The sequence below is a fragment of the Strix aluco genome, chromosome 7, assembly GCF_031877795.1.
Source record: "Strix aluco isolate bStrAlu1 chromosome 7, bStrAlu1.hap1, whole genome shotgun sequence".
Classification (NCBI taxonomy): domain Eukaryota; kingdom Metazoa; phylum Chordata; class Aves; order Strigiformes; family Strigidae; genus Strix; species Strix aluco.
In genome coordinates, this window is record NC_133937.1 from 23,602,106 (window position 1) to 23,746,284 (window position 144,179).

General features: G+C 39.7%; 3 protein-coding genes and 1 long non-coding RNA gene across 12 annotated transcripts; all 4 read right to left on the reverse strand.

Moving 5' to 3' along the window:
• Positions 1-2,574: 2,574 nt before the first annotated feature.
• Positions 2,575-5,663, reverse strand: CYP26A1 (cytochrome P450 family 26 subfamily A member 1). Its single transcript, XM_074830057.1, has 7 exons — positions 5,468-5,663; positions 5,058-5,282; positions 4,658-4,945; positions 4,384-4,533; positions 3,924-4,058; positions 3,559-3,711; positions 2,575-3,368 (listed from the first exon to the last, which is right to left on the reverse strand). Exons 1-7 carry the CDS (start codon positions 5,654-5,656, stop codon positions 3,027-3,029), a joined length of 1,482 nt encoding a protein of 493 aa, XP_074686158.1. The 5' UTR covers positions 5,657-5,663; the 3' UTR covers positions 2,575-3,026.
• Positions 5,664-9,054: 3,391 nt separating this feature from the next.
• On the reverse strand, positions 9,055-16,832 carry CYP26C1 (cytochrome P450 family 26 subfamily C member 1). The gene is made up of 6 exons (XM_074830058.1): positions 16,641-16,832; positions 16,340-16,564; positions 15,932-16,207; positions 14,087-14,242; positions 10,149-10,643; positions 9,055-9,866 (listed from the first exon to the last, which is right to left on the reverse strand). The coding sequence occupies exons 1-6, from the start codon at positions 16,830-16,832 to the stop codon at positions 9,504-9,506; spliced, it is 1,707 nt and encodes a 568-aa protein (XP_074686159.1). The 3' UTR covers positions 9,055-9,503.
• Positions 16,833-17,669: 837 nt separating this feature from the next.
• EXOC6 (exocyst complex component 6) lies at positions 17,670-114,182 on the reverse strand. Of its 9 annotated transcripts, none has more exons than XM_074830940.1 (24): positions 113,991-114,182; positions 93,750-93,921; positions 92,422-92,469; positions 92,218-92,308; positions 91,297-91,342; positions 82,648-82,852; positions 81,316-81,471; positions 80,637-80,705; positions 77,287-77,370; positions 77,147-77,193; positions 76,624-76,744; positions 74,624-74,695; positions 73,859-73,956; positions 72,638-72,743; positions 69,037-69,146; positions 67,968-68,079; positions 66,198-66,332; positions 60,888-61,067; positions 57,769-57,798; positions 51,772-51,913; positions 43,635-43,708; positions 19,724-19,836; positions 19,249-19,260; positions 17,670-18,783 (listed from the first exon to the last, which is right to left on the reverse strand). In XM_074830940.1, the coding sequence occupies exons 1-24, from the start codon at positions 114,110-114,112 to the stop codon at positions 18,651-18,653; spliced, it is 2,478 nt and encodes an 825-aa protein (XP_074687041.1). In that variant the 5' UTR covers positions 114,113-114,182; the 3' UTR covers positions 17,670-18,650. The 9 variants fall into 9 exon arrangements, with proteins under 9 accessions (XP_074687041.1, XP_074687048.1, XP_074687042.1 ...); XM_074830947.1 differs by lacking the exon at positions 113,991-114,182 and adding an exon at positions 111,724-111,831; XM_074830941.1 differs by lacking the exon at positions 19,249-19,260.
• LOC141925971 (uncharacterized) lies at positions 34,236-38,330 on the reverse strand. Its single transcript, XR_012624006.1, has 2 exons — positions 35,797-38,330; positions 34,236-34,738 (listed from the first exon to the last, which is right to left on the reverse strand). It is a non-coding gene; the product is annotated as an uncharacterized LOC141925971 (long non-coding RNA).
• Positions 114,183-144,179: the final 29,997 nt, after the last annotated feature.

Here is a 144,179-nt window from a genome sequence, read left to right on the forward strand (position 1 = left end):
CACAGCACCTACTGAATTGCATGCACTTTTTTGGAGAGAGACCTACTCAAAGATTTTTCTTTTAAATGACAGGTTAACTAAGAGGAGGAATATGAAATACCCCAAAAAGGCCCAATTACAAGAAGGGAGTGAGCACTGCTCACCAAATCTCGCCCTTTAATGTGAAAACCTTGGTACACCAGTCACAGTAACACATGATAACACTTACAAAAGGAAAGCTAGAGTCTGGCTCTAGGAACTACCCGTTAGCAGCAGAGCAGGCTGAAGTGGCTGCCTCCCCATCCTCTTCCTGCCTCCGCTGCAGCACCCCAGCACAAACAATATTCATGCAGGGAGATGAAGTGAGCACCTGGTCTGCCCAAGAAACAATTAGGTTTTCGGTAGATAATTTTTCAGCAAGATCTGTTCCTGGATCCAGCATAACAAGAGGGATAAGGGGCTGGGGTTGCAGGAGCTGGTCAGCCCCCAAATAGCAACCACAGTCCTTGTGTGTGCCCACACCCACCACTGCTGAGCCGGCAAAGCTACATAATCATACCAGAGCTCACCTGAAACTGGTCTGCAGCCAGCATCTAAGCTGTCAAGATACAGCTGCATAGAGGAGATTAGCAGGGGTTGTAAAACCTGCTCAAGAAGTTGGGCAAATATTTTAGCAATTAACCCACACTGAGCCCCATATTACTGCAGCTATACTGCTACCATTTCTTGGGACAGCTTGTTTAAAGCTAGCTCCAAGATGCCTAAATTACACGATAGTGACAGACCGTTTAACTACAGGGATAAATCATACAGCGGCAGTGCCTAACATAGGTTATGTTGTCATGATTTACAACAGCTGAGGATGTGCCCCCAGATGTCCAGACAAAATCAAATTAAGTATATTATTTTTTTTCTCCAAACATAAAAGCCTTGCAAACTTGACTCAAAAATTAAAAAGGAGAGAAATGCATGTATGTCCTTAGACTTACACTGTGAAAGTGTTCATACTCTCCAGAGAGCACTTAGTTTCACATTCTTTATAAAAACAAAATCTAAAATAATATGAACACCTTGCAAAAAGTTCCCACATATAAAAGACTTCAGGTAAAAATAAACAAAACATTTAAAGAATATCAGCATCTATTTGGATTTGCAGAATGTTGTAATGTTAAGGAAGAAAATGTTAACAAGGGATACCAAGACAAGAGTCTTGCTGTTCTTGCTGACTTCAGATCACCTCCAAATCAGGATCAGGGTTTGTAATTTTCTGCCATTGTATTGGTAATAAAGGGGTCTTAAACTGAGATTATTCATCAAATCCCTGAAAAAACATAATGGTACAAGAAGTTTAGATAGTAAAAATTATTTAAGATTTTAAACATTGCAAAGACTCAGGCACAATCTAAAAAGAATATCTTTTGTATTTTAATATTAAAAAAAACTGACTATGAAGAAGTCTTGATAGTTACACTTATATGTAGGTTGTATCTAAGGTCTTACATTAAAAGATTATCTATTTAAAATGCAATCTGGAAACACATCAAATGTATTATAGAAACGTTCCTTAAAAAAAAAAAATCTAAAACCTCATAGATGCTGTTAAACACCTGCAGTGATTTTGAACAACTTAACTCCATCCTTAATTTTGACCTTGGGAGAATGTAATGAAAAAGTGACTGTTCTCCAGAAGCAAACAAAAAACTGAATTAGTCTATATGCTGCTATAAGTGTTCATGACACTGTATTACATTGGCTTACTTTGTAGATGTTTATAGAGCCAGCCTATGTTGTTTGACTTTTGAGGGAAGACTAATAGGTGTGGTAGTGGGGGGGGGGAGGGAGGAGTAGTAAGAGCACAAAAAACCTTATGGTTAAGCCAAAACAGGGGTCATGCCTAGGGCATTTTATCTGCCCTGCTTACACACCCCCAGGGAATTGCATCTCAACAGTTGATTCCCTGTTAATCAATTCACATTAGTGCCTGCCTTTTAGTTTTCACTTTACTGAATTCCAGGAAAGAAGTTCTTAAACCAAATGCATGCTCTATCTCTGACCTAGTCAGAGCTGTTGCATTTCAAGAAGAAATCAGCAGATTTTATTTGCTCTACCAGCTGATAAGAGACACCTTCATAAGTAAAGATTCATAGCCAGCAGACTCAACACAGAACAAGATCCAGTGGTCTGTTTACACAGGTCAGTAGTAATATGGGAGAGGACATTTATGGAATTTTTTTTTCCTCAATCTGTTTTCTCAAGCTACAGAGAAAGACTCACATTACACATTATTCCTCTGCTTCCCTTTAGTTTCTTATTTACTGTCAATGAATACTATGTGCTTGATAAGGAGACATGTAGCACTTGCTATCATTCCATACTGTTGTCAGTGAGCGTGTATGTTTTTGCACTGTTCTTGCCACTTAAAGGCTAAAATTTAAAACAATTTCCTATTCACAAGTGAGAACCCCATAGGAGAGTTATGAACCTAGAAATAGCAAATAGCTCATTCACAAAAGCAGATCTGACTTTACATCCAAACCCTTCAGACCCATTGGCCAAACTATTCCCTAGCATACATGCAAATCTTCATACAGAGGATCATCAAAAATAAACTTTATTATCAAACTTAAAATTCACACATTAAACATAAGATCTAGACACAAATAATACTGAAAACATTTTCAGACAATAACCATTTTAGGTAATTTGGATGAGTAGCTAGTTACCAGTTTCAAATGCCTTTAAGAATATTTCTTAATACATACACCATCATGAAATGTCTTCAAATGCTTAGCTGGCCAGCTTTCAGTAAGACTTTTAAATAGGGGAAAACTTATTTCTATAGAAATAACATTATCTAATTATGAATCAGAGACCCATAATTGTAGTGCTTGGGGAAAAAATATCATACCGTTTTGAAATATTTAGAAGACATAAATAACTATTGTACATTTACAAGTTTAAATATTTAAAGGCCTTCGTTACTATAAAAAGTTACTATGTACATATTAGACGCTATATAGAAATCCAGCTGGACAAGCATTGAGCTCTCAGATTTGGCCGCTGAAACCTATGAACTTGGTAGGCAGATTGTCCACAGGGTACACTATGGGGCCCGTTTTCATTGTAGGAGGTCCATTCAGCAGCTGCCAGTCACAGCTCCTAGCCAGCTCCACTGTAAATATTTTTAGAAGGACTTTTGCAAACTCTTTGCCCACGCAGCTCCTCAGGCCCCCACCAAAAGGAATGAAACTGAACCTAGAGGAATCCTCTGGAGATGGAGACATGAAGCGATCCGGGTTAAATTCATCCTTGTTGGTAAAGAGATCTGCCACATCATGGGTATCACAGATACTGTAAATAACATTCCAACCTTTAGGGATCTGGTAACCCTATCAAAAGAAGAGAAAGGAGACATGAAGCGCCTTGTTGTGTTAAATAAGCTAAGTGCCAGCACAGGACACGTCGGTGCACCCCACCTCCCCTCCTGGCTTCCTGCAGGTCACTCTAAGGCAGAGAGGCTACACGAACGCACTAGCACTTTGCGGGTGCTCTGAGGGGTTGAGCCCAAGCCCTGCTTACATTTAGCTCAAGGGTCTTGAGTGCAATTCGAAATCCTCCAGGAACAGGCGGGCTCAGCCTGAGAGTCTCTTTGATGACACAGCCAGTGTACTTCAGCTGCTCCAAGACCTCCATGTCCAGCTGCTTCTCTTGGTTGGGACTGCACAGTAACCCCTAGAAAGGAAGACGCTGCCGTGACATGGAGCAGGCAGCCAGGGCTCCTGGCATTGCAAAGCAGCTGCACCTCAGTGAGTGCTGTTTTCCTGACACCTCTTAAAAGTAGGGCACCACCTGAGTTGAGGGGAGCCCTGTCTGGGACACATCTCCTGGAGGTACCTTCCCAGTGCCCCCCCCTCCTGTGAAATGGCTCTGGATAAGACACACACCTTCACCTGCAGCTCTTTCCTCACTTTCTGCAGGACATCATGGTGGAGCCCTAGGAAGGCTATCAGTGATGTGGCAGCACTAGCAGTGGTTTCATGGCCCCCGAAGAGCAGTTCTGTGGCAGACTCCTTCAGTTCCTTACACAGAAGACAAAGAAGGGATAAAACAGGCTTTGGACACAGTATCTCTACCAGGCCCACTCTACCACCACAACGCTGTGCATTGCTCCCAGACTGGACTCAGGCGCCAGGATGGGGTGGGTGGTGCTTATGCTCCCTGTGGACATGGCTCCCCATCCAACAGCCTGGTCGCAGCCTCTACACCCCAGTGCACATCACAAGCTGGTTTATTTCACAGGGAGAGGGAGAACCTCCTGCTCTGTCCTTTTGGCCCCAAAGGATAAGCAAGCTGCTGACAGAGGAGCTGGGGGAAAGGGATGGATCTGACTATGGGGAACCTCACCTGCATGTTGAGCTGCTCCCCGTTGCCCTGTGTGTGCTCCATCAGCAGCTGCAGCGCATCCTTGTAGCCACCCTCAGGCTCCTTACAGGCCATCTTGGCGCGGATGTTCTCCTCGATCTTGGCATGGATAATGTTGCGTGCCCGCAAACCCTAACCAAGCAGCAGGGAGAGCAACGTGGGACTTAAGCCGTGCTGCCATCCCTTCCTCCCACCCATTCCCCGCTGCCCTAGCAGCAGGAGCACCCCTCCCCTCCCGGCCGGCCGGGAGCCCTACCCGGTAGAGCCCGCTGAAGGGCACATCGATGGGGAGGGAGAAGAGGTTGCGGATCATCTCCTCGAAGGCCTCCACCAGCTGCTGCTCGCCGTCGGGGCTGGCCTGGCGGGGCTGGAAGCCCAGCAGGATCCTCATGGCGATGCGAAACATGAGGCGCTTCACCTCGGGGTAGACCAGCAGGCAGGGCCCGGCGGCGCCCAGCCACCGCGCCAGGCAGGCGCTCACCTCCTCCTGGATGACGGGCACGTAGTGCTGCAGGGCGTCCCGGGAGAAGGCCCGCATGATCACCTGCCCGGAGGGACGAGGAGAAGGAGGAGGAGAAGGAGGAGGAAGGGGACACAGGCTCAGCCGCCGCGCCCTGGCGGCCGCACCCGCTCCCCGCCCGCCGTCGGGGCCGTACCTTTTTGCGGTGCTTGTGCTGCCCGTTGTGGAGGTTGGAGAGGCAGCCCGAGCCCAGGATGGTGCGCACCGAAGCGGGCCACTGCACGGAGACGAGCCGGTGCTCGCCCAGCAGGATGTGCCGCACGTTCTCAGCGCCCATCACCCGCACCGTGGGCCGCCCAAAGAGGTGAGTCTTGTAGATGAAGCCGTATTTTCTGCGCTTCATCTGCAGGAATTTCCGCCTCTGGACAGGGAAGGGGGAGAAATAATAAACTAAATTTTAAAAAGGAGGAGAGGAAGGGGCAGGGAGAGCAGTTCTTTCCTACCTGGGCACGGGAGCCCGGCGAAGCTGTTGCTCATCCCCCTCCCCTGCAGCCAGAGGAGGAGCCGAGGCGCTTCTCCGCTCCCCGCGGCATCGCCTCGCCTTACCTGCAGCACCATCTGCAACGTTTCCCCGAAAAAGGGGAGCCCCATGGTGCCCGGCGGCAACGGGAGCGGGCAGCTGGGGTCGCGGCCGCTCACGCAGTACAGGTCCCAGAGCTTGACGGCGGCCAGAAAGAGCAGCAGGGGCAGCAGGAAGGTGCACAGGGCGCTGGCGACCAGGGCGGAGAAGCCCATGGCTGGGGAGCGAGTCCAGCCCGGCCCCCCGGGAGCTCCGAGTGCGCGGGCCGGGCTCGCCGCGAGCCGCCTTTTATACCCTTCCCAGGTTGCTGCCCACCCTACCTTGGTCCGATAAATTAGTTCACCCAAAGTTCATCTTTAATTGCGGATTGCGGCCTGGCTCCTCCCCCCGAAATCTTTAACTGTTTGCTTTGCGCGACGCATCCTGCCCGCCGCAGACAGCCGCCGGGCGGGAAAGGTGCTGCCGGGCGCGGCGGCTCCGGGCTCGCTGAGCGAGCGGGCTGCGGGACACCGCCAACGGTTGTGGGCCGGGGGCCGGCCGCCCCCTCGGATTTATCGCCGATGCTCGTTAGAGACCAGCAGGTTGTACGGAGAAACATCCCGCTCCAGCACTGGGAGCCCGGCTGCCCGGAGACACCTACCCCCGGCGGCGCTCCCCGGCCGGTGCCGGTGCGCTCTCCTTCGCCGGCCGGGAACGGCGAGCCAGCGGCCGGAGCCGGGAGAAGCCGGGCGGGTGCTGGGGGCCGGACGGGGCGGGCGGTCCCCGGGGCCGGCGGAGCGCGGTGGCCCGCCGGGCAGAGCCGCAGCTCTGCCGCCGCATCGGCGGAGGAGCCTCCGCTGTCCTCTGATTCACCTCGAAAGGCCCGGCTTGTATTTCTGCCGGCCGCGGAGGAAGGAGCCGCGGGCAGCAGTCCGACTCAGCCTCCCGATGCAGGTTCAAGCGCGGGTCACCGAGGGAAAGGGAGGTGAGCGCGGAAAGGAAACACCCAACCCGCCGTGCCCGGCTCCTCTCTCCGGGATCCGCTGCCCGCCCCCGCCCGGGGCTCGCCGGCATCCCGGGGCCGTCGGGGCTGCCGCGGCCAGGAAGAGGCGCTCGGCACCGGCCGGGCACCCCGCCTGCAGCCGCGGCTCCCTCCAGGAGCCGGCGGGCAGGCCCCGGCGGTCGTTCTGCGGCGAGGAGCGGCGGCTCCGGCCGGGAGGAGCGGGACGGGCTGCGAGGAGGCTGCGCTCGCCGGGGCTGCCGCCGGGTCCCGGCGCAGGAGGCGCCGCCCGGGGGACGCGGCCGCTGGGGAGGGGGCGCCCGGTGCAGACCGCGGCTGCGGGGCCGCGGAGGGAGGGACGGGGCCGCGGAGCGCTCCGCTGGGCGAGGCTGCTACCAATAAACTATTGTGGTCGCCCTTTTTTTTTTCTTTTTCTTTCCGCTTTTTTCCTCTTCCCCCGTTACTTTTGCTTTCTTGCTCCCAGAGAAGCTCAATAAACGCTGGAAGTTGCGTGTGTGTGTTTGTGTAGGGGAGGGGGAGATGTCACTTTTAATTATTATTTTTCTGACAATCAACGCACCACTCGGGACCCTCCCTCCTCTTACGATGCTTTGTGGGAGCGGGGCTGCCCGCCTGCGCCGCCCCTTGCCCGGGAAGGGACTCCCCCCACCTCCCCCCGGGGGTACTTCCTCGCCCCGGCGGCGCGCAGCCCTCGGGGGACGGGGCGGCTCCGCGGGGCCCGGCCGGCGCTGGCCCGGAGCGGCGGCCGCGCCCTGACCCGGCGCTCTCCCCTTGCCGGGCGCTGACCTGCTTGTGACCTACAACACGGACCGTGACATCTGCGTGAACCCGGCCGGCAACTGCGCCAAGTTCACTGTCTATCAAAATAACGAGATACGGTGGCCTGAGCACCGATAATTGCCACAGGAAGGCTTTATTATCTCCCCAGCTGTGTATTCCCCAGCCATCGGCTCGAAAAGAATCAAATGGTAAAGAGTGAAAGGGATAATTAAAAACATCTTGGAAGAGGGTCAAAAAATTAACAGCCTAATATGAACAAACTTTGATTACAAGTAACAATTATTACACTTCATTTGTAAATGCTTGTGTTTATCTGCAAACAAAATCAGTTTCAAGTCTTTTATCAGTTTCAAGTTGGTTTTTTTGTTTTTTAACTAGATTCATGTTACATTTTTCAGTGGGTGGCTACAGGGCTTGTTAGCGCTCGGGGTAATTTTTAAGTGCCCCGGCCCTACCGCACCCGGTGCTGGGTGCTGCAAGCCCAGCCCTGCCCGCAGCCCTGCCTGTGGTGGGAGCCTGCATGGCCCGCGGGTCACACCAGTAGCTCTTGCTAATTGAAGTTAGTCATTGCCACTTGCAGCCACCACCTACTGATTGCACCTCTGATAGCCAGAAAGATTCACCTTTCAGGACAAGGTCGGGAGGGGCAGAGGCTCTGGTTCACTACGGGGTCGACCTGCCAACAGCACTTAACTCAGCCCTGCGGTTCAACCTCTTCCAGATTTGACCTGTCACATTTAGGAGCCACATTTCTGCCCCAGGTAGCGCTGTGCTCGCTGCGCAGCCCTCTGACAGCTAACGGCAGCGCACGCCCCGCTGCAGTGCCCCGGCATGGACCTGCAAGGGGGACTGGCCAAGTCAAGGTCATTTGTCGCCTGGCATTGAAGCAGGACGATGACAAAAGATTCAGGGGATGGGGGAGCTCCCCAGAGCCTTGCCAAAGGGACTCTGTCCTCATGCCACATTTCTGCCCTCGCAGGTGAGGCCGCTGCTGGTTCTTCACCCAGAGCACACTGTGTCACCAGGCCCAGGAGGCACTGGAGGGACAAGGTCTGTCCCCTTGTTTCCCCCACTGCTTCCACACAGGACACATGACAGTGGGGAACAGAGGTGAAGGTGAAAGGAGCTTATAAACACGTTAAAGTGGGGCAAGGATCTGGGCCCAGCTCTGTTCTGAGTGCAGAAGCAAGAGGGCTCCATTTTGCACGGGAGAGAAATACCCTGTGTCTCAGTGAGGCAGGCGGTACTCAAAAGCCACCTAAAAAGGTGCCCTCAGCACCCAGGCTTAGCCCCAGGTACCACCCCCTGGACAGACCCACGGAGCTGCTGTCCTGGCACTCTCCCTGTCAGAGCTAGGCTGCGGGAGGTGACATGGTCAGGCTGGCCAGCCAGCCACCGTGGGGCCTGTGTCACCTTGCAAACACCCCCTCTGCAATGTGAACAGCATCATCGGGAACGGGGGACTTTCTACCACAAATCAGACATATTCAGAAATGTCCATTTTCCAAATATTTATTCCCCAAAGCCCCCCCCCCGCTGCTTCAGTCTGATCCCTTGGTCAGGCTGCAGCTAGGGAGTGTGTCCTGTGGGGAACCCAGAGGGGGGCTTCATGGCAGACCCTGAGCAGCAGCACAGTGCTCAGACACAACATACACAGCTACTACTACTGGGTGAATGAGACATGTCCTCTTTGCGCCGGCTCTAATGGGAAGTACAGGAATGAGATTAAATACTTACAATAAAAACCACTTTACACCCTATTATTCTAGCTACAGCTGATGCCATGGATTGAGCAGCCCTGGCTTGTGTTTTCCTGCAGAACCCCCCCCCCCGTAATCTTCCCTCTTCATACATCTAAAACGCTACAGTGTGCAGGATGTCTGTCCTGCCTCTCCTATAACACACCCACAGGAGATAACCCTGGGACAGAAAAGCTCTGGGAGCCTTAGCTGTTGGGCTGGGAGTTTTGCTCCCCATCCCCTGTGGCTGGAGACCTGTGTGGGGCAGGGGCAGGCTGAGCCTCCAAGGGGGTGCTCTGCCAGCAACTTCAGCAGGTTTTGTCCCCAGGCTGGGGCTGAGGCTCACCCCCATGCTGAGGAGCAGGACTCTGCAGGACCCCCTCTATACCGGTTTGCGCACCAAGAGGGGAAAAATAAAAAGATGTTTGGGGTTTTGCTCTGCAGCAACCCAGTGCCATACCCAGCCTGGGGCATCAGAGACCTGCCCTGTCAGCTGTGGAGGGCCATCGATGCCAGGGCTGAGGGGTACAGCATACCCCTGACTCAGGCCTTGCTGCCGTGGCTGGGCTGCAAGGGGTGGAAGTAGAGCTGCAGCCCATCGTCGATGGGGTGCACGATGGGCACGGTCTGCATGGCGGGGTAGCCAGGGGTGGCCAGCTCCCAGCGGGCTGTGCTGACCAGCTCAATGGCCAGCAACTTGAGGATAGCTTGTGCCAGCTCCTTGCCAATACAGCTCCGCGCTCCACCGCCGAAGGGGATGTAGTGGAAGCGGCCCACGGCCTCCGTCCGGGCAGCACTGAAGCGGTCTGGGTCGAAGCTGCTGGGGGGGCTCTGGTAGATGGCGGCTGTCTCATGTGTGTCACGGATGCTGTACATGACACTCCAGCCTTTGGGGATCTGGTAGCCCTGAGTGGGGAGAGAAGAGGGAAGGAGAGGAGCGTTACATACCTGTGCAGCCAGCTGTGCTAGTGGAGGGTGAGCAGAGGGTGCCTGGGGACAGCCCCACCACATTGCCCAACTGCTCTGCAGCTTCTTTTCTCCCCAGCCCAGCTGGGACCCACAGAGGTTGCTGGGTGCCACCTTCCCCTGAGCTACACTGCCAGGCACCACCACTGTGCCAGACACTGTGCTTGCAGGCTGTGGCAGGCAGCAGCTCCCTAGCAGTCCACTGGCATGCGGGGCACTTACATCCAGCTCGAAAGTCTGCAGCGCTGTCCTGTAGCCTCCGGAGACGGGGGGCAGCACCCGCAGCACCTCCTTAATCACACAGTCCAGGTAGCGCAGGCGGCTCAGCTTCTCCAGGCTGATGTCTGAGGGGCAGCAGCAGCTCTGCCCTGACAGTGCCCGGAGCTGGGGGCCAGCACAGGGGAGGGTGGGCTCCAGCGGGCCGCAGGGCTGGAGGCAACCTTCCTCCATGGAGCCCCGGGGCCGGCTCTGGTCCTCACAAGCATCTTTGGCTATGGGGCAGAGAAGTGGCTTCTCACTGTGCTTGCTCTGGGAGGTCAGGGTGTCTGGGCAGGGTCCTCCAGGGCAGCGCTTACACTGTTGGTACAGCTCGTGGGACATAAGCTCCTGCCGTATTTTTTCAATCACTGAGGGGTGCTTCAGTAGCAGGAGGATCAGAGAGGTGCTGGCACTAGCCGTGGTGAAAAAAGCAGCAAATATGAGCTCAATTGCTGACTCCTGGGACAGGAAGGAAGGTGACAAGTTTGAATGCCATTTTAAACTGGTTGTGATTCAGATTGTTTCCACCTTTTGCAGGTTTCGTCCCTGTGCAGAGGGCCCTGCCCCCCCCCCTCCCCGCTCTCCACAAACCTGCACCCACCCTGGGTTGGCAGGGACCGAAACAAGACACCCTTGTTCTTCCATTTCTGTGCAAACTGGACATCCACTTGCCAAGTGACTGATGCAGAAACACAACTGAGATGAGAACACATCACCTCCGAGTCAGCTCTTCTGAGTTTTCCTTCCAAGATTTACAAATTTTAAAGAAGTATTTTAACATGCATTTTAGCATACTGAGTTAAGTTCATTTCAAGCATTATGCTTTTTACCTTCATTTGCCAATTCCTCTTTGTGCCCAGCTTTTACCTTTCTGCCCAGCCAGGGGTTATGAGGCCGTAGGTTTATACATAAATCCTAGATGTGCTGGCAGCTAAAATGGGTTGCATTTGATCCATCTCCAGTTATAACTGACCATTTGCTTGTCTGGGAGGGGAGTCAAACCAACAGAGTCGAAAGCAGAAAGACCTCCCTGCTATAGCACGTCAGCCCAGGAGGTGCTGTAGCCGGCAGGGAGCTCTCCCGTACGGATGCGCACACCAGGCAAAGGATTTGCTTGCTTTTCAAGCTTAACAGCCTGAAGCACAGCAGTGTTCCTGATAGCTCCATAGCAGATGTGTCCATAACAAGTTAGGAGGTTAACCACCTCTGATGGACCACAGCACAGTCAAATCTGTAATATGTGCCTTGTCCCGGCTCACAGATCCTCACGGGACTGTCTGGAGGGTCTGTATGGCACAGCACACACCAGGTGGCTGTGGGCTCTTTGCAGCACCCTGTTATCAACTTTCGGAAATCGTAGCACTGGGCTGGGAGCGCTGAGGACAGAGGTCAGACCCAAAACCCACAGGAGAAGCCCGAGGGAGGAGCACAGGGAGCTGTCACCCTGGGAGGGGCTGGGACCTGGCTGGCACTACAGAGCACTAATCACTCCAGTCCAGGGGCAAAGCAGAGCAAAACCACCCAGGGAATCAGAGCAGTTTCCTTTCACACAGCTATGTGTCTGGAATTTAAATGGTTCTGACACAAATGGTTTCTGGAGAGGTAAAGTCAAAAACACAGGGAAGGATACTTGAAGCCTGAAGGTATCCGGAGCCAAGTCTGGTAAGGTCAAGGGTAATGTAACAGGGATTACTCTTTGCTACCATCCCCAGTGTCATATATTGACTGGACTAGAGGCTTTTGCCAAAGTGCAGCTCTCAAGGGCATCTTTCAGCTGAAATAAAACCTCTGAAATAACAGATCCCTGTCGACCCCTATCACACCTCCTGCAGGCGTTAGCAGGAATTTTTACATTCACAAGGTAGCAGACCCAGATGAAAAGAAATCTCTCAGTTCCACTACTTGCTATTAAAACTGAAGACATTTCAATACAATGCAAGGAACTTAGGGCAGGCTCTGCGATTTGAAATAATAGCCCTTATGACTCCGTGCATCAACCTCTGACAGTGCTGCTACTTAAGCTGTGACACTGAGCTGCTGATCTTCCCTCCCTTTTACAAGGCCAACATAACCGGTGACTGGGAGGCAGCATCTTCCCACAGTGTCGTCAATGTTGTCCCTGTGCTACAGCCCAACTCCCCGTCCAGAGAGGCAGGACTGGTGGCGTTACAGTTCTACCCATCCAGCCAGTGACAGCACTGTTATGTAGGATGGGTTTTTTTAATCCTTCCAAGGTTTTAAATGTTTTAAGACAGTACTTTTGGCAAAGTGATATCTTTTTAATGACCTTTACATTCCATGGGTCCTGCTGAGTTCATGGCAGCAATGCAAATCACAGTGTATTTAGGAAAGTTTCTGGGAAAACGGTCCTTCAAAATAATTTGAACAAAAAGCAAATTAGTAACTAGTGTGTGCCAGTGTTTGGAGTGTCTCTCAAAGTCAGACATATCGATGACTCTGAGACAGCTTTGGAATTTTTACCCAACTACACCACTTCACTGGATGAGAGCTCTACTACTGTTTTATTAGAGTGGAGACTATTGCCATAATTGCAATCACAGGCAGTTCGGTTTGCAAGTCATTTCGTTAAATACAGACAAGGTAGAAATTTTCTAACTGTAAAGGTACAGGACAGCATATGAATATACCATCATTGAATCAGCTAGCCTGAGGTCACTGCCATGTCACTCCACATTACATTTAATATCCCCTTATTCCTACTGTTAGTTTTCATTTGTTGTCAGAGACAGGGTCATGATGAGAGATCGGGTAATTGTTTGAGTGTAATATCCATGTGAATACTAACAGAAATTGATCAATCTTAATCGATCACATTTTGAGTCTGACAATTATTTAAAAAAATAATTATAAAACCCCCATTATATGAGAATAAATAATAATCATAATAAAATTACTTTAAGAATATATGCTAGTTCTAATTGTATCTAATAGTCACTGTAAAGTCTTTCAAATATTTTAGACTTAGAAATTTACACTTTTAAAAAATATTTATAGAACATCACTTTTTAGATAGTTTTTCTTAAATACCTAAATAAATGGTAAAACTATGTATGTTCAATACTTTCAAACTATATTTGGCTGCTGCACCTATGCAGAACTGCTTCAAAACTTGTAATATAAATACAGTACCATCTGTCATCCACTGACACCAAGTGACCCAGAGCTATGAATGATGCAGTACTAATGACAATTTTTTCCCAAGATCTTTTCCAAAAATACTCTTTACATTCAGTTGGTAGTTTTGGTTCAGTAAGGACTACTGGGTTCATCCCTAAGTCACAGTAATGCATCATGTTGCATCATAGCAATCCACAAGCTAGATGATGTAATTAATGATGAGGTGATAAGGAATGACCCAGAGACCATCATTCCATCCCTGGACCCATTTTGATGTATTGTCTCCAAGACTTCTGGGCTCGCAGCCCTGAGGACGTGATCTCCACACCGCACTATGCTAGATGCTGGGGGAGGTTTGTGGAACAGGCAACTAGCTCTAAATATTTCCAAGATAGTACCTTGGAGGTTACCAAGTGCAAACTGACATACAGAGCCTTAGTAAAGCCACGTAACCCTAACAGCACCCTAAGTCAGGCTGAAGCCCAGTGGCCATGAAGAGGAAAGGTAGAAGAGGCATTTAATCCCATTTTAAATACCAGCTCTCCGCTAATGCAAAGAGATACAATCCTACTGGAGCGTATGAGCATGCTGAGTCCAGGCTCTCTTGGTTGCGCTGGAGATGGTGTCCTCAGAGTTGGTAAGAGGAGGGCAGGAGACAGCAGCTGGTGGTGGGTCCCCACACAACCCTCCTCCTGCCCCTCAGCCCAGATCTCTCAAACAGCCACTGAGTCGGAGGGGACATTGCAAGTGGGGGTTCTCCTTACCTTTAGCTCCTGAATGGTGAGCTCTTTGCCATGCTCCTTGGCACTGTTTATTATGAAATCCAGAGCATCACTGTGATCTTCTGGGTTGTTTCTCTGCAGTTTTTCCTGTATAGCCTTCTCCATAAACTCATGTAGCATGTCCCGTGCTTTGATTCCCTGCAGGAGGCAGACACAGTTCAGGAGAGCCCGAGGAACCACCCCCCTCTCCAGAGAGACCGGGGGACCCCAAGTGTGGCAATCCTTAATCCCAGGATCTGTAATAGCAAGAACTGTTTAATCTGTTGCCCAGGCCCAGAGCCTTGTAAGAGGCAGCAGTTTGGGGAGAACTGCTGCAAATGCTGTTGCCTTGCTTTGTGAATCAAATACGACAAGTCCCAAGAAACACTCTGAGAGGAAAAGAGCAGTAAACGCACAGTACCAAGTCCAAAGGTGTCTGCGCCGAACAAACCCATGGTCTTGTGAGGTCCAAAAGAAGCTTGTCCAAAGGGACAAGAAGAGGTAACTTAATAAAACTGATTCCAAGAAGCAAGGAACATCTGACAGAGGAACAAATGAGTGGTTTTACCAGAGTATACTAATAAAGACACGTTAATCACACCAAGCTCATCTCCAGTTGTGTTGCACTCCTGTGCAGCAAAACATTTAGGAAGATCTCAGTGAGTCAAGTGATGATCAATTTCTTTGGAAAGCAGAGATGGATGGAGTCACAGAGTGTGGGGCTCTGTAGCAAGATGCCTCATGCAAAAGCCAGGACTAGAGATTTGGCATGAAAAATGGCCATGACCAGATGTATGGAAGAAGATACAAAGGCTGAGAGTTGAGTTGGGAAGGATTGGACAAAGGAAACAGGACAGTGAGCAAGGGAAAAGACAAGGGCACCTAAAGGCAAGTTGCAGAGGTTGGTTTGGGGCCAGACAGGCTGTAGCTGACCTGAGAGAAGGCAGGGAGGGATAGGATGGGGGGTGAAAGCTCACATTGGTGACAACCTGCAAGGGGGAACTGGACAAGGAAAACAAGAGCTTTGAATTGGTGGAGAAGAGCAGCAGGGAGGTTAGGGGAGAACTGGGACTGGCTGGGTAAGGCGATCCGGTGGGGCAGAGCTCACAGTGGAAATAAGAGATTGGACAAGACCTGGCTAAAAGGGGCAGGAGACTTGAGCTGTGGTAAAGGTGGAGAACCCAAACCCAGAGGAGGGGACACAGACTGAAATGGGAGAGGAGGGGTGGGACACAGGACGGATACCTAGAGCCAGAGTGTGGGGAGGCAGGCAAAGAGGGGCAGGACAGCAGGGAAGACACTGTGGGTTGGAAGACACAGAGATGACTGTCCCTCTGCCATGTTCCCCTCCAGGAGCCCTTGCTGTCTCTCTGCTGCTGGGTGACAAGGGACCAAGGACCATAAGAGGGTCTCAACTCCTCGGCCTGCCCTGAGGTGCACAGGGAGTGCTGACCTGAGGTGCCCTTTGTGCTCATGCCCACAGACCCCTCGACAGTGGGCTGACGTGAGTCCAGGTGGGATGAGATGGGACGGGATCAGACGTGATGGACTAACCGGAGCCAACACAGGCAACATATGGGGAGAGGTAGGAAAGGAGCCCCTTGCTGTACAGTGAGCTGGAGCCAGCACAGGGAGGTGATGGGAGCCAACCAGAAGCAGGTGAGAAGTGCAGAGAGAAAAGGAGATGGCTGGGGTGGCAAGACAGCAGGCCCTCAGCCCCGGAATGAGGTGCTGCAGACGTCCTGGCCCATCGGAAGTACCCCTTGGTGGGCCTGGGGACAAGGGGTCTGTGCTGCCAGGGCTCCGGCCCCTGCTCCCAGGCAGAGGGAGCGGGGCAGGCGGCAGTACCTTGCGCAGCCCGCTGAAGGGTATGTTGAGGGGCAGGGAGAAGAGGTTCTCCACCAGCTGTTCAAAAGTTTTGGCCAGGTCCTTGAACTGCTTTTCCTCCAGGCGGAGCCCCAGCAGAATCCGAGCTGCAATGCGGAAAGTTAAGGTTTTAGCGGAGGAATAAACTGCGATGGAGCCCGGCTCCATGCACCAGCCCCGCAGCTCCCAGCTCACAACCTTCTGGATCCGTGGCAGGTAGCTCTCCAGGGCAGCGCGGCTGAACACTCTGGCCAGGATCTAGGAGGAGAAGGGGGGGAACAGAGGCAGGTTGTTAAAGTGTGGGGGTGTCCCACGTGCCACTGAGGCCCAGGCCTGGGCAGGAGGTGCCGCCTAGGCTGCGTGCCCTGCCGGGGCGGCTGCCAGGCTCACCTTGCGGCGCTGGCGGTGCAGGTCACCGATGGAGCTGAGCAGGGTGTGGGAGCCCAGGATGATCTGGGTGCTCTGGGGCCACTGCGTGCTGACCAGCGTGTGCTCGCCCAGCAGGATCTTGCGGACGTTCTCAGCGCCCGTCACCCGCACCACCGGCCGGCCCAGCAGGTGGGTCTTGAAGACGTTTCCGTACCTCTCCCGCCGGGAGCTGTGGAAGCGGGAGCCCTGGGGACGAGCTGCGGGTCAGACCGGGGCTCCCGCCAACCCCTTCCCACCGCGTCCCCGTCCCCCTGCGCCTTACCTGGAGCAGCCAGTGCAGGGTCTCCCCGAAGAAGGGCCAGCCCATGGAGCCCCTGGGCAGGGGCAGGGCGCTGGCGCGGTCCCGGCTGAGGCTCCAGCGCAGCGCCCACAGGTGCCGGCACAGGGCGACCAGCAGCGCCGGGGCCAGCAGCGCCAGCGCCGCCGCTTCGGGCCAGGAGAGCCCCGCCGGCATCCTCCTCCCGGGCGGCGGCGGCGGTTCCCCGCCCCGGGGGCGCGGGCGGCTCGGGGGGCGGCCCCGGCGGCTGTCAAACGCCGAGGGGGGCCGCGCGCCCCGCGACTGCGCTGCCGGCGGCGGGCGCTCCGCGGCTGGCCCTGCCGGCTGCTGCCCGCCCGGCCCCGCTCGCCTCCTGCTGCCGGTTCGCCCCTCCGCCACATTTATATAGATATTGGCCACTTACGCCCGATCCACCTTCGGAGATGACGTATCCGCTGCATATGTAAGCAGCGCGGCCAAGTGCGGTGATTGGAGCGGGAGAACCGGGGAGAGCGACTGAGGGGCGCGGGGACGCGGCCAGGGCGAGCGGGGGCGGCCGGGGCAGCCCCCCCCGCCTCGGGGCCGGCGCCCCTCTCCCGCCCCCCCGACGGCCCGGCGCGGCCCGGCCCGGCCCGGCCCTGCCGGCCGCGGCGCCCCCCGCCCCGGCCAGCGCCTGCTCCGCGGCGGGACGGCTGCCCCGCGGCGCGGGGTGCCCCCTCTGCCCCGCGGGACCCCCTCCGGCGCCCCCTCGGGCCAGCCCTTCCCGCCGCCCGGGGAAGGCGGCGAGTCCGGCCGGGGAGCGTCCCAGCCCCGCTCCGCAGGCCCCGCCGCCCCCCGCCGCCCCGGACGGCGGCGGCAGCCGGGGAGGGTCCCGCAGCCCCCCGGCCCGCGCCCCGCCGTCGGGGCCGCCCGGGTCCCCGGCCCCCCGCCCGCCTGCCCCGGGGGTAAATCACCGAAGAGCCGGGACCGGTACAGGTCCCAGCGAAACCAGCTCTGAGGCGCCTTCCAGGGCGTGAAATTAAACAGGAATACGGCTGAGGTTTATATTACTGTATTTAGACCGTCAATAACTTAAAAATACAGCGAAAATGTACATTATTTTTACATGTTCCATTTGGTTCGTATTTGTTAGACATTCTCTTTGTGTCTAAAATAGCCAGGAGGGGACAGTGCAAAGAGACCGGCGGTGGGACGAAATGCTAATCGCTGGGATGGGTCTGGAAGCGCATACTGACAAACAGATGCGGCACGAAACCAGCAGTGGCAAATCTATTCCTTACTGCAACCTGGGGAAAAGAACCCGGGATCTTACAAAAGTACAGTTAGAAATAGTAACCCTGAGGAACAAAACCAAACCAAACCAAAATGTCACGTTATAAAGAACTCAAATGGTTATTTACATTCACAACCTCAAGATTAAACCCCTTTTGGAGAACAAAGCCTCTAAGCCCTAATGCTAAATAAATATCAAGTCTAGTTCTCAGGTAGTTTTCAAAGGTACTAAAAATCAGAAGATTTTTTCATACCTCCAGACTACAAAATCTGGTATACAAAATTATGTCCAATCACTTTAAGGCTAATATACATTTAATGCAGGAAAACGACAGGCGGCATCTCAATGCTTAAAAAACATTAAATTAGGATTCGTCCAGAAAACAGCAGCTAAGAGATCATTTCTCAGATAATTCCTACCCGGAGCAAAATTTTGGACACCATGTCTGCAGATATTTAAATAATGTATTTATAGTTCAGCTGTTCCATGTACAATACGATTGAGCTGGTTTTTATTGTACAGTCTCATTTTTCACCATTTGTTTACAATATACAAAATAGTATTCGATCCATTAAAAATACGTACAAAGAATTGTTTGCTGAAGACTCCGTGTACAAGCCATTTACTGCATTTTTCCTTTACTCAGTCAAACGAATGTCCTAGCTGATATCACTGTTTGCTTAGTAGAAATAGTGGCTAAGAAATACCTCTTGGCGTGATGAGATACCGTTGATTTAACAGGCCTATGTGTGCTGGGACATACCGTTCACTAAACTCCTAAGTTGCTTTACTACAGTCTCTATTAGCTTCTGCTTGTCACGATCATTCTTCCTGAACTGAGCAAAAATGTTGTTCTTTTTGCTCGAGTCTTTCATTCTGGAGAAATAAAAAAGCAAATGACACAGACGCGTTAGAAACATAACTTGCAAAGTCCGACTATTTGAAGAGGTTTACTTTTGTTCCTCTTTTGATCTTTCTGCTAATAAGAACTGAAAGATTACAAAAGTTGTTATCTGTGCATTCTTAAATTAAACTTCCACAATGTGGAACTCGTTTTAACAGATATTTCTTCACAAATCGCCCGTAAGTATTAAGCAAATATCACCTCGGCAGGAAACTGGCCCTACCAATTGCGTTAGGAGAGAAGCAAACCAGAAAACCCGTTAGTATCGTCTCCGTCCATGGGAAGTTCAGGCTCGGCGAACGGGCGTGTTGTGTTCACCGTCAAATTACCCGACATCGTTATTGCTGATCCCCCGTATCAACGGATTTAAAAACGAAATTAGGCAAAGGAAAGAAATCGAAGCACCAATACTTTGTAACAACATAGGCGATACGTACCCTCTGTGAACTCTGCAAAATACACATTCAGCGCAGGCAGGAGAGGAGAGGAAACACCGTTAGAAAACGCCTTTTAATCACGGCATATTTTGGTGCCGTTTTTCAAAGCAGTTGACGCTCGGCCGGCGGCGGCGCGCCCTGCCTTACCCTGCCCTCCCCAGCCCGCTCGCACCGGCTTTACCACGGCGATACCCCTCGCGTTTCCCTTCCCGGGAGCGACCGCTCGGGCGGCCGCCAGCGGCTCCCGGGGCCCCGGCACCGCCCGCGCCCCTGCGCGGCTCTCGGCACCGCCACGGCGACGCGCTGCCGCCGGGCTCCCGTCGCTCCCGGGGGGGCGGCCCCGGCCGCGGCCCCGCAGCCCCCCGGGGGTGCGGGGCTCGGAGCGCCGCGGTGCCCAGCCCTGCCCCGCGCCCGCCCCGCGCCCGCCCCGCGCCCGCCCGCACCCCCGCGCCGCCGGCCCCGGCCCCGCACTTACTTCTCCAGGAGCGTGAGGGCCGTGCTCGGACTGACCCGCAGGTACTTGGAGGTGGCCTGCCCGTAGTCGGCCAGGTAGGTGGACCAGTCCCACACCATGAAGAGGTCCAGGAGCTGGGGGGGAAGAGGCGGGTGAGGGAGCGCGGAGCGGCCCCGCGGGGAGGAGGCTCCCGCCCGGCCCGGGCCGGGCCCGGCCGCAGCCCCTCGCCGGCAGCCCGGCCGGCAGCTCCTTCACCTGCCCGTCCCTGCCTTCCTTAACGCCTCCTCGCCTCCCTCCGGGCGCTGGGAGGCGGCGGGGCAGGCTCGGCCCTAGCAGGGGATGCCAACGGCTTCACGCTTTGGTGTGTTCGGGAGCTTGCTTTACCGTGGGGAGCGAGAAGGGGATACTCGTGTCTGCTGCTGCTCACAGTAATTTAAACCAGAGGTTCAGGTAGTCTCAATTAAGTGAATTAAACAACCCCTGCTGCACTCTCCATGGTGACTGATCCCCGTGACTCAGCCCCGAGCCCTGGGCATACTTCTGGCCCAAACAAACGCCGAACACTTAAGCGGGGGAACACAAAGCCTCCAAGCGCAGTCCTGAGTCTGGCCGCGGTTTCGAATCGGGCCTTTGACTCACGACCCCGACGCTGCTGTTCAGCAAAACAGCCCGCTTTTAGGAGCGGACGCGATGCCTGACCTCCAGCAGCCAGCACCCTCGCAGCCCTCAAAGCCTAATTTCCCCTCTGCCATCGCGGGCGCAGGCCAGGCGCCGCCGGGCACCCTGCCCAGGCTGCCCGGAGCCACGGCACAGGCGGCCCCGCTCCATGGAGCCTTTCCCACGGCTACCTGCGGCCGGCCGCCCCGCTCCCATTGACGTCAGTGGCGGGGCACCCCCAGCTTCCCCCGCCTCTGATGCGGGCCTTGTCCTGCTGCTGAGGGCTAATGCGGGCTTGTTCTCAGGCTGTCCTGTGTTAGCCAAACCTACTGTTCGAATAAGCGTGGGGAACCATTAGCAACGCTTTGCCCTGGCTCGCAGCGCCCGTGGCTGCTCCGCTGAGCTGGGTCCTCAGCGTCACCCAGAGCCCCTGCTTGTCCGGAGGCCTTGCTACATCAGTAATGCTGGGAAGGTGGGGTGGAACAGGATTTTCTGTAACAAAACCACTTTGAGAAACATAACAGACTACTGCAAGTCATATAATTTTGCTATTTAAATAAAGAACCCTGTCCACTTCAAACATTTGCCAGCGGCCCCTGCCTCTTTGACTTCTGACTACGGAAGAGAAGGACTGCACCTCCTCGAGCCTTGCCTTATTCAAACTTCTCAGCCTGATAAAACATCGCAGGTCTCCACCAATGCACATCCCCCAAATTACAACACCAACTCAATTACAGAATAAAAGCATACACCTGGTCCTCATAGCGTCTCCAAATTTTTTCACTTCCTAACCCCTTTCTATATAGACACATAAAGTGTCTAATATAAATAAATTATTGTCTAATTAATTACTCCTTCCATATTTGTAGTATAGCCTTCTATGAATACATAGTAACATTTCCTGGCTTTATAACAGACCTCTGACACAGTTACTGCTCTGTTGTTCCAAAGTCCTCCAGGGACCATTACAAAACTCTGTGACATCTAGATTTTACATTTAGCTATCTCATATGGGTGAAAGGTATATAAAAAGCAAGGAGGCTATTTCATTCTCTGCTGACTACGTATCCATGATAGCTGCCAAGGTCAAATGCAAATGCTTCTTTCTCACAAAGCGCTTTCTCAGGATGGGCACCATCAATTCTACTGAGCTGAAGAGAACATGCCTTCAGTCACTAAGCAAATAGACTTGGGAAGGCTCTGATAACTCAGGAGTTAGTGCCATGTGTGAAACCCACAGTCTCAGTTGCTGCTGCATGTTACTATCCCTTCTTACTTCCTATGTTACAACAGTTGGTAGTGCTGAGTCCTCATAGAGGCTGTATGATATATTCAAAAGCATGATCAAAAGAGTGGAAAGATAGAAAAAGCAGATGCACAACACAAGCTGGGAGGATAAAGCTGGCAACCACAGGAACCCAAACTATATAATCTGGAGGCTTCGTGTTCCCTCTCTTACAGAAAAGCAAACAGAATGTATTAATAAATTATTGCTAATTACAATGCCACTTGTCACGGGCTCCACATGGGAGATGGTTCTTAAGAAAAGACCATGCCAATGCTCCTGCAGCAGTTTTGTTCAGTAAATCAACAGTGGAAGATTTAATTTCTTATCCCTATTGTAACATGGAAACTGAAGATTCTGGGTAAATCCTAAACAACCCTGAAGCTCTGTATGCTGTTAGCAACATGCAGCCCAAAGCCATTGACAACTGATACAATTACAGTGCTGACAAGTTCAAAGAAACTTTCCTGCCAATATCACATGAGCAGTTTTCATACCATACTTCCAGTGCTTGAATCAACCGCCTGATTGTGTCATGGCTCTGGGACATCTCATTGATAGTGACAGATGGGGTGGAAGATTACACCTCATTTGTCACCTGACTGGACACAGGTAGGCACGTAGGGCTCTAAACAGACCATGGACTCTATTGCTTTTCAACACAAGGTAAAACAATGTTCCAAGAGAACATGACGTGTATTCTGTACACTCCAAGACAGTCCCGGCTCTGAAGAGTGAACAACACTTTGAGAGACACTATTGGCAAGGGGGACATGTGGCAGGTAACATGAAGGACCAGGGACATGCAATCAAATGACACATGCCACTCAATCATAGCTCGCTTCCCTCCTTCTGAGCACGTGTTCAGGGGCTGCAGTGTGACAAACGTGCCCTGCTGCTGGAATAAACGCGACAGGGAGCTGCAGACACTGCTGGAGACCGGACTGCTCCAATTATGCATTGTGCATTTTGTCCCCCTCACAGCTGCAGTTCCGTGCTGTGGCATATTGCTGTACGTAATGGGCTTTGACAGCACGTACTGTACGCTGTGGGTGGGCAAGAGCTGCCTGGTGTGCAGCTCTTTGGATCTGTGTCCTGGCCATTCATATCACCTGCATCTGACTTGGCACTTGGCGGATGTACAGTCAATGCAGGCACTTTGCAAGGGGAGCAGGTTGGCGAGCAGCCAACGGCAGCAAGGACAGTCTAGCAGAAATGAGCTGCTGGTCCCAGGACCACCACATGTGTATGGGAAAACTTCAAGCCACCCATACAAAGCTTCCCTCAAGCACAACCCCAAATTCACCTTCAATTCTGCTGCTATGCTGCAGAGGAATTGGCCCCTACAGCCTGCTTCAACTTTTGCTACTCTGTCCTTTCTGATTTTCATGGTTTAGCCCCAGGTGGCAATGAAGGCCCACACCAGTAGGATGGGGGAGAGAAATGGAAAAGTGAGAAAACTTGTAAGTTGAGATAAAGACCATTTAATAGGTAAAGCAAAAGCCGTGTGCTTAAGCAAAGCAAAACGAGGAATTCATTCACCACTTCCCATGGGCAGGCAGGTGTTCAGCCACCTCTAGGAAAGCAGTTACTAGGGAAGATGAATGCCATCACTCTGAACGTCCTCCCACCTCCTTCTTCCCCCAGCTTTATCTGCTGAGCATGACATCATATGGTATGGGATATCCCTTTGGTCAGTTGGGGTCAGCTGTCCCAGCTGTGTCCCCTCCCAACTGCTTGTGCACCCCCAGCTTACTCGCTGGTGGGGTGGTGTGAGAGGCAGAAAAGGCCTTGACTCTGTGTAAGCACTGCTCAGCAGTTACTAAAACATCCCTGAATTATCAACACCGTTTCCAGTACAAATCCAAAACACAGCCCTATACTAGCTACTACAAAGAAAATTAACTTTATCCCAGCCAAAATCAGCATACTGACTTACACTGCCTTTTACTACAAAAATGCGTGCCTTATTTAAATGAAGCACTTGAATTCCTCTTCCTTGTATAGAAAGACCTCTATTAAAGTGGGACTGTCTTGGCCACAGGCCTATATCGGGAAGACAGCCCATCCATTCAAAGATACAGAAAAATATTTGGGCTACTTCACGTGATTTGAACATACTCTTGGAAAGACAAAGCTGTTAATGAGGCACCAGCCCACCTAATCCTTTGGTAGATGATTTTTATTTTAGTAGAGAATAAAGATATATTGAAACTTATACATAAAGATTATTGAAAATAAGAGAAGAACTTGGAAGATGCAAAAAGTCTGGTTTTTAATTCACGCAAACAGATAGCTACGTGAAATTCATCATGAAAATTTGTCTAACTCTTTAATAGAGGAGAAAAAAACCCCCAACTTTTCCCCTATATTTTTGCTGTATTTTTATTCACAGTAGATGCATATTAAAATGATTTTATAATGTGACGGGGACTAGGTGTGTGCAAAACCACAAGGAGAGGGAACAGCCTTTGGTAATGTTACCCAGTACTCAAGGTGAAGATATAATGGAAATACTTTGTGGATTTGGCTTGACATGCTGACATGACTCATACAACACAGATGTAATATAGGGGATATGTTAAGTTCCACTGAAATAAAAGGTGGCTGTAAATCTCTGCAGTTTTAAATACTGTGATTACTACTAATGTGGAAAAAGAAAAATTGTACCAAGAGCAAGTCTAATCGTAAAAGCGTTAATTTTGCCAAAAAGAGTATCAGCTACAATTAAAAAAAAAAAAAATCATTTAGGGGATTTAAGTTCAGGTGAGCTCACCCCACAGCTTCTCAGTTGTGAAGCATGAAGTATAGGAGAATTTGCTGGTTCTGGGACAGTGGTTCTTATTGTGGCAACTAGAATCAACCTATACGAGGCCATATTAAAGCAACATTTCCCTACTACTATTTTATCCACTAAAACTGTTGCTATTACCAAGACAATAACTGAAAATAGGATGTATTGTCTAGCAAGGAATGGTCCACTCTGACATGCACTGTAGTAAGAGAAATATGTGCACAGACTAGGTCCTGGCAATAAGTATCTTCCTGCCTCAAAAATCAATCAAAATCCTCACAGTGTAGCACATCACACCGACACTGCTGGCTGTGTCTTCTTCAAGGTTAGAATGTGCATTGCTTGCCTTGAAATTACAATAGGAAAAACGTTTATTTTGCACATGCATCTTTCCAAAGTTAACATGTAAGGGAAATACTTCAAACCCGACAGAAAGGCAATCTCTTGCTACTCTCAGAGACTGGAGGAGGTGCAGACCATTAGCAGTTAGTCAACCACTTAACCCCACCTAAGGAGTCACCCGAGGGTGCTCTGTCAGAACCAGCTTATCAGGCAGCTGAAACACTGTGAAGCACCTAATAAACTAGATACACATACTCTACTATGCAAGAACAATGGCACTGTTGTACTCTCTTTATCCCATAACAACCATGAAAAATAAGCTAAGACAGGCAATGTTATACCTGAGAATTTTATAATGAAGCAGAATATGCTTCCCTAGGAGCAAGAGAAGCCCTTCTGACTATGATTTGCAGAGAAGTGTGTGTACCTGTGTGTTTGTCCAAGTCATTACCAAAAAAAAAGTAACAAGCTTTATCCTTTCTAGTATACCAGATAGAGTGTCTAGTAGACTGTCCACTTACTTATATTTACAAGATAAAACTTCTGCCTTATTTAGAGGACTTGCTTCTTCTAAAGGTGTGATAGAAGGGGAACCTTTATCCAACATCTTGGAATCATCAGGGCTGATGATCAGAGAGCAGCATGTTCCTTTTACTGTATATGAAAGTGTTGCCTTCTCAAAACATCACATTATTAGTCACATATATACTTCTAACATTATAGATGACTTAAGACTCTGGTTGATGTTCTGCACTTGCATTTTCAATGATGCCCTACAATACTTTGATTTTCTAACTTTTTGTTCATGTCTGTGTACTTTCTAAATGCCTTTTATGTCTAACCTTAGCTCTTTCTGCTTGAAATAAACACCACTTGGAAAAAAGAAGGTGTTTATATATACTTATACAAAAGGCTATAGCCATCTCTTACATTATACAGATAAAAGTCTTCTGATTAAAAATAGCAGTTATTTTAAACACAAAAATTTTATTGTAAAACATACTAAACTATTTTTTGGTTAAAAGCGGTCCTACTTTAAGACTCTGATTGCTAAGGGGTTTGGTTAACACAAAACATTACAATATTGATGCTGGGGGGGGGGCGTAGTTCTTAATATTTTAGGGGCAGAATTCTGGTTTCAAATAGAGCACTTGAATCTATTCTTCAACGTCAGCACTCTTGCTTTTTCCCAGTATCTAGGTGATATGACCATGTTTGGATAGAAATTACTGGTAATCATTACTCAGTAAAGCTTTGTCTTGTATTACCTAAAGTCCTGAGCAGCTCAGCCGTAGTTCTGTATTTAGGCCATCTTGTAATTACGTGAGAATTTTGTGCACTGGGAACTGCTGGAATCGACCATCCGGCCCTTTCAATGCTGTTTGAGCCTCTTGTCACATCCTCAAATATCATACAGATGCCCTTTCCTTTTTACTTTTGGGCAACTGTCAGGAATAATCTTGGAAGAGAACGCAACTTTGGGAACTAGCTATGCACAGAGCTAACACAGCAACAGAGACAGGAGGAGGAGACCAGGGCTTTGCAGAAGGAAATGGGGGCAGTGTCCATTAGACAACACCAATTGTGTTGATTATACTACAAAAATACTAATTGTAAGTTATCAAGGTAGCTTAGTACAAGTAGGAATGGTGCCATTATCTCTTCTGAAGTAGCAAGAGTGTCAGCAAAGAGCTTTGGTTGTACAATAGGCACCAGTGATTCAGGAGCTGGAGAAAAAAGCCAGTTGCACACTTAATATCAAAAGAAAAGGAATTCTTTTAACATATCACTGTCAGTTATGTCCTTCTGGCCCACTCTCCTTGCTCACAAGCTGAATATTTCATATGCTAAACAGTTTATTAACCCTTAATCACCCAGTTACTTCTGTACTTGATTGCATGTGTAATTACCTTTTGTCAGGTACAATTTGCCTGATAAACATGTCAGAACACTTGCTGCTTAGTCTGTTGAAACAGATAAATGCTGTCTTTCCACAGCCTTGGGGCATAATTAACAGGGAAAAAAAAGGCAGTTATAAAAACACACAGAAGCTGATTCAGTGAGGCAGGAGTTCACAGCATGCAGCCCGCCAAGGCCCATTGCCTGGCCCGCTATGCTTGCCTGAGCGCTTATTGAGTTCCAGCCTGCTGTGACAGGGCAACAGGGGCAGCCCTCAAAAACTGAGATTTAAAGTAGGTTTCCACGTGAACTTCAAAAAAGAGTGGGATGATGCCTGTCTGAAAAGAAAAAAACAACAAAGTGAAGCAGCAGATAATGATATTGGTGGAGTCCCTGCATTGTTATGTGTTATACACTCAAAGAGGCTCTCTGGGATGAGACCAGGAAACGAAAAATTAAAAGGCAGAGGAGAAAAAAAATGAGGAAAAGCAGAAAAAAAAAAAAAAAGCTTTGTGGCATTCTTGGGCTCAGTTTCTTCTGATTTCTGCCCTGTAGTGTTTGCAGGTTATGTACCCACGCACTACAGGGAGTGCAAAAAAAGAAATCCTTACCTGACCTCTGGATAACCCAAACAGGAGATTAGCCCATTTCCAAGCAAAGCAGGTTGTCACACTGTTAGGCCAATTGCTTCTATTGACACTTTGCATAAACATCTTACACAGGGTGATCAGAAAGGACTGTTATGCCATTAACGCTCTTTTTATTTTTTTATACCTAAGCCTTACAGAATAAAGGCCTTTCTGAGTAAGGGATAACAAAAGGGTCAAGAGGTCACAAACATTCTTTTAAGTAGGCAAAAATCAGGAAAGTTTAGATTCATTGAAAAGTGCAAATTGAAACTTTTTTTGCATCTTGCACATTCCAGCACGATCAGCTTTTTCTAATTTCACTTCTAGCAAATTCATTAATCTACTTAATTGTGCATTTGTACTTTTACTTTTAAATAGGAAGATGCTAAAATCTTCATTTTAAGCAACAGCAAACTGTCTAATCTTCTCAGCTAATCAGTAATCTAAACAGATTTAGACATTACCATCCTCATGAGGAACAGTGTGATAATATATAGAATTTTTTTTTAAGTGGTATGACTGAACAGTCTCTCATGTACAGTTTTCACCTATAATTTACACAGCATGTGGTTTGCACTGTGTACAGCAAAATATTCTATATTTTCCTTTGTTTTGTTTTTGCTTTGATCAGAGATGGAAACAATCTCCCTTTAATAGCATAAAAGCCACCTGCTGGGCATCGCAGACTACAGCTAATTGGTAAATTCTTTGAAATTTTGATATAATGGATTTTGACCTCTTTAATTAAAAAAATCCCAAAGCCTAGAATACTGGTGAACTCTTCTGGGAAATGAACAGTGCCAAGCATATACAACTGCAAGCTACACCAAAGCTTTTCTTAGGAAAGAGTACAGAAGTAACATTACAAATTTTTCCTTGAGGATGCATGGCTTTTGACCTAGAAAAAAAGCCCCATGACTGTTGTTAGCTATGTATCATTTAAGTCATTAGGATAATGGAATAGCAAATGTATTCATATTTCAATTATTAATTTTATTGGGGTTTGGAGCTAAAAAGCTCCAAAGATTAAAGGGACTATTGTATTTTAAACACAGTAAACTAATAAAAGCCACTCACAAATGTCCTACTCTTCAACATTTCCCACCCTAAGGAGCTCACACTGTACCTATACTCACCTTGTATTCAGAAGAACAAACAGGTTTGATGACGGAAGAGGAAGCCTGTCAACCAGAATCACTGTTGTTTCATAATTTCTGACATAGCATAGAACTATAAGCTCATCAGTTTGTGAACTCTGAGGCAACGTTGTCTTCCTTTTGTTAAAACACTTACTTATACTCTGCCCAGCATAATGGGGCCATGGTCCATGACTGGGACTCACTGGCACTTCAGTAACACAGCTACACAACTATAACGCTTTCTTTTTAGTCTCTGCTTACATTTCATGCACAAATGCACATGAATATAGGTTACACAGGTATACACTTATTTCCAATGAATTAACAAAAATCCCCTGCACGAACATGAAGATAACACCGCCACTAGTTCACCCAATGTTATCTCCCTGTTTATTAAAGTATGTGCAGCATGAAAGCACTTTCTAGATTGGAACTAAAACATGAAGGACCAGAATCAGAACTGGACAAAGACAAGTCTTGTTCACTCTAAACATCTTCTTGTCGCAAAGGAACAACAGAGGTATTTAAAATATAGATACCTAAATCCAGCTTACAAGGAAAAAAGACAGAGTTTGCTAACTGTAGAGTAACACCGTACCAACCAAATGCAATTATCACTTAATCAGTAGGTGTTCGTTACTGCTGACAAATATCTTGTTAACCTGGTTAGCAAGTCTGCCTGCCACTTGCCAAAATATTTTATTTACTCCTGGTGACTTATTTTGTGAATGGGGGGAATTTTAAAATCCCCCCTACTGATCACATAACTGGAATAACACACATTGGTCTTGTATTTCAAAGTGTAAATTGATCTCTTGATCTGTGAGTGTCTCCCTATAGTTTATGCTACCCTTTTTCTGGATCGGTATAACAAATGCATTTTCAAAGTGATGTTATGGGGACTTAGCTATGCAATTCCCATTAGTGTCAATGGGGGTCGCAGGCTAAATTCCTAGGCAGTGCTTTGAAAACTGAGCCCTGGATTTTCAAAGGAAGGATAGTTTGTGTTAGAAAGGCAGTGTCTTTCAGTTTTTAAGCCACTGCATTAAAACGTGCCTTTTTTTTTTTTTTTTTTTTTTTTGTAAAGCACTATGCATTTAGAAATTGTGCCTAAATTTGGGACATTTAAATGTTCACAAGAGTGAAACAGTTTTATATTTAAATGCTTCTGCTTCAAATTTATAAGTGAAAATCATATCTGTCATTATCTTGAATGTTGGGATACAACCTTTAACATATTCATAAGTGTACAATGTGTAAATTCAGAGGTTATGTCAGCTGAACCACTGGGAATTGTTGTTATGCCAAGAAAAAACAGAAGCTATTTGTAATCAAATAAATCCTTTATAACATAAATTATTCCAAAGGGCAGAATTCTTTCCTAAAATTTGGACCTTGAGGTACACTCTGACAGATGCCTGGTCTTGTTATATTCATAAGCAAGCCCAAATACATTTTTTATTCTTTGGCACTTCAAAATGAACTTATGCCTGCCTACAAAATAGAATGCTTGCTGTTGAAGTCACATGGACAAGCTTGTTGCTGTTACCATAACCAGATAAACACAACATATAATTTTTACAAATCCCATTAAAACTTCAAGCAGCCCAAGATGTAACATCTGAAGAAAGTCAATGAAAAATAGTCACTAAGGCAAATATAAATAGCTAGGCTCTATGCAATACACAATACAGCAACAAGTAATACCTCTTCAAAGAAGATTTGTTTAATTACAGTGCAAATGTTTATTATGAAGTGTGTTGTTGTTCATCATTAAAGAATAAGCTGGACTAGTAGCAAAACAACCGTCTTTTGAGTCTAGAAACAGGGAAGAGTTTGAAAAGCAGGAGCCTGGCAGACAGTCAGGCTCCAGAGGGCACAGGCTCAGGCCAAATTGCTCCTGTCAAGCCTGGTAGCCCGTACATGAAGTCCCTTTAGACAAAGCGTAAAACTATGTCAATGGTAAAATGTGTGTGGATTAAAAATTGTGTATTATGCAATGGTCAGGTCATTCACCCATTTTTTTTGTTTTTGAGCTTCTAACACAGAGGCATACACGCTCAAACAGCACGCAAGGGTGACAAGTGCAGCCCCCTAGAACAGGATGTCTGCCTCTGACCTGAACAAGACTTTGAAAATACAACTTCAGCTGTTAAAATTATGAAGCATTTACTATAGCACAGTTAAATTTAAGTTGTCATTTTCATTTGGCTTCTGTTTTTTTTTTTTTTAAACACAGGTTTGACAGTAGTACTTAAACATTGACATTTACCAAAACCATGATTAACTGAACAGGCAATTTTTACATTTTAGTTCATTTAAACTTAGATTTTCTATAAGCAGTTTTTTCAATTGCACGAGACTTCTAACAAGCTGTCTTTAAACTATTTGCTCATCTATGCCATAAAAAGCATGTGATGTGGCACAGTACCTTAAAATAAGTTTCTTGGTGATTAAAACTGTATCATTTGTCTCAATCCTTTCTGTAAAAATCCATTTGAGGTGTTTCATTAAAAAGATGTATTAAAAAATTTTAAAATCTAACGTTAAAATCAGATTTTAACCACTTTCTCTGGTTTAGAAAAGGTAGGACTAATTAAAAATCACCTAACTTTGTGTAACTGGAATAAAATTTAAAAACAAAACATACGTTCACTTCAACTTCCATACTGTGTTCTAGAATTGAACACTTTTGTCCCATCTGTCAAATTTAATATTTAGCAGTATCCACGTGAGTAACTCTAGATGCCTGCAGTCTTACCAGAGATCAGTATCTATACTATACCATGAAAAGTCATTATCTGACAAATGCCATTTTGAACTAACTAATCCAAACTGTCCTTGTATACATGCACATCTAATCTATAAAGTCAGGCTGCTGTACCCTAGAACTAAACATCCATAGTGGTCTGCCCAAGTATAATTACAACTCCAAGTTTAAATTTCAGTCCAATTACTCCTAGGATTGAAGAAAGGACTTTTAGATACATGTCTCTGGTGCGTTAACGTAAATGGATGCCTACAGAAGACAAGTAAGCATGGCACAGCTCCATGGCCTTGTGCTCACAGAGGAGGCAAAGACCAGCTCTTTGTGTGAAGCTGCAGCTCCCAGAACTGACCCAGGAAGCCGCCAACCTGGCCACTGGGAATTAGTGATTCAGTAGCAGAACAGGGTATTTCCTGCTCCTAACTTTCCAGTTATTTGTCATATTCTGACTTAGACCAAAACATGAAAAGAAATTACATCTAAGAAAAATACTGAAACTACATTGTTACAGAGATTGAGGCTTCCAACCTAACAAGAGGATATACATCATGTCTGTAAGGTTTATGAGTCTTCAGCATTTGGCCTTCACAGAGGTCCATGATCTCTAGTGTGCACTATGAAACACATCATCTCCACTGAGGTTCTACAGCAGGAGGGGAAAATAGTTTGTTTCAACACAAGTCTAATTATTTTTTCATCTACCACTTTTTGGTTTGGTTTGGTTTAAGACTTGTGCAGTCCTCAAAAAGCTGCAGATCTAAAGTAAAAAAGTGCTCCAGATTCTTCTCTTAGGTGGCTATCAAGGCCCACAGTGTTTTATATAAAAGGTACCTCTCTGAACAGCCTTTGCAGGAAGGAGATACAAATATAACAACTATTCAATAAAGTATCTTGGGTGCTGAGTTAGAATATGTGGAAAGCCACTGAAATCTAAGACATAATAGGCCAGAAACCAGCATCATTTTATTTGCAGAAACAAAAATCCAGTGCAATCCATAAGGCACAGGCACTTACAGATGTGGTCACCATGAGTTTACTGTAAACAGATAGTTATTTCTTCCAAAGTAGTGCATTCAGGGTATGGCTGCATAACCACCCTTCATAGCAGATGAAGTTACATCCCTTAGGGAAAGCTATACTAGATCTGGGAACCACTGGACAAGGAATTCCACAATCAGTAGCTCAGGAATGTAAATATAGACAAGTTAAAAGCAAAGCCAAAATCACTAGACAAAAGTTTCATATTCTTTCCCAGACAACCTTCACTTTCTTCTTCAGCTACTACAAGATGATTACTTCCACTTTTATATCTATCAAATGACTCTAAAAACATTTTAGCAAATAATACAGCCTGTATTAAAATCCTGGTACTTGTTTTTGTTTTTCTTGTCTAGATAACTTGGTTTAGCAAAGGCTTCTGAGGCCAGTAAGTTGCAGTAACAAGAAACCTGGATAACTCAGAATTTTTTTTTTGTTGGCATTTTGCAAAAGATCTTTCTCCTCCCGCTGCTGTGTTTGCAAACGTACTAGGAAAAAACCCTTTCTGCTTGATGTCAATAGTCCAATACTACTACTTTTGTAAGAAACACTTCTTCAAGAAATTATTCTCCTTAGTAGGTGACCTTTTTCCTTTAGAATATGCCTTTGCTCCTCACCTCTCAGGTGACAATTTTTTCTTAAAATGTTTCATCTGAAAAATTATTTGTTACAATTGCTCTGGAAGGCAGAATAATTCCGAACTATGTAATATGTCATTTGTAATAATTACTCTTCATATTTTAGCTCCAACAGATCCCAATATACATGGAACTTTTGCTGAGTAATGATGGCACAAATCAGCCCCTAATGCCTCCTGCAATTTGAAAACCTCTTCCCCTGATTTTACTTGCCACTTTGAAATGCTATCCTTTTCTGGTGAGTAATCCTGTGCTAGATTCTTTTGCTTCTTAAACGAACATTATTCTCACCCTTTATTGACTGACCACATCTATTCTCACATGTAAGCAGTGTTAATCCTCTAGTAATTAACACCCTTATTAAAGTAATTTTAACTCAAAGAAGTTTAAATCGCATTATTGGTTTTATTTAATTAAGCTATGGGGACTGTTTTACACTGTCATTTGAGTTTTCAGCTTGTGCCTTTTCAATCTACCAGTTACGCAGGTTCCCCCTGCCTCCCCAGTTATCTGTGTATTTCTGTCTAGGAATTACTCAATATTATTCTGTTTCACTGTGAACTTTTTAAACTATCGTCTATGTCAATGGGTGCAAGACTTAGACACTATACTGAACATATTATCATTCCCAAAACTATCATTTGGATGTGCATTTCAATGATATTATCAAATCTACCCTTCCACAGGGCTCAATATCCTGTTAGTGCTTAAAATGAAAGAGCCATTTTTAACGTCTTTCTCATACATCCTGAGCACCGGCAAAGATTTTTATTTAAACGTTAGACTGGCAGACAGAAAGGAATGCACTGAGTTGTGCCACTTACAAAAGCTGGCTCAGCACTTTTTCTGTTACTTCAAAAGTAATTGAAGTTTTAAAATTGCATTTTTTAGTGTATCTCTATTGCATGTTCCTTTCTATGGGAAAACATCTGACAGCCCATGTTCTCTTACAGATCTCAGGTAAACTACTGAACTGACATGTTTGACACAGGGTCAAAAGATGAAAACTGTCTTCTGGTTTAACTGCATCACGTTACACTGTGCACTCTGGAAGAGTGTGGGCTAATTGTGTGTCCTGGAACAATTTCCTGGAGACACGCCACTGAAACCGGCAAAGCTTGCGTCCTCCTGGGAATAAGGCAACCTGATGGTTTCATGGACTTTATACACCATTAACTGTGTACTGAAAGTTCTTTTTTTCCTTTGGGTAAAAACATCTCTTCAAATTTCTGCTGTTTAGAAAAGAAATGTTTTTAACAGATCTCAGCATAAACCGTGGAAAATGATAAACATAGAAAGAAAAGGATAAGAACAATAAAGTACATTTATATAGACAGGAACTGACTTTTTCTTTTTTTTGGTCCTTCATCCCATATGTTTAAGTTCTTCTTTTCTCCCCATCATCTACTGCTTTCATCTACTCATCTTTTGACTTTTTTTTTTTCATTTTCATTTCTTTGTATTTCTGTTATTATTATTTTTTTTTCCTCCATCACTCTTTCTATGATTGCAGGGTCTTTTAAGTTGTACTGCTCTTTTGCTACTAATGACTTCAGGAAAGTCCTCTGCGAGAGTTTTTCTTTAGGTTCTAAAACATAACCTATATGTGAATCTTCTATGTAAACTTTATTTGTTATTTCAGTATTCTTTAAAACAGTGCAACTTGCAAGATGACAAATTGCTCCAAACCATATATGTTAACATGGTATAAACCAGTATGATATAAAAGTGCGCCTAAGAACATGCTAGTTCAGTCATATTACTTATAGTACAATTACTTCACTTTATTCAGAAACCAGTTATTTACATAACAGGATGAAATTCAATAATTTCTTTTACCACTTATTACTATCTTCGTACTGACAGAAAGAAAATACAAGGGTTTCATCTCCCAGATTTCACTGACTGACTGGAGGCAGTCAGTCAGAATAATATTTTTTTATTTGTCATTTCTGCAGTGCTAAAACACCCAGCTGAAGATCAGTGTCACATTATGGTACATATTGTACAAACACTTTTGAAGATACGACCTTTTTTTCTAAGATACTATGATCCAAATGAATAAACATTAATTAACTACATTTCACTTACTCAAGTCCCTGCCATACTATGTCTATGCAATTCCTTCCTTGTGTTGTTACTGTTCTGAAGCAGAGAACAATTGTTTTCTTGTTGTAAAAAATTCCTTTGATTTTACATTTTCCAAAGAAGAGATGGACTGATTTTCACAGAAGAAACTAGCAAAAGGAAAAAAATGGGACATTCTGCTTGCTGCCTGTGATTGACAGATAATTTATAGAAGAAATGGAACATAAGTATGTTGATTGATGCAACCGAAAAAATACTGAAGGCAAATCTGTAGGGTTAAGGGGTTGGTAGTGGTGCTCAATACGTACTACATACCAGTGATACTACCAGTTTAGCTAAGGCTGGAAGATGTAAGCAATTTTGGGGCAGAAATTATTGAACATGCTAATTTGGCTACCAGTCCCATGGCTCCCTGATGGGAGGCTAGGACTTATAGATGTTAAGAGAACACAAATAACAACTAACTTGAAGGAAAACAATAATTTTCTTCTCTTGTGTTGTTCAATTAACAATGCTCATTCATTACTCATAGGAACCACATACCACCCACAGGATTCAGAGGAAGTCCTGTGGAGCTGGGGGCTCCAAAACTGAACTCCATCCATCAGCTCAGGGCTACAGAAGGGCCCAGACACAATGGTAGAGATCCTGCAGCAACTGGCTGTCAGCAGGAAGACAACAGCTTGATATAATGTATTCACAAACTTCAGGGAAGCCACGCACCCAAATCTTTCGTTGCATTTACATCTTTTCTTACATGTCAAAGATAAAGGCAAGGATCAGATGAGAAGCAAATCTGCTAACAGAAGAAGAGAAACTTCATTCCATTGAATAACTTCCACTGAATGGGATGTGTACCAGTGACTCAAAGAAAGGGTAAGTATGAGTTTACAAACATAATCGGCACATGGATCAATTTCTTCTAATTCAAACAAGAGATTTGTTAATTGAGAAATTATGTGAAAGTGAACCTTCTAAAACTTTTCTACCAACAGGTCCTTCTGCAAAAGAATAAAAGCTTCTCCAGATAAAGGTTATTTAGTGTTTTCTCTCATAATGTCCTTGGCAATGACTGCTTCATAAATAGTCTCCCAGGCACAAAGTATGCCAGTTATTAAAGAAATTTAGTATCTCGCCCAAGAAAACTGAAGGCTTTGGATTCTGGCATTATGCACAGGGTGTAATCAGGATATGCACTTCAACTACCAAGGACACAATTTTAGTGCCATTTGGTCATGATCTTACAGGAATTTCCTCTGTAACTATGGGATGAGCTTTCTTGAACAGAAAGGTTTTCCGGAGATAAGAAGTTTTCATCTTTCAACAGCTCTATAGGTTTTGAATGAATTGATTAACTATTTCTAAACCTTGTCTTGTGAAAGTACTGATGACAAAGAGCTGAAAGCTGATTAAATGTGACAAATGGTAGTATTCAGATGGGGCGCAGATATGTCCATCTAAACAGTCTTGACAGCAGCTTTTGCCTACGTTTATTTTTTTTTTTTGTAATATCTGCTTTCATCAACCTCTCCAGTGAAACTTTTAGGAATTCCTATGATGGTAGTATTTACAAGCTGGAACTTCTCTAAGAAGTCAAGTATTTCACCTGCACATGACAAATGAGACCAATAAATGCCATTTCCTGTGTCAGTTCCAAAATTATAAATTCACCTAACTAACACCCCCCTCCGCCCTTGTTCAACTAAGGCTTATGTTCTTATGCAAAGGCTGTTATCTGCAGGCCTCCAAGTCAGGCTGACCCAGTGCTTTAGAAATTCTGTCATTTTCTAAATACACAGTACAGATTTCTTGTCAGCTCATCTAATTCTTGCATATATCTGGTTTGGTAAGTGGATAACTAAGAGAACTGTATCCCTTAAATGAACTAGCTTAAAGAAACAACAAGAAATTATTTTCTTATTTTTGATAACTTCCATGGTTTAGTACCTACAGCATTCTTTACTGTCAATTAGGAGATGACATTCAGTTTAAGCACTATAGCTTTCACCACATAGTCTGTTGTGCACAATCTACTACACTTTCCTCTGGAGAAACTGGTACAGTTTTTGCCATAGATGGAGTAGTGTATCTTGTAGTTAAATGGCCGTATGTATATCATTTTTCTTAAGTAAGGTATTGATAAGGTTACTGAAGTGAAGCAACAACATTTGTACACCGAGTTTTTTCAAACCTGTTTTCAGGTAGGACCCCTCATTGTCAATAAGCCTGGATCTGGAGTGAAAACTTGGTATGCTATCAGCATGCTATTTGCACTTCTCTGCTGGAAAAGGGGTGTTCAGACCTTGAACTGGATACAACCTGTTTTGCACTGAATTCGATGAATGATTTAATGTCCCAAATAACACACATACACCTAATATCTGTCACGTGTGCTCTTAGTTCCTGGCAGTAACAGGGTAGGAATATCTACTGCCAGGAAATGACTGACTCGCCATCCTGCTTTTGATTCTCAAAATCCTTATCAAGGTAGCGTATCTAAAGTCATGCTTGGTTTTGATCCCCCACTGCTAATTTCTGTGTATTTGTTTCCAAAGCTTCCTAATTCTTACCAGCTGGCAAGGTTTAAATCCCATCTCAGAGTGTACAGAGCACTGAGTGAGATCTTCCTCACAAATATCTATACATACAACTTGTGATCTGGGCCTACAGCGATTACCTACGGGCTTCACAGAATCTAGTTGAAAAGGAGAAATCAAAAGTTATAGATTCCATTGGGAAATAAGTGCTTACAAACAAATTGTCATGTTTGTGTGAAGAATTCCCATTTACTTGTAGGAATATAGTACTCTGAAAAGACCTGGTGCGTCCCCTACAACCCGGACAACACACATTTAGCATGCAGTCATATTCAAGTAACTGTCATTTTGAACAGAGGTAAGCATATGCATGCTACTTCTGTATGATGTAAATACATGAGATCTTGAACCCTGAAGTGTCCCTGCTCTGCTCACACTGTGCCTCAAGCCACACTCCTGCTTTAGTGTAGAGTCAATTTATGGAGAAGGGAAGGCCAGCAAGAGCGTTGCCTTCCTCCCCCAGCAAAGTGAGTATCTATGGTTTGAAATCCAGAGAGGTGCAACTCCTGTTTCATTGCTGTCTGAAATCCGAGCTCCTTTCTTTAGCTGAATAAGCAGCATTGCACTGAAAACTAGAGAAGCACAAATCCCATTACATAGCACCCTGAGGCTGGGCTTCATGTTACAGATGTAACGTGCTCCTTTGCTTGTTCAGAGAAGCCAGGGAGTGCATGGCAGGGGGAAAGGGATCAGTAAGTATTGTGAAAGAGCCTCTGTGAAGATGAAAGTCTCAACAACCATTTCCCTCAGGAAGCAAAAGATGAAATATTCTATACTACTTGCTAATTAAAAAATCAAACTGTTGCCTTATGAAAGAAACGCTTACTTTTATCTTTAAACTCTGAAGTTTTTAAAACTTACTCCTAAACATACTGTTAGGGATTTCTCCCTCTTGGAAAATCCTGGTATTTTTTCAGTTCAAGACTCTTCTCTGGAGTAGAGGCCAGGGCTGGGTGTACCCTGCTAATTTCAAAGCCTAGGCACTGTGTGGGTTGGCAGTCTGTGAAGAAAGTCACAGCACACCTTTAGAGCCCTGGACCTCCAAGAGCCGTGGTGGATAGGCTTGGCAACAGGATGCAATTTATTTTCTGAAGTCTACTGAAGGGCTCAAGAGCATTCCTCATAGGGAACAGAGAAGGTGAGAGCTTCGGCATGCTCCATCTTGGGGGAATCAGAGACAAGCCAGAGTTGAAACGCAGTTACTACCACAGGAAATGAATTCAAATTAAACACTGCAAACAAAGCAGTGGGGAGGACTGAGCTGTCAGCCAGCCTTTAGTGGCAGATAATCCCATGGCTGGGATTGAAGCCCAGTGATCTGTTACACAGTTCCTACCTACAATAAGTTACTTCTGAGTTTATCAGAAGGACAGTATCATCTCTCAGTGATGAATGAGAAGCAAAGAAGAAAGAGGAGGACTATATTAAGTACTAGTAAGAATTTTCTCCTTCAAATAAACTTACATCTGTTGCATGCAACACTACAGTTCAGAAGGTTATCAATATTTCTCACCAACAATACACTAGAGAATGAATTACAAAGTAAATGGACAAGCAACGCAAGAAACCATCAGTGTAATTTCCATTATGCTTTGGAATCAGAAGAAAATGTATTATACTTTTAAATATCAGCTATCAATTTTTAGAAGGAATACATATTGTGTATTACCAATAACTTGACCTTATAGAATTGCTTATCCACATGCTTATATCATAAACATAAATCTGAAAAAAATGTATCTTCTAATGTTTCCATGGTATATTATTCTGTATATTAATCACATTGATTGCGTTATGACCTTGTGTCTAATTTATCTCTAACATTAGCAGAACGTTCACAGAAATTGCTGAAAATCTTCAAGAATTTTCTCCCACACCTATACAGAATTTATGGACCTTGTCATTCACAGCCCTTGGTTGCCCAGACTGGGACACACCACTGTCAGACTGTAAACTCTGTGTTACCATGTGGGTGGTGATATTGCTACAGTGGTTGCTTAACTCTGGGGTTACCAACAGCATATGATTATGTTCACTTGAGATGGCTGCCCCTGTTGCAGGACCAGCACTGACAGCAACTGGAGGATATGAACAACATGTACTTAAGTGCCAAAAGAACACAGATGAGACACGGTTCTCCTTACCCCTGGCAAAATAAGGAGATTCCACATTCATCAAGCTGAGTACTTGTCTGAGATGAGACAGTAGAGGAAGAAGGCAGAGGAAGTTTGAAACTGAAGTAGTGCTCGTGGCAGAGAGAAACACTAGCAAAAACTTGTGAAGTCAAAAGTGAAAAAAAGTCAAGCTACATTTGTAGCTTAGGTTATAACTCTGCAGGCAATGATTTAATTTCAAGAATAGCCATTTGTTACCACTCTGTTGGTTAAGAATCAGGAAATCTGCCATAGGACAGCAACTCCTGACCTCTCAAGGCTACCACAAGGTTATCGTTCCCATCTGCTACACACTACACTGGCTCTCCAAAGAGTAATGCACAAATTGTAAGACTCAGGCCTTTTCTTCATAGTATTTAAGTGTCCTGGACATCCAAGAAACTGCCTCACATTCCAGAATGGTAACCCTAGTCTTTAGGCACTAAAAACCAGATCATAACCAGTACAAAACTAATTCATGTCAGAGGCTGAGCTTCCTCAGAGACCAATTCAAATAGGATGAACTAAGACCTGTTTACTTTTGAAGGTTAATTCCCATTGACCTAGGATCTGAATTGGTAGCAAAATCCCCACCTCACTTTGGGCCACTGCACTATTTACCCTGGCTCCCTATATAGACAGTAGCAAGAGATTATCTTCAGAGAGCAATGCAGGTCGCAGGAGAGCTGGGTTATCTTCACGACATGCCAGAGATCAGTCTCTTTAAAGCAGCACATGCCACTTTGATAATTGCCTTGCTGAGCTGGCCTGCTCCTCAGTGGCTTTAAGTAAGTGGGGTGAAAGGGTGCACATGGGTATGACCTCAGGTCATACGCTAAGACAAATGGTATGAGGCATGATGCAATTACTGCAGCTGTACAAAACCATGAATCTACCCCAATTTTCTTAGCAGCTGCTTGCTGCTTTAGGAGCTGCTAAACTAACTGGAGCTACAAGTTGCTAGATGATCATGGCCATGTGATTCTCTATTAGTACGCACTATGTGTGATTAGCCAACCACACCAAGTCACCTCTGTAAGATGCTGAGATACTATGGTTATAGGAATAGCACAAAGATCTTTATTGACTAGGGTTTCTACAGATTACTAAGATCTTTAAGGAGCACATTAAGTATGACAAGAGCATAAGAGTGGATAGTAAAGGAGAAAGAGGTGGTTCATCAAAGGGGACATTGGCAAGTGCCTGCCTCTTCGTGATTCCTGGCCTCTTAGAGCTTCCTGCTACTAACTACTGTTCTCTTCTTAGAAGCAACTCTTTCTCATACCAACTGTTTCTCTTTCTGTTTGCTCTTCTATGTCTGTGGAAGGAAGAAGGAAAGAAGTGGGCTTGGTGGGGACAGCATGCTGTCCGTACATTGTCTTCAGGGCAAGACGGAGGATCAGGAACTGTTAGGACGAAAATACCTATGGGAGTTCTTTTCAAAGCTGCTCCTCGCCCCGTGGTAATCATCCAATGTAGCTCTTCCCTTTATGTCTTCCAAGCTGGCTACTTCTAAATGACTTTACTTCTTTAGTAAAACGTGCTGCAATATTCTACTGCCCAATCCTCATTAATCTTACACATTGCCATAATACAACAGAGAGAGTAAGCTGTTGTTGAGATAACTGGCTTCCATTAGCAACCATGTGATTGGCAGGACGATAAAGTCTTTTCGCTTGCAGGTCAGCTGCTTTTTAAGAAGAGGGCAATCCTGCTGATCCATCTTTTAGCTACAGTCTCTCACTGAGTCCCAAATCTCCTGCCTTTTAGCTTTGATACGGTTCAAGCTTTCCCCCTTGTATCAGCCCCTACCTGTCATCAGCTCCTCTGTACCAAACAGCCAATATCAGGAGTTTGACCTCAGGGCACAGTCCGGGTGGGCAGGTAAAACCTGACCACTGGACCTACTTCCTTATCTTTCATATCCTGCAATTCATGAAGAAGTATCAAATTCAAACTAAAAAACAGAAGCATGACCTTTTATAAGAACTTTCTGAAAAAAGGCTCTGTTGCCTTTCTAAGTATTCTTGAAAAGAACTGTCATCCACCCTATTAAGATAGAAATGGATCACAAATAAGGAAGAGAGGAAAAACACTTCAAATCCTTACTAAATAGTAAATGTTTTTAATGTGTGCTTGCAATACCTTTTGGTGATCCATGCAAAAATATAGTAAAAAACAAAACAAAACAAATAGTCTAGAACTATTCTACATCTCCCACTGTGACCCAGTAAAGAGAGTTGCCCAGACTTCTGCTATTTATAAAGTATCTGAAATCGACCAGATTCCCACGGCATACAGAGCATCCTCTATAAAGGGTTACTTGCATCAGGAGGATTCTAAACATAAGTTGCTAACATAAACTGAGAGCTATCATAAGCAACATAATCCCTATTTATGTGACATGCTCAACAGTTGGTGTTTAAAACATACAAAAATACTATTTCCTGTAGCAAGCATGTACATATCCCGCCCTCTTGCATAGCTGGAAATCATACTGTCCCTTGAAACAAACATGGACTCTGTAAGGATTTACACCACTTAGGTGGATGACAGAAACGGTGCCAAAATCTCTCAACATCCTTTCCATTCAACTAAACTGACTTAGTACAAATTAGAAGATGTTTAGTCACTTCTGACGTTGATAATAAAAGGAGAATAAAAAAGAATCCAAAAGAGGAAGGCTGCTAGTCAAGACTTGTGGCATTTGAAATCTGGCAGAGAACATCTTTACATACTGAATTCTGGAACTCCTAATGTACAAGTATCATGTGAACAAATCTTATAGCCACCATCTTATATCCTCACGTAGTCCATGCTTATCCCACTGTAGATATTGTTCATTGTTATATTACTGTGAGAATGTAACAGAAAACTATCTCTTAACTTTTTCATTTAAAAAGACACTTTAATGAAGTCCTTTCTATTAGGAGAAACTGGAATGCTTTTGCCTCAGGAATTTTCCCTTCTGAAATGCCTTTTCATTAGCTTGGTGTGAAAATCCTACTAAACTATTAAAAGCAAAAATATTCTTACTATATAGATAATTTGGTATGGAATTCTTTCTACATTTCTCTCCTTTTCTGGTAACTTTGACAGGCTCATATTGGTGCTGAAAAATATCACCAACATCTGCAGAAAGCTAAAGACCCTCCACATGCAGTTAATAATTCATTTCACTATTTAAATGACACATTCACAATTTTTTAAAATAATAAATCCTTTCTAAAAGCTTACTTCAAGTATGAAAAGTTTTTGAAAATGAATTGCTATGGGTGGATATAGTGTCAGAATTTACAGAGAGTAGGGAACAGAAATAACTATATGAAATTAAGATAAGTAGATTTTAGTCTGGAAAAAACCTTCCTTTTGGTAAGAACTGTGGAAAAGTGCTTCCAATATTAAGGAATTTAAAATTAAATTTGATATCAAATAAAGATCAGCCAGTTGGAATAAAGCTGCTTTCTAACAGTTTAAAATAATTCTATGTAACAAATTAAGGAAAGGAAATGCTAAATAATACTATGCCCAATTCTGCTCTCCAGGGAGTAGCTTTGTAGACAGGAGCAATTGCTCAGAATGGAATCAGGCCAGCACACGCCAGAGTAACAAGTACACTCTTGCAAAAAGGTGTCACAGGATCTTTACAAAATTGTCAGGACCAAAATTTAATCTTATATCCAAGTAACAGTACCACTAGTAGCACAGTGCCCCCTAACAACACATTGGAGAAACAGTTTTATGCTAAATTACAGGGAATAGTGCCACTAATAACACTTCAAATAACCGCTTTTCAAAACTAATTACATGGGAATGCAAAAACATGAAAGGTTCTTGAATTTAATAACTTCAGCGTTGGTCAAAAGGGGAAATTAGTAGGATAAAAAACAACAACTAGTGTCTTACTTGTCTGAGGTCGATGAAAGCTAACTGCAGGGTGTCTCCCTGGAATCCTGGCACAGGCTCAGAACTAGCAAACACTGAAAAGAAAGGTTAAAAATATTATGGATGTAGATTTTTAAAGAAATCTAACAGAAAATCAAGCTCTATGCAATATAAATGCTAGCTAGTATTAAAATGTAACTAGTTTGATAGAAATAGAGTAAACCAATTAATAGATTAAAACCAAACAAACCAACAAACAACTTTCCCATCATTTTTCCAGTAATCCCAAAAAATAATACCTTTAGGAGTATTAGGAATTTTGCTTAAAATTCTAACCCAGTAGTAATGCTACAGCCACAGAAATCAACATCTTTTTTTGGCCTGAGGTGAATGATTACTGAAGAATTTCGGAATAATACCAATTCCATGGCTGTCAACATATTTTCAAACATCTGCTTTTGTTACAGCATCCGCCCTATAAAAACCCCACCTCTAGCCAAACACAATAAAAGACAAACACTAAGGTGGGAGTTAGTTTAACGTGTAGACAACAGGTGGAAAGCTCTATGTGCCAACAGTCAGAGCAGAGCTGAAATGTCTGTTCATGCCTTTTAGCCAGCTTATCAATAATGAACTTCTGCTCTTTTTGGACCAAAAATAGGCTGTCAAAATTGGAAGGCAAAACTATATTCAAAAGAAAAGAAACGGTAATGCTTATGGTAATGAAAAAAGTTAGCTATTTGTTTAAATTAGTAAATGATCAATAATTGTCAAGCTTAAAAATACTTTTTGTTGTTCATATCCCAGTCATGTGTTACTAACACTTGCAGAAACACCCACTGCCACACATCCCCACTCAAGTTAGACACCTTACTTCAAAAGAGCTTAAGAGAATTTTTCTTATGCTCTTCAGTTAGAGCTCTTAACAAAACAAAGTAGGTATTACTGTAATAGTTTTAGAGAAGTATCACCTGAGGCAGTGAAAGGTAACATTTTTTTCCAAGTTAGAGAAACAGGTCATTCAATGGTAGAGGAAACAGAACATACGTATCCAAAAAATTTCCAGATCTGGTGCTCAACTCTACTTTGCTACATGGACACCTATCAACATTTAAAAGTAATATGAAATCCTTAATAGATTTTTTTTGTTAATGGCTAGTTAGAAAATTTGGATCATCAAGTGAAAGTAACATCCAGAAAGACACTGGTGTCTGAGCTAACATGATGGGCTCAATCATTTACTTCTGAATGTATGGTTTTGACTTAAAGTAGACCAATGAATTCAGATAGACTATTCATAAGTCTAAGAATTATTATATGGAATGCAATTGTAAATGAAAATAATAAAGATTCTTACTTAAGTGGCACAAGAAGCTACTAAGACCATCTCAGAATATCTAAGAATAGCTTAGTGATAGATGAATACAGTATCAGAATAGCAGCTTTACCAGTATACAATTACTTGTATTACAATAGTGTCAAAATTTTTATGGACAGTGACATTACAGGAGAATTAATTAAACTGGAATATGACTTGATTCTTCATCAACTAAAGGAATAAAAAATAGCAATCAAATGACTTAGGGAGAACAGTGTAATGTCACAGACAAATACTGGTAACAGTTGGCAAATGTTCACTGACTATTGTATTCAAGCCTGAATTTTAAATTGTCTGGTTTTCCTGCTCTATAAGTAACATCAACTTTATAGGGGAGTTTTCAGGAAGTTTCAATCTACCACAAAGATACTTTTTAAATAAAAAAGAAGAAAGATAAAAAAAAAAGTAGAAAAAGCATATCCTATACACAGCATTTTATAGAGAGAGTTTGCTTAGTAATAAACTCCTTAAAAGCAGCAATGAGGAGACAGCCTGCACAACCACCAACCTGCAGAAGAACAAAAGATCTCCAGGCCTATGAAAGGACCTTTCTGAAGATGCTAGGCTAAAGGGTTGGGTGTCTCCATGGCTGTCTTCTGCAGATATTTCATGGCCTCTGGGACCACCCTTTCTTCAGGGACAGACAGGCCTATGATGCTGGCCCCTGTGGTCAGCCAAACACAGCATTTAAAATGGGAACACCACAGTATAGCAGGGAATTCTTAGCAATGCCCCATAGCAAACAGCTAAAAAGAGATACATGGGTTGTGAGCTACGTCACCACACTAATAAGGATAAGCGTGATGGTCAGAAGGGGTCTTTTCTACATCCCCTAAACAAGAAAGGAGAACCTATACTGTTCTTGAAAGATAAGGCCTATCTGTGTTTGATCCTGCATAACTTTCTGTTCATACACAGTATGCTGAGACCAGCTTCCCTCATTAGAATCTGAGCTCCTCCAGGCACTCCACAATGGTAGCACTGGGAGAAGAAAGTGCTACAGCAAAGGAATGGCAACAGAACTGAAAAGTGAACATAATTGAAGAGTGTGACCTGCAGCAAAACTTTTCACTTAATTATTGGCACTTGATACTTTGGGAGGTACCTTCCTATAGTGAGATACTTTTACTTGCCACAGGTCAAATATTTGCATCCTTTCTGCAGCTCATCAGGCTAACATAGTTTGGAATTTATCCTAATGCATTAAATAATGTAGTATGATTTAGTTTCTCTACATAGTACCTACTACCATTGCAGCTATAGAACAAGAAGCACACAAGGTACCAAACTTAATTATTGTATAACCTTTGTTCTAACTACAATTTTAAATTATGAATGCATTTACAACACCAGAGACACTCATTATAGCACAAGCATTTATTCTCACATTTAGGTCGTATTTGACAGGTGACTACAGTAGAATTTGTTTCATTATTACAATTTCATGAGTTCAAAGGGCAAAAAGATAATCTACTTATGGTAACAGTCAGACAGTTCCCCCTTCACCCTCAGTTCAGGGCTTTTAAGTTTTGCTAACAATTTTACAAAGCTAATTAAATATTTTCTACTGCACAGCGTTTTAGGAAGATATTATAAGAACAGGATTAACATTCTTAATGTCTTTGTCCTAAGGGTCCTTTTCCAGATAGTAATGAAACATTATCATACACATATCTTTTAAAATGTTCAACCCCTACATTCATTCTAGGCTTAAAGAGGATTTGGAGGGGTAGGATGCTGGTTGAGTGTGCGTAAGAGCATTCAGAAATTTTATCATATATGAGAATGAAATGCAAAAATCACCATTAAACTGTCACATATGGGGCAAACAACTGGCTGCTTGGCAGTTTGAATCAGAATCTCCAACGGTTTTGGGAAAATAAGCTGCAAGTATGTATTACATGAATCTGGTATTCACAAGGCTTTTGTTAACATCATCTTTCCCTGAACTTTGCTGATATTGTGTAGACCTTTTCTGTGTATATAAAACAGGATCTTTGGCACAATGTGTGTCCACAGTATGTACAATCTCAACATACTTCCTGCAATAGCCAGTCTGGGAATTTACAGGAGGTATGATCTAATAAAAAAAGTATGTAGTAATACAAAAACAGGCTGGGAGGTAACACATACATGAGAATGGTAAATTTAAATATTGTAAAGATGACTTCGGTCCCTTTTCTTTTGAATACTCTGATTTGATCTTTTCATTACATTTTGCATATAGGATATATGTGAATTGATGTATATATGTGTTAATGGGTATCTTAAGAAAAAGGCTGTGTCTGCTAAAATGGAATTTAAGACATTTTTAACTGTAAATTGTACTGAGTTTCTATGCACTTCTGTATTTGTTAACAGGTCTCTTCATGTTATGCTCTCAAAAGACCATCTTTCAGCCATCATCCGGTTCTGCCTCGATGTTGGTCTAGGAATTCACTACCTAATTCCTGACAAATAATTTTGCTGCTCAATGGCAGAAGTTAAAAATCAGAGTCCAGCCTTTGGATCGAAAGCTAGATTAGAACAGTTTTACTTCAGCCTCACACTGAATCACAGGCAGGGCAGCAAATCTACAAATGTATTTTTAAAGGAAGAGTGAAGAATCAGGTGACTATCTCAGCAGCCACCAGCCACTTTGCAGCCCTGTTGGATGCTCCAGCTGTTCAAACATGCCTGGAGGGGAGCCTCGCCGAGGGAGCTGCCAGCTGGCCCAGCGGCAGCCCCCAGCCCTGCCCAATCTTGCTGCTTCCCCTCACTCCCATGCTGCCATATGTGACCGGCAGATGAAGGATGGTCTCAAGTGAGTTAAGTTAACCTGACTTCCCAGATGGGAGAGGAAGCAGGTAAAGTGAGGGGCCTCCAGAGGAGAATATAGTGCCTTTTCAAGGAAAACCAGAATTTGGGTTCCTCAGCTTCTGGCATGCCCACCTGGAGATCACCTTCGTGTATGCTCAGCAGAGAACACTTGGGTCAAGATCTCTCTTACTCTTGGATACTGCAACCTTCCAAACAGTGGGGCAAAAAGGACGGACTGACAGGAAGCCCTACGGAGGCCTGGTTAGGAAGGTATATTGCATCCTGCTTTGCGCTAATTCTTCACTAACCCATGCTCATTTATAGGCAGGACCCAAAACCTTTTCATCCTTGCACAGATTCATGTCTGGGTGAAGAAGGATGCAAATTCAACCTTCCTTTTGCCAATTAATCCTGTCTCACAATTCAGCTATGTTAAAACACATAAACTATAAAAATTACATTTAACTCTTCTAGCAATTAGAATTTCTGACAAGTTCTAATTCCTTAACAAAAAGCTGATGTAAGGTATCTAGATCCGGATGGTGCCTCTGAAAGGTTTATTTTATATTATGTATACCTTGCTCCTCATAAAGTGAGATATAACAACTGACATTTAATTTCATGTTCATGAAATGCCTCCCCTCCCCAACCCATTTCCCCCCTCAGGGCACTGAAATGCAATGTCCAAGCAAAAGACTATTCTTTAGGTTTTATTCAATGGGACCTAGTACATTCCGTTTTTCTAAATACTGCTGTAAGAAACCCAATCACCCTAGTGGAAGATCACCACTGAGAATGGTGTAAAATATAGAAGTAAAACACTGTTCTAAGTTATAAAATATGTAGAGAGAGTAGAGATATACTTCAATTAGAACAGGACAAACTGAAATAAAATAAAGCTTTTGGAATGTCTGGAAGGAAAACAAAAAAGTTATTAGAAGCAGAGTGAGAGGTCATAACTTTTTTTTTTTTTTTTAAATAAATCATCTGAGAAGACCACCTGATACTATTACTATTCTCGAGCAGAAGTATCAGATACTTCCACATTTTCTGCTCTGCTTTTTAAAGTTAGGTACTTTGCTCAGAAATGCCGGTGCAGGATAATGAAATTCCACAGTTCACCACAAGATCACCTCCTTCCCTTCCACCTTCCTTTCTTGGAAGTCCACTTATCATACTACCTATTTGCTGTGACTAAGAACTTCAGCACTTACTGACTTTAACAGATTGCTGCCCATTAACAGATTGTTGGGTTGTTGGTTGGACTGTTAATTGCTCTTTAATGGAAAAGAAAAAAATCTGATGTTTTCCTGCTTTTATTTAGATCTCCTCCAGTTTATTTTAGAAAGAATAAAAATGCAATGTTAAAGATCATAATAAATATCTAGAATATTGCCAAGAATTTTAAAAAATGTGTCATTCATAACTTTCTACATCTCACATAACTTCTTAGTTCAAAATGCATCTGAGTATACTTCACTGTGTCTATAAATAAAATGTCAAACCCATGTATACAATACAGTAGGAAACTACCCAACAGTTGTGAATTATTTGCACACTCTAAGCACTAATTGAAATGTCACTGTCGTATCCATTAATCCCAAAGCGTCAAAGAATAAAGCTGGGGGAGGGTGATGAGCAAGAACATAAATCACAGGCATCACAGTGAGGCCTGGAATGTGCCTGTGATGGACCTTATGAATGAATCCACAACAGCAAAGCAGTCTGAGCAAAATCTTATGTCAATCCTTTATTCCACATATTGCAAGCCATTGATGCAACATTCTGACAAGCTTCCATAATTATATTTAAACTACTCAAAGGGTTTCTGTGCAAAACCAGATTTTTTTCTAACGTGCTTTAAAAGCTTTGCAGAAAGGAAGATTTAAAGCTTATTCTATTTGCAAATGTACAGCCCACACTAGAAGTTATGCAATGGTGGAAAGAATGTATTTTTCAGTCTTCAAATTACTAGTTTTCTGAAACTTTCTCATTTTGGCCCAAGGTTTCCCATCTCCTGTCTATGCCATATGGTCAGTATAACAGCTACATATAACAAAACATGTTGTCTTAAGGTTATATTTTAATCTTAAAATAATGAAGTGTTATCATGTCAGACTAAATAAAACTGCTAAGATCTCTTCACCGATTGAAGTTTACACTGTGCAGCAACCGAAGATGGTAGAAAGAGTGGTAATAGAAATTAGGATGGTACATAATAGGGCAAAGGCTGAGAAGAAAATGGTCTGAGAACAACCCAGAGACCAGACAACAGCAGGACTCATTGGAACTTCTCATTACTTTGCTGTGAACATACTGTCACCTGCAAGGCATGCATTTTATCCCCTGTACTGCTAGAAATCCCCGAGTGAAACAGTGAATTGGTTAATCTACACAGAATAGTGAAGTACTGCTTTGTTCACAGATGGTATTTTAAATATTAGAAACAGAATAATATGGTAGTGGGCAAGCTTTCTTCGCTGTTACAGTTTGTTCAGAAGGCAGATCATTGTTTATTGGGTGCACCAATTCAGCTTGTCTAAATGAATGATTATTGTGTCAGTATTATGAATACTATGGAATTTCTGTTTTTACAACTGGGATCTTTTTTACATCTAGGAAACTACACAAATGCAACATACACATACCCCTACCCACCTACCTGAAAAGAACACTATTAAATTGCAACATCGAGCGTACTAAAAATAAGAAAAAAGGTCAAATCATCATCTGTTTGGACAGCTTGTGCAATCACGAGACAAACTTTAATGTCATGATCACAAGTGTTTTTTCAATTAGACCCTGATAATCATGTCAGTTCATTACATGCACTGAAAGACCTTAAGACTGTATAATGGACTACCATAAAGATGCCTGCTCTACCTGTTGCAGAGTTTAGCTGGAATATAATGAATAAGGCAGGAGAAGGAAACACAAGCATACGGTTAAAACGGCAAAAATACCCCTTAAGTCTGTCACTGGACTCCCACAAGAACCTTTTGTGATGCTAACCAAATTGCTTGAAATTATATTTCCAGTTTTCCATAGGTGGCTGCTAATCGAGTAGTCATCAATTTTTTCACGTGTCCGAACTAAAAACCTCAGGATATGTATGACTTGCAGAACTGCCCCATTTTACAGCTGTCACCAAAATCATTGAGATCGATGCTTCACGCACATAAGACGAATGATACTTTGAAAAAACAGAGCATAAGAATCTAAAAATATGCACTGAAAAAAAACCTCTAGTGTGCCTTTTCACTGTATCTTAGTCATCAACTATAAAACCAGACCTAAAACCTATCCGTAACACCACGGTGTCATGGAAATAACTTCCTTCATACAGATTAACAGCTCACCCTCAGCGGTGAGCTCCATGCAAAACCTGAGGAAATTAATCCTGCCTTCAGTGTTGAATTGAATCAGTTTTATAAAATAATTCTGATGCCATATTTTGAACAGTGAGAATAAAAAAACATCTGAAGTTCCTAAATGATTACTATCATTCTGCACAGTGACTAAGGCAGCAGTAGTTCTAGATGGAGGAAACGCTATGTAACAGAACATTTAAAATTTGTATTATAATAAATAAACTTAAGAGGGAAAATTAAAATTTCACGGACATTTGACCTTTTTTTCTCAACTATAAAAGCATACTATTTATGTGGGTTTGGGCAATTCTGTACTAGACTGTAGTCTTTTTACTGAATATAGCGATTATGATTCCATTAGGAATAACAACAGATGTCCATTTCAATCAGATACTTAAATTAAAAAAAAAAACTTTCATGAAAAAATTTCCCCCAAATGTTAACATACTTACTCATAAATACTTTTACAAGAAGCTGTACTGTAATATTTTTTTTTAAAAGGACAAAGCTTTAGTAGATTATGGAAAAAGATCACTATATGGCTTATATTAAATGATTTTTTTGCAGTGTTAAGACAGATATAGATAGGAATTCTGGAACATCTACTTACATTCACACTGTATCACATCTAAATTAAACTGCTGAATCGCTCCCATGCTTATTTGTTTTAATTCACTGTCCAGTAGCATCTGCATTAGGGACGTTGAAAGATGCTGGCAGGCTGACATGCAAGCTGTCTGGGCCACTTTTCCCTAGCGGAAAGAGCAACAGGTTTTAAGATAGAAAGAAATGATACGTCACTAAAGAACTGCTTATCTGATTTGGTTTTAGTATACACTTGAAGTCTTAATGATGCAGAACTTAGATTAGAAGAAGAAAGATCACATTTGTTGTTATTTCTTTGACCTGTTAGCTTTGTTTCTATTAAATCAAACAGGGAACTAAATTAAATTTATGTTAAAGCTATTATTGATATTTCTTCCAGAAATCCAACAGTCTTCATGAATATAAGGACATTTCCAAAATAATAATGATATAAGATGCTGAAGCATATGAACAGATTTGTGGATTTATTTAATTTTTTTTACCCAAACAGAATGAAAGCAAGAATGAAATGAAAATCAACATGCTGCATATTTTTAACAATAACCAGTAAAAAAACCCCCAAACTTTATATAAACCAAAACCATTGCTTTCAGTTGGGGCATTCTCATAACACCTTGTGCTAATTATTGGCACTTAAATTGTTTGAATTCCATCTAAAAGCTTGTTGCTAAATTACTTAAAATATTCATGCTTATCCATCATCTCTTCAGGTGCTTAATGAATCAGTGATGTCAGTAATCAACTACTTACAAAATGAAATGTAGCCCTCTGCTGTACAAAATAGAAATAATTTTCCAATCACAGTCTAGTTAGAAACATTTGTCTTTACGATGTATATGTAATTGAGACAAATAATTTTCCAAACATGAGACAAAACACAAAGCACAAAAATCAGACATTAATTTGATAAATTATTAAAAATTTAGTAGAGAAAAATTGAAAGATATGGAAATTCTACTTTAGAACTAAGAAAATTAACTAAGACCAGATACTCAATCAGGTGGCACCATTCTATTCATAGCACTGCAGTCTTTTAGAGCAGAGAGATCTTGGCTTTCAAACGCAATTACATGAATCTCTGTAGTTTAATGTACTTAAACCATGCTTTTCAACTGATGTCTATGTTACAATACGTATTGAAACAAAGGTAACTATTAGCACGCTTACTTGAAAGAAATAATAATTACATAATACACCTGCTGCAGCACACATCACTATTGTTTTACTTATATCCATCAGTTAAGTGACGACACCTATTTCTCTAAACCAATGGTTCTCCAGCTGTTTTCTGCAAAGTCAGGTCAATCAATTCACTGTTGACTCACAGAAACAAATATAAGCAATGAAAAATGATAAGGATACACAGCAGTTCACTGTCCCAAAAAGTTTGGAAAGGTCTGCTTCAACATCTGAAGAGCCAGGATCTTGTCCTGAGTAAGACAACTTGCTCATATCATTGAATTTTCATGTATACATATAACAGAAAGAAAACTTGGCCCTAAATATTTGTACTTTAAAAATCCATTCTTTGTTAAAACATAATTAAAATGTAGACAATACAATGGAAAGCCTTCACTCTCCTCACATGTCACACTGAAACGTTAAATGGCTTCTGCTAATACCTCTTTAGCATTAGGATACCTTGCACTGTTAGGAGCTTTATATCTAAAATGAGATGTCAGTTTCTTAATTGAAAATCTCAGAAAAGCAAATAACATTTTTGACCAAAATAGATGAACTGACAAGGAGGAATGTAAGAAACAATGCAAGAACAGCATGCCTAAAAGTCTCCCAAACGCAATGGTAATTATACTGGGAGACATGCAGCTCTATTCCCCAAGCAGAACAATATCAATATGAATGGGAAAAAAAGAAAAGAGGAAAAAAAGGGGAAAAAAGAAGGAAAAAAGGAGGTGAGAAGGGGAATCAATGAACCACAGTTCATTTAATTACAGTGTAGTAGGTTTGAAATACTTAATGGAAATGTCATTTTGATTTAATGGAACAACTAGTGCATCTCTGTTTAATGTACTGCTCCATCAAATCAGCTCCATGTCCTATTTATGCTGCCACTATAATGTAATAAAAGTTCAACCAGATTAATAGGTTGTCAAGAAAAATTTTAACATTCAATTTATTTCATATGCAAATAATGTGTACTCCTCTATTGTTTTAAATAAAAGACAGAATTTTATATTTCTAACAAGCATCTGTAGTTAATTGTTACAATCTGGCAAATATCAATAGTACTGGAGCACAAGATAATGGTTACAATACAGAAATGACATGGTAAAAGCCACCTGGACTTTAAATAAGTATCAATGCATGTACACTTGATGTTTATTTTTAGATTTCATAGAATGGAAACATCCTAACATTTAAACTATTTTGAACTATGTAACTTGAACTACAGGCTTATTGTTCACATGACATATCAACAGATGATAGAAGTTTACTACACACAGTTTATACTTAATACAGTCACTTGATTTTCTTAAATCTAGAGAAAAAATGAAGCTATGCATATTAATCAAAATGCTGAATTTTAACTGAGAGAAATGTAAACTTCACTGTTATCCTCTTCAAAATTCAGTGCTTCCCAGTTCAAAATACGTTGGATGTATGATATTCAGAAAAGAATTAAATTCAAATTTGTGTTTGACAAATAAGATCTAGTTAAAAATCCATCTCCTAATTTCCACCATCCTCCAATTAATCAATTCCTCACCATTTTTTCATAATGCATTTTGAAGAGGAAATGTAAGGATACATAAACATAGCAATAACATTTATTTTCCAGAATTAAACAAATCTCAGTTTTAAAACATTCTTAATGTTTATTATCTGTCAGTTTGGGTTTTTAAAATTATTATTATTACTATTATTATTGTTAAGGGGGGGTGGCTGTGGTTACTGTACTTAGCAATTAAATACCTATATCCAATAGCATGCAGAGATTCAGCAGGCTTCTCACATTCGCTCCAGTTGCCTCCCATTTGGAGACACTACTATTATCTCTGCTGTGCCTATGCTAATTGCTGCTATCTACAAAACCTATTCTTCCACTCAACCAATGTAAAGTTTAAGAAACAAGGACTCTATTCTATAAGCAAAAACACCTGCTAACAGTGTTAAAGGCAACTGTTTTTTCACCCAGCCCTCACATTTTGCTGAAATACCAGTTTGTAAAAAGAGAAAACCCTTAGACAAACTTCTTATATTTCAAAGGAGCTTGTAAAGAGAATCTGCTGACATATTAAATCCTTTTTTATAGGACCCAAAAGCTTTTCTCCGAAGAACAATTGCAGTAAAGAAACATTTGGCTCCTAGGAAATTCCCAAAGGGTCAGCCATATGCATCCTTCCACGGCACCTTCGCGGTACTGCTTTCTAAGACCCATGCTAGCTGTCTCAAAAGCAGCTTTCATCATTCACTATAGTGTCAGTCAATATGATTTATGGACTGCATTCAACAAAGTCAAAGCATATAGAATGAGAAATATGACTACAATCTGCTAATTTGTTTTGTATTGAGCCACTTAGGAGTCAAAGACCTGATGTCAGGCTGAGACCAGCAACACAATTAACCAGCCAGTGACAGATTCATCCATCCTCCCTGCCAGACTGTGCCAATCAAAGACAGCATGAAGTGGCATTTGGAGAAATCAGTAAGAAAACCCATTCTCTAAGTAGCCTGTGGAGGCTGTTGATTGACAGTTTTTGAATATAGCTGCAGAAAACCACCACCCTTTCACCCTCACTGCAAGCTGTGAAATTAGGCTTTTGCTGCCAATCACAGAAACAATAAAATAACAGAAACTGCCATCCTCAGCATAAAAGGAAATAACAAATCTGTTACATCTAAGAAATTAAGTTGAAGAATTAATTTAACAATATGAAATGAAACAAAAAACTTTCAGAAAATGCAAAGGAACTAAACATACAAATTTTATCAGTCATAACTAAAGCATTATGTTACTTAAAATCAGGACTAAAATCCAACTTTTCAACTATTGATAAAATATAAGTATACTAAAAAAAACTAATGAAATTTTTAAGAATTTATTTTACTTCCAGTCTCTGCCCCAATTTCTACTGAAATAATAAAAAAGTACCTACTTGAAAGTAATTTGTAACTGTTACTTTTCAATAGTCATTCTTTTCCAAAGAGTTATCCAATATTAACTTTGTACTGACCAAGCACATATCTAGAATAAAACTTCAGCTAATTCTAAATTAGATTAAAACCACTTATATATACACCCTCTATAATTTCAAATTAACTGATCTGAAATTAAAAGGTATGATTTTTCTTTAACTGTTCAAAATGAAAACTAAAAAAAATGCAGGTCCTTAATAACAAATTTGATCATTCAACTGATTTTATGAGATTAATGGCTGCATAATGAAATTTTAAGTTGTTTTTTGATTCAAAGTATCTAATGGCCCTATAAACTGCAATACAAACTTAAAATGGGATGTAAAAAACCCTGAAAACAGCAATAATCTCAAAAGACTAAATTCTTGTAACTTTAGAAAACAGAACCATTAAAAACTGCATGACTCTGAAATTATAACCTTTGAAAACCAATGCAGCCTCTGAGCTCTGCATCTCTGAAATTCTGCTAGTACTTGGTCATGACATAACCAGCATACTGACACCTACTCAACACTAACAGGAAATATTTCTACACAAAATATTCAATATTTCTAGTGGTCATGACACCTATTAGCTTGACAGTTCAACATGAGGCTGAGTATTCAAATCATAGAAATGTTCACTGGAATGAACTACCAATGTCATCTAGTCCAGCCTCCTACTTGGAGTAGCACTATTGCCAACAGTATTTCAGGTCTGTTGTCCTTTTTTCTGGCTGAGCCTTCAACAACCAAGGATGGGAATTCAACAGCCTCTCTGGGTAACCTCCTCCATCACCACACTACTCTCTTCATGCAAACTTTTTCCTCATGTCAAAGCTTCATCTCCTAAGCTTCTACTTGTGACCATAGCCACATGTGAATTTGTCAGCCCTACCAAGAGGAGTTTGGCTCCATCACCTTTGTATCTGTTCTTTAAGAGGTTGGAGGCTGCCACTAGATCTCTCCCTAGCCTTCTCTTTAACAAACTAAATAATCCACTTTCCTAAATCTCCATTTGTAACTCATGTGCTCTAGGCTCCTACTAACTTGAAAGTCCACTGCCAGATCTTCTCTCCAGATCCACAGAGCTACTACTCAGTCAATTGCTTTCCAGACTGTAGCAATGAACAGGGTTATTCCCACACTGTACTCTAAGTGCCTTACACATTTGTTCACTTAAACAGTGAACAGCCCAGTATACATTTGTTGCTGTATACTACTTAAGTGAACAAGATTCAACCATATTAGAAAAAATTAGTAAAAGTTCAGAAATTCAGTATTCAGAAGCCACTCAACAGAATAATATTAATTTCAACACTGTCATTATCATGTAAATGTTTATGCCAAATCAAAACAAACTCCTTAAACAAAAATTGACGACCTGAAAATAATCAGGGCTTGGAAGAATTCTTAAACTCAATCCATCATCATCATAAAAAATAAAAATTGAACACAGACGTTCCCTTGACCCCAGGCAGATGTAGCAGAGAAATGATGGAACTTTCACTGATTGTTTATTCTGTTATATCACTCTACCCTTACTCTGTATGCATGTCTCATAGCTGCATTTTGATACCTGACCTCTCTTCCCAATAGTCTCCTCTAAATTATCTCATTTGGGATGCAAGGCACACCCTACCAACCTTCTGCAAGGTTTTTAGGGGTCCTGCTGTCCCAGTGTACGAAAGCCCAATGTTAGTCATTAACCAGATCCCTGCATGCAACCACACAAGGAACACTGCAAGTCATCAGCAAAACAGAAAGATCTTTTTATTAAATTATTAAAAATTGAAGCAATAAGCCTGCAGGCAGTTCATAGTTTTTCAGTTCACATGCTTTTTCTTCATCTTGCATCTACTTACCGACATAGCTGCATGGTCATTGTTGTTATTCTGAGAAGGAAACCAGTAAGGCAATCAAAACAAAAAAATTAAGATGTACTGTCAACATCAAAAAAAAAAAAAAAAAGAATAAAAAATTGGTAGCAATAAATGGTAAGGAAAAGCTTCCAAAAAGAACAATTACAGTTACATAATTCCTTAAATTATTTTTTTTAAACCTGTGAACTTATATAATATTTTGTTGAGGCATAACAAAGAGATTATAATTTAAATAATACTAATTCATCGATAAACTGATTTTCCGAAATAAGGAACTTTATGCCACAATATCAAAGTAGTAAACTTCAAATGACGAAGTGTCTGTTGATATTCCTTTCCAGAATGTTTTCATGATAAGAAATAATATATTCCAAAATACTTAGGTTAAAAAATAAATGCGATGTTTATCATCCTGGCTTACAAAGGCTATCTGTATGTCATTAACATACTTTGTTCAAGCAAGACTTAGAATGGCTCAGGACAATAAGAATCTAAATGTAACACAACCCATTAATAAATTTTAACATAAATCTAATGGTAATATAACTGCAGGGTGGAATAAAGCTTTTTCTTTTCCAAAACTGCTTCTCAAGTACAGTAAACGAACACAGAGGAGAAAACCAAGATGTAAAACTTAAGAGGAAAAAAAAACTTCAGAGACGCAAGACATTTCCAGTGATTCAACAGAGATATCAGACCCCAACTAAGTTGTGCCACAAAGCATGCAGGTTCAGTAAAATTGAGATCATGGTCTACCTGATTTAGATCTCTAATGTTCCAATAAAAATAATACAAATTGCATAAAACAGATATGTAACATAAGATGTATTTTTTAAAAGCTATGTCTACATTGGTACAGAAATGCTTCAGCATATGGAAGCACAAAAGGAGACACACCCCTGTGCATTTACACAGCTTACACATACAGCTAAAATAAAACGAGACCCTAATGACAGGAACCCAAGGAATGCAACAAAAAATTGTTAAAGAACATATTATAACACTTCTACAAGACTAGAGTTTGAAACAGTATCAAAGAGAAAGTCAGTGACCCTTGAACAAGACTGTGGAGAACTAGTGTGGCCAAGCAGTGCCCCTAGCCCTAGCACAATGCCCTCTAACATGATCGGGTATACTATGGTAGGAAGAGAAGAGATTCCTCTACTTGTCCTGCTCTTTCCTTTATAGAATTATAGCCAGTGGCTAGGACTTTTGTTTTTTGATTTCTAATTACAGAAAAGGTTCCAAGAAACTATTTTGAGTAGTGGAATGTTTCCAGCCATATAAAAATTATTATGGAAATGACACTGTGACGTTAATAGAATAATCCATTAATGAAACTGAATACTAAAACTATGCCAAATCTTAACTATGGCGTATAAGAATCTAGCTTAGTTAATCACTCCAAAACACTTACTATTTTAATGAGTTATGGAACCTAGTTTCAGGCTGATCTTTGAAAATGCTTTTAGTATAAATTTTCCTCTAATGAAAAGAACTTACTATTACAAATCTAACCAGAATCACCATAATGAAACTGTATACACATTTTCATATAAGCTCCACAGCTCATGCACAACAACATTCATAGGACTGTATGTTTCTACAATTGGCCGAGCCAGTATAGGGAGTGATACACAGGATAAATCAAAAATTACAAGAACCCTCTTGCCAGTCCAGACTAGTTGTCTATATAATTCTACACCCTGCCCATTACCTGACCAGTGTTTGAAATTACAGAATAACCTCTTCATAGGGACTAGCTTTCTCCAAAGGCTGACTTGCGCCCCCAGGCACATACTTCTTTCTATTCCTTTCACACTTTTCAAGTCCTAACCACAGCTGCTTCATTCCATCCCCCTTAACACAACGCTTCGTTCTGTCTGTGGCTCATTTCCAAACAGCTCTATCACAACATACATTCATGACAGACTTCTGTACATCCCTCCTCGAGAAGTTGCACCCCTTAACTGCTATATACATATGACTATTGAGGAGCACTACCTTTTGTTCACACTGCTTTGTATGTTAAGTTACAATGAATTTAACTATCTAACTTGCTATTCTTATCAAAAAACACTCAACTGATTTGGCACAGAAGCACATGCCTCACCCATCACATTCACATCAATATTACATGACACATTTTGAGTGGGTTATGTCTTTGAGTCAGTAAAAAACCAGGAGCCTGAAGAATCACAGCCTCTTCACATGTGATTTGGAAGACCAGATATGCCCACTGTGCCAGCAACTTCAACACCTTGCTGTGCACATAAAGAAATTATATTTTACTTCCAGTCTGGAGCCTCAAAACATTCTATGCATTGAGGACTTATTCTTTATAAGCAATGCACATGGGTAAAGCACTCAGATATCAATGTGACAGTAGCAACCAAGGACAACCTGATGAAAAGCAGATGTAGCTTGAAAGACTTATTGAAGTTACTCCAGACCTATAAAGCTATAAACTATTATGATGATAAGTCAAACTAGAAATAGTCTTTTTTTGTCTTAAAACAAGGGGAAATCACACAACGGACTATAACAATTGGTACATAAAACAGGTTAACAGTACCCTTTTACCCAGGACAAAATAACACAGGATATATTGGAGTATGAACAAGGATTCATTTCAGTGAAGCTCAGTTAACTATAATCAAATGACTTTTTATGATCAAAACTATTTAGCTAAAAACAACTTTGGAGAATCCAAGATCTCCATAATCTTATGCACAAATGCAGGATTTGCACCAATTCTGCACTGTCTGAATCAATGCAGGTGTACACAGAACCAATATGGTTAATTAAAAAGGCCATCTGATGCTCTAGAAAACTGCATGAGTTCATCTACTATTTGCAAATTAGCTGTTGTTAACAATATTACTGAAGTATTTGAAAGTATTTTCTAAGTATTACCATGAGTAAAGCATCATCAGCATACTGAAACACATCTGAAAATATATCTGTACTGAAAAAAATTAAAATATACATCTGCCAGCATGTGCACAATTCAAAAATTACATCTATCTTAAAAATCTTAGTATTTTAAAATAAAATAATGCTCCAATAGTTTGAAATTAAACTTAATTTTGAACACTTACAGGTAAATGAGTAAAAACTTGAAACGTGCTTCTTAAAAAGTTAATAAGGTCCATTAAGTATCCACTGGCTCTTCCATCCGACTCAGACATTGTCCAATCATAATCAGCAATCTGAATAAATTCATCTATTTTTTGGTTAAGTTTTGTGTATATTTCTCCTTCTGCTGCATGCCTTGCATCCTGAAAAAAAATCGTGTGCAATTGTCAGAACTCTAAAATATTATTAGAATGCAGATAAAATTATACCAAGCAACAAAACTGAAGTCTTCTGTTTTTCTTAGATTCAAAAAATATTTTATTTAAATCAATATTTTAACTTCTGTCTTACAATAAGTCTGAGGCTGTAGTTTTTAAAATATTCCCATAATGTATACTATAAGAGTGTTTGTAACAGAATATGTTTATAGAATAATCTAAATTCTCAGAGACAAATTAAATTAATTTTAATCTGGAAACAAAGCAATTGCTTTGCTCTCTTCAAAACAATCATCTTTAATTCAGCCTTACAAATTTATCAACCCTGACACAAAGTTTATTTGGCCTCTTTTACAAAGAAAATAATAAAAGTACCCAATTATTTTATCTGTTATGGCTAGAGGTCCAGCAATTGTATGATTTTTATGTAATTGTTTTAAAGCTGCACATCTGAAGAATACTCATCATTTTTCATCCTCCTTTAAATATCCTGATCATCACACACCATGATTCAGAGCACTCCCTTATTCCCCCCACCCTTACTTTTTGTTCTGCCACCACCTGGATTCTACTTTTTGGAACAGTACAGAGGTAAAGTCTAGCATTTACTGTGAAATGAGCTTATGATGCTATCTACCTCCTTATTTGTTTAGAGGACATCCTCATAGATGCAACAAGATCTATGTACAGATGCTTGACAAGGTGTTATGTTGCTGGAAAGTCATGCTTTTGCCAGCCTTGAGTTTAAAGACACTCAATAAATTCTATGTTCTAATTTAGGCTCAACACGAAACTTTCTTCACTGATCTGGAGAAATAATTCAATAAAGACATTTGATTTAAAGCGAACCAGTCATTTGCTGATGGTTTTTAGAGAGTAAAAATAGGCTGGATATACTGAAGCAATATAAAAGTGGATGAAATTCCCATTGCTAATTTCCTCTGGGAGAAAGAAGTCCAAAAAAACGGCACTTCAGAAAGGTGTAAATAAGAAAGGCAAAATGGAAAAAGAAAAAAAAAAAATCAAAATGATCTAAGCTTATAGGTGGCATCACACTGAGTGTGTCAAATTTAGTCTTTAGTCTGTCAGGCACTTCAGGAGGAAGCAAGAAGGCATGTGGCCCTGCCATGTATCAATATCAAACTACAATTCCCTAAAAATAGTGTTTTTACTGCTAAACCAACTCATAAAAGCCTCCACTGAACAGCTCTCGCAATCCAACACACAAGAACCTGGCAACCTGTTAACACATCAAATAAAGGAATATGGTGACATCCACAATTTTGTAGATGGCTATGACTATAAAAGCTTCAAATAAAGTCAACTCTATATTTAAAGTTTCTAACTAACAATGAGACCTCAGTTTCAACAGTCTATAATGACAGGACTTTCAAATACATCTGCTTAGGTTTACTGCAATTGCTTGGATTTTTTTGTTTGGTTGGGTTTGGGCTATTTTGTTTAAAAACTAAGTAATTTATGGAGTGGTTGTATCATCTTTACCAGTTAAGATGAGTTACTGGCAGTGGCAAGACCAGTCCTTCACTTTCTGTTTTGGAAGCCTGTTTTTGGCTACCTTTTATTTTGCTTTGGTTATTTGTTTACAAGTGGAGCAGCGTGCTGCCAGTACTTTAAGCAAGGCATGTTGCTCTATTCCCTGAGAAAACAGTGAACAGCCGAGCAACTGGATTTCAAACCCAGAAGTTACTTCTGAGAAGCAGCACTGTGAATCTGTGCACAAGTCAAGAAAGAGTAAGTTAGCAGTATTTAGATTTAGGATGACTCCTAGAGGCATATGAATTAACTCCATCTCTTCTTTTAACTTGGTGACAGAATTGCATCAAAGCCTTTTGAAAGCTCACCAGATTTCCTCCCATTATAAAGTGAAAAGGATAAATGGCACAGTTTTGTTAAATGGCTTTTCTCTCAGAGGACATCCTGAAGCCCTGCACAGGATTTGATGTTGTGTATCTGGCTCTCCAACAGCCATTACACAGCTTAATGCTGAGACCCTGGGCTCAAGAACTTCTATCAGCTCGATCTGCAAATACACCTATTTATGCTTAGTGTGACTGCTGATTTAAACAAAGGAAAACAGTGGTCATCCAAAGCTGGAAAATGTGGCTATAAATATTGAAAGTGACACAGTTTTTTAATATGATAAAATTAAACAAATTTTGGTGTGGGTTTTTTTTTTTTTTTTTAATTTCCACCCACATGAAACAATGCTTGGAGAGTTTGAAAAACTTCTTAACATGAGATCTTACATACAAAAATAAAATGAGAAAAACAGCCCTCTAAAATAGCAACTGTGAATTAGGTCTGAAGGCTTCTATTAAAAAAAATACAGTGTAGATGTACTTATAAGATCACCTTATGGAATGTAAATGTGATCAATGCTGCTAATAAAAGGAGATTTTCAACCACTCAAAGAATGGAGGTGACATGATTTGCCACCAGGAGATGAATTTAATAATAGTTGAACATACCAAACTCTGTGAGGGCTCAGTTGGGGAACTGCAAGCAGTTTTTCATTAAAATAGAGGAAAAAAAAGAGGGATTAATGAGAATAGAATTTTCTACTATAAGTGGAGAACACTGTGCTAACATGTTCTCCAGGAAAAGAGACAGGAGACAAACCATAAAAAAAAAATTCTTACATGTTTGTCAGCATTCATTCTGTATTTTTCCAAAATACATAAATACTAAGCTCTCTAAACACAGACATAATATTCTGTGATTTCCTCTAATACAATTCAGATAGTTTATAGGATAGTTAAACATAAATTACAGCATAAGCAATCAGCACAAAATATAATGCAAACTTTCAACTGCATTTATTCAATGAAATTCAAGGATAAAGAACATCTTACCTCTTAAATCAAATACGATGTCTGCATTAAGTGTTTTGTTTGAATGTTAAAAAGATTATGGATCGACATTACACAAAAATATCTACAGATACGCAAATTCAGACACACATGCACTGTCAGTACACAACAAGCAGACTTGGCAGCCTAGATCTTTAGGACAGGACAAAATTAGTAAAACTACTGGTAGGGCAATGGTAACCTAACTATGGTTGCTAGGCCAGAACTTTACTGTCTTGCCTTACTCATTAAATTCTTAGCAAAACAAATGACAGTTAATGGGAAAATTGTTGGTAATCAACTGGAAATATGAAGTGTCTTGCAATGATGATGTCTTATTCCACCTCACCCACCTTTTAACATTTATGCCAGAGGGGATATTATAATAGGATAGGCTACATATTGCATCAAGAGAAAAAATGAAGTACAGAAAACAGAACTACTCTCAATAGGATTAGTCCTCTTTATCCCATAAATACAAGAAATCACTCTCCTTTGTTTCAGGGTACACTGAAAAAAACCCAAATACCTAAAGTTCAAGTTGCAGCTGCTCTGGAATCCCTGATGACTTTTTGTTGTTTTGTCTTGTTTCTCTTTCAAAAACTTCTGTATAGAAGTGACTAAGAAGGCAATGCACTGGCTGAATTAACAGCACAAAGTAACCTATACAAGATTATTCTTCTGTGAGAATGTTTTCTTCAGAAAGAAATACCCAAACCACCCCATTAAGCACACACATTTGCTTCTATTCAAAACCAAAAAAACCCCACTCAGCCAGACTTGGTCAATGAAATAATTTCTGCCATATTTTATGTATACGAATACCAAAACTTGGTTCTTTGATGTACACAACCATCTAGTGCTTGAAAGAAGTACCCGGCACTCAACCACCACCAGAGCATGAAGAATCTCTAAGCATCTCTACACCTGTTCCCAGAGCCACTGCACAGGAGGGTTTCTGGTGTAGGGTCATTCAGTGGTCTGAGACCAAATCATCTTTGCACTCAGCATAGCTAGTCCAGCTGTTGGGATCTTGTTTTAGAGCTTACCCTTCATTATAACATAAACCAGCCTGAGCAAGGATCAGAATTTTGACTAATTTATCTTAGGGATAAATCTCAGTCATCTTGAGTTACCTGACATTACGTATATAAGTTGGCTTCACCAATTTCATTTTTATGTGCAGGTTTCTCACTAACAATGTACCTGTCTGCCTTAAAACTGAAAAAGGACTAAGGTCTTTTGAGTAATATTGCAGAGAAGGACTTCACAGATGAGGGTATGGTTTTTGGTCTACCAAGGGCATCAGATGCGACTACACAAGTCACTTTGTACTTTTGCTTTAGTTTCCTATTTTCAAAAGCCTTCAGAATTTTTGTATAGACAAATGCAAGAACAACTAGGAGAACCCCACCTACTAATGAGATGAGGAGCCATGCATAAAAAGCAAATGAAAACATTTTTTATTTTAGGGTTATTTTGTACTTGGCTTACAAATGTTGCCATGTTAACTGTTGAAATTACAATTGTCTACGCTAGGTATGCATCACCAATGAGTTATGTTAATTTTTTGAGCTACAAGCTTACGTACTTCTGCCATTTATGGAAAATGTCAGAGAAAATACAGCTTGCACAGATAAGCAGTTGCCATACATCAGAAACAGTCAAGCTCCCAGTAATCATTTTAACAAGTATTATTGTGTATATAAAAGACACGTAAGTAAAATATGAATTCTAAAAAGATAATTGAATAATTTATGCTTTGTAGCACATTCTTAATACTGCTTTTATATTACTAAATTACACAATTCGAAAATATACCACAAAATATCTCTATTGTAGAATAAAAACAAATAAACACAAAAATTTTAGATTAAACTGGCTGTTTTGCTTGATTCCATTCAGAAAGGGGAGATATTACATAGACTGGACCTTAATCTGTTGAAAGCTGACAGTGCAGTTAAGCTTAGCTTGTCATTTCGTAACTTAATAGAAGATGCACTGGGAAGAATATTGATGCTTCTTGCATATGTACATATTTCAGATCATACCGATAACATAAAAACCAGTGTTTATCTGCTCAGTGTTACAACTGAATTCTTAACAGTTCTGAATTGGTTTAGAGTCAAAAATGAGAAAGCGTGCAGCTTTGTCCTCACCCCCTTTTGTTTTAAAATGCTTCATTTATAGTGATTTTAATATAAGTTTTCAGACATAGACCTATAACAGATGACATATACCATACCTTAAATGTAGAAAGTCCATAAAGTCTTGCAGTGTGAACAGTCACTTGTGAAATATTTGTAATGTTAGATATAAAATCCTCAAGGTATTTACAGGCTTGTTCCAGGTGTGTTGTGTTTATGATGATTTGAACAAGCTACAAGAGACAAAAAAATTCTTGTAAAAATCCTTTTTGTATCACCCCTCGTCATTTCATTTTGTAAATGGTTACTTCTTTCAGCAACAATGCTACTAGAAATTAATTACAGTATTCAGGTTACCACCTATTATTACCTGTTAGTTTTCAAGTTTGCTTTCAACTACCAGTAAGGACTAATACTACAGTTTACATACAGATGATGCCATTTAAAAAATGAAGACTACAAACACCTACTTAGTGAAATAAATCCAACTGACATTTTAGAATTAAAAAAGGGAAAATAAAGGAAAATATATTGCCAAAAGCAAATTGCTAATTTGTACCATTAAAATATTTTTTTTTAAATTACTGCTATTAAAAAAACTATTTCACAATATTGTCTGCAGAATTACGTATCCTGAAGTTAGGGAATTTCAAAAACAGGGTTGTTAAGTCCTTCCCCCCAACAGTGGTTAAAAATCTGCTTGTACATGACATAAATGTTTTTATATGTAGGACATGCATTCACATTCAGTTCACAAATCAGACAACATACACAATGCACAGTAACTGAAATATCAGTATATTAATTCTCACTGCATACTGCCTGTTTCAGTGAACACTAACGTAATGCTTGGTAAAATAAATTTTCTCTTTTTAACATTTTTCTCATAAAACTTACTAACATAATAATGAAACACCTCAAAAAATACTAGTGAATTTATTTTCATATTCTTGAAAATATCCCTGTACCAATTTCAAGAACACAGAAAACTACGTCTCAGAAAAACCGTACGGCTTGTCTTACTAACATGGCAATATATGATTTATAGAGCTCTTTCCTCATCTTCTTGATTTCTATACAAGTATTTAATCTATACAAGAGGTTCTTGCAGTTTAAAAACAACGTTCAATATAACATAACACTGCTCTAACAGCAACAGTTTAAGTCCTTCTCAGCGTGTTTCAGTAGATATCTGCTGTCTACTGACATTGCATGTACCTGCAGTGAATGTTCAGTGATTGATTCACTGTCTCACCCTGTCTTACCCTGTCCAATAAACAAACCAAGAGTCATGATGAAGAAACAACATGCACAAACCTACTAAATATTTTAATTGCAATTACTATAGAAAAAGTTTCATGTGTTAGAGTGAACTTCAGATTTTAGAATTCTTGATTTGGTATGTTTACTCTGAAACTTCAGGGCTCATGTGAGAGAGGTTTTCTCCCTCTCCCCCCCCCCCCCCCCTTCTTTTAAGAAAAAGAAACTCAACAATGTGCTACTAATTGCTAGTCAGGAGCAGAACACACTAACCATGCTCTTTATGCAAACAAAGTAAGTCTTCGGCTTATTTCTTGCAAATCTCTGTTTATCATACAGGAGACAGAACTCTTTCATTGTCATCTTTCTCAAAGGGCATCCCTGTGTAAATATACTTCCAACTAGACAACACTGTATTGTTACATTCTATGTAACAGATATTGATATTTTTATACTTCATCTTTCACCTCTTTAAATTTTCAATTTTAAAGCAAACACTACTTGTTTTTCTCACACCAATCTTAATACCACAATATATCTACAGTTACAAGAATAGTTTTAGCACTACTGTCTTAAAACCAGCTTTGAGTATGTGTTTTAAAACTTACCTCTGTCAAACCTATATGAGGTTTTTTAATTAGGTTCTGTAAACAACTACTTAGAGTTCTTGTAAGCAGCAAATTTGTAGATTTTCTGAGCATATCATCTATTTCTGTTGAGCTGAAAAAAAATGTTTATTTTTATAACTATGCTGTACATGACAATACTTTGACAGTAATACTTAATTTTTTCCCTGCAAAGAGAACTTTTCATGTTAAGAATTCCCTATGTGCATTTAAATTCTGGTCGCTCCAAGTCTTCTGTGATCTAACACACAGTTCATTTACCAAATTATCCATTAAATGAATTTCAACACTGAAGCAAAATCTGTTATTTTTAGATTTTGGACATGTTTATTAACACAGCAGTTCAGAAAGAGTAATTTGTGAGTTTTAATGAGTTACCAAAGAGGTCAACAAGTGCTCATTAGTACGTGTAAATTATAAACAGTATCAATTAAGAATGTGTGAAAGCGAGTCATTTACATCTTTAACAGTGAAGAAGTGGGTGACCAGCTACAAATACCTTCCAGATTTCACATCTATGAATGTTATTTTATGTAATTAAAACTAAGCTCTTGAAGGCCACAGGAGGAAATGGGAGAATTTTCCATCAGAAAAAGATGGAAGAGGGAATGAACACGCAGACATCATGTTTTCTTGCAGGAGAAATCACTGCTAAGGAAACTCAAAGCACTGAGAAAGGAAAGACTGTTCAAAGTAATAAGGGATGCTACACAACTATTTCTGAAATGGTCAGTATCAAAGTATATTTTTCAAATCTTACATGCTTTGTTAAATAAATATAATCTCTAGATTATTCAAACCACATTCGCTCATACAGATATACACATACTGTATACAACACATATATATACATATACGAAATATATGCTGTAGCATTGGGAATCATAGCTTAAGTATAAATAATTATATATGTAAATTATATGCAAATTATGAAACAAGCACAACTAGCAAGTACACAAAAAAATGTATTTTAATTTTCATATATATTTTTAGGTCACCCAGAGAAGTTATATGTTACCTTATAGTCACATTCCTGATACTTTAAGCTTACCTGCGGTGAAGTGACTCTGAAAACTTAAGGCTAGCATAAATAAATTCCTTAACCTGGATATAGATTTGAGGCACTGATTGAGACATTGGAAGCTTCTTTGGAAAGGACTGCTGTGAAAATAAAAGATAACACTATCTTACACTTGAAACTGATTCTAAGGAGAGCTTGGTATTAAATGCAACAATTAGAAAGCCACTTAACACTACCAATATTTTAATTTAAGATTTTCTAGTTTTCATCAAATACAAACAGTGCTATGTGTTGAGCTGACTTCTACATCTGTTTAAATAGCTATAAGCAAAATAGAACTTTATCACTTATTTAAATTACAATACAGTTTGGAGACTTTGTGTCATTTAAGAACCCTCTGTAGAAAGCAATTTACAAACACGCATTAAAAAACAGGTCTCAAACTGCTTTTAATCTGAATGAACAAGATAGATGTAAGTGGGATGAGAGGTTCAGAAATGCAAACATTTTTTTGCCAAAGAAAGCAGTGAAAAAAAAAAGGTTTGAGAAGTTCAACACATCTGGGATTTTCAAAGCATCTTGAGAATGTTTAGGCATGTACATTTACTATCATATGTTTACTTTCTCTCGATGGTTCACAAGACCAAAGCAGTTTGAATTCTTTTCAACAATTTGGATTAACATGTGGGAAATACTAGTAGCCTGTAAGAATAAAATCATGCTTCTTACTTCAGTTTTAAAGCTGATTTTGGAGGACAAAAAGAAAGAAATTCAATTAAATCTACACATACCAAATAGGTATTTCTGCATTGAATACATAATTTTTTCAATCTGCAAAACAATTAATTTTCTGTTTACTCTATGATTAATGCATGAGAAAAGTAATTAACAACTGGTATAATCCGTGGAGAATTCCATTTCTCTAAAAAAAAAATCATTAATCAACAGCAGCTCAATATTTGTGTATTAAAAAGCCAAGACAAAACAGATTACTGTGACATTCTCCTAATTATATCTCTTTATTTAAGATTAGGTGGTGTGACAAATACATGGTGTAAGTGCCAGGCTATTGTGTCATTTAACAATGCTAGCAAACATTTTTTTAACAATGAAATTTACTTCAAATATGTGTTCATGTGATTTAAGCAATTACTTTTTACAGATAGAACAAGTGCTATTACATACAACTATTTTGGATCATCACAATACTCTGTCAGCAGGACTTGAGTTTCAACCTTCATATATTCAATGATCTAAGAGAAGCAATTCATTATCCTCTACAGTGTCTGGCCAATACAGGAGGAATCAACAGTTTCTGTCTGATTATTAGAGACGGCAGCAAGAAAAAAAAAAAGAGCTACAACCAATTGTTTCACTTCTGAATACAGAAGGGAGTAAAAATAGATGATATAATCAAACCATGATAGTCTGGCACATTCAATCTGAACAGCAGAGTGCAGACAAGACTGTTCAGTCAGATTGGATTTGCTATGTTAAATATCTAGTAGGTTCTGGTCATAATTCTGCCTAATGTGCTGCAAGCAACAGCTATGATAAACTTACCTGTAAAATGTGAGGGTGATTCATCCTAACCTACAGTTAAAAATGAGACACGCACTCACGTTGGTCTCTTTTTATACTAAAGGGAGAGAAACTGACATTTTCAAGTTCCCCTTAATCTGTAAAAGGCCTCAGAGATGCATCAAATGGAATTAGCCCTCTGGCGTGTCTGTTCCTCTCTATCAACTACACAGGCTCCTTCAGCAAGCAACCTGAACTCACACATCTTTTTTTTTTTTCTTTTTTAAAACATGAAAATGTAGATTGAATTAACCCACTCAATAGGACCTCCCAGTGCCTTATAGCCTGAGGGAACATATCAGAGAGGTGAAGTGGATAAGATTATAAACAGCAACCAATAGAAGCAATGTTGGAGCATTTATAAAGTTTCCCCTCCATGTGGATTCCCTGATATCTAATAACACATAAGGTAATACTGCAGTCTTTCTTTCAACAAAGAATCATTAAGTATCCTTCCCGTCTATTCCACTGCCTAGTTGACAAAACTTTTAGTAACTCATTTATCTTTGAGACTTCTGCCCCTTTGCTAAATTCTGTTGAAGTCAACTAAACTGTTTCAAAAATTGCTGGGACACAAGAAAAAACCTCAGACTATTTCTAATGATGTCCTTCCACTTTACATACAGGTTTCAAAGTTCTTCTCAGAGATACGTTAAAAAAAATGTTTTCCCTGCTTTACAGATGAATTAACAGGGACAAAGAGATGCGAAGTGACTTACCAGCACCACGCAGCTGGTCAATGATAGAGTTGGGAACAGAATCCAACCTCATTCCCAGCTTTACCCTCAAGCTCACCAGCCCAAAAACTAAGCATCAGTCAGATTCTGCTCATAAAATATCTACAAAAAGTGCTGCTCAGTATGAAATAGAAATCCCTCTCTGTGTCATAAAGCAAAATTAAAATTGTTGGGTACAGAGAATACATTTTGCTTCCAGTGAAATAAGAGCCAAAGCTCTGTATTAATCATACATATATGTAACTATATATGACCACACAAGTAACATCCACACATCCATGCTAATACATCAGACAGAGTGAAGGAGGCTGGCAGATAAAATTATTTAGTGCAAGTTAAAAACCTCTGCAATTTATTAGTAAAATATGCCATGCTAAATAGGGTGTGGTAAGCTTCCAACCTGTAAGGGATTTCTGTTCTGTTTATTTTAGTATTATAATGGCTAAGAAAACGAATTTGATGGAGAAAAACATCCAGAAAGCACTCTGGAGTCTTATTGAAAAATCAGCATAAAACCCACCTTCAATTTTTCATCTTCACTGCAATACTGTATTAATGACATGTAGCTCTTACATTTCCCTGGTAAATCCCTGCTGAATCACAGAATTAGAGTATTTTTTTACTTTTGCAGATATCTGTAGCGATGGATCGTGTATAAACCAGCTTCCCTCTACATCAGTTACTCCCACTATCATGTGGTTCTTAGACTTAGTTCCCCTCTATCATAAGCCTGTTATTGTACCTTCATCAGTATTACCAAAACCATACTTGAATAGCAGAACATAAGGAGTTTGTAGTGAAAGAATGGCTGAGGCTATGAAAGAACATCCTATTGGAATGCTAGTGCAGCAGATTTACAGTCCCTTCACATCTATTTTGCCCTAGATGCTCAAACACAAATAATTAATTTAAAAAGTGAAATACAAAATTTGCTGTCTCTGATTCCTGTTTTACATGTATCTTTGCAATACTACAGCATATAATATACTATGAGCTACTAAACCCAATGAGCTGCAACAAAATTTAACTACAGACTGTATTATAATTACATGAAGACTGTATCAAACTGTATTATTAATTTGTTTACAAAATGATGGGTTTCATTATTTACTCAAACATCAGAGCAAATGACTAAAGCTTTAATTTTCATATTTACTTATGACTAAATAATTACACACACAGAAGGTGATTTAGCGTTTTAATTTACCTAGCTTTTCAAATTTTAATTGCTTTTTAATTATAAAAATCATTACTGTCCCAAGTATCCATAACTGGATTTTGGCAAACTTTAATAGCATAAAACTTTTCCTTACCTTATCAAGTTCTGGATCTTGAAAAGGAAATTTGCTTATAACTATTTTGTATTCCTCTTCATTTGCTACAGGAATAGGGCTGTAGTTGTCTGCTTCAAAAATATCCCTGGTGAATTAGTCAGTAAAGTGAAAAAAATTTAGGACTTACTTACAGTATCTTCCAGTGTTAAAACATGTAAACTAGTATAAATTTTACTACCACACTTAGGTGTGCAGCTTCAAAAAGTTATGAGCTGCAATCATCATAATTCCAGACATCCAAACTATTTTTAGATTAATTTGAAAGTACCTTATATATGCTATATCTTTATACTGTGTCTAATCACAGAGAAAAGATAGATGCAAGCATTTTAATATATATGAATCAAAACATAATACAGCAAAGGAACTTTAGAACTCAACTAGTTCACTCCAGAGAAAACCATAATGAGATACTTACTATGACAGCCTACACTTTGCAGATATTCAGAGTGTCTCACTTAGGTACCACAGCTACATATAGTCAATAGAGATGATTCAGAGAACTTCAACTAGGCATATGGCCACAGCGTTACTTAAGAACCCTCTGGACTTTTCTACTAGTCAAATGACTACACTAGGAGTCTAGAGAGCTTGAGAGCTTTATGTGGTCAATTTAATTTTAAGGTTTTCTGTAATATAATGTAACATATTTTACAGTAAGCAATTTCTGCACATTTATCTGCAAACAGACTTTGGATATACAGTCCCAGGCTGCCGTACTCCTGGGTTTACAATCCACTCAATCAAATGATTCCAAGGAATAGGCAGAAACCAACCTGCATTAAAAAACCATGAAGATGTACTGGCAATGTCAGTAGTCTGTCAGGAAGATACACATAGCAGCTAACTGTAAACATTAAGACAAACTAAATTACGAACCTAATGCTCTACTGCAATAGCCTAGAGTTATTAGGTTCCTAATAAAGAGAAACACAGACGTCTCTCTCCTCCACGTTTCTCCAATAACGTCTCTTTGGAGACCTTCCTTCTCCCCATTAACTACAGAAGAAGCACTCAGTGGCTCTTCTCCTAAATATTTGTAACATATGAGGAATATCTTAGTCCTATCCAAACCAAAACTCATACACAATTATGAGTTAATCAATTCTTCCAGAATTACAACTTCTATCAAAAAACCTTGAAGTTAGACAAAAAACAATAGATGCAATACAAAAGGCACAATTATTTTGAAATACTAACCTGAACAATCCAGACCACTTTTTAAGAAGTGTTTCATTGTACTGGTCTCTTATCTCAAATAAAAGATCAAATAGTCGGTTCACAGGAAAACCATAGCCCTGAGTATAAAAATGAAAAGAGTAGCTAATTCAAGAACTAATACACCCAATTCCTATCACATCACTTCAGGACTCTGAGATGAGACTTATTATTCAATCTTGTCACTTCTGTAAAACAAATTATAGTCCTTTAAACACACCCCTACAATTAGAAGATTATATATTGAATTCTTACCAAATACTCTCTCCTATGCTGTTGGTTTTCAAGCAGAAATTTGTCCCATTTCTCGATAACATTTTAACTTGCTATTTATGCATATGACTAATCTTTTTTATCAGTCTGTTAACATTGCAAGAATACTTGTCAATGATGTTCATTTGACCATTCACCATCTAGCTGAAAGACAACTGGAATGCTATTCTTGCTTACGATCAGAAGTAAAGCATTTATAAAAGACAAAAACATACACAAAGCTAACATTAATTTTGCACAGATATGAATGACTGGATGCTAGCTGGATAGCCCAGAATGCATACATTCATTAAGTTGATAATACTGAAAAGGAGGAACCAAGGCAAGAAATACACATATTTTTAAAGTATTATTGTGTAATTTTGTTCTTGATTTGTATATATGATTCAGGAAAACCCAAAACATTGCACTTACTCACCTAAAGGAAAAATATGACTCTAGAAATTTCAGTTAAATTACTAATATAGTATGTACCTGCAAAGTATCAGCAAATACTACAATGAGATTCTTCAGTTCCAGAACAAGGTCAGGATCACTGCAATATGACTGAAAGTGAGAAATTCTGGTTTTGTTAAAAGGATTTAAAATAAGGGACATACGTTTTCAAAGAGTATTATCACAGAAGGTTAAACTCTCCAGCATTATCCCTTTACCTGACTGACTGCCTTAGTAAAAAACAACTTAGACTTAGCCCAGCTACATAAAAGTTTTGTTACATTTTTATATGAACTAGCAGTACTATAAAGCTCAGAAAAAGTAATCTAAAATATGAGATTCAATAAATATTGGTATGTTGTACTGAGATTAAAAATCAGCAAATCCCATTTATTTCAGTGGAACATAAGCGCACATCAAAATGCTTTGCTAAATCAACGTCAGAGGTTTCCACAGGACGTTCTTTTGAACACTAAGCCTGGGTCTAACTAGTGTTAACTGGGCCACCTCAGACAGTTTCCCAGCTGTATGGGGAAAACACTACAAAATACTTTCTAAATAAGTTCAAATTACAAATTTGATGGTAAAAAGTCAAGACATTAATTTATTTACTAAATGACTGAAATTTGATTTTCAGAGGTGTGGAGTCATACAACTAAGGCTTTCGCCTCAGCTTCACTATTTGCAATACTGGATAAAGTAAAAAAATATTTATATTAAAATAATATAAAGCAGCATGAGAATACAGTATTGGTTAGAGACTATATATGCCTGTTTCACATTGATTTTTGCACTTAGCATACTTTAATAAAGTAATAAAGTAATGGTTTGGTTTACAATACCTCATAAGACAACGTACATTAGTCTGTGCTAGGATGACGTTAGAAAGTCATTGTGATAGAATTGGTTTTGATGGGAGTTATGCATTTTGGGAAGAAATAGTGATCAACCACATGACAAGACACTGAAGAGTTTTTTAGAGATTACATTACTTTTACTCCTTAAATTACCATGTTCTTACGTAGGTGTATAAATCCATACGCAGACAATTCACTTGTATTTAGCTTAAAAAAATTACTAATATATCTCAATTTATCCCAATCTTCTAAAATGAATTAAGATATATGAGAACACCTCATGTACCACTGATCAGTAAAGGTCCTATGATAAAACTATAGTTGGAATCTGAACTTTTACCCCATTTTTCCTCAGTATATATGAAATATAAAATATTCCTTGAATTAAAGATCAGTTGTAATAAAAATAAAAATAACATTGCATAAAAGAACTGCTTCGAGCAAACATTAAAAAGGGAAAGATAAAACTCTTCTATTTTTTCCGATAGTAAAAGTTATACCAATAGTAAACTCTGAAGGAATTTATATCAGTCAAGTCTGAGTGAACAATGGTATTCCATTGGTTTTCACAGAGGAATAAAATCAGCATGCAGCTATTAAGCATCAGGTAGGAATGTAACTTTAGGAGACATACTTTAAATGTACTGAAATACTCAGTTGATAAAGAATTTTTCTAATACCTTTACTTCAGCATAAATATATTACTACTATAGCATTGAAGACATAGCTCCAAGGGGTTTTCTGGTGGAGTTTATTTTGGAAACACTGCATTTGGAATGATAATTAGGAACTATTTCCTGGTGGTGCTTTCAGTGCTGAACTATTCAATCTGATCTAATGAAGAGGTCAGTTGAGACTAATGAGGAAGGATTGCAATAATAACAGCAGATTAACTCTGCATATTCTAAACTGCTGGACTAAGAGAAGGTTTGGAAGACCCAGTGAGTTGTAAATCAGTGGAGGATTATGCAAATAGCCCATGGCTGTGGATCACAGCCTGATACTGTTGGGAAAAACAAAAGCTTGGCAGGCTCCCTCCCAATCTGAGCAATTTTTAATCACAAGGAAAAGAAAACACAAGAGAGGTGTAATTTTTCACTTTGTTACTATCCCAGCTTTAAATATACAGAGCTCTGAAGTAAGAGGATTTAAACTGCAATACTGATAAGACTTCTCACTTACTGAATGTGTTCTAAGAACAGCAATGATCTTGGAAAGGGCCATGTTCCAGAGTTCATCGGTATATGTTCTAGTTACCAATCCTTGGGTTACGTGTAAAATGTGGTCTTCTACTACAAAGAAACTAAAACAAAATAATGCTTAAATTATTAAGTTGTTTTCTCATATTAGAACAAATTCTACCCTTTCACACACAAGCAGAGTCAAACCCATCCCCACTCGAGCAGTGGCACTTTGGTAGGTTTGGTGTTCTGCTTTGCCCAGCATGAAGTCAAAATGTGAAGAGTTTGTTTTCAGCCCTGGTTTTGGTTTTTGTTTGCAGCCCAGGTTGCTGGAGGGTCCTTGTGGGGCACTGTACTGGCAAGATCTGGATGCTCTTCCCCTCTCAGATCCAGCAACAACCACCCGCGTGATTTGTGCAGAAACTGAATCTTGCAGAAACAAGTTTTTGGACAATGGGAAAACAGAGGGTGAATTAAGCGTCAATATAGTAGAATTGTAATAAATCTTCATTTAGAAAACTTACCCTACAATTTGACTGAAGTATCTTCTATAGCCTTCTACTGTTTCATGCTTTCAGTGAAAAAGAAAACAAGTTTAAGAATAAAAATATCACAAAGTATTAGCTACAACCCAAGTCAATGCAAAACCAAAAGTATCAGTTACCATGCTTGACTGCGGCTGTAGAACTAATCTTGCTTGTTTCCTTCTTTGTTTTCTGTAGTAATTTTCAAATATTTCTCCATCACCCTAAAACAAGAACAGTATGAAAAAGGAACTTCTTAAATTAAGGGTAGAATTCTCTTAAACTAAGCCACATATTTCGCATTTATTCCACATGTAGACCTCCAGCTGACACCAGCAAAGTTATGCATGTATGAAGCACGCGGAAATTATCTTTTTTTTCCAAAGTAGCCTAGGGAATGTACTGTAAATAAAAAATTTTGCTCATGTGCCTACATTTTGTCAAACAATATTATGCATTTTAAGTCATATTTATGTTTTTAAACTACAGCTTTCAGAGTATATTAGTATTTATAGACCTATTATACATATTACCTATTATTCTATAACTGAAACTCATTGTGTCCTAAAACATTTATCTAGGTTATTCAAGAAACTAACTGTATTGTAAAGTTAAGTTACAAAAATGTTTCTGTGAATATATGATACATCTGAACACTGCCTGCATTAGCTTTGCCTAAGAAAAAAAAACACAACACATGATATTTATTTAATATTTGTTTACTCTCTTTGGAATGGGTATAAATATAATGACTGTGGATTTGGATTTTCTCCTGTCATGGTCCTGAAAAATACAATGTGCTCTGTGCTTCATGATCATATTGTGAGGAATTCAAGTGACATCTTGCCCATCTCATTCAGATGACCATTCAATAGAAACCATCTGTCCATCTGAAATCAGTGCTACATTGGCTCATCTACCTACTGAACGTAATGTAATTCATATGCAAGCTGAATAAAGCAGCTTAGCATTTTTAAGATTTGTTTTTACTTCATGAGTCTGTTATTTGGCCAGTGCTAGCTAGAATTCCATTACTTGGGCTTCCAAAAAATCTTCAAATTATTACAGAGATTGTATAGTATTAAGCTAGTATTACTTGCCTAACTCCTTTGTAAGATATAACAAAGAAAGTTTAAATTTAGTGGTTTAAGTTCATAACTAATATTTCATCATATTTAGAAATACTGCTAACCTAACAAAATCTAAAAGAGACTGGTCTTAAAAACAATACTTGAAACTGAGATGCAAATTTACTAGAACACTTTCCGTTGCAGCAGAACTTTACCGTGTGCTCTAATTCATACTAACACATACTGATCAGACATACTAACACATACTGATCAAACATACTAAGCATTCACCTCCAGCTTAAATATTCAATGCAGTTTTCAGATGCACAAAGACATTATTGAATTCTACTTCCAGTGTCAAATCTGTACTCAGTCCTGACACAAGCTTCTCAAGTGAAAAAGAGTAGCTGTTGTTCTCAAATCCACACCAAAAATGGAGATGTAAAATATCTTACGATTATTTATAGACCATGCTATCCTATGCAGTCAAGGTCAGCACTTGGAGCATAAACAACTATTTTAAACAGATGTTCTAAAGGAATCAGCAGAATACAGCAACAACCCTGATGATTCACTCACTGAGTAAGTGAAGGAAAGGCAAGATAAAATATACCAAAGCAATGCATTAGTTTTGCCCAGCTTCCAAAAATTCATGAGTTTATATCAATAGAAATAATAAATTACTTCATGTTGGGTTATAAATTCTAGGAATATTGGTCATATATTAAGTGTTGTTTCACACCATAGTTACATTTATTTTATACTGCTATATAGCATTTAATTAAAAGGTAACATTACATGCCAAAGGAATGAAGGGTGTTTTCACCAGACTTCAAATATACAGCATCTCACATAATATAGGGGCTACAAAAAGCTCTTTATATACGTTGCCCAGAAATTTCTAGTCTAAAGAAAAGTTACTCATCACTAAATATAGTCTGTGTTTGGTATGTATGTATCTTGCAATCACAATACTACATAGTATTCTGAGGTATATAAAATCCTGCTTCAATATGAAGAAGCAGAGTAGAAAACTTCTGTCCTGTATAAAAATAGAATATTTTCTACAACTTTGTAGCAGACAGAGAATTCACTTCAAATGTGACATTTGCTGTGGGATAACTCCTTGATATAGAAATGTAATGAATAGCCCCCTGTTATCAACTCCCTTCCCTTGCTGTCATCACGAAGTTCTCTAAACTCCAAAAGAGATGGTTTACAATAGGAGGTAAATGAGAAGGACTCCAAGAAGTGGTTAATGGACTCCAAGAAGTGGTTAATGCACAGCTCTTGATAATGCTACCATGGCTTATTAGATGATGCCAGCAGGAAAGACAGAAGCCCTGTTCTGAAGGCATCAACAACTTTTTTGGTATCAGAAAGCACTCTAAGTTGTTGACTGTCTTCAGTAAACTTGAAAACTCGCAAACTTTCTGTGCAAACCCAAAGAGCATATCCTTGGATCAAGGATCCAACATCAGGATGCTTGTCAAAGTGAAAAACATAATCACATATTACTTTAAAATGTCATCTATCAATTTTACTTCCTGTTCTTTTATTATAATAAAGGAAGAATAAGCAGATGTTGTTAACTGGTGTATTTAACTTTGCACATTCTTTTTTATATGTTATTTCACACTTATTTCCTCTGTAAAGAGAAATGGTTCACTCTTTTTTAATAGTTCTGGCAGCCTGTCTTTCTGTCCCTCCTGTTCTTTTATTGAAATATTTGAATAATTACTGATGCTTTTGTTTGGATTCCTTCTTTAAAAAAAAAAAAAGTAACAGTGAAGTAACACTTTAAATATTATTTCAAGATATCAGCTTCCATGTTACACAGCAGCTGAGAAAATAATAATTTGTTACCAAGTATCCTCAAAGAAGTTCTCATCCTTGTTAGCTTGCGCATTGTTACCTCTTTTACAGCAGCTAAAATGGGCTATTTTGTCTCTACCTTTGAATCCAGTCTAGTCTGCCTGAGCACAGCCTGTCACAATCTCCAGTTTTTGCTTGCTATTTTGCTCTACTATTCTGATTTCTACAAGATTCAGACTGAGTATTCCTACATTTTGTAATATTGATCATATCCCCCCAAACATCTGGGTAACGTGGAACACTTGGGGGAACTGCAAAAGTGCCAATACCACTATCGAGGCAGACATGCATATTTTACATATATTCTTAGGAACACTTATGTAATTAATATCTTGTTGTGTGTCCTTTATTATGCATATAAAATAAAATATATAGTCATGCCCTAAGTATCCATACTCTACCCATCTCAGCTGGTTCATCCATAACTACTACTACTAGAAGCAATAGGCTTGCTTGCTTGGGAACTATAAGAATATGAAAAATACAAAAATGAACATTCAACTTCAAAAAGTAAAGTATCTTTTTGCGGTCACCTTAATACATACCAAAACTGAGTAGATGTGCAAACACCTATAGACTGGAGAAAAGTCTACAAGATCTTGGGCAGTTAAAACCTGAAGAAGAAAAGGTAAAAGAAAAGTATATAAAGCATAAAAGGCATATAATCTGCAAAATGTGATACATTACCAACAGAACTTGTTCACTTAATAAGGACCCAAAAATGGATAGGTTCTATCACAAAAGAGTAAATTAATTGCTTGACTCCCACCTCCCTTTGTACTACAGTACTAGATTTTGTGTTACAAGACCAGACTCTTTTCACTGTGTTTTCAGAGAACCAGATTAAAGGTCTAAATACTTGCTGTTTTATTCAAGTTATGAATACTGAGTAGCTGAAAGGGTTCTAACACAAGCTGAAGTCCTCAACACAGAAATGCTGGCTTTAGCAACAGCAGAATATTCCAGTGGGCCACATATCATTTACAGTGGGCAGGTAATGTATAATGTAAATTGCAACTGAACTCCAGAATAATTACAAGTTCTATCCAATTCAATGTCCCCAAATATCCCCTAAAATGCTGATCTGGACTGGTGTCCCTTGAAGTTGTTCTCTGGTTCTTCCTAACTAACATTGACCATCTACAGACAGCATACTGCAGGTTTTGTTCAATAAACATAGAACATTCACTTTAAATAAGATGTAGTGATTTAGTATAAAGTTACCTCTTCTTCATGTTCATCATCTTCTTCAAACGTTCGCTTCAATGTAATTTCATGCTTGGATTCCATAATTCTGCTTCTACCTAAATGCATATTCCGACCATAGTTTACATTATTCTGCTTCTGAAGAGCGGTACTAAAGGTTTTCTGCTGCTGTGCCTGTTTATAAGAGTAGTACCAACAGAGAGGGATGTAATCCAAATTTCATCACTGCTAAGTATCTGCTATGACATGAAAAACAGGTAGTGCTATTGAACACACATCACTATAACTGCAAGATGTGTGTCTTCATCCTACACTGATGATTTTGTCTTTAATTGATTTGGAATGATAAATATAACTAATTTCTGTGGAATTTTTTCCTAATCCCCAGGAAACAATTTTAAAAGTAGAAAAAATTTTAAAAGTAATCTGTAATTTTCCTGATCATAAATTGCAAACAGAAAATCAATATTTAAATGAAGTACAGTTATCACAGAAACTAGCTATTTGTCTGCTGTCTTCAGTTAGTCAGAGTCATATGCATAAGTCAAATGCACTATATTGTCCTTACTATTGAGAGAAATGCAACAAGGTAGCACAGTACAATCTTGTGATTAAGTTTCATTTATAATAACGCTGCATTTTACAAGAACCTTAGATGACAAATTGGCAACCCAGCCTGAACTCTGCCCAGCAAAAAGTCAAATGAAAACTTTACTTGCTCTCCAAATAAATTTTAAAAGCATTAACTGCTTTAAAGCTTGCCCAGTACCAGTGTTTTGAAGTGGCAGGCTGTTTTGTGATGGAACAGGCAAGGGCTCCACCCGTTGCAGTCTCCTCCTGGCTCTCACCTCAGTCCTCTGTATTAGCAGTACTTTAGAAAGAACTGAGCAGCTATCTCAACACTTCTTTTATTCATCCTTGCCAGCTGGCCAGATAGGCTGCTTTTTGTTTTGGTGTAGTAGCTGCTGAGTTATGGACTGTCTAGGAGTTGACTACTCAAATTATTTCACAATTTTTTGCAACTTGAGATATACAGCATTTCTTCTTCATTTCCCAGGGAGGAAACTACTTCTTGTCTAGCACACAGATATAAATTTGGAAAAAAAGTTTGATGCTACTGAGGTGTCACACTGCTGCTTCCTGTGTTAGCCAGGGACCACTAGAAGTGACAATGTCCAGGAGAAGAAACCACCCAAGATGTTAGCAAGCATTTCACAGCTCTGCATCTTTACTCAAAGGTCTATGTGATGACTACAATCCTTGGACAAATCTTTTGGGCTATCCTGAGACTATTAACACTGATATTTTCAGTAGATAACAGGACTGAAGACTCCTGCTAGGTCAGCTTACCTGCTTCATGGCAGTTTCCCCAATTCTGTCGGAATGCTTTCGAATACTCTCTAAGAAATCCTTGAGATCTGACATGGATATTTCTTTTATTTCTTCACGCAGTTTTGGAAGATTTTCTATCATTATCTGGCAAAAACGGTATTGGCTAACTCTAGGTAGATAAAGATTTTCTAGCTGTTCCATTGTTTTTAAAGCAGAATAGTATCTACAAAGAGATTAAAATCAAATTATGTAGCTTCTTATAAAATTTTATCAAATACTTTGTTTGTCAAATATAGGATATCAATATCATGCATGCAACCAATATACATCTAATGAAATTACTCTGTTCTTAGAAAAATTAAGAAACAAAAGGTCATCTACATAATGCTTTAGTTTGGGAAAAAAGTGAACTGTCGTAGTGATTCGGTCAAGTCAATATTTTAAGTAGGCTCCTATGGTATTAGGTGTTCTGATCAATAGAGTCCTAACACCACATGGAGCATCCTGCAGAATGGAGGCACTGAGGTCATAGCAACTATCTCCCCTTCTAGACTTGAGTTTGTTAAGGTTTTTATAAGTTCTTTTTTCTGAAATACAAATTACCAATCACCCAACACTGCAGTATATGCACCAAACAATGAAAAATATCTTGGAAAAGCGTGCCTGTATGTATCTGCCTTCTTTAGGTATACGTTCACATATACACACAGCCACACCCACCCTCTTTCCACCATCCTTAGCTGGAAAAGACATGTATACACTTATCTCAAGCAGTATTTTTTCCAGCAGTATATAATATTTTGCTGTAAACCATGACTCTATCCATTCTTCTGACAAAACACAGTATATCCCACCAAGAAAACAACTACTTTGAACAAGCATTAAGGTCAGACGGTTTTAAAAGAAAACCAAAACAACAAAGACTCCATAATTTTCTTTATTATTCCATGTTCTGTTAGTTTACAGACTATTTGTAGCAGAAATATGGAAGATATGGCCTGAGAGGGGGGGAAAAAACAAAACACCAAGAAATACTTCATCTCATGTCCATACACTGAAAATGTTGTACAGTATATTCGTAACTATACTATAGCATAAGGGACAATGAGTTTAAAGAAATACTCAAGTTAAAACCAAGCATAAAAAGTGATGATTTAACTGTAAAGTAAATAAAAAAATAAAAGAAAGTAGCAATTTAACAACAGAAAGCTACCAAATACTGAGACATCAACTCTTATCTGTTACTATAGTTATTTACCTGTCTTCACTCTCAGTTCTCTCACAGATTACAGGCATTGTGGAACCAAGACTTACTTGTTAAAACCATTTATCAACTTCAGGCCTGTAGCATATATGTAAAATTTTGATGCTTTCAGCTGATTTAGGGAAGCATTTAAAGAAGGACATTTTATCTGAGGGAAACTAGTTTTCCATGCTTCCTCTTAAAATCAGTAGAGATGAACATCACCAGGAGGTGATTCATAGCTGAGTCAGGGTCTATATGCCTGTTCCTGAAGTCAATACCCTTCTCTACTTAATTTTCAAATGTCACACAGGCTCCTAAGGCAGAATGCTTGTGAAAATTTTTACTTTACTGAAAAGATGAAGCAAAATAGCAGTGGGCCAATTCTGAGATGGACAGCCAAACTAAGAAGGGAATAAACAGAAACACCATGAACAACAAATCTGTGATGGCAACAACATTGTAAAGAGAGGTGCAGGAAACAGGTTAAAGATGAACAGGACAGCAATTAGTCATAGATGTGACAATAATTTTCCTTTACACAGTATTCTTATCGGTCACTCTGCCCATGAGGCTTTTGGAAAAATGCATTTAGTTTGGCCTATTAGAACAGAATAAGGTGAACCAATGCCTTCTAGCTTGGTCTTGAATGGGAAAGTAGAAAAACTGAGATCAGACTGAGTTATCTGGCTGTTAGTTCCAACTCTTTATTTCCATAAATATGGAGCAACATCCTTAGCCCATTTTTAGCTTTTTGTACTATAACTTTAGTTCCTTTTTCTTCCTCAAAGTCCTACACAATCAGTACTGGAAAATTATCAAATCATTTTGAAAGAGAAAAGCTGAATATGAGCAAAGTCCCTTCAAATGTTCAAGAAAACCTGGAAAAGTATGCTTCTCAGTTCTTTTGCTTCTGGATATTACTTTGTAGATATATTGAATACTTTTACAATTCAAGCTGCTGTCTCCTCTTATGTATACAAGTAATAATAAATTATTAATACTACACTCATAACTTCTTGTTCCATTCTGAAATAAACATGTTGTTTTGAATTTTGTCAATCAAGACGTTTTTAAGCTAACAATTCAGCATAGCTGGAGGATGGGAAAAATCTTCTCTTTTATTCCAGAACACAACTGCTTTCAGGAGACTGCAAATAAAGAGGTTTCAAGTGTAAATTAGGAGCTTTTGTTTATTATATACTTGGTTTATATAAAATATACATAAGGCGATGGGAATGTTGCAGATAAGAAGGGGTCTGGGGGTTTTCTGTGTGTGGTTTTTGTTTTTTTAAATAGTAAATGAGCAAGAGTGCCACATGGTGAGACTTCTGGGGAATAAAACTATAATAGCATCAAAATCGTATAAAAGGTTTTCATTTAAATTATACAGATCAGCTTATCAGAACACTGTTAGTTCATCTGGAAGGTTTTTGACTGCTGTCTCTAAGATCAGAATTAACATAATCCATTTTAAATCCATTCTAGAGTCCCTTACTAATTATATATATACAGAGCTCAGGACCTTGCCCTTTTAACATCTGTTCTGATAAAGCATTGAAGTCTTATTAATTTGAAGGTCATCAGCAGGTCAGGATTTAAACTGAAAAGTTTTGCATATCATTTCATGGCATGATGTATTTGTATATTTTGCTTTAAAAACATTCTGTAAATTTAACTCAGTGCTGAAAATTGGAACAACATTATTAGTTCACATCATATATTATCAATCATATAGGTGAAGATTGCCCATTTGACTACAAATGAGTTAAAAAGTATCTTCAACGTTATTTTATTCATATAAATATAGTAGTCCTCTCTTTATTCTTCTGAGCTAAACTTCCAAGAATATGTTCCCCAACGCAAAATTTATAAGGTAAGCTTTGAAACTGAAGACATAAGTTTGAAACACCGATAGAGGTTATATTATAAGACTGTCCAGAACTGATCCACTTTGTCATCAGAAGCAGAAAACTATAAGATGCATTTACTAACATCTCCAAACCATAAGAATAGAAACTTCTAAAACTAGCAAGAAGCAGGACTGGGAAAAAAACAACAACATCCCCCCCCCCCCCCCCCCCCGAAGATTAATATTAGTATTTCTCATGATCTTATTCTAAAATTGAGCTGGTGTTTTACAAAATGTCCAAGTCCCAGGCACAGAGTAGTCCGGTCTGTATTAGAATTTGAAAGATCAACACACAAAAAATCCAAAAGAAAAAGAAAGTGACTATTACTTTAGTGTACGTGAAGTATTAAGTTATGTTTTAAATGACAGAGAAAACTTTTAAGATTTTTATCAGAGGAGTGTCATTTGGAGGCAGTTAAGAGAAATACCGTAACTTACTAAAAGAGCCCCATCAAGTTGAATTAGAGCATTCAAGAAGCTACCCAGATCAGAAACAAGATGAACTCAAAGGCTGTGAATTTTACTGAGAATAACATATTTGTATACAAGCCTTTTGAGTAAAGAAATATATACTCATGTCCCAGAATTTCCTGCTGAAAAAACAAGAGGAAAGCCAACTGTATCCTGGGCTGCATCAAGAGAAGCATGGCCAGCAGGTCGAGGGAGGTGATTCTCCTCTACTCCGCTCTCGTGAGACCCCACCTGCAGTGCTGTGTTCAGCTCTGGGGCCCCCAGTATATATCTGGGGTTGTTTAGCCTGGAAAAGAAAAGGCTCTGGGGAGACCTTATTGTGGCCTTTCAGTACTTAAAGGGGGCCTACAGGAGACATGGGGAGGGACACTCTATCAGGGAGTGTAGGAATAGGATGAGGGATAATGGCTTTAAACTGAAAAAAAGTAGATTTAGATGAGATATAAGGAAGCAATTCTTTATTGTGAGGGTGGTGAAGCACTGGAACAGGTTGCCCAGAGAGGTTGTGGCTGCCCCTCCCTGGCAGCGTTCAAGGCCAGGTTGGACGGGGCTTTGAGCAACCTGGTCTAGTGGAAGGTGTCCCTGCCCAGGGCAGGGGGGTTGGACCTAGATGGTCTTTAAGGTCCCTTCTAACCCAAACCATTCTATGATTCTATGACAATAACCTTAAAATTCTCATTTTATTTTATTTAAGGAAACAAACAATTTACAAAGAAAATTAGCGGTGTTCTCCAACTTTTGTGCTTCTCTCAGAGACAAATATTCCTGCTTACTACTTTCCACTGAGTAAATATGAAAACCTTTTGTACTCTACCAAACAAATGTAAAGGAATTTTTCAATACTACTGCAGAAAAGTCACATTCACAGAGATCTTGAAGATGATATATTGAAATTGCAATTGAAAACCTTTCACCACAGGAACAACTATTTATTTTGTTTTTAAATCTAGTTGCCTTAACAATCCCAAACCTAATATTTAAACTTCCCCAGCATACAAATTTTATCAGTTGCCCCAAAGGACCACAAACTGAGATCAAGGCACTACTAACTCTGAAACTCTGTAAAGTGTTTCAGTATTTCTGAAAATCTGATTAAAGAGTTGCTGTGCAAACAACCCAAGATCTGTGGAATACCTTCTTCACCCATAATGGTGTGGTAGGTGTTTTTAAAAACAGAAATTATCAAACAAATAGGGTTGTGAGAACAGTGAGAAAGAAAGCAGCTGGTAGTTCAGTATCAAACATATATTTTGAGGGGTTTTCCGCCAGATCTATGGTACCTCTGGGTAGTATTGATTTGCATGACAATGCAGAAAACCAAAATCAAATCACCATCAGTTTTATCTGTTCCAATATCTTTCCATACAGACATGGGGGGGTAGAACCAAATTATATAAATTATGAAGTATTCCTATTCGCATCCTTTTTATCTTAAGGTTTATTTGAATGCTTGGAAGGTTTACGCAGAGAAAGGCTGCCTGATTCTCTCAGTGAGACTTAGTAGCGTAAATAACAAATCAACTCTGTCTTTCCCACAGTTTGGAAGAAAGCTTATAGTAAGGTCAGAAAACAAACCCAAGTCTTTCAGGGCAAAAAGCTCACTCTGAAAAACCATACTCTTTCTTTAGTCCTTCTCATGGTAGATTCAAGAAGATTCCACAACAACTTTAGCAGTTTTATTTATTTCTTTTCATCATAGGGTGGTTTTTTTTTTTGTAATACTTATCATGGAAGAAGACTTGCAAAACCACCAGTTCTAACAATTCCCAATTAGATCACAATCACTTGAAGTAGCTGGGAACTTTCTTCAGAGACACGTATCGAAATCCAAATGCACAGGCCATGGTAACAGAGCTGTATAAAATGTGTGATGATCTTATTTCTGACTTAAAGATCTAGGTAGTTAAGTCTAAATGCATAGCCCCCACTAGGTGTTTTGGAAAGTAGTGAAGAAACCATGCCTCTCCCTGTGCTTCTTCAGCTAAGACTTCAAACCCTCCATAATTCTTTCCAGCCAAACGTGCCTGTTTAGACCAGATTCTGCAGTTACTTCCTCTCACAAATACACTTCTTGTCAACTTGTGTTATCCATGGCTCAGGAGACAGATTAATAGGATACAGAGCCTTTCACCTCTAGGTCATCAGTTCAAATGTAGCCCATGTTCATAGGGACCAAAAGTTGCTATCAATAGATGGCTTTTTGGACTCCTCAGTAAGCCTCCATTCCATCTGTATAAACCAGTATGTACTCCAGACCCCAAATCCTGCATTACCTTAAAAGGCATCTGCTGTGGAGAAAAGGAAACGGAATTCCAGTCTTCATCCTAAAACAACTGCCCCCCCAAAATATAGAATATCCACACTTTTGTTTTCTCTTCCTTTAAACATCAGAAATGCTAGTTTTATTCATAGTGCAAGACTGTAAAACAATGGAATAATGAAAATATATTTTAAAAGGCTGCAAGCAGAGAAAGTCAAAAGAGAAGTGGTCTTTTTTAAAAAAAAACAATGAAAGCTTTGCTGTATTAACAAATCTCAGTGAAGGTTTATGAGAAAAATTATCTTTGCCCAAAATAAACGTTCTTCATTGTTTTGTTAAGACAGGGATTGTGAATGCTCCTCTCTGACTCTTCCAGGAAACCTTCACAGCAAAACTTCAGAAGGTTAATTTTGAAATTCCTTCTATCTGCATACATCAGCTATTATCAGGTCTGTGCACTGATGCTATAGATGTCCTTGCTATTGCTCAATCACTTAGTGATAAAGGCCAGGATACACTCACTCTTTGGATTTGTGGCCTGCTAAGTCACAAGGAAAGTACCATTTGAATTACCTGCACGTTCCACTGGATAGCCACCTCTAGGCTGTGTTATAGGGAATTGTAAGTTACAGGCAAAGTAGTAACTGTAGCATAGCTAATGAAAGAGATATGTGAGCTGAAACAGTAGCCTGCAGCAGAGTCTAAACCTTCTGCACTCCATGTCATTTCAAGGTATGGTACATCAAAGCTATGACATCTCCCCTCAGATCTTTTTATGGTATGACAATGACATGTCCAAACCCCTCAATTCAGTATATTGCCCTTTGACTTTTAAGACATCCTGTCTGGGAACTCCTTCCACAGGAAAATTATCAGATCTGAATCTCTTAAATAACAGAAATTTAGTTTTAAATGTGAAGAGTACTGATGATTCCTCAGAAATCACATCAACCATCAAGTGGACCCTACAAAAGTACTAGTGAACAAGGAGTCAAAATGCTAAAAACCATCTGCAACGTTATCTCACCTAAGCGATCTCTCCATGATGACATTAGGAACTATAACTTCCCTTGCAATTCTAAAACCAGGATGCTGCTTGCCTGACAGAGCAAGGGAATGGCAGAATGCAGGCCTTGATCCCAGTGTTTCTGTATTTTCAACGTGCTAAATGTAGCACACTCTACAGACTACCTTGCAGAAGGAGGTGGTGCAATTCAGACAGCACACCCTGTAGTCTGTTCTCTGACCACAGCAGTAAGGCCACTGGTCTGTTTACATCTTTCTGCTGAGCTGCTCCAAGAGCACTGCAACATGCTGTCAGCTACTCTAAGCAGATGTCAAACCAGTGTCCTGTTCAGAGGAAATAGAGTATAGTAGTCAACCTGATAAGATCTACCACACTAGTTCACATCTAGCAAGTTTTGACTGTAATAAGAGGCAGCATAGTGCCATAGCTATTAGGTTATTTTAAAGCATGTGTGCACAGGTATCATGTAGCACATATACCACTGTCAAAGATGCATCAGATTTGCTGCAATGCTGATTGATCTGACGTGTACAGTAGATCTGATGCACTTTGCACATGTCTGAAAACAGGCTTTAGAGCCGATTTACTCATACAGTGGCCATTGCTGAGGATTTTCAGATGTCCAGGGTATGGCAGGTGGTGTTGGCTACCCAGACAAGAGAAATCCAGACAAACAGTCCAAAAGTAAATCTAGATTACACAGTAGCCCTGTAGACACTTGACTATGCATAGCTAGTTCCAAATGGAAACACTCAGGTCCAGACTTGATAGCAGGAGCTCGCTGCAGTGTTGTCAAGTGCATGAAGGGCCAGTGACAAATCAATCATGAATCCAGCAAGGGAAGACACAGAGCAATTGGCGTGACTGAGGCTGTATGAAAAGCAGGTAGGGATGAAGATGGCAATAATGTTGTGGAAATCAGGAAGAAGAAAACAGCAGAAGTATTCCTGGAGTGGGTGTGCATGAGGTGCAAGGCAGACCCCGTGGATAGGATGACAGCTATGGGGGGGCAGAGGCGGTCAAGCTGCCACAGAGAGAGAACTGGCGATACTGGGGTTACAGCAGCAGTGAGTGGCTCTCTGAGAAGATGGAAAGTGAGGACACAACTGCGGAAGGAGCAACTGGTCATGTACCAGTTAGAAACCATTATTCTAGAAATGTATTTTTAATTATGGTTTTAATGTGGTTTTTTTACAAGTCAATATGTCACAGAGGAGAAAAAAACCCAAACCACAACACATTTTTCGCACTTCAACCTCACAGTCCTGTGTACACAAAAGTTTAGCATAGAGATACCAGACAGGTCTAAAGAAAAGTATAGGAAGTGAAATGTCCTTTTTTCCTTGGATTATGAATTTGATTTAAACACATCATGATAGAATAATCAGGTATTAATGTACTCTGAAAGACCTTTACTCCCTAAGGATCATCTTATTCTTGCTTCTTAAACTGTTTTAAATATTAAAAAAAAATACACTTCACATTTTATAATCATAATTTAACTGCATGTCATGCTTATTTAAGTAAACATTATTTTTCATGGCAATCACTAAGCTCCTAGAAGTCTTTGTACTTAATATAACATTTGTCCACTTGCAGCGACATTATTGAAACACAGACAAGGTATTATGAAAAGAAGACTACATGTACCAAGCTATAGGACTTAAAATACTTACTTGTCTACAGTAGTGTTTGCTATTCTATCAGTTTACTTACATATGTTATATTTTACTCATAGAAATAAGTTCACTCACCTTTTTACATTCATCTGTTCTTTTAGTTTGCTGTACATTTCCAGCACTGCATAAAAACAAGCAGATTAGCCCATGGATCTTATTGTGGCTTTAGTTAATAAAAGAGGAAAATATATACTGTAAAGGACAAAATAAATCATAGAAAAGGATACACTAAATTTACCTTATTTAATACCTACCATAACATAAATGTGATAAAACTAGCAAAAAAAAAAAATCCAGAATGCAGCTAAAAAGAACTGAATTCTTAACAGCTTTTAAATGAAAAAGAATTAAGATAAAACAAAACAGTAGACACTATATGTATCAAGTATATTCATTCACTTACTGCATACCATAACTTTATCTGCATCACCAGTCTATGACCTGTCTCCATTAAATGGCAACAGTACCACCTACTGTACTCATAACAAGTGAACAGCAAGACCTTACAAAGAAAAATTCTCAAATCTGTCTTACACCAATACCACAAACAGGGTAAAACCCTTATAGAGCTGTGTGCAATCCTACAATATTGCCTTTCTGAAACACCATTTAGAACCCTTATGTTTTAGAGAAAAAAAAAAAACAAACTGTAATGACACAGAGCTAAAAAAGTACAATGTTGAATCATTAGTATCTTCCCTAGAATTCAAACAGTAAAAACCACCCTAAAATTCATTGTTTATCACATTAAAAATATTATTTCATTTAAAGCTGTATGTGGCTACATTGTTTGCATCATTTACATCCTAATGGCTCTACATCAAATATTGTAAAAGACATGGAACCTACATCTTGACATCTTTTTAAAACCCATTAATTTTTTTGTTGAAATGTATGTTACAGAACCACAACTTAAAAAATAAAATTCTTTTCCATTTTGGCTATTGTGACTTACTTTATTTAATTTGCCATCATATTTAACTACAGGTCACTCACCTGGAAGACACAACTGTAATTTTTCCACAACTGTTGTAATATTCCGTTGCTGAACTCTACATCTGATGATTTCCTCTGTTTGGGCTATCACCTTAGACATTAAAAAAAAAAAAAAAAAGAAGAAAATCACAATTAAATTATGCAAATAAATTTAATTTGCTACAAATATTCATAATGCCCATATAGGAAGCACTATTTTCTCACCTCTTTCCCAGCATCCTGAAGCCTTCGGTTGGTATCAGTAACTTGGACCTTAAAAATAATTTCACCTTTGTTAGACAAATATGCATATATTGCCCTGATGTGACTGCTCACCCTTGTAATCAGATCATGCTTCATGAGAAACTTAGAACAAAGAAATGCAAATTCAAATTAACTCTACAGCTTGAACTTGAACTTTTGATCGCAAAGGGCTTTTGTTAACTTCAATTACTTATGACAGTTCTTTCTAACAGATTCTGTGGCAAACTTCTCAAATTTACTTGGGATTTTTGAACTTTCCTTGTTTCTGTAGGTCTGTCAAACAATTCAAATCATTGACCCAATTGACCACTGGTCCCTTTTTGATAACCTCAATGAGCTCTATGGGCCATTCATTGTCTGTAAGAAATGGTGATTGCATTTTATGGTAATTAAACATTCATACTTTGCTGAATGCAAACACTGGGTGGTTGATTAACATCAAACGTGGAAATCTCCAAACCACAGCAACATTTTAATGCTGCAGGTGCAGGCAAAGCTCGACCTCAGATTTTCCCACATAGTAAGTGACTCATTAGGTCATCATAATAAGGAAGCACATTCTAGTTTATTAAAAATCTCATTAATTTCTGAACAAAGATGCTCAATGACCTCATTGACGCTGTATTTGGTCTCTTGTTATCTGAATATCCTTTATATAATGCTCTTCTAATCATAACCTCTGATGAACTATGCTCATTCTGTCTGGTGTGCATATTTTGCTCTCAAAAGTGTAAAGAGAGCTAAAAGGGACAGATCTCATAATTCACTATTCTGCTTTCTGATTTGGTAGTAAATCTTAGCTCTCATTTCTAATGAAAACTACCAACTCCACCTACTCTCCTACTCATTACAAAGTAAAGAAAATTTATTTTTCCTGTATAGTTGCATTATTTTTATTTTTCGAATCAAGATTTTAAATTTTTCTAGGGTCTGACATATAAACACATTATTAGAAAAAGATCTACGTAAGAAAGATTGGTTTTACCATTTGTTGCTCTTTACCTTCTGAGAAAGCCTTTAAAAAGGGTAAAATAATTTTGGCAACATTTTCTGAAAACATACATTAAAAAAAAAAAAAAGAATTAGACCTAATAAAATATTCAGCCTTGTAAATGTAAATTATTGGACCAGGCAACACAGGCTGATCACAAATCCTAAATAATCAACTTTTAAAAAATTGTTGCAAACATCAAAATGTATGTGATAATCACTAAATTTTTCAGTAGAAGAGTCAATTTAATTCTTTTAAATTCAATTATATATAAAACTCTGAAAAACTAGTTCCTTACCTTTAATTTTTCTGCATCAGCCCTAACTTTAAGAAGTTCTGTAATAGCATCCACAAAGCCCTGATGGTGAAAATTGCACATCTTTTCTATCTCCCTGTCATGGTTACGTATGCAGGCATCTAGTTTTTCCATAAACCTCTGATGTGCATTTGGTTGGTCATCATATACAGACCTGTTAAATACAAATAAGAAAATCAATTTTTTTTTTTTCCCCAGTAAAAATATTATGCAAGGATCTTTATTGAAATCTCTCTTAAAAAGAAAATAAAAGCATGCAAACTCGATGTTACGGTGGCATCATTTGTGATCCACTCCACCAAAATCAGCGTTAAAAGAAAGAGATGGTGCAAAACTGAGAACTGAACCCAGCCCTTATGGCATTAATCCAGGTGCTTAACCAGTTACATCATGGTTGACCTGAGCCTCACTGGTCTGTTATTTATGCCCTACTGCTCAAATACGCGTACAAAAGAATCAGTTTCTCCGACCACCTCAAATAGCACGGATCGCTTTTCCATCAAATTCCACTCTTTGCTAAATATAAAGAAGTGCAAACATACAAATTTGCTTTTCTGGTATTCCTAACACATAGTTACCCAACTAAATCAGGGTTGGATGCTCCCAGCCAGAATGCCCAGAGCACTATGCAGCAGCAGCCAGACCCCCGGCAGATGGCAATCCCCACTGCTCCCTGCCTCCTCCTGCCCATGCTCAACATCTCCCGAAGCAAAACCATGACACGCACATGCCTAAGGCTGCTACCTCAGTGGGATCTAACTTTCAGGAATGGCTAAAATCAAGTCTTCTGGTTTATTTTACTAATTGTTTGAATAGTACACTTATAAATCTGAAGCAGGAAATGAAACTCCTGGATAAATTACCAGTGAAGTTTGTTGAGCTGCATCGGAAATAGAAAGCTGAGTGGAAAAACACCCAAGCATAAGAGTGAGCAAAGGAGACAGGGCGCAATTTAAAGATTTAGACTTTAGAAGAGGAAGGAAGAAAAGAAGCTACAGAGAACTGTACTGGAAATCAAAGGTATGAAGTCTTCCAAGAAACAGAAGGCACAGGCAATTCCAAAATTTGATTAATAGCTTGATATAGCAGCAACAGCAAAGACAGGTAATTTTTGAAGCAGTTTTTCAGATAGAATAAGAGCAGCAATACGAGGATGATACAGTCATACATACACAAACACGTTTGTACTGCAACCTACAAGTGTTCAAAAAAATCTGGAGATCAAAAAAATCTTTAAATTGCTTTTTTTGGCCTCTAATTTCCTTTCATAATTACAAAGTTTTCTCTAGAAATCCATAAGGAAAAGGTGCTTTAAAAAATTAAAAAAAAAAATTAAAAAAATCTTAACGTGAGAAAAAAAAGCTGAAGCTCCAATGGTCTCAATGCTGCTTGTAGAAGCACAGTCTTAAGTTCAAGAGCCAGGCAACAGTGAGTCAAAGCCTCTAAAACTCTTGAGTAGAGAGAAAGTACTTCCTTCCCAGTCTTCTCGGAGTAGTATGACTTTTCGTACTCTTCAAGATCCTCTTTTCTAACCAGGCAGTGGGGCTCTGCCAAGATCTGGGGTCATCATCACCCATTCAACAAACCTATAGCTGAGTGTTTGACAAGAACTTGACTTTTCAAGGAAGAGATTGAAAATACTCTTGTTAACTAGATTCTTCATTCTTTTTGAGTTCCCTTTAACCTTGGACAATATACTCAGAGAAGCAACTGAAGTCAGAGAAACGAGAAAGGTAATAAGCTGTCCCACATGCCAAAGAAAGCAAGCCAATTTCTAATAGCCTTTTTGCTATAGATAGTTTCTCAGGGAAAAATCTATTCAATAAAATATTCCTAGAATATCTACCCTTTGATTATGACAGGAAAATAAGGCTATGGTACTGAAAGGCAGGCTCTTCCCCCCAAAGTGCACCAGCGCACTAAATAATATAAGATTGTTGACCCATGAAGTGGTTCACAAAGGTAAAAATACCCCTCGCCCTTTCCACCAGTGCAGTTTGAAATGACAGCTGGAAGGAGCAGGTGTGTGACCGTCAGTCTCTCTTCCTGAGGTTCCTGTCAGACTGCCTGAAAGGGACCCCTGAAGGCTGCCCAGGACAACTGAGGTTTAAAGGGTTGTGGTGGAAGATGTTGACTGACCCACACCTGTCAGTGGGAAACACCTGCACCCAGAACCTGGTGCTGATGGAAGGGAGAAGCAGCAACCTGGCCTGGGAGGAAAGAAAGGTGCAAGACACATTGAGTGAGCTCTCATTAGGCAACCTAATGTTCTGCATCCAAAGACACAGGGGAAACCATGTAGACCATATCGCAGTTACCTGTAAAGAAATGGGAAAAGATGAGAAAAAGGTTCAACAACTGATGTTGTAGTGCTCAAAAATACACAGTACAAGCTGGTTACATGAGTGCTGCTCTGTCCCTGTAAGAAAATGGTCAGAGATATTGGAACCTGCAGGGTGGACACAGAGAGACATCCACCTGTCTCCAGAGTACCATTCCTGGAGAAGAAATAAAAAGATCAGGAGGACCAGAGGCATCAGATACTGCCTTCACAGATATCAGCCATGCATGAGCTTCCACTGAATGGGCTGGACTCACCATGTATATTGCACTGGATGATAAAGCAAAAACCAGAAAAAAAAATTCCATTTATTACTGCTTCCTTGAGCCTTTTATTTAAGGGTGGAAAGAGTCTCCAAGTTTAGGTCTCCTTCCAGTGTTCTCAAAGGGAAGTGAGAAAGGAGTATCACTATCACAAAGACAGGAGACTCCATCTATCGCTGTGTACTCATAACTGTAAGTTGTATAACATAACTGTAAGTGGAAACAGTAATAAAACACATTAGACCAAATATACCTAAAATGAGAACAAGATTATAAAAAGATGGTGCAAGAGGAACTGGAGTTTGTACCACCAAACTTTCTTTGGTGGTAGCAATGGACTGTCTTTTTGGACTTAGTTATTGCCTGATGATTTTGGGGTATCCAGTAGCTGCAGTTCAGCACTGCTGTCTTGATATCTTTTTATCAATTTCAGATCTGCCAACACTGGCAGAGATGTTGTTATAATACTGAGAGAGTGAAATAATTTGCCATCAGGAGATTTCTCTTTAAAATGTGGTCAAACAACTCCAGGCAACATAGCCAGAAATTCTGAAAGCACATAGGATGTAGCATAGGCAATACAGTATTCACTGTTATAAAAATCAGTATTTATTATTTTTTCTCAATATTAAAGCTACTTATATTTCAGTTTCATTATAATAAAGTACTGATTGATAATTCTCAGGGGTATTATCACAATAATTCAAAATCATACAGGAAATAAATGTTTAAAACTGGGGGGGGGGGGGGGGGGGAGAAATAAATACTGTGTATGTCCCAATGCACTGCCTTAACCACAAGATTACCCTACCTTATTAAAATAATAGTTACTATGTTCTACATTGTACCGCTTTCTGCAGGGATACTAATAAAATGGCGATCTGTGATCTAAAACAGTATTTTGACGTAGGTCCTTAAGATTTGCTAGTAGTACAAATTCCACATTAATTACATATGTAGACAGCTCCATCTTGTGGGAACAATAACAATTCAACCCTCTTCAGCACATTAGTGAAAAAACTCCTGAGACAGAACTGCTTACCTTTAAAGAAATAAGTCATCAAGTATTTAAAAGAAATTCACACTTTCTATCACACCTCTCTGATCTAGGTGAGAAGACAAATTAAACAAGTTTACTAACTAACTTAAGATGCTGTACTCTTAGGACACTACACACACACTATTTCAGAGGCTTCAGAAGGAAGTCTGACCTAAAGCACTGGCCTTTTTGAAAGTGTGTTACTCGAGAGAGCCATGTCATCTCTGGCCATGGACAGAAATCAGGCTTTTTCTCAAAACTGCAAACACAACTGAGGTGATGTACGCCTGATTTACCCATTATGGAACATCACACATAGTACAGTATGGTTTATTTCTGATACTGAAGCTTATTTTCCATATATACATTTCACAAATTACCTACACTTATCTAAATAAAGTAATTGCCACCTTTGAATAATTATCTGAAGGTGTACATTTCAACAGATTATGGCACTGCAAGCAATCCTGAGGACAGCAATTCTTCATTTTCAGACTTAAACTATCAGGCAGACAAATCACCATATTGCAGTATCTTGGAGAGAGACACGAAATCCTGAAAGCATCCTATAGCTAATTCTTTTAAATTACAAGACAAAATTAACAGAATTTGCAACACACACACACACACACGCACACACACAGTTCTGTTGGGAACAGAGTGAGGAAGTGGTAACCCTTCCAGATGCATTTCTTCAGGAGATGACTATTGCATGCAATTATGTCTACCCTAAAAATCTCTCTCACTTTAAGTTGCTTCACATATGTCAGTAGGAAGTGTTATAAAAAGGGGCAAACATGTCTAGGCTATCAAGAGAAATTTTACATCTGTAACATATAGTTCTTTCAATTTTTTTTTTTTTTTTTTTTTTTTTTTTAAACATTTATACACCTCTGAATGAAGAAGCCCAAGGACCCTCTTCAGCTTTATGGGGCCCCTGAAGTGGATGCTGGTGGTCTGAAATATAGCACAAACCTGAACTGAACCAAACTAAAAGACATGATCAGTTTGTATTACAATTGCTTTCAACCTGTGATCTGTACAGCTGTAGGAACCTATAGACTACTAGTGGTTGATTCACACCATGAAACTCTGAAGAGCAAGCTATTTCTCAGTATGAGTCTTCAAACTGGAAAAAAAAAAAAAAGGGAGAAAAATCACTGATGCTGGAGACAGAAGTTTGTACTTGTTTTTGGCACCAAAAAAAAACCCCAACCCCACAACATACCATCTTAATTTTCAATCTGGAATGAGAGAACATTAACTTGAGTGACTAGTTAGACGTCAGTACTGCGAATCAGTGACAGAGGAGGTACTATTTTCATTCCTAACTGATAGGGCAAGCACAGCACCCATGAAGAGCACAAGCAAAGCTGAAGGATTTTTCTGGTAATGTGTAGCAGGTTATTTGTCTGTATTTCCCAGAACTCTGTATATAGACAGACAGACTTTTTTTTTCTGACTCATCCCAACAACTGGACAATATGAGTCATATTAATGCCGTCTAAGTAAAAAGAATATAGTGCAGAAAGTACTTGAAAAAGGAAAAAAACATAACTAGGAATAGTTAGAGACAGCTTCACCTAAAGGAGAAAGATGTCTCAGTCACTGGCTCAATTTTATTGCAATAGGGATATTTTTACCTTGAACTTTTCTTACCAGCTGGGCTGAAGGGAGAAAGACAAGCATAAACAGATTTGAATTCAGCTCTCAATAAAAAATGTAGAGAATTTTCAGATATGTAACCATTTTCCAATTGAAGAAAATCAAACAAGGTTACTTTATACCATAAAAAATCTTCCTAAAATTTTTGTTTTCAAAACTGAAACACTATATGAAAAAGTATGTATTTAGTAGGTCTTATTGGCAATTTTTTGTGTTTACATGCAAAAATCTATTGAAGCAGCAGAGGGCACCATTCTACGCACAAAGATACCAGCCACTGAGTAAGCAAAAAGGCTAATCTCCAGAGAGTTAAATTCAGCCAAGAATAGTAAAACCTAACCTGCCATGAATTCCACCTGACTCTTCACAAAATAACAATTTTTTAAAATCAATTATCCTCAAATAATCTGATCCATTCTATAACGACAACTCCATAAATATGCATTATCACTCCAAGCCATAGATCTCTTCACAAATGGTTACAGCACAGCTTCAAAAATATATTTCTGCTGTCATTTCACAGAAATATTTTCTGTGCATGCAAGCAGGATACATGCCATTAAATGCCTGAGTGGAAATGGGATTAAAAGATCATCAGCATTTCACTAAGGAGGAGGGAAATAAAAAGTTACAGGCCAAAAAAGGATCCTAAACCCAGAAATTCATTTAATACATTGACCGGACTACTGGAAAGGTAGGCAAAGGAAGTGTATATAGACTAGTAAAAGGAGAGAACCTTAAAAATATTTTTTGAGAGTTCAGCAAATACCCCAAATTTGCTTTTTCCCCTCCTCATGCCCAGTCTTCACACCTATGTCATCTTCCCACTAGAAAATGAGAAGAATCATAAAACCGAACACAACTTCCACTGTAATCTCCTTGGTGGGAGTTTAGTATGGAAAAGTGAATTGCAAGAGTAATCAGAATGAGAAATAAAGTCATTTTTCCCTTATATCTGTGGCAATAGCTGTAACTTTTCAATGGTAAGCACAACTGCTCAGGTACTCAGGCTCCAAGCAAAAATTAACTTGAAGAATTTATTTTATTAAAAATAAAAGCTCCATACTTTCATAAGAAAATAATGATTCAGAATATGAATTTCCCGTTGGTGATAAATAACTCTGTCAATTAAAAAACATTACTAAAACAGTTTATTAGATAAAGAAAAAAAACAATATTTAACAAATCCCTTCTGGGTTTTAAAAAAATCTATTATTCCTTGAAGGTTTTGGGGTGGGGTTTTTTCGTGTGTGTGTTTTTTTAAATGGGTAATTATTCTATTTTTAATTGCAACCCATATTCAGGATAAACATCTTTGAGGTTATGAAGCATTACTGTAAATTTTTAGAGTGAATAATTCTCTTCCTAGTAATCATTTATAATAATAGGTTCTAACAGCAGCAAATACTCTTAAAACAGATCATCTATTTAAAAAATAGAAAAAAAAAAAGTCAGAAAATAGAGAAGAAAATACCAGTCTTTTTAGAGGACAAAGTAGCTCCTCACTAATGACTTGCCCCCTTCCACCATTTTCATGCACCCCCAACCCATCTTGTTCTGTCCCATTTCTAGGACGAATTGCAGGTTCCCCACCCCTGCCTACATTGCCACAAAGTCTTTCATTTCCTGATTACACAAGACACATGAAGCAATTAAAAACTGTATACACACATTCTTTTCAGGGTACTGATAACCGCTTAGTAAGTGCCAATCAATTACATCTCCATGAATGCTGTGACAATGATGGGAATTACATGTATCTGCACAATAGTTGTACAAGTTTTGCATGGTCCAGCTTATGTTTCATGTCACTTCTGAACAGCAAGGGATGCAAGGGAAAAATATTCATTTGTAGAGCTTCAGATTTAGCATTGTGGGAAAAAATAAATTTTTAACTGATCACTTTTGATCAGTTAAACCAAGTTACAAAGAAAAGAAACTCAGACATACAGTTTTTCCATTTTTTCAAAGTAATACTTAAAATACACACACAAACCAACTTTCAAAATAAGAAACTGTGCTTGTGGAAGATCATGTTTTTTAGAATATCTATTTTGCTACCAAAGCCAATTTTGTACTGAGGCTAGAGATGCTCTCAACTAGCTCCCATACATACATTGTAAGAAGTGGCCCAGTAGATGTTTGTCTTCTCCCTCCATTTCTTATTTGATTTTTTAAAAAATTAAATTAAGTTATAAAATAAAATATTTACAATTCAAATTTGCATTATGAGTTCAGTGGGATTGATGCAAGCACAAAACACTGACCATGCAAATTAAGATTCTGCCCTTAAAACAGACCTGTCATTGTGACTATAACCATGGCATCCCTAACCACGATACTGTATCACACACTCCATTTAAGCTGCAATTTCACAGGAAACACTGCAGAAACTTCCTTTGTCCTACAATATACAAAGATATTTTCTGTTTACACAAACTGCAAACTTTGTAGGGATTTTTCCATGGAGTAATTTCATATAGGTTGCTGCATACACCCTAAAAAACTTTATAAAATAATGTCCAGGTGTTTCCTGTAATTCAACTGGAGTTATGGTAATAAGCACATTTCTTAAAACCTAAGCAGCCCTTCTATGCCAGGCACTACCAAGGGGCCATTTCTGCCATCCTTATTCATAATTACATCTCACTGCTCTATTTAAAAGATTGCATTACATGCCAGAACAACGTAGAACTCAAGCTATGGTCTAATCAGAGAAAAGATTTTATTAATCTTAGTTTAGCTGTTATGCTTTGCTTGCCTGGTTTTCCTGGATGTGCAATTTCTGTGAATTGTTCTCACTAATAGTATCCTGTTTCTATGAGCAGGAAAGGGCTGAGTACAGTTTGTTAGTTAACATTACTTCCTATAAGCAGGGTCCATATTCTGTAGTAGCAGCACTACAGCAGTCATTGTCATGCTGGATAAGCAATGGATCACGCTGATGGCTGTTAATGGACATCCTCTGCAGCGAAACATGAACTGATAATCAGTAAACCCAGATTTGCAATAGACTTCCTCCTTCCTGTTTTTACACTGCTGACCAAGGAGATGCCTCTTCCTGCTAAGCCTTTGTGTGACTTACTGAGGTATGAAGCAAGAAACTGAAAAACAAGTGCTGTGCTATTTTTTTTTTCCTAATTCTGTGTTGTAATAGTAGATAAAACAGACAGCAAAGAAAATGCCAGCTTCACTCACTTTGGTACTACCTATCACCATGTAACAAAATTACAAGTTTGGCCATCTGTTTCATATACCTAATTGAATACACTGGAAATAGTTGCAACCTTTGTTATTTCACAGAAATTAAAGTAAGAAACTGAAGTTCATATAGCAATCCTCTCTTAATATTTCCACAGACTGTAACATAAATTGTTCCATTTTAGGAGCAATGGATTCATCCATAAATGAAATTGTGAGCTTCTAAGTTCTTTTTAAAGATTTGATTAGATTTCTATTACACATATCCCAGAAATAATTACCCATCTATTACAACCTATAGCAAATTTAGAGATAATCTTCAAGATAAATATGTACCAATTGTTTTGGTAGAGCCTTCGTGAGACATACGAAATAGAACAGAACATTTAATGTCACAAATGACTAGGGTACTTATTTCAATAGGCTTCAAATACCAACACTACATAGATGTAAATATATTATTTTAGAAATCAATAAATTCCAGATTAAATAAAATACCCATAATTAAAAAGTTTCAAACCCGAACAGATTAAGAATGTATTCTATTCAATACAAATCAAACCAGATAATTCTTTGATGTGTCACATTCCTCTGCAAACATATAACCAAAGTGTGTATTTTCCAGTAATTTTATATTCTTAATTTACTGTACTATATATCCTTTGCACATGCACATCTCCCAGGATCACTGAAGAAAATGGAAGATGACTTAAAAAAAGTCTGGTTTTAATTCAAAAGTCCAACAAAAACCAACTCACAGTGTTTCTCTTTGTTGGGAAGCAACTAACAACATTGAAGCAACTGATTTCTACTACTCTTCATTACCTTACTGCAGTCCTCTACCTGCTCGATAAACAGACTAAGCTGCAGAAGATCTGTTCATGCTTTAGGGAAAGGCGGCACTCCAGCACACAACAGAAACTCTGCATTTCAAGAGGAGAGAGGACGCATTGGCTACCTGATTACAGTTTCCTAAATTTATGAAACAAAACAAAACAACCAGGCAGTATAAACCAGTATCAACTATGTTACTTTTATGTTGAAATCAACTAAAAACAAAACTCGGAAGAAAACGTTGCCTCGCTGAAATCAATGGGGTAGAGATCCTTCAGTCACTCCACGGATAAGGAAGCGTACAAACTGTAAAATTCCCAGTAGAATTCCCAGAGCTGCTACCAATGGAAACATCTAAATATGTCTAATAGAAAGGAGAGTAGAGTGTATTAAAATCTGAGTGTATTAAAATCTAAGTATGCAATACTTGAAAGTTTGAACACTTCCTTTTGAAGTTGAAATGTCTCAAAAGTATCCCCCTAGGTACACATACTACAGTATATGCATTATTAATTTTGTATTACTCTGATTCATGGGAGAATTGCAAGTTACACTCACTGCAGTTTTGCAAGCAAATTACTTTCTCTGAGACATAGTGAAAATCCCACTCACAGTATCAGAGCTGAACACCTTTCTCACGCTATATCAAAAAAAAAAAAAAAAAAAAAAAAGTCCCAGCCCTCTCTTAGGTCCTCTCTGTCAAACCCCAGGTCTTTCCATCTAGGCTGATGCACTCTAAAACCTACTTCTTTCCTTCTTAATGCCTCCATCAGTGATTAAGCTCCCTACTAGTTTGGTATTACTGGCAAAGGTTGAGGTACAGAAAGGGCTTCAGTCAGGCTCCAGGAGAGATCATTAACCCTTTCCTGCACAGGACACAGGTATACAAATAAGTTCTTAGCAGACATGGACAAGATGAGAAAGAGATGTGTTGTTGAGCCTATTTTAAGCTGAACATCAAATTGAACATGATGTTATTGTTACACCAAGGTCTGTAGCAACAGGGATTACTCGGACATTTCAACCACCACCACATAATAGCCAGAAAGACTGGCAACAGCTAGATTTTATAACTAGCCATAGCAAGCCCTTCAGTAAGATAAAATCTAATGTGATTACTTGATGCTGATGCAAAGCTAGGTTGATCTTTTTGAACAAGTTAGTACTTAATAGTTTACTACAACTCATAGAAATAGTTTCCTATTTGCGAACCCACTCCTGGCATTATCTTAGAAGCATTATTTAAGAAATATCAATCCTCATAGATTTTTATGATCTCATTTTAGTAGTATAAACCATAAAATACGACATGACAAAACTTGCTTAACTGCAGTCACTGTGATTTCCACCTTGTATGTGCAAACGCTCTAGCACTTACAGGTCAAAAACAGGCTTATATTTAATTCAATTATTCGAAGGTTCCTCAGGTATACATGTGTACTGAGGAAATTGCAGTCTCAGAGCAATAGTTCAGTAACGCACACAGAAAGCTAGACTACGGTGTACGCTGTTGGCTTCCCAAAAAAATCTGCAAGAAAGTACCCATGTGACTGGCATTTGTGAAGGATGTAAAATTATGCATTTCCTATGCATATGGCAGGTCCAAAATCTGGGTCAACAGACACTAAATAAAATCAGCTTGAGGAATAAGTCGATGAAGAAATGACATGAATAACAGTTGGCTTTCCTGAATTTAACTGATGTAACAGTGGATAAGCCGTTCATATGATGAGAAGGCTAAATTTAGGTGAGACACAATGATATAAACTGCATGAACCACCTATCAAGTACACTATTCTGAATCTCTTGGCAGATGATCCCTCTATTTTAAGAGCTTTAATGTATTTTGAAACATGTTTCCTAAACATAGGAACAATTTCAAGCTCTTTGGTAATGCTTGTGAAATTGGAGAGAGCTATTTCATAAGCATTATTCACATAGGTTACTAGTTAGGTTAAAGCTTCACTTGGCAGTTGCCCATTTGGAAAACACTGCAAGAACTGAGTCAGAAGCTGACTTGAAAAGATCAAGATAACCTGATTTGCAGACACACATTTCATGACAAACTTAATCAGCATTGAACCTAAAGATTTTTTGCACAACAGAAAAATGCAGGGCAGATATGATTACCCACAAACAGTTTCAGACTTTATAAAAGGTAGAGAAGTACTATGTTGAAACTTGCAGCAATGGAAGTGAATCCTCATCACCTTCTAAAACATTTTTTGCCACCAATGGCAAATCTGCCTGAAACATCAGGCTAGCCTACAGAAAAATCAGAACTGCAGTTCTGCTGCTGAATATATAAATGCCAGATTAATCAGTTTACAGCACGCATTCTTCTTATGCTGTTTTGACTCTATGCAATGGACTAGTGAAAAAAAAAAATATTGCTCCTTCATAGAAATATACTTGGTGATAGACCTGCTCACATAGACAGTTGCTTTATATGACTGCTGCCTTTCATCTTAAACACTTGGAAAATCACCCAAATCGTGCACCAAGTAACAAAATCTGCAACTGACATTACAAGTCAGCCACTGGTTTTTCAGGATATGCTGTTCTCAGCGAGCATGCCGTTCTCCTTACTCTACAGCAACCCAGTTGCAAAATAGGAGCTAGCTATTATAATAAAGATAAACTGATATATAAATATACATCAAAGTACACTCTGACCTGATCCAAAAAAGACCACAGCTAAAACGCAAGGAACTTCTAGTTTCTTTGGGCTACTTTGTAACTTCAGATTGAAAGGGAACCAGGAATGAAAATATTAACCTGAAAACTGAGCAAGGCTTGAAGATAGACCATTACTGAAGACACAGACTACTGATTTTCAAATCATAAAAATAGCTTACAATATTGTAAAACATTATCATATTATTTGAAATTGAAATACATGACCAAAGCATTTCAATTCTGATTCAAAGCATTGGTTGATGATCTCAGAGTCCTCTTACATTTGCTCTATATTTAAAACAAGACTAAGCTATAAACAAAAATGCGAATTGCTGTCTCATAAACCAAAACCAAAATAATGAAAACACAGAAAAATGCCTTTAGATAATCATACCTGACAAGTAAGACCACAGGGCAAAAATGAGGGCAACCACATTTTGTCACTGGATAACCACATCACAAATCCCAACAGCCCATAGGCAAGCGCTCAGAAAAAGTATTTCCCACCCTGTGACTGTGTTAATGTTGTACTATCTTCCCACATCTAGAGAAGACATTCACACTGCCTATGCTACTGCTTACTAACTATTCTGCTAAAGATATAGAATCATATAACTAAATCATGCCTGCTAGTAATAATAGTGTATACTTCCAGTGAAACAAGATACATTGGGGTTTCAGAGCATCCTGTCATACTCCAAAGGGTATTTTAGGTACTTTGTACACTTTGCTTTGGACAGGCCCCCTCAATGGATACAGGAATATCTTCAAAACACAAATTACAGCCCCCAGTCTGGGCAAAGCACCTGTTGTTGCAAAGTGTACCACAATTCGGTAAAAACAGCGGAATTAGACTCTAATTCCATGTTTCTACCTCTGCATTTTCTTAGAAACATTGATCAGGAAAGGACAAAACAGTCTTTCTTGGACCACTATTGCTACCTTTGCTTCCTCAATTTATTCCTCTAATGATGCCTTACTGAAGTGTGCCTTTTAACTTCATCTTTTATGCAACACAAGGACAGAAGTTCAGGATGAAGTTATCAATCGCTTCTAACACTTCACCCATACTAATTTATGAGACTCACAACAAACCTACATCCTACCTCCAAACTCTATTCAACCTAAATGAGAAAAAAGTAGCACCATGCAGAAGTGATTTTGCCTTGCAGCTGGGTGGCTCAGTGCTGCTTTTACCAGTGCAGTCCTCGGTCAGTGGAAGGTCACCACAGCATATTGCAGCATCAGACAGAAACGCATCAACCTAACAGCTCCTGCCGGTATGATTCCTGTAGCCAGAGACAACATGCCACTCAGATGTCTGCACAGGAGGCCCTATAATAACTCTGCAAAGAAGTTTCATGGCCAGTACAACTTACAGCAACCTAGAAGATGCTCTAACATCTACCAGGCAACAGCTTCGTGATGACACGTTTCAGGAGAAGAGGAACAGAGCAGTTTAAAAGCATTTGTACACAGAGTTTCGAGGAGCACTTTCTGAGCTGTGAGCCACAGTGTACATCCTACTTACAGATACATCAATAGATGTAGCAACACCTCCTTATCAACTTCACCTTAGCTACAAAAATTGTCATCATCAATTTCCCCATAATTTAAAAATTTTATTTTATTTTTGTATTAGTTGTTTAGTCAACTGATTGCGGGCATGGAAGTACTCCTCTGACCGGCTGCACATGGGGATCACAGAACACTGCAGACTCAGTGATGCGAAGCTCATGAGAGGAAATGTTCAGAAAAAGTCTACCATATGCTTACACAATACATTGCCAAGCTAGATATTAAGAGTTAATTTATTTTTTAAAAAGGGCTTTGAAATATTACACATTACAACAAGCTCAAAGAGACTCATAAGTATAGTATATCAGGACACTGGCAGAACAAAATCTTTTACTTTATTGAGCTCCACTTTGACCTACTTCGACCAATATAAAGCAAACCAACCAGCAGATGAGGTCGATTATTTTCTTCTGCATAGAACTTATCTTATTAATTACCCTGGCATGTCCAGCAGAGTATTCAAGAAGTGTGAAGACACTCTTAAAAACTGACTCTTGAAATTTTGTTAATATGTATTTATATGGAGTTCAGTGAGGGCCTGAAAGTTTTTTGTTATTAACTTTTTAATATCTTTTTTTTTTTTTTGAGAGGGATATGGAAATTGCCTGCCTCTCTTTTTGTCTTTTTCATTTTTCCTTATAAAGATTAGAAATGCTCTGACAACTCTCCCTGGTTTTGTGAAGCCCAACAGTATGTATATGACATGAATTGTAAGATATTAACACGTTATATAAAAAGGTGAGAGTGACGACCCTTTAACAGGTGTTGTCATTAATCTCATTTAGTCAGTCATTAAAGCTAGAAAGATGTTGGTAAATTTCAGAGTCTGCTGAAAAAAAAATTAATCCTGGCCTACTATATACACAGTCTGCCTACTTAATGAAAGACATGTTATACAATTGATTTAAGTCTCATTTATAAAGATTCAGTGTGTGTCACTAAATTTAGAGATGCAAGTTAAACACCAGCAATTTTAACTTAATAAATTAATCCATGTAAAAATTAAAAAGAAAATTAATTTAATCAAATACAATACAATTAATCAAACACGATCTCTTCATTTTATATTTCTTGAGATGCAGAGCAATCTTTAGGAGCTAATTTACCCTCTCTTAAACAGTAAATAATCCCGATTGTACTAGCTGTAGCTTGATTCCTCCTATAGAGGACCTGCATTTCACATTCCTATGCATGGGTGAATCTCAGCACTAGAAAACCACCTGCAGGATCAGTCTGTGTGTTGTTCCTTATCTCTAAATTCCACACAAAACCATTATATATCAATATATGCAATTTTTTTTTGTATCATAAGCACAAGTGCTGCCATTCATCTAGCAGGGTAGGAAACATCACCCTGGCAGAGACAGATACACCAAACTAGCAAACAAAACACCGAAGAAAAACAAGAGCAGAAACATGTTTCCATGGAATCTACATTCAGCCCACAAAAAAATTACGCTTCCTTTTGTGAAGCATGGATGTATTAGGAAGATATTAAGACCTTGATATGAACAATTCAGGATAAGTCAGATCTTGCATATCCTATGATCTTCAGCACTTGGTATTACCTCATACTACTTATCCGAACCGCTCACCTCAAGCCCCTTCTTTTGTTCTGCTATTTAAGTAGGTATGTTGGTACTTTATTTCATGTCATGATGCTATAAATATTATCCCAGCATTACAGACCATAGATTACAAAAATATTCCATTTCACATAATGAAATGAATGTAATTTCAGTCATGACATGAGACAACTGGCATCAATAGCTTCCACAACTGGAAATCGATGGATCACTTCATGTTGTAGCCTTACGCAACTGCACATAGAATTATTCAACTAATTTCTTTGATTTATATTGTTTAGCGAGTAAAAGCTAGATCTTGTGCAGAAAATAATGCTCCATTTTATGTTCACACCTCTGTTCATTGAAATAGATCTTGAAATTAGATGTGGGATTTTAGACTTTTCAGTTTCACACAGCAATTCACAAATTTTAACAGGCATAGCTGAACAGATAGCTACAGTTCTGATTTTAAACACTGCTGTTCTTATAAAGTAGCAGCATATTTCTGTGATGTTGGCTGGACTACTTCCAAAACACTCAGCCAGGGGTAACCATTCTTTAGCCTCATTTTTTTGATTTGTAAATGAACACTAGAGGTTAAATCAGACCAATTGCACTTGTTTTCTAAAAATTCTGAAAGCAGTGCAAAACTCCCCTTCTGAAAAGTCAGTAAGATAACAGGATAGATAAGACAGACGAGATAAAAATAGAAAAAGAAAGGACAGGAACATGCAAACAAATTAAGAGATTAAATGTTATTATTTATAAAAACTTTGACACATTTTAAATGTTTCATATGGATAAGAGATTCATATTGTCCCTTCCCCCTTTTACATCCCTCTGTGATTCACACTTGTGGTTCCCAAACATGCCTTCTTCCACAGTGCAGCCGGATTTTCTGTATGTCCTTTATGAGGTTGCTCTGATATAAGCTCTACACTGGAGATGGTAGCAAAACTGCAATTATATTTAATATTTTGTTGCTATGTTTTTTGGTTTAGTGTGTTTTTTGCAGACAACAACTCCAACCTGCCTAGGCTTGTTAGCTGAAACATGGCTAAACTGCCTCCAGGGACAACTCAAGTCTGAAAGCATCTCAGCTACTTTCTCTCATCCTGAGCTCAAAAACTCCCACAGGTGAAGCTCCTTGTAATGCTCAGCTTCAACACCTCCACACTGTATTCCCAGTATTTCTGTGTTTAAGGATCAGTAAGGGGAAATCAGAGCGCAGTTTGCTCCAACCTAGCCTCCAAGACCAGGCTGACACCACAAGCAGCCCCTGGGTGATGTCTGGGCCACCCCACCACATTCCCCATTTGGGGTCTTTAAGGACCGATTAGCCCCAGCCTCACACAAACGCCCTGACTGCCATCTGCCACACAGCCCTCAGCGCTGGAGGGCCCACTGCAGACATACACAGACAACCAAATATCATTCACTGCGAGGTGCAAAATGACCCATTTCATGTCCAACGTACATTCCTGCTGTCAGTTCTCGGCACCAGGTTCCCCACCCAGGTACCCTGCCTGCGTTCGCCCTTTCCCAGCCCTGCCCACGGTCTCCAGCAGACACCATCCCCTCCCCAGGGAACGCCAGCAGCACCCTGCTCACCGCCCTGCGGCATGCTGCCACACAAACCACCTTTTCCAGTTCCCTGAACACAGGCTCGCCATATCTTCCCAAAGAGATAATGTGCAAATTCACAGTTCCCTCTCCCCAGTTTGGCTCGTGTCTGTGCTTTTTCACTTCTTTCAGGCGTCTCTAACCAGGGAAGCATCAGCACAGCTCCAGGGTGAAGACCCCCTTTCCCCCTGCGCCTCCTCCATACCCCAATTCACTCCCTCCAGGCCCTGCCTTTCTCTCCCCAGCTCGAACTGAAGGGCACCGACACGTTCTTCTCTAACAGGAAAGATTAAGCAAAACCTCTTCTTCAACATACAGGCTACACCATTTAGCAGTATGTGGAACTGGAAGGAAAAGAAAAAAACCCAATCCACTGAAGTCATGGCATTTCAGAAATGCTCTGAACACCGTCACATTTCCAGAAGGAACCTGACCAGGGCAGTAGATTTCAGACTGCATGAGGAAATGTTGCGTATAGACGAGCCCTGCAGTTACTGATGCCAACACCCACCACAATACGATTTCGGTCCCGTTCTCAGCACAGACTCGGGGGTACCGACACAACCCAGGGAGATGCCCCATGTCCAAGAGCGGGGCAAGAGCCCTCCCTGCCCGGGCGATGGAGAGGCCGGTAACGGGCTACGGCGCCCACACCCAAACCAGCCGCCCCCGGCGGGCCCAGCCCGGCGCACCGTCCCGAGGCCCCGCTCCGGCCCCGCCGCGCCCACCCCCGCCGGAAGCCGGGCAGCGCCCCCCGTCCCCGGCAGACAATGACAGGGGGAGGCCGGCCCGGGGCTGGGGCACGGCCGCAGCCTCCGCTCGGCGCCCCCTTCCCTGTCAGCGCCGCCGGCCCGGGGGTGACAGCCGCCCGCGGCCGCACCGGCCCCTTCTGCCTCTGCCGCCCAGCGGGGGCAGGGCCCGCGGCGGGAGGCGGCCGTCGGGCCCCCGCAGGCCACCCCCGGGGGCTCCGCGTCCCCTCCGCACCCGGAGCGGCCGCTCCCGCCGGACGAGCGGCCCCGCGATGTCTCTGGGGAGGAGCTGTCAGAAAGCGCGGCCAGGCCCGGCCCGGCCCGGCCCAGCCGCGGCTCCCCAGGCGGGCGGGCAGGCAGGGCGGGGCGGGGGACCCTCGCCCGCCGTCGGCGCCGCAGCCCCCGCCGCCCCTCACCTCAGGGTGGGTCCCACGCAGGCCGTGTCGGTGCTCTCGATCTCCTGCAGGATCCGGTCATGCTCGGGGAGACTCTCCGCCATCTTGGATGGGAGGGACCCGGCGGCCGCGCCGCTGCGGGAGGTGCCGGGGAGGGACCGAGGGCGGAGGCGGCCGCGGGAGCCGCCGGGGAGGGCTTCCCGCCGTGGAGGGGCACAGCCGGCCCGGTCGGGGGTGAGGCGGTAGGGGGAGGGACGGGCAAGGAGGAGCAGGTCGCACCGGGCCGCGCCCGCCCGGTTCGCCCCAGCTCGCCGGTGCCCCGTAGCCCTTGTCAGGGGACGGGCTGCGCCGGGGGCGCGCTGGAAGCCCGGTGAAGCCCTTCCGTCCCCTGGGCATCTCGGGGCGGTAGTGTCCGGTAGAGACTGCGGGCAGCTGCCCCTGCCAGGCGCCACCGGCTCTGCCCCGCTCAGCGCCCTGTGACAGAAGAGGGACACCCGAAATCCGACCCCTGTCCCGGCTGCGCTAGGGACGGACCCGCTGCCCTTCCTGCGCCCCTTTGCACCGCGCTGCAGAGACGCCTTGGAGGCTTACAGGGTCAAAACCGGCCTTTTTCTCTGGGCTAGTTCTGGTTTGATTCTTGGGGTGTTTTAGGGTTCTTTTGTTTTGTTTAACTTTTAACTGCCCCCGCTCATGTACACGCGGCTAGTCCCAGCAGGGAGGCGGCGGGGCGGGCGCGAAGTACCGACCCCTAACACGGAAGCTCTGCAGGGGTTTCTGCATTTAAGTTCGGTCACAGACTTGTTTCCTTCCTTTCTTCAGGTGACAGAAATCTGGGGGGTCGGTGTAAAAATAGAACAGCGAAAAAGCGCACTTTTCTATGCATTGGCTTGCTGTGTTTCACTAGAAACTGGCATATTGTTTCCTAGTGCCCTGGAGCATGTGTACAGCAAAGCTTCATTTTTCAATGAAGGAGGAATAGCCCATTTTCTATTTAAATTATACATTTTGTGGTTTGTGGCCAAAGATGAGCTAGTCCTTGGGTTTTGCATGCTCAGGAGACAGGATACACCTGCTTTCTGGGCAAAGTTACCTGCACACAAGTGAGAAGCCAACCATAAAGAAATAGGCCCAAAGTGTAAAATTCAGGGTGATGTTTGGCTACTTTTCCAGTGAGGAACTGACAGCAGTTTACAACTGTGAATGCATCAAAGTCTAGACAACAGCCAGCTACAATTGTGTTTGGTACCATTCCAGTTACTGTAATCAAACTCATCATCTCTCCTGCCCTAGTGCAACTACACCTGGATGCTAGTTAATAAATGGCACCAAGGACTCTGCACAGCTTGTCTAAGCTTGTGGTTTTATCATATTCAGTGTGATTCAGATGAATTTGTTGATGACACCTACTAAATCAACAAGGACTATTCCAAATGTAGACAAGTTCCTACAAGGTGCACGCTGCAGAAAGAAAATAGGAAAAATCCTACAGGCTACCACTGCAGTAGTATTTCCTTCAAGAAATCATTCAAATGTAGTAACAATCTTCCCACATTTTTTTTTTTTCCATCGCCAAATTACTGAAGTAATAGGTTGACACATTTTTCGGGGTAAATTAAATTTTCTTTCTTTAGCCTGATAGTCACTGCAACCTGACACCTACAGTGCCAGGCAGGCTATTTTTAAAACTCTTCTACAGATACTGACAATATACTTAGACACATAACATCATAATCTTTTATGTATTACTTTTTTGTAGGGATGAATATGCGGAGGAAACTTTTTTCAGTTGCGCTTCTACCATTAAACAGTTTCCATAAGCTGCAAATGGAAAAAATATTAAAATCTTCAGATATTTAGGAATATCAACAGTAAAACCTTAAGTAGTTGAGTCTTTAGTGATTAAAAAGAAGTTGCATTTATTAAAAATTTAAGAATAAGAAGCAATTCTTTAAACATGTAGCTGTTAACATCAAGCTAAAAACAGTTATACAAAAGAGCAAATTTCCCCTTGTTTTCATGCTTAAGAGTAATTTATTTCTTGACAGAGAATCAGCAGCCAACCTTCAGTAACAGATAGCTTTGTCCCAGTGAAAAGAAAGAGCTGAGTAGGTGACCTTGATTTGTATTTTTTCATTTAAGGCCAAGCACATTGAAATTAAATTCAACTTTCCTGCAGATTTCAGGGTCAGGAAAACAAAGTTGCTAATATATTGGACTGGCTGCAAGAACAGCTATAGAATGGAGCAAATCCATCATGAACAATATATTATTATCTAAAATATACATACCTTAGGGTGGTTCCAAGAGGCAGCTCAAAGGACTGGATCTCAGCAAGGGCATTTTCATATATCTGATCTTTGTTTTCTTCTAGATAGAATTCTGACAGATTTGACTTGCTTTTCCTTGCCATAGATTAGCATAAAACTAGTCTAACTTTAGGAGAGGACTTTTATTCTGATTATTATCGTTGACTAAGTGACTCTGTAGTCAGCAAAACCAGGCATGAAAAAACAGATCCCGCGCTAACCTCGTGACTGCTGAGGACTTTGTGTCCAAGAATGGTGCACAGCTGCTGTTTTCCTGTCTCTGCTGGTAACATTTGTCTTGTATGCAGTACCCAGGCCTGCACAGTCTTTTTTGTATGTGTGTCAAATTTATTTGTCTTAACAGGAAATTTACTGGCAAAAATTATATTTTTACATCCTTATAATAGTTTACCAGTAATAAATATGAAGCCTGAAATTTAGTCAGTTTGAAAACACAATTTCAAAGTCATTTCAGACTCTAGACGTCAGTGCTCAATTTCTCTGTTAAGTTTTATGAGATTAAAAAATATTTTTTAAAAAATACTGTATTTTTCCTTTTGCTATATAAAAAGCTTTCACACACAAAAAATTAGCTGGATTTTTTATGAAGCAGGTTTGTGGACCGTGTAAAGCAGACTGGAAAAGCAGAGAAACTTACATTCTTGTCTTTTTCCTACATTAGTAGATGCTACGTATAGTAACAGAGTGCAAAAAATGCTCTGGGATAACCATGGTTTTTGTATGAGTGTGTGATAAACAAAATTGTTACTAATTCATTACCTGTGTGGAAGAAGAAGAAAATGGATAAACTCATACAAATGTTTAGAGTGGTGGTGCTGTCAAGTCATTCTCATTATGATGGTGGAAAACAAAATACTTTGCACAATTACCACCAATTAACTGCCTGAAATTAAAGTATCTCAAACACGAGACTGGAGTTCTAGATCTTCCAATTTGAACAACTTTTTAGAAGCCTAATTCAATTATGTGGCATAGTCAATCTTACTATGTTTGGATATTTTGGATATTTCAAAGGTTTTAATCAAAATTTGGCTCCTATCTCAGTACTGCTTCTGACAACATTGATGACTCCTAACACTCATGGTGCAGTCAACAGTTAAATGCAGGAAAACAGAAATTACTCATTTCTGACCAGGGTGATGTATTGTTTATTCACTTCTCCATGCCCAGCGGGAGCACTGAGGAGGTAAGTTCACATCAGTAGCAGTGGGAAAGAGTTCTAAAGGCTACAGTGAGTTATACAGGTACAAATCTGTAACAGGTTCCCTTGAACAAGCTGCTTTAATCACCTGTTTATTTTTAAACCAAAACTAAGCAATTGCTCTGTTGGCATTAATACCCAATGTATTTCCTGCTTTCATGTTCTAAACGGAGTTGTGAGCCATTTATACACCTTTCACAAGAAATGGGAGCCTGTGATTGACCCATCCAGCCACTGGATGTCACACAAATGCAGATGAAGGAATATCATAACTACTCCTAATCTTAACAGAAACCAGATTCAGTATTAATTTATCAATTATGAGGTGACACTGTGAAAGTAAACTGCAAAAAATTATTACACTGTATAAGATGAAGCTTAAACTTATTCACATAATAGAAGAAGGTACACCTGCTGCCACTGTGGCAGGGCACAGGCAAGCCAGGTAAATCGGAGATGCCTTGGACATCTACACCCCGCCACCACACACCGTGGCTTGCAAGAAGAATAGGATGCAGCGATGGGAGCATGATGCTTCATACAGAGTGCTTTTGTGAATATTTTTATGTGATTTTAAGTGAGTTCGATACTTAGAGAGGCTGTGGGTACAATTTCTTCTTCCTTCTTTCCCAAAATATCACACAGAAGCTTACTTTAGGAATAAATCACCCCAAAAACCCAGTACTCTGTTGTGTAAATGTTGTTGTAGGTATCTCAGATGCCTGGAAATAAATATGTTTAATAACAAACCAAAGCAATGTAAAACAAAGCAAACGAATACAAAAGTAAAGGACCAAGAAATAGGTATAGTCTGTTTGGTTGTGGAAGTGGGTGTTTAGGTACCTTGATTCTCTGTATGGGGTTTGACCAAATTGCACCAGGCCTGGCTGCTTTTCTTTCCGGAGTGGTTTACACCCATGCTGAACCTGTGTAAGACCATGACACATGGAGAAGGATCTAATGTATAGTGGTGGATCTGTAGCTGACCCCAGATCTGTGGGCAGGAGTCTGTTAATACCTGCCAAAAGCCCTTTCTGCTGCAGGTGATCCGTGCTGTCTGTCCAGCCTGCACTCCCCCTCTCCATTTCTGTCTTCTGTTCCTCCCCACCTCTTCCATAATCCCAGTGCTGATTAGACGTGCTCAAAATCTACGTCTTTCAGTCAGACGTGAGGCTTTTCCCTTTTCCAGCTGAGTTCAGGGTCACTCTCAAAAGGCTTTAGGGAACTGCCTTGTCCAGGAAAATAAAGGTTTTTTGCAAAAAGGCAAAAGGGCAAATTCAGTACTGTGACATGACACAAGCCAATACATTCATCAACTTCTGGCAGAACAGTGTATTTTTACTTCACAACTATACATAACATGCTCAGAGGTTGCAGCTAAATAGACTATCAGCAAAGACAGTGCTAAGTATTTATTTTAAAAAAAAAATTATTCATGGTTCTCCCCATGCTGAAAGGGTGAGTAGGAATTGTCATTTCTGAGGCATCATGCTTGTAATAGTCGAAATGTAACCAGCCTGAGAAAGTATTCATCTGCTAGAAGTCCCTGACAGGAGAAGGGAAGATATTTTCTGTGCTTGTTAAATTCTCACTATTTCTGTGAAGGAGGCATTTCATTGCCTAGACAGGCAGAAATCTCAGGGCCTGTGAGCTGTAAAGACAGTTGCTGTCATCCTTCCAATCATCCTGAGATTTTTCTTTGAAAAAATATACCAAAGCACCTATTTCTTGATGAAGGTGTAAAAATGGTTCACAACTCTGTATAGAATAAGAGGGGAGATCGAAGCAAGTATCAAGAAGATTGTGAAGCAGGATGCAGAGACTTACCTAGAGCAAACCCACCTTTGCCATGTCCTTTCTCCCTTCCCTCCCCTAATTCCCCCTATTCTTCCCCAACAGGATACCAGAGGGCCAAGAACTGCTGGTTTAAATCTAGCTTGCCTGTGTTAACGCTTTAAAAATACATTTTACCCACATGACAAGAGTAGCATGTGCTGTAGTATAGAGTCATCCCTACTGGGTATGTAATTCCAGTATAGATTACTTTTAAATTTCCAATGCAATTTCAATTTCTTTTAAATTACCAATGCAAGATAGCAGCACCAAGTCATCAGAGGTTTGTTTCATTTTCTTTCCCAGTTCTATTGGAATCCATTTTGAATGATTCATGGAAAAGAGGAGAGGAGGAAAATGTCCACCCTCAAATGGAATTACTATAGATAATTTTCACATGTAATGCCATCCATAACAAATGACTTCATTGGTCATTGCTGGGATATCTCCTCTTTACATCCCTCTACAAGGACAACAGTAGTATTAGTCATTTCTCTGGCATCTCCTGCTCTGGTGCTGCCTTCTTTCCCGGGCTCATCCCCAAACAGGATCCTTGTGAACAAGCTCATTCTCCCTAGAACCTGCACTGGCTGCTCCTGTTCCCCTCATGCCTGTTTCTTTCCTGGTGGCCAGACCCATTTCTGCCTGCCTATCAGATGAAGCATGGTGGCAACAACCCTGTCAAATGGTTCTTGGGAGGGACATGCAGATAAGGAGCTGCTGGAATTACCACTGCCATCTCTTGCCTTGGTGCATACATGTTTTAAGAAATTTTATTTAATCTGTAACCTGAGTAGCCACTTGAGCTTCTTGATGAATACTGCCATCAGAGATTTACCAGGAGGAAGAAGGGAACTCTAACCTGTTTCTTGCTCCTTCCTCTACCCCCCCCCCCAAATACCTCTAATCACCAACATGCACTTACCTCTACCTCACCATCAACAGTACAGCTGCATCTAGCTCAGCCTGGCCCATTTAATCAGGACAAAATTATTTTTCTCAAATATACCATTGAAAGTTTAGAATGGGAAGCTCAGACTAATATAGTGCTCAAGGCTGTGCCACCAGGAATCAGGCACCTTTGCCCAAGCAAATATAGCAAGAGTAGCTATGCAGGAACAGATAGTCCAGTGTAACCTATGCAGTAATAACCAATGTACAACATAGGCTGGGCTGAATGGAGTACTTAGAGAGTATCAACTTGAGCTGGCAGCAACACGTTGAAGACAGCAATCTTTTCTCTGTAAAAGGGACCTCTGGTACCTTTCTAGGCCTCTTCATTCATTATACACAAAAATATTCTTGGAATTTTTCATTTTTTGAAATTAAAACCATGCAATTGTGTATGAAATAGGAGTTTAAAAATAATTTTAATTAAAGGTATAGTGGTTACCTACTTCCTATGCTTTGATCTTTATAATCTACTGCTTTTTCAGATTAAATACATCTTGGACACATTAATAAATTTGATGGTAACCTTAGAAACTATAAGATAACCTTTCCTAGATTAAGTAGAAGGCCTCTGTCTATGATTCACAGCCATTTGCTACAAATTAATATGTTTTTTAATTGTCCCAAATGCACTTCATTACTATAAGGGTTTGCAGGACAAACTGTGCTTTAGGTTATTGCATAAAAAACCTGTTATTTCTATTTTAAAATAGCATTTGTTGTCAGGTATTACATATATACATACACACCATAAGCCAAGGCAAATGTGTTAGGAACTGGTTTAGTGCTCAAAGCACTACGTTGACTAAAAATCTGACTTTTCTAGAACTTAATTGCTACTGTCTCTTTACAGTGCATTACTACTAAAACATCTCTTTAGCAAGCATCTGATAAAATGTATTCTTTTAAGTCTGCTGACTTTCCTGGTCACTCCATACTGACAGTATATTACGTACCATCAGGGAAATTACTTTGTTTTTTCAGAGCGTCTAAGTGAATTATGCTTCCTGAAATGTAGTCAAAATCTGTAAATACATTGCTTTTTGTTTTTACTACACTGGATTTAAGAATTGGACAGTGTATATAACAATGTTCACCAAAAGACTGAGGAAATAACATTCTATTGCACATTTACACCTGTTATTTTTATAGTAAATTGCCCAAAACAACACACACCTCTTCCATTAGGAGGGCAGTGCATCAGTAACTACTTTTGACATTTCATTGGCATCTTACAAGTGCTTAAAAATATCAGGAGAGATCCTCAGCTGGTGCTGATGTTGCCTTTGTAAAAGTCAATAAAGCCATCGAGACTACTGGCTGAACAGAGGCACTTCTGTCTGACAGCAGCAGCAATGAGAGGAGAATCACTCTCATCGTACATGTTTATGTAATCTTCAGTGCCATTGAGGAACAAATACTATTTCATTTTCATTGCAACATACAGACCATGAAATAATTCTCAGTCCCATCTCTGGGCACATGCAAAAACTAATCAGCAGTTCAGACTACATAAATACATCTATATTTTAACACAACATTTGAATTTCAGATTTGAAGGAGACACTGCTTAATAACGTTGGATAATAGCTTACAAAGTAGCTTCTTTATTGTTTTCCAGAACAAAACACTGATGCATAAAAAAAAATTTCTTTCTGCTTACTAGCACTTTTAAGGAACAGGCGTTGATTAAAACTCTGAGTCAAGGAGTTAAAGTTAAAACTCTGAGGGCTTAGCTTCCTTGTAGGGGGTAAAGAGCTATATTACAGATGCTGCCCTGGAGGACATCACTTTCCTGGAACAGGAGGGCTTTTTTCCTCCCCACATTAAGAGCATCTAGTCTTAGATAACCACAGTATTTAAATTCCTTACATAATGCAGGAGAATTTCCCTGAGAATACCAGCCCCTGTTCTAGTTTGGGGTATGAGCGAGTCAGAAATTAAAATTACTTTTGAGGTTAGGACAAGTGTATGATGGACATCTGACTAGCGATGGCCAAGTGAGCCAAGCTTGGCAAATTGCTCTATCAGCTGGACCACAGTGACTGACAGACACCGTGCCCGCTCTGAGCCTATCCTCACTGCAAACTAAAATGCTTTAATTGAAACCACCACGAACAACCTACTCAAAAGTTTGATCATTTTTATCATGGTCTATATTCTTTAAATACTCTTAGGAAGAAAAAAAAAAATCCCTTGTCTGAATATAAACTTGGACCACTTTAGCTAACAATGAATTAAACTAAATGTCTCCATAGGCATTTTCAGTCTCCTAGGTTCTTACTTAATTTTTGTTAGAACTCCACTTAATTGACTTAAGTGAAATAACTCTGCCTTAAAAAAAGGAATATTATCAGCTTTCTGCACCAGTTCTCTGCAGGTCAGGCTTATGCTTCTGCTACATTCTCCACTCATGCTTCACTGAAGTTTGCAAGAGCAGATAATTAACATTAGCTTACTACTGTGTGATGGCTGGTACTTCAATTATCTTACTAGTCAGACCTGGCCAGAGGAAATCTTTAGAATTAATTTTGCTGAAGAGCCCATGCCTAACTATTTAGTACTGTTAACAACAGTAAGAAAATCTAGAGGAAGTGTCTTGACAATGTCTCCTGCTTAGATAACCTGGGTTTTATTACTGTGAAGGATCAAAAAAACCCCAACCTTGCCAAATAGTACTACACTTCAAGAGAAAATCTTTTTCCCAGTAAATGAATGCAGGAATCATTACTTACAGTATCAGTATCACACCATACTAGCTGCTTTTTGGTAATATTTCCTAGCTATTTTCAATTAACATAGCAGGTTAGACCTTGTAAATCAACACTAATAGTTCTGAAAGGAACTGCTTGTTTTTTGAGAACATTCCAGTCCACAAACACTTTTTCCAGTGAAAACCGAACAATTACAATAAGACTCTGTTTTGGTAAGAAAATAGGAAATGATGCTAAACAAAAGGGAATGTTTATTTAGAAATTCCAAGGCCATTAATTTATATTAAGAAACTGTTTGTGCTCAGAGACTATAATCAAAAGGTGATGTGAATCATTGATCACAAAAGGACTTCATAGATAAGGAGCAAGTGCGGTGCTGGGTGATTGTATTATATATTAACAACTTTCATGAGCAGCTTTTGCTGATTCATTTGGCAGGAAGTGAGCTGCCAAGAGAGATTTCTAGGGGAGGAACAATCAACAATATTTTCATATAAAATAACCTCCAGTTACTGTATTGTTCTCACAACATTTGATAATGAATGCTTTCCTGTTTAAGAAAAAAAAACATAAATCACAAAAACAAAGGCAGATCTGGTTTAGTGTTACGTTGCTATAAATACACATGCAATCTGACAAAGTAAGGCAAGGGTCTGATCAATTAAAAAATTGGAAGGCTGGTAGGTACTCCTTGTGAAATTGCTGCACAGCTGGGAATTAAAGATACAGTAACTGCTATTCTTTTCAGAGGAAAAAAGTCTGTGCCTCTATATACCTTCTCAGTAGGAAGCTCACTGGCCATGGCATGGCTGGGATTTCCTCCAGAAAGCAGTACTTGGTTTCCATTCAGGAGACAAGGACCTCCATGGACACCAAAGCTGAGCCACTCTGGGGGCTAGCAGCATGCTGGAAGGGTGTTACTAATGATAGGGGAGCTCAATGCTTCAAAAATGGAAATTGAATCACCACAGGCAGACCCAACACAATGGGACAGATCCAACACCCCAGCACACAGATGTCACCAAGCCAGGCCCAAGCCCACCAGCATGCTACCAGGGCATGCACCATGTCACAGTGGCAGCTTGGCCCTACGAGCAAGACAACTACAACAGCAGCACAGCAAGCCAAGCCAGCTGGCCAGGATGAGGAGAGGTTGGTGGGGTTGCATTATATATATTGCATTATAGATAGTCCACAGTGAGTGAACATGGTTGCCCACAGTGCCAGCAGGGGTCATTCAGCTTTCTTAAACTCTTTCATTGCCACCACTGGTACAAACAGACAAAAAAAATACAAATGCCTATAAATAATCTTAGTTACAACGTGATTTGTGATGGGATCACCCAAACATAATGCATTTGGGAGCATGTGGTGGAGAAAAAAGGATGGGAGACAGTATATGTACCAAGGAGCCCAGGAGAGTAACAGATGCTGCAGTATATCTTATAGGTGCTTGTAGGTTCTGCTCTAACTGGATACCAGTTAGACGTTATTCACAATCAGTTGCTTAGCTCTTTAACACAGACTTTCCTATTATAAGATTCTCTACAGTACTTATCCTTAAATGCATAGTAACTAAAACAGAGCAGATTTAGAAAGCAATCTATTAGAATGTCTAATAAAACTTTTAAAGAAATTAAGGAAAAAACCCAGAATCTAAATAAGTTAGAAGTTATGGATTTTCATTCAGCACAGCACCTGTCAGGATTCTGGTTCAGCATCTTTCTTTCTTTCATTATAAAACATATAGCTCTTCTCTGTCTCAGGAAATACTAATTAGACAACTATGGAAATATACCACTGCAAAGGAAAAGTGCCATGAAATAAAATGCCATGAAATTCCACTAATTTTACCACAAATGACCACTAGAGAAAGTACTGATTATGAAAACCCTGTCAAACTTATAAAAAAAGATTATAAAGAAAGTATTTTGAAATTTTTTATTAGAATATATTTAAGTGTTATGATAAGTCAGCAAAATTAATTAGCATAATTGAAGCCTGCAATCAAGATACAGCCTGTGTACAGTTAATGTAAATACAGACTTCAGAAAATGGTTTAAAATATCGGACATTGATGCCAAATAAATACTTAGACTCTCACCTCTGCTGGTTGATCTCATCCTGAGAACAGGAATGTCACATCTCTCAATAACAATCCATTATAAGATTTAGGCTGTCCTGATAATGTAACTCATCCAAGTGACAACCAAATAACTATAGACTGCCCAACCAGCACTGCAGGGAAAACAAGCTTAAACAATTAATCATGGCAAAACACAGATAGTGGGAATCTCAGAAATTCCTGACTTGAAAATCAGTTGTTAATAATGTAAAATATTTGAAACCATTCACATGCAAATACTGTAACTTACCAAGACAATGAGGATACCTTAAGCAAAAATAATTTACAAAATTGCAGAACAACAAATTGCATTCAACAGTGTAAACACATTTTGGTAATTAAAAATCTATTATTTAATGTCCAAATGATGATGTTAAATTTTCCACTTTGCATACAGCAATCTCCCTGAGATATAGAAAGGCATCAAAATATCTCAGGAAATATTATCTATTTGGTGGAATTAATTAATAACAAATACAAAGATTTAACACAACTTATCTCCAATTATCCAGGAAGGACAATAAAGATATCTGGGTCATGTTAAGAGTAAAACCAAAGCATTTGTCACATCTGGCTTTACATTAGGCAGCAAGAGGGATGCACTGAAAAGGTTAGAATTGATTAATTCCTCCATTCATTAGCCAGAGAGATACATTTATAAGACAAACCAATAAAAGAGACATGAAAGATGCAATCCATGGAAAAAAGGGTAACACTGAATCTTCACCAGTACTGGGAGGATTCAGATTTTCACTGCATATAGAGATTCTAAAGAAGTTAAAAATCAAATAATTATCTGACTCAGAAGAATTTATAAAGATAACTTAAGGATATTTTTATTTTCTCTCCTCTTTATTACTAGTAAGAAGAAACAGTCCTGCAGTCAGACAGTCCTATTATTTGTTTAAAAAATTACCAAGCTGAAATAAAGGGTGATTTAATATATTTTTATAATCATATATTTATATAATCATATGATTTCATATTTTATAGGTTTAGATCGTTATCAAATAAATATATATCTTTTCTCTTTATTAACAGGCATTAGAGAAATGTTTAACTGTGGTGGGTGTCACTTTATAAAACAAGAGTTGCTTCATAGATTTCAAGTAAGGGAGAAATGAGCCTTTCATGATCAATCTTCTTAGTGACTAATTATGCCTGGAGATGCTGTCCCACCAAAAGCTTGTATGTTAGCCATTGCCTGCCACCCTTCTCCCCCATCTCTCAGTCTTTACATTTACAGTTCCCTTTTCCTCTTAAAGGCCACGCGTCATTTTCAGAGGTTATGAGCCCAGAAGTGTAAATTCTGCCACCTGAAACGTAGTGTATAACATTGTCCCCCACGTCTTCTTCAAAACCTTAGGGGAAAATTTGCTCAGTATAGACACAAAGTAATTAAGGCTTCAGCTTTTTGTGGTTTTTTGGTTTGGTGGTTTTTGGTTTTTTTTTAATGCTTTGACTACAAACTTGCTTTGAAAAGGCACACAGGTGTTTTCCTTGCCCAAGACAAGCTACTGACAGACTTGGAGCCCACTACAGACCACTGCCCAGGCACAATGGGATAGAAAACCAGTCATAACTCTGAATTTTCCTGTGTGTTTAGATCAGACACTTAATGATTTTTTTTTTAAATGTAGGGTTTGAGTTTGAATAGTACTTTAAGCACTAAACTGTCTCCTTAATGTTTGGACGGGATTAAGTTCAGAGTTCATTGTGTTGTCTGTCATTTTAAAAAGATTAGATAGTTTAGTTCGGCTCCTACTGGCAATGTAAAAGTCTCTGTATTTATTGACTGTCTGGAGTCATTATCAAAGCTTTTAAAACCAATCGACACCTTGTAAACAAAAGTCCCATTATTTTAGTGATCCTGATAAGATTTACATGGTATCCACATTTTTTTATGATTGATTGAAGTGTTAGAGATATTCATACTGTAACAGGTTATGTGATAAATTATTACAAATTCAATTAGCAAAATAAGCTTTACATTGGTTTGAAAAATGGGTATGAATGTAACCCATCCTAGTCTATGTCAGATATAACTTGTAGTTTTGGGTTTTCTGAAAGGTTTCAGAAAGGTTCTTCCAGGAAAAAACATCCTTTCAAAGGGAGGAAATGATATTTTAAACTTGGGGATTTTTCTGGTGACTATTGGTAAACTGAGAAACATTATCAGGTGGAGGAGTTTGATGTACTAAAATAATAGATTATGGTCATGTAGTAGGAAAGCTGTACACTACTAGACTACTACTATATAATTGTTAAATTGTATGAACTATTTATTTTTCAAATAACCACAGAAAAATCAAGTTGAATTAGAGGCCCAGACTTCAAAGAATCATTCTCAAGAAAGGACTGAAGGCATTTAGTTGGTTTATAAGGTGGCAGACCTAAATGACAGGGCTGTCAACTGAACAATCACATTGTAAATATGACCTACATAAGCAGTCCTGTTGACAATGCCCCAGGTCTTGCATTTGTAATTTGGATGCTGTGGACACAGCAATGCATTGCAGTGTATTTCTGAAACAGAATGATGCATTTCACTGTAATTATTTAGAAGAAGGATTATTAAAATCATAAAGCATAACTGACAGACTAAGCAAGTACAATTTGATTTGAGAATTTTGGCATAATTTTTATAGCCATACTGTCACGGCAATGTTCTTGTCACTGTGATCATGTAAGGAGCTAAGTTAAGGTACTCCAGGAGAGGTAAGAGGTTTCCTTAGACCTGGTGATATAGTTGGTTAAAAACCACCAAGTTTCTGAATATCCAACTTATGCTGAACACATCATGTAGGGCTCTGACATAAACTGCTTTAATGAAAGCCTGTTCCTATTGAACTTCAGCTCACATTGTGCAACAAGTCATTTTTTGTGGTGATCCTTCTGCTGAACTTTTGTTTGCTGACATTTGATAAATACTTGCTACTGCAGATGTTAATCAAATGGTGTTAATCAAATCAGTTTGTTAAAACCTCATGTGTTGACAGTGCCAAGGTATCCTGTAATCTATAACAAAAGGATCAATAGAAGCACATGAAAACATTACCACTGTGGGACAATATTGATTTTTGTCTTAGAAATACTTACTTAGTTCCTAAACCAAATCATTAAAATCAATTGAAAGTCTCCCATTGACTTCACCAGGCTTTAGATCAGGTTTTTAGACTGACAATTCTTGATTCAAGTACTGTGTTTTAAATTTGCAGGTGTAGAGCAGAATGGGGTCCTGATCCTTAATGGCAAATTCCAGGCATGCTTGTGATACAAATAACAAGAAGTACCCCCAGGGACAGTTCCATTGCGTGGTTTCATAGGAAATACAAATTTAGAAGGTCTGCATGATAGGCAAAAATTTAATCTCCCTCCATTATTACTACTTCAGTTTGTGTGACTTGGTTTTTCAAACTTAAATCATCCCCTTTTCGATCATATTTAAACACAATGCTTTAAGTAATGCCCCTTCCCATTAGAATAATTTCTCAAAGAATTTATAGCCTTCAAGGTAAAGGTCTGTGTAATGGGATTATAACCATAACAACTACACAATAGCATCATTAAGGGTGCTTCAGTTGCATTTACTTTCCCAGTACTTGAATTTATTGCTACACTGTAAAGTCTCTATTCAGAAAAAATACATTTAGCTCAATTTATAGAGCTGACTTTGCCTGAGAGAGATTAGAACTGAAATGATTTGAGATAGAATCAAAGAATTCCATCTTTTTAATTAGTCTGTTAAAGGCAGGAGCACCTAATACAAATATTTAACTCTGTGGTTGAACACTACCGCCGAAGTCATGAAGAGGAAATTTATAGGGAACTCTAAAGTCACTTGACAATTATTTTCTTGGGTTATGACTTCTCAAATTGCTGTTTATTGCCAATAGCACTACATTTCGACATAAATGGGATTCGTGGGATTAGTGCACTGTCCTGGTAAAGATGTTTAATCTTCACTTTATATGAGATATGGTAATTGAACCCCTTTCTTGTTGTGTAAGAAGTGCCTTTAAACAAGGTTAGCTATTTTTTTTATACACTCTAATGAATCCCTAGCTAAAAAACCTTTTTGGTCAGATGCCAGGCTTGCCTTGTTACCTGCTGTTCTCAGTAAATATAAAGCATGAGGTGAAGAGGGGAAAGAGGAAGGGAAATTACTACTTAATGTTCTAATAAGAAAGAAGACATTAACGAATACTGCTTAAAATACTTTAGCATCAATGGGATTAAAAATGAGAAAGAAAAAAAATCCCTTGGCTGCTAAGCACCTAGTTCAAATACAATCAGTTTAGTGTTTTTAAAAGTCATTTGAACATTTTGGGGTTTTTTAACAAGTTTGATAAACTCCCCCTTTTTTTTGTGACTGGACTGAAGCACAGCAAACCTTAGCAGGGAGCTAGAGACAGGATTCACTCTTAGTTTTAGGATGAGCCCTTTCAAGCAGAGTTAAAGAATGCTCATGATTCACAATGGGATTTGCTTTGTCAGAGTCCAAACAATTCCAAAACTTCCAGAAAAATAAGGGACCCAGGCTCCCTGACAGTTACTTCATCATTTCAAGATAGCAGGCATTTTAAGATCACTTTAAATAGTTGAGTACAACACAGAGCTGCTTATTGTCAGTCTTTTAAAGTCCCATGCCATAGGCAGTCAACATCTTTGAGGTAGTCTCAGGAGCGCTTTTTACTAAGCCTTTCAATTCTCCTTCCTTAGCTACAGGGGTCATTGCAGCACCATTTGCAGGATGAACACACCATACCTGGGCATTCCCAGCATAAACTTTCCATTTAGGTAGGTATACATTTCAGGGGGAGACACACACGGTGCTGTTTCAACATTTGCTGGTTTCAGCTAGTGAATTATGGAACCCTATTTTTGCATCTTTGGCTTCCCTCACTGGCAGGGTACAGTTGACTTCTATTTCTGTAAGGCATCAGAGGCTGCACTTATGCTAGGAAACTAATTGGGACCTTTTCTGTGGCTCTGTGAGAAAATGGCACAGCACAGCTCCCATCCATGTATCTAAACAATCTCCTGCTTTATGCCAGTGTGGCCTCATTCTTTCTGCCTGCTGGGAACCAAGTGGTGGCTTCTGCCATGCCCTGAGACATGCCTGGGCATTGCAATGAGGAAAGCTCATTGTTACAGGTGACAACTGTCAATAAAACAGACATTACAAGCCTGTGCCCTGTCCCAGTGTTCAGCCATATAGATGCAACTAGGCAGATGACCATGGGCCCTGTGATGCACCCTGAGTCCTAACTGCACCTGGGATAACACTGTGACCACCAGAAATCCACTGACAGGCAGCATTTCCCAAAGGGTGAAGCGACAAGGATTCGCTGAGGATGCACCCACACAGCCCCTGGCCCTAAATATCCCATTGGGTCAGGAACTTTCCCAGGGTCCCAGCACAAAGTAAACGGGATCTCCTCCCTCAAAAACATTGCAGAGTCCAGCCATGCAAAAAAATAAAAGATTTGACCAACAATATTTAAAATCCCCATGCAACAGTGAGAGATGCCTGTGAGGCAGGGGCAGGAAAAGGAAGGGGCAGCGGAAGCACAGCCCCCTCCTCTCTCGGTGGGGAAGCCAAACCTCCAAGGTGGCCACCCAGGACACATCACTGCAGCCTGGGCAGGGCATGACTTACAGCTGGATTTGGGAATTGTGTGGTTTTCCCAGGCTGAAGGACTCAGCAATGGAGAAAGCACTCTCCCTGCTGGGTGTCTTCTTGGAAGTTCTCATTTTGTACATTAGGAGAAGTTCTTGTTTTTCATACTGAAAAAATGAATTTTTGGTCACTTCTGATTTCTATCACGAGGAACAATGACGAAATGCCTTCTGATTTTGTGTGACTGCCAGGAAGATGCTAAATGACTTCTCGGTGCCTTAGAAGTGTGCCTTCTCACACCTGATGTTCCCAAAAGTTAACATGCGGATTCGTCAATGTTTTTAGGGCACCAAATGCAAAGAAACATATTCATCATCTGTCCCTTCTTTCAGCAAATGAGCTCATCTGCTTCTCCCTTATTTTAACTTACAGATTTGAGACAGTGGAATTCACACTTGAAGGCCACTGGTCTGTTCTGGTTAATTAACGTTAATTCTTAAATTTCTTAGGAAAGCAACATAGAAGCACTTTGTGCCTGGTTAAGAAAGCAGAAACTTCATATTTCTCCTCTCTACTCCCTTTATGCTCCCTTGTGAGCTTCAATCTTCTCTGCCAAAACAATGTAGTGACATTTCTGAAAACCGGTGAACAATTTTTAAAATTTATCCACGGCATTTTGCAAATACAGAAATAATTTCAAGATAAAACATTCAGATTGTATTAGTAATATAACTGGTATCAAATACCATTCTTCACCTTTTTTAACTGCCTTTTTTGTATAACAATTCTTAAAAAAAATTAGAACTTGTTCTACCTAGTTTTATGATGCCTGAATCAGTGATGTCCTAGGAACGATTCATTCAACAATGAAGTCATATCAGCAGATCCCATATTTTTCAGGATTCATCAAATCATTTTTTTTTGCACATGGAGTTTTCATAACTCTTCCTCCCCATATACCACAGCATATGGAATCACAAATCACAAACTCCAAAAATGAAAGTTTATACATGTTTTCAAATGTGTTAAAGCACTTGTTCTTAAAAATGATGTTCAGGTCTCTACAGGTTAGAAGGCAGTGTTTAGCAAACAGGCTAGGGTATGTAGGTAGAGCTGACATCTTTTACACAAGACCAGAACTACTTTACTCTGCTAAAGTCCCTTGCAGGTAATTCATGAGCATATTTTAATTAGATTATTTTGATGTCATACTTGAGCACAGTTCTGCAAGGGGACACAGCTGTTATCTCATAATCACAGAGTCACAAAATCATCTAGGTTGGAAAAGACCTTGAAGATCATGTAGTCCAACCATTAATTTAACACTGCCAGTTCCCAACTACACCATATCCCTCAGCACTATGTCGACCCTACTCTTAAACATCTCCAGGGATGGGGACACCACCACCTCCCTGGGCAGCCCATCTCACAGCTGGAGGGAAAAAAGAAAGTCCTACACTGAATATAACGAAGCATAGCAAAAGACAGTTACATCATTCTGGCAGTACATCACAGTACAGCAGACCTGGTGAGATATTCCTCATCTCATTTGATGGTTAATTTAAGAGTCAATCACTCATTGACTAGTGCCAAGAATTCAGAATTGAGGGTCATGAGTTGTCTCTCCCTATGGCATTTATGTGGTTAACCAAGGCCTATACACATACACTCAGCTTGCTAAAGTGCTAAGAGGTCACTAGACACTCCCAATTTCTAGAGGTCTAGAGAGGCTGTAAAGAAGGGAGTAGAAGCCAGAGTCCTGGCTTTTATAGACTCAGGACCATCCTACTCAGAAGCTGAAAGTAGAGAGTCCTACTCCAACATGAGAAGAACCCTCAAAAACCAAACCAAACTCCCACACCAATCCCTCAAAACAACTTTACAAGAAGATTTTGAAACAACTGTGTGAAGAACATTTGTATGTTACCCAGCATAAAACCCATATTTTCATAAATCAGATTCTACACAACCATACAGACATAGGTCTCCTTCTTTCTATCAGTCCTTTGAAACAGAACTGGCCTATCTAAATCAAATACAAAGTTCACCAAGCAAGGACTTAAAGACATGAACTTACTTAGATAAGGGCTACTGTCTAGCTCTTTAAAACCATCTTTGAACTCCTTAAAGTTGGCTTATATTCGATACTGAATCTATTTTGTTCATCCAATGCAACTTCTCAGAAAACTGTGCCTACATAACATATCCAATCATACCCAAAACGAGCTTGCATATGTTTTCAAAAGTCTTGTGTCAATTATATACAATTTCATAACACCACAGTAACCGATAACCATACCTGCCTTTGGCAAACATTCATCTAAGAATAATAAATGTGCCAAGTACTGAAAGCTACATCTTCTTACTCCAACTTTCCCAGCTTCTGGATCTCTTGGAAGTTCTGAAACAGGTAGCAACAATTCCAGTTCCCAGTTTTTGCATCTAGAACAAAAAAATACTTAATTTTGGATGTCAAATTGGCTTCAAGTTCAAAATAATTCATAGAGCATACTGCAATGCCTTTGAGTTCAATTTCAGTCTATCTAACTCACATGTGAATACAGATGTTCTTTCTGGTTGTAGATAGTCTTTTCAAAGACCACTTAATATAAAAGCAGAGAATACTGTGAAAAAATAAAATAGAATAGCATAGTATCTGTATCATGGTAATACATTTACATAGGTATATACTATGATTCAAAAGACAGCTTATTCATTGTGTAATGGCAAAGACAAATGACTGTCTTTCAGTGCGTACAGCAGCTACTTAATAAAGAGCTTAGTCATTTGCTTGAGAATAATTTTAAAAGTCTGGGTTCCTGTTAAGCACAATGGAGAAACCAATATATAAACCATTAGTTAGTAATGTTTTCATAGACTTTAATACTTGTCTTTTTTGAGCTGGCATCTGACAGCTGCTGAGGCAGCTGTGATGAAATTTTTTCTGGGAATCTAATTACTTGTAGGCCTTTCTTTTGCAATGTATTTTGCTGAATAGTTTGCCACAAATAGTTCTGTTTGTATGGTTTGCATTTCTAACTAATGGCACATATGCCAAATCCGGGATTAAATATTTTAATTTTTGTACTTATTTAGTGCCTTCAAAAATTTGACTCATGAAATCTTGCAACATATTCAAAGTGCTAAATCATAAAAAGGGGTAATGTGTTAATAATTTGTTATTCACATCTACTATCTATAACGATATGATAAACTGCATCATTGACTCCTAATATCTTTTGACTGAAGAAACATCATGGGACTTGATGTGGTTTTAATGTAATAGCTGAGGATTCTTATAGCATTGCAGAATCCTCATCAACACTTGGCTCTGTGCTACTCTTACTCTATTCAGTTTTGTAAATAAAGGATCTAGAGAGCAAAAATCCCTCATTAAAACTGACAAGTGAATTGGTTCACCATTCCCCAGCTTAACAAGCATAGTCTTCAAATCATTAACTGGAACCAAGGTTGGTTAGACCTGTGGCGACCCTTCAGATAAGTCATTTGTGTCCCATCTTTCAAATGCACCATCCTCTTGTGCATCTTGGAATACAGTTCTGTATGTGCAGAAGAGTCAGAGCGGGTCATCAGAAACTGGATATGTGAGATGCTAACTTGATCTACAGAGCCAGGATCTCTAAACTTAGGGTCAAATCCTTCCTTCCCTGCTTAAATATGAAGCCAGACATATAGTATATACATGCACTGCCCAGTAAGTCACACTGTTAGATAAAAGCATGACTATGCTTATTGCTCAAGATTTGCTAATCTTTAGGTCCTAAAAGAAAAAAAAAAATTATGAATGCCTTACTGAAAACAGTACGTCTTCAGTAACTCCTTCTAAGATCCCCACTGAAGATGGGGTGTCTGGCACATCCCATGCCAGATTAGCTGGCCAGGAGTGACACTGCTCAAAGCAGATACACATAGAGCTGCTTAGGACTGGAATAATATATGTCTCCAGAAACAAACACAACAGCTTGTTCTCCAGCAGGTTAAAACAAGATAAAAATAATGAATCGGGAAATTAAAACAAATCCTATGTTTATTTAAACATGACAGCATTTTGTTGTTGTTCTAAAAGCCTCTCTGTGCTTGCAAATGACTCCAAGGGCCACAGCATCAGAGCATCGCAGAACCACAAATGAACTTACTGTGCTCCTTTGAGGTAAGGAGATGTCAGCTGTTTCACAGATGGGAGTCTGAAGTGGAGACTTATTTTACCAAATAACTTACCCAATGTTAAACTGCAAATGAGTGGCAAAACAGAAAACTGAATCCAGATTTCCCAAATCCCAGCCCAGGCCATTCAGCACAAGACCCATGCTTTGCAAAAATGGGTGCCTCTGGTTTATTTCTGGTACTTCCAGGTTCTGATGGGGCTGGAAGTATTCCAGTAAGAGAAGGAAGTGGAGAAGAGTGTGAAAAATGAAACAAATACAAGTATAACCAAACTATTTTTTGCAACTTCAAACTTGGTTTAAATTGAGCACAAATCTTAGGGTTTTTTTTTTTTTTCAAAACAAATCAATCTCTAAATAAAAGTCTATGACTTGTGAACTGAATTTCCTTTTTCAAGCAGGTTAATAACTGTACCTAAAATACAAAAAGAATAACGCAATTTAGAAAGTCAGTCAGTAGAAATTTAGAAAGTCAGTAAGTTCAATCTTAACTTACTGCTGAGTATAGTCTTATGGAGAATTTTTGCCCAAAAGGTTGGATCTGCTGCCCAGGTCACAAGTTTTCTGACCTCTCACCCAATTTGGATCAAGGAATGAGAATGACAGAAAATTGATTAGTTTTCTTGATAGAGTTAGTTTTCTTCTGTTTTGGCTCTGTCTTAACTGGCTGACTGCCAGGTCAGACAACCACTGCTCCTGGTGCAAGAAAAGGGGCAGGAAACTATGTCACAGAGAGAGAAGTGGGACTGTGCATAGCTGCCACAGCGAAGCTAATCTAACATGAAACCACATTAAATGAGAAAAATTTGGTCACAGATTAAAGTAGCCATTTCTTTTGGTCTGAGAGGAAGAAGAGTCTCTCCTTTGCTCTTCCTTGCTTGGAGTATTTTTTCCAGACTGGTACCACCATAACTGTACAAATGTTCTGGTCTTCTGAGCAGCCAAAACTTCTATGGAATAGAGAAACCCACCTCTGACAGAGTCATTCATGCTAAACAGACACAAACTTAGGTTGTGGATCCACTATTAGACTATCTTGTAGGATAAATTCAGACCTGATCAAGCATGAAAACCATGATCACATACATCTTGGTTAATCAGCTATATTTAACCTTTAAAAAAAAAAAAAAAACCACAAAATACAGAAAGACTGTGTTCTGTGCTTTATGTTATAGAGCCTTGAATTTCTAATCAGGTACAAGGTTCCCTAAAACCATCTACTGGAACCACAGACAAAAGTTTACACACATTGTATAGAAGCTCCTCTGCATACTACAGTGTAATTACTTCAGCTTCCAGAAGGCAACAAATCGCTAAAATAGGTGTTGTTTTTCAGTTCAGCACCAGGCTCCCAACAAGATGAGAACAGCTTGTGGTAAATATAATAGCTAGCAGCCTGAACAATAGCAATTAAGACAACAGCCTAAATCTTGTGGTGTCTCTGGAAAATGTGTGAACGGTCTTGCTAGTGTGGTGATAAGAAGTTTAAATTAATATTCATTAGCATCCCTGGGAGTCCTATAGCAGCCCCAAGCCAAGCAATCATTAAACTGGTGCTTCTTCATCCTGGTTGACCTTGGTTAGATTTAAGCAGAACTTTAAAGTGGACACCGTATTTTCACTATACTTTTCTGAGCAGAGACACAAGGACCTCGAATCAGGACCAAAGAAGAAAAAAGAAAAAGAAAAAAAACAACAACACAGAAGGAAAAAACAGAAGGAATTCTATTTAAAAGCATCACCTTAATTGACAAAGTGAATCTAGTAATTCAGTTGATCAGACCTTTCATGTCCACTAGAGTCCACAAGCCATAGACTGTTAGGAGAGGTGGACCCTCTAGACATCCTCAGTGACACTGAGGGTACCATCACCTACTTGAACATTTAAGACTTTATAAAAATGTAACATTATTACATAAAAATGTAATAAAAAAATGTATTGCATTAATCAATATAGACAACAGCAACATCTAGAATTATAAACATCAAGATGAGATCAACATTATTAAGACAGTAACGGCCAACACCTCGTTGTCATCCCACCCTGCCACCCCACCCCCCCAAAAAAAGAGCAGTTGAGTTGTAGAGAGCAGTTTTAGGGTGGTGTGAGGTTCCACAAAGCAGAACTACACAAAACTTCCAGTTTTCACTGTGCAAATGTGTTCATGTAAAAAGCTGTATGGCTGATTAGTACCTGTAAACTTGATTCACAGCCCTGATTATCCATATTGACTAACAAAAGCAGGGTTTTTCCCCCCCCCCCCCGGTGGAAATGGAAGTATTCTTCATGAGGCAGCGGCATGCATTTGCTTCCTGCAAAGTATTGTTATTTTCAAAGTAAAACTATTTTGGAGCAACAGAACAGTTTTTGAGGTGGGATCCTGACTTTCACTTTTGCTATATAATCAAACTGAAAGAGAAGGGGATGAAAGTTCAGCTTCTTTTTTTTAAAAAAAAAAAAAAATCCTTGGTTTTAAGCGCTTTCCTGTTTTCTGGTCAACAGTGAGAGTTTGTTCCCAGCAAAGGGCTGACAGTGCTCAAAATTACAGCACAGAGCAGCGTGTCCTACACCTTTCAAAATTTGCCTTAGCTCCACTGAGTGATTGCTAGGGCTCACACCACCCCTCCTGTGGAAAAAGTGGTGGGAGGCAGCAGTTGAAGGCAGGAAGACACAATAAAGTGCCTCTCAGGGTTTCCTTGGCATAGCAAGGTAGAGTGGAAAACAGTGGAATTAGAAAACTGGATTCTTTCCCAGCTCGCTCTCAAGGATTGACAGGAAAGAGTCTGCCAGGGTCTGCCAGAAGCTCAAGTCATCCCTACAGATTTGGACTCTGGGGCCCCTTCCTTCAGGTGGAATGGGTCTGCTCAGGTCACATTGCTGACTGGCTCCCCCAGCAGTTGCTTGATGGGATTTGGAATAATCTCTTAATCATGTTCATCAACTCAGACAGCAGTTAAAATGAGAAAAAGGAAAAAAAAACAAACCTCAACCTGATTCTGTCCACATTCTATACTTTTTCACAAGTAAGAAGAGAGATATGAAGAAAGAATAGACTTTTAATTTGTCTTTTACTGCTGAGTAATTTAAACTTTTTTTTTTTCCTTTTTATAGTACTAACAGATTTTAGTAAACAGAGAGCATGTTACATCATGGATTTGAGGGTGGCTACCAGCTTAACTTCATATTCTCAATTTTGCATCTATCATGTGGTTAAAACATGCACCAGAAGCATGTGGGAAGATGCAGAAATGGACTCAAAGCTGCAGCTTCCCAGACTGGCAAGCGGGTATCAGGCTCTGCAACGGCTGGACACTTATCAGCTAACACGAAACCAACTTGTGTTGAGTAAAAGGGCCAATACAGTTAAGTAAGATACTGCAAGGGGCGTGGGAGAGGGTGGTATTAAAAACCAGAGTCAGCGTGGAGGAGCTGTTGCTTAGAGCAGAAGTATTGCTACACAGTTTGAATAGGCTTCCTGTGGCTGCCCAGAAAGACTAACATCTGGCAGTGCAGCCTGCTATAACGAAGAGAGAACTCCTTTATCAAGGGTACAGAAAATAGAAATGTAACCACAAAGGTGGGAGAGCAGGTTCATAAGCTGTAGCCAACCTCCTACAGTAACTGCTGTTGTTATTTGTTATAGTCCTGTTAAGCTTATTTGACACATAGTTGTCTAGATAACCATCTACCATTTCAGATTTGCTGGAACAATAGCTAGCTGAAAACACATGGACTCAAAATTTTAGAGTGTTTTTGTAACGTAAGCAAGCACCACAGCAGCATACACCAAGTGAATCCCAGCTGGGTTTGGGTTTTTGTTTTTTTGATTGTACAAGTAATATTTTGGTTTTCGTTGTAGTTTACATAGTAAAAACAGGCAAACCGTATCACTTTTTAAAAAAGTGATAAATTTAAAAACAAGAAGTGAAACAGTGCAGATACCTGAAACTACACCAATTCTGCTAGCTTTGCTACACTACCAACAGAAATAGTCCTGTCCTGTTTAGATAGACTTTGTTTTGCTACATGACTGCATATGCAGCGAAGTGATATCAAGTCCTGAGGGTCCACTCCTTTGATGAGTTAAGCACACAAAGGCCCACATTTTGATGCAATCTGATATCATATATTTAAGTCCTAGACAAACTGCAACTGTGAGGAAGTGATAAACAGAACTTCCTGCACAAAGCTGCCTGAGATAACACTTTCCATGGACTGGAAAAAAAGAGACATGATTGCTACAGAACTAAAAGGGAACTGTTCTGCTCTTAATAAATAACCCTTTCTTTTTCACGTGGCTATTGCAAAAGCCTAAGCACAAGTGACTAAGATTCAGTATGCTGCAGAGTGGTTCTACTCACACATTTCTGAAATGATTCTTTGAGGAACTACACTTAATTCTTAGCTCCAGATCCATGTTCTCCCAAAGGCTTCTGTGCTGCAGCTGGAGCTCTGAAACTCAGAAACCTCCCAGCTAATATTTTTACTTAAATTTTAAAGAAAGTTCTGAAGAAAGCTAAACTAAAAAGTTTAGTCAAATGAAGGAATAAGGAGGGATTGTTTAAAGAATAAGGCTAGATTGTGTCCAATGAGGAAAAAATCCTGTAGGAAACACGATTAATGCCTTCTCACGGAATTTCCTCTCAATTTTGCATCAGTGTCACCTCAAACTCCAATAAATTTAATATATTTATAATTACTTTGAGTTCACATTGTGAATGTTTGAGCAGCCAAGTTTTCCTCACACTGGAAGTCATGGGGGAAATGAGCTTCAAATGTGAGTACTTAACATTCACCAAAAGGGTTTTTTTGAATTAGAATTTAGAAAATGTTTGAAACATAGAGGTATTTCTTCATATACAAACTGACTAGAACACAAAATAAAAATACATGAAAGTTAAAGGTCCAAAGCACATGCAATTTCTAATGCAAAACATAATGAATTCATAATAAACTGTTCACCAGTTGTTGAGGGGTAGTGGGGGAGTAACACTTGCAAAAAGACTTATTGATTGTCAAAAGCACAGGCAAATCACTGAAGCCTGGAAGAGATTCCACAGGTACTTCTACAACAGCTCACCTTCTATGCAGACATCTACTCTAACCTCACATGATGATGTCCTAGAACCAGCCCCGACATTGAGTCCTCCTTCTGAGACACCAGAAGGGCTCCAGACTCAGAACATTGCAACCTATTCTGATACAAAGAAAGGGTCTTTGTTAGCTTTTGCCTGTTCTGTGCATTTCTTTTTATACTTTCTGTTTATATTTTTTTTTTTTTTTGAGAAGCTCAGACTGTAACAAGTCAGGAAAGAAGCAACTGTTGTATATTAAAAAGCAATCAAATGCTACCCATTGTTGAAGAGTTTTAGAACTTCTGCTTCTGTTGCAAGTTTGTGAATTAACAGGGGAAACACAATGATTGATTAAATTAATATGACTGCTCTGTGGTGATAGTCCCAGATATTTGCCCTGTACAGTATTCCTTGACACATAAAGAACTGTAAGATCAGCATTTCTTCTGGTCCCTTTTGGACGCCACACTTTGCTGGTCGCACCTAAACCTTACCACGAGCCATGCAGTGAGCTACAATCAGAGCAGTGTTGAAGATGTCATTAGCAGAACTGTGCTGAGCCCAAGCAAACCAAGCCAGAGCTACACAGTGCTCTCAGTCTGTGAAATACCAATTTATTAAAAACAAAACACCTTTTCAGCAGTCTTTTTAATTGGATTGTTTCAGAAGGCTGGGTTAGAGCACAGCCACACCAACAGGGGAGTGGCCACAGCAGTAATCTGTGTGTCAGGCAGGAAGAAGAGGAGAATCAGATCTGACTGAAGAAACTGTAAATGGAAACACAGCCCAGTGATTGCTGATGACTATGCAGTCAGAGTAACAGGTTGCAGAAAGTACCAGGCCTAAAACTGTGGTCTTTCACACACTCAATAGATTCACCATAGCAGGAGCTAACAATGGCTATTTTTTCTGATAGCCTCTTAGCCATGCACTCAGGCAAAGAATTGAATGTTATGGATGACTATAGGTTTCTTATGATTTAAGAGACAGTAACTTATCATGGTGGCAGCAGCAAGTAAAAAGTTTTTAAATAAATTATAAAATACACAAATGCTTGTCAATTTTGGCCTATTTTAATTGTTTCTACAATATATTGCAAATATGGAAACTTGTTCATTTGTAATCTAATTCAAAATTGATTGCTTTCCCTTTAATCTTACACATTTGCTAATTTTGTTCTGAGCTCTTGTACATTCCCTCCCCTAGAGGGATTCCTCTTGCAGATAAATTAATGTAATCAGTTAGATAGCAATTTGTATTTTTCAGATGTTACTGAGTAAAAATTAATGAAATTACTTTTCTTCACGAACACAGGGGCTGCTTGTTCACTTGGGAATTACGGTAGAAATTATTGAACAAACATTTTTATCATCGTCAAAACAAGTTTCGTTTTCATTATACTAAGTTATCTTGAAAGCAATATTTAATATAACACCCGAGTGACTAGTTTATTGTTACTTAGATAGCTTGGTGATAGGCACCTTAGATAAAATGAAAATAGGTAGTAGACCAAACTGTAAGTAGCAAATACTGTCAGTCTCCTCCTCTTTTAGTATGAATACAACTGAAAGTCTTCGCAGTGGTGGTAATCGTGTAATTGGCTGGCGCTCTTTATCTTGGCTATGAATGAATTATTGATTTTTCAATGGCAAAAACAAGTCTGCCAAGCAGACACTTGTGACTGCAGAAAGACTGCTCATCTGATGTGAATCAGTGGACAGAGAACTCTTTTGCGTCAGCAACTGATTCTTAAAACAAATAAAATGTCACTTAAATATTGTAAAAACAACAAACAAAAAACCCATTTGATTTTTAGTGTTGCAGATGGGACACTGTGCCAACTTTGCTCTGCATAACAAGTCTCAAGAAGATCTCCTGGGAATGTTTATGTTGTGTTTCTATCCAGGCCTCATATTTGCTTTGAATTGTGACAACAGTTCAACCGTTTTCATGTTAAAAGCTTCCTGCTTTTGTCATGAAAGGAGCTTTTCATCAATATCTATAGACAACAGTCAAAACAGGAATTCAGGAATACTGCTGCAAACTTTATGAGCACCTACCTGGAAGTGCTTGCGACCCAGTACCACCCCTTCAGTCCATGTCTTCAGCAAGTACCCTGAATGCTAACGAGAGCAAAGCAGAGGGCAGTTGGGCCCAAATCCCACCACTGCCACCCATCTGGGGGGAAGCAAGGGCCAAGCAGGAGGCGCTGAATGAGACTGGAAGTGGAAGGACAAATAGAGATGGTGAGGAGAGGGACTCTGGGTGCAAGGATAGCGGGAGAAGAGCTCTGCTAGGATGTCTATTGGAAATGCCTGTCTCACACCCCCAGCCCATTTTGGTTGGCATTTATAGTTATGAAGGTTTTTCTTTCAAATACAGTCTGACAGAGGATTTCAGAATGGACTGCAAGATCTGTCCTGCTAGTCTTAATTGCACATTTCAGAGCCGCTGGGAATGCAGGAGTAATGCTGATAATATAAAGCTACCTATGCTATCAATCACAAAAGATATGTATGCATTTAAAACTTTTTGGAAAAATATTCTTCATTTTCTGTTCTGCTATGATAGAATAAGAACTTTGACAAGCATGCTCAGATCCTACCACAGTGTGGAAAGTAACCTGTATAAAACATTTTAAAGAGGTTTTTATGTACATAAATACACATACACTTGTATGTGTGTGTCTGTGTGTGTGTGTATATATATATGGGAAAATCTTGGATATGAAAAGCTCATATACATACTCATGTATCAGTTTGTGTTTTGATTTTTTATATTTAACACTGCAGAGCAGATTACTGTTTCTACCACTCCAAGTCAAATAAACTATTCACATCCCAGCATCTTGGAATGTATTGACTTCTACCTATGGGAAATTCTCCTTGAAAGATAAGACTATGCACAAGACTGAAACAATAACAACTGATCAGGCAGAAGTCACAGTGTCTTTCCCTGGAAGAATCAGATACCTCAAAACTTCAGCGCAATGAAGAGAAATCGGAAAGTATGATTCGCCTTTTAGATTGTTTTAGTTGAGTAACAAACAGACTGAACTTCCTTTTTTCAGAGTTGAAGTCAAATAGTGATTATGCAAAGTGTACAATTCTAACCAGCTAATTAAACTGCAACCCCAAATCTTTACAGCTGAATAAGCTGCTTTTTAAAAAATCCAGAAAACCTGTGCCTTGTGTACAAGTTTTTTTTAAAAAAAAGTCATCAGCTACTCTAGTGATTCATCTCTCCACATATTTTTACCTGTGCAAAAAACAACCATCTACAGGATTCAGTGTATTTTTCTATCAGAGCACTTCTTGTCTGAAGCTCCCAGGGGACACACTCTATTTCCTAATCAAGAAAGTAAAAGAACAATGCAAACAACTGTGATACAACCTGTCTCTCCAGTATCTTCATTCAGGACTAAAACCTAACCTAATTACATCATACCAAAGAAACAAGAGCATCTTACACTTTTCCAAAGGTCATTTTAAGATGACCTTTGAGTTGGGTGTGCTTTCTTCCCATCAGATACATACAGAAAAGGGAACAATATATTATAAAAATAAGTTTGAGTAAGATTCACATACTTTGGGAGACATGGCAGGATCTCCTGATAACTACAAAGTAAAAGACAATTTTTGAACTTTTTCCTTGAAGTAAGCTAGACATCTGAGACCACGTAAATCCAGTGTCTTTAGAAAACTATTCAGCACAGTGAAAAAGCATACTCCAAAACTGATGTATTTGCCTATACTTCCTAAGCAGTGACTTTGATAACATTATTACAGACTTACCCTGGTAAAGCCAAAAGTAGTGGCAGGGTTTGTTTTTAATGCCTGCTTGAAAAGTTCTGGGATTCTCTGGACACTGATCAGTTGAGTGTAATTTCTTTAAACTTCAGTGAAAAGCTACCAACTGTTGCTATAAGAGTCATCTTCTAGTACTTTTTACTTCTTTTTTTGAAACCTGAAGAGAACCTGAAGTAAATCAATTCTTGGTCAAGCACCACATTAGTCCGGTCACAGAGGTTAGTCCCTCAACAATGTAATTGAATGCCTTCAGCTGTTTCTTATGCACACTAATGGATATACTTAACTATGAAAAACAGCCATCACTACCCAGGAACAGTTTTAGCAGGAACAGCATCTGCAGTAGTGTTTTTTAATCAGACATGGACCTGTTTCTTTCTAGCTCCCACTGTTGTTGGTAGTTTTATTCAGAGCTGTATGCTGAATCAAAGCTAGAGAGCATCACACAAATAGGTACCTAAATGATACACAACTTGTTTGGAACAAAAAACCCCTTAACACTCTCTCTTACTTTACTAGGGAATGTTCATTAACATTTTATTTGGATTAGGACACTTACTTATTAAACCCATCATATCAATTTCATTTTCAGAAACCTCTTAGCATTTGTTTAAATTTTTTCTCCACATTTACATATGTTTAATGGTGCATTACTTTATGATGCAGATTACCCACTGCTGTTGGGATATATATTTTTAAACAAATAAACAAAAAAATCTGAAAGCATTAACATACTTCAGTAATAAAAAACACAATTTAATGCTTTTCCCATCTTTTATGACAGAAATACCACTTTGTGTAACGGGCACTATTACTAGATTTTTACTTTATCAGCCAGGAATGCTGACTCAAGTACTGAGCTTATATTACCCTGTTATCTGGGAGTGGGGTCCTCAACAGTAGAGAAAACTATGTGAGACATTCTTGATACTCTGTTTAACTAACTTTACTATGTCTCCAAGGTGTTAAGTGAAGTCTGTCACTATCCCAGGAAAGTTCCTTAACTCTGTGGCTTTCGCAAACTTATATATCCCATTTATCTTCCAGTTCACCTGGGGATTACAGAAGACCTCAGCTGAGTTGTAGTTTTTAATGAGCTTACGCAGAGCACACAGCTGAGATACCAAGCTTGCTCCTCCCCTGGAAGGCCACAGCTCAGGCAGGGATACAAAGATGATGGTGTCAGAGCACAAGCTAGACATGCTCCACTTCTGCTACCTCTAGCCAGATAGCCAGGAAAAGGCTGACTATATGATTAGAGTAAATCAGGTCACTGAATTTCAGCTAACCTATAACATCAAATTTTTATCTGTGCTAAGGGTAGGATGCATGCTTAGCTGAAACATTGTGAGGTTATGTGCCTCAGAGGGCTCACTGAGGTTACCTACTGTTACCTGGAGAAGTTTGGCTGAAACTTGGGTTTCCCAATAAATTTAAGCTAATCTAAATGTATGCTGTGAGCGAAAGAGGCAGCCCTGCTCTTACTCAGATGAGTGTTCTTACTGTGTTCTCTTCTCTGAGCACAAGCAGTCATGAAACTATGTGGCCAGCTAGATCAGGGAACTTCTGCTGAAAATTAACCTGAAAAAATACAAATAAAGCGGTTAGTTTTCACTAGTGTAAGTTTTCACAGAGTATATGGACACAATGACTGGGGAGAGAAGGGCCAGAAAAAACTCTTTGGCTGTGACTTCTTAAAGCAATGGTAGAACCATCGGGGGGGACTGCGAACTACCACGGGGCTAGGAGGAGGTTTTTGCAATGATTTAAAACTGGGTTGTTTTGAAATAGTATGTTGGCCATATATTTCTATGCTGCCTCCTGTTGAGGATGCTAAAGAGCTCAGCAAAGCTCTCGAACAGCTTCTTGGTAGGCATTATCACTCCTGTTTTACAGGAATAAGGATGTGGGAAGAGCTTGGATCACTTACCTGAAGAAAAAGCAAGGAAGTGGAAGACACATGGAAAAACAAAACCACTGATCCTTGATTCCCACCACTATGTTAATTAATAAATCAATTGTGACCAACACACAGAACATTAAGAAATGCTCCCTGAGCATTTGCTAGCAAGTTAGGCAAATGAGCAGCTGTGTAGCCACACCAGTGCTTGCTCGGCTGCACAGACAGGGAACAGCAGAGCGCACAGTACCAGCACCCGTGGGGTTGTGCACTTTTCCACAGGAGGTGGCCTGGAAGCCTGGTGAGAACAAACAAGGGTAGGCAACCCAGGCAAGACACAAGATAGGATTTAGACATGGATACAAAACCAGTGGATTTTAACAGCAGGTTCTTGGGGGTGCAGGGTGTTGGCTGGTCTTGACCCTCTCCTGTCCGTGCTGGGGCTCGCCACCCTGCACAGGATCTTGCTGGGCATGAAGTACAGGAGAGAGCAACTATTTTGTCATCCCTAGCAAGTCAAGAGTGTCCATAGCCCCATGTGCCTGTTGTTAAGTTATACCACTCCCAGACAGAAAAAAAAAACCCCACCAAAACAACTATAACGCTATTGAGGGAGGAGGTATTTTATCTTATTCCATTTTAAAAACACACATTACATAAGGGTGGAAAAATCTTTGTCATTGCTTCAGAGCCTGTATGAAGCCATGCAAAAATATATGTTGCAGCCTCCAGTG

Coding starts and splice junctions, on each gene's coding strand:
- CYP26A1 (XM_074830057.1), bottom strand. CDS start 5,656: ATGGGCTTCTCCGCCCTGGTCGCCAGCGCCCTGTGCACCTTCCTGCTG. Junction 4,059..4,383: donor GGGAGCAGCTCAACATGCAG/GTGAGGTTCCCC, acceptor CTTCTGTGTAAG/GAACTGAAGGAGTCTGCCAC. Junction 3,712..3,923: donor GGAAAGAGCTGCAGGTGAAG/GTGTGTGTCTTA, acceptor CTTCCTTTCTAG/GGGTTACTGTGCAGTCCCAA.
- CYP26C1 (XM_074830058.1), bottom strand. CDS start 16,832: ATGCCGGCGGGGCTCTCCTGGCCCGAAGCGGCGGCGCTGGCGCTGCTG. Junction 16,208..16,339: donor TGCACCGCCAGCGCCGCAAG/GTGAGCCTGGCA, acceptor TTCTCCTCCTAG/ATCCTGGCCAGAGTGTTCAG. Junction 14,243..15,931: donor CCTTCAGCGGGCTGCGCAAG/GTACTGCCGCCT, acceptor TGCCTCCTGCAG/GGAATCAAAGCACGGGACAT.
- EXOC6 (XM_074830940.1), bottom strand. CDS start 114,112: ATGGCAAGGAAAAGCAAGTCAAATCTGTCAGAATTCTATCTAGAAGAA. Junction 66,333..67,967: donor CTCATATAGGTTTGACAGAG/GTAAGTTTTAAA, acceptor TGTCTCTTGTAG/CTTGTTCAAATCATCATAAA. Junction 43,709..51,771: donor AGATGTGATACAGTGTGAAT/GTAAGTAGATGT, acceptor CTTTCTTTTCAG/TGTTTGCTAGTTCTGAGCCT.